The sequence below is a fragment of the Echiichthys vipera genome (assembly GCF_963691815.1).
Source record: "Echiichthys vipera genome assembly, chromosome: 17".
NCBI classification, from domain to species: Eukaryota; Metazoa; Chordata; class Actinopteri; order Perciformes; family Trachinidae; genus Echiichthys; species Echiichthys vipera.
The window spans coordinates 9,703,694-9,847,872 of NC_139842.1; the positions used below are offsets into that span (position 1 = coordinate 9,703,694).

Below are 144,179 nucleotides of genomic sequence, written 5' to 3' on the forward strand. Positions count from 1 at the left end.
TGAAAGACCAGTTTCTTACATGCTTTATCACCCCACACAGTTATTCCTGCCTTCATTTGTTTATAGTTTTGCTTTCATACTTGATATACAGTACTTTACATACTTGAAAAGACAGCTGCCTCATGCAGCAAACGTGTGACAAAACCGTAAAACTCAAACATGAAGATTGCGAAATAGGGTTTCATACTGGCTCATGTTATCTATCTAAAATAGTGGTAAAGAGAAGACATGTTATAGAATCACTAAGTATTACATCTAAGGACAAAACCTTCTATCCCAATATAGGTCATTTCTTGATGACATATATCACGATACAGCATGTTTTCTGGTAATTCAGTATATCAAAAGTCTAAATGAAATAACCACGTGGTAAAGCCTATTTTTGTATACTCCTGTGTGAATTAAATACTTGTCAAACTAAAAGTACTGAATATTTTCTCATCTTATGAAGAACTTTAATGCAAAATGAACATAACATGCAAGGATCAGAACATAAAGAGTTGTCCAAATGACGTAAATATTGCGGTAACACGGATCCAGAGGACTTATTTCAGCATATCACGATATCTGCTCACATACTGTATGTGAAATCATGGGTTATGTAATCCAATAAATTATGATTGCATTGAGCTGTGTGGTGATGTGAAGTTTGGCTACAATACCAAAACTGCAGTTTTCAAAATGAATATTGGATTGATATTACCTCGGATGTTTTAGATAATATGAATATATAATAATATAATATAATTTGAAGTTAGACTTAATGTGCTTGTTATTGTCAATTTAGCCAATATGTATCACAAAATCTGATTTCTTCATGGTATTAATTCCACTGAAAAACGATACATTTTCACATAGAATTACCCCCTAGACCTAATTACATCGATAGCTAATTTTTAATACTAACTTTGTCACCAGTTTAAGAAATTGGTGCCCATTATAATGACTTCAGTCATTAACAGTGATTTAATTATGGTGGTTCAGCTGGGAGGGTGGGGGGGGATTTAAATTCAGTCTATATGAATCTATCTGAATGTGACTAGATCAACAGATTCAGAATGATGTGCTGTGTATGATAAACTATTGGCATGCATGACCTCCTTAAACCAGACACCAAACAGTGCACAGCCAAGAGCAGAATCAAGTTCTCTTTTTAATTTCCATTGTTAGTGCACCACCCAGTGTTGAGAGGATGACAAGACTGACTGCAGGAAATAAGTGGACGAGACTGCACAAACAACTTTTACAGCTTGGCAATTCAAGCTCAAACCTGTTATTGTGATGATGCTTAAGCGGCACTGAAGGAAACTAACACATGTATCTGTTGTGGTCAAAGCCATGCAGGGCACATGTGGATGAAGGAGTTGGTGGTGGACTTTAGGAAATAGAGGACCTGTCTGAACTCCACCTTCATCGATGGAGAGGTTGACATTGTGGATGAGTACAAGTAGCTGGGCAGGTCCACATAGACATTAAACTAAACTGGACTAAAAACACAGATGCCATGTTCAAGAAAGGTCAGCGGCACCTGTATTTCGTCAGGAGACTCAGGTCTTTCAGTGTGTGCCGTCAGATGTTCTATCTTCTGCTGTGCCGGAGCAGCAGGCTGAAGAAAGCTGACTGATGGAAAAATTCAGAACACTAGAATTCTATAATGTGTGAACTCCAGCTGTGTAAATTGTTTTGTGCTTGACTGTGGGAAAGAAGCCTTGCCTGGTTCATGCAGTGGCTGCTGAGGAGGGATTGTTTTGGGAACTCTGGAGATAACTACTCAATTCAATTCAGTTCAATTCAAAAAACTTTATTTGTCCCCGGGGGGCAATTCAGGGCACACAGAGCAGCAAATAACGACAGTGCAACTATACAAAAACATTTTAACCTATCAACAAAAATAAAGTGTAAAAGAAGAATAAGTGTCAGGATGTTAGTGTGTTAGTTCAGGTTACAATCCAGTCACAGAGTTAGATACGAAGAACAACAGAGAGGAAAGTGTCTAGATGTTAGTACTTGTGTTTTCTAAATATGTAACCATGACAACTGTTTCTCTCTCACCTGACTGTTAAAAGACTTGGTTCATGAAGACTGACTTCAGAACATGCTGGGAAACACTGATTTGAAGCGTATTGTCTGTTCTCCTCTTGTACAAGAATAAATGACATCCGGTTGAAGATGTTTCACTTAACCTATCTTGCTTGACTATTATTTTTTGAGGATAAAAATATTTGCACTTTGCTCATTGATCACCTTATTTTTTTGTGTTTCGCCTGTTTGCTTCTCTATTGTTGTTGTTGTTGTTGTCTTGTATTATATAGGTGCTATAATTCAGGAGCGGGCTGGTACAGGAATTTCTACACCTGAAGTGACGGATGTATAACTTATAAAAATGTCCAGTATTATTCTCTTTACTATGTTGGATTAAACTGTGTGTTTCAAAACTGCATTCATATTTTGAGATTAACATTAGCTTCTGTTAGCATGCTGTTGTTTTTACATGCTTGCACATTTAGTTTATGGTTGGGTCTGAGCTGATGTTGGTTAGCCACCAACATCATACAGCCATTGTACCAGAAACAAATGACACACAGATTTGGCAAACAGCTGAAGAAAACCACACATCTAATGGGTTATATTCCATAATAGAGGCATTGTCAGGGGCAAAATGGGACTGCAATGAGATGTAGTGGCTGTGTAGCCATCTGCTTGTTGGGATGTTATACTGCTCCCTAGTGGAAATAAATTGACTAATATATGTTTAAGGCATAATAAGTTGGGAAAGGAATTCACATGTCCAATGTAGTGATTGCATAATTATCAGACGTGCAGCAGAGGCATCTCAGTGATTCAAAAAGGTAAAAGATTGTACATGGGTATAGAAAAAATACAATTTTTGAGTTCTTTCCTCTCGAAGTGCAAATATTGTAGCTCTTTAATGAGTTTGCTTTAGTCACATTGCACAACCACAAGAGGGCACTCTTTAATCTATTATTGCACTGAAATGGCCAAAAACAAGTTCACCTTCACTTCTATTGATGTTTTGAAACTAAACTGAGCTGTGTTGACTTTCAAAACATCATGAGCAGGAAATGTTGGCCTTTTGGGATACTACTGTAACTGTAACATAAGCGGATATATTTAAAGTGTCAAACAAGCAACTATTTATTGGTTAAAACATTTTTGTAATTGTAGGAGGAAGTTCATTTCTGTTTTTTGCTTTCTTCCACAGGGTGCCAATTCATTTTGTTGCATTCCTACCACATAGACAAGTATATTTTGCAGCATGTTATCTGCTGTAGGCTAACTCATGTTTTGTTGAACTACTGCCACACCACAAAAAAAGTACCTGCAGGCCACAAATTCCTCAGTTTATACCGGGCAGCTATGAAAAAGACTCTCTCTCTCTCTTTCTATTACTCTCTAAGAATTAAAATCTGTTTTACAATTTCAAAATCATGCTCAAAAGTTAAATGTATAGTTTTGAGCTGCCATGTTGATGTAATATCCAGTGTATCCACTTCTAACTGTTAATGAAGTATAAAGTACTCAGCAGTTTCTGATCATGAGACAGCTTGAGGGAATGGATTCCATTGTCCAAATATGGGCTCAGGGAAGTAGCAAGCTCTGACGCAATCCTCACTGCTGTTGCTTTAAATGGCTTCAGGAAACAAGGGCTCCCACTTACGTCTTGGGTTTTCCTTTGCATGTGCCACAAGAGCAGGATGTGCTTTATATGGGCATCTGTCCACCCACTTTTTCTTTTTTTCGTTCGAAAAGGAAGTAACACACTGGGGGATGGGTGAGACTGTTAAATGCAGGCTTTCTTCCCTGTTCCAGCCAACTAGAGCTGAGGAATGGTATTTATCCTTGGTGTGAGAAAGAATAGATAGAAATATCTTTTGCAAGTTAGACTTTAACTGCTCCAGGCTTTGTATGTCAGATAAATACCTTGACTGGTTCATTTTAAATAGCAGATTTTCCACATGTAAACCAGACATGCAAAATGTCAGCACATAAATATGGTAGACAAAGTAGTTTGTTTGCTATTCTAATTCGTTAATGATTATAATTAGAGATTTAGAATTGCCTGACGTGTAAGACAAGATGCACCTTTATTGTACCTATACCTATATGTCTGTTTGCCTGTCTGTCTATAAATCTATCTGGGAAATGTGATTGTTGCAGCATAGAAACAGAAATAAATACAGATGAGTATACGTAACAGATAAAAATCATACGAGGTACCTAAACTAAATTGGAATTAAATCAATCAGAAACAATACAGAGTATTTGGAAAGGGGAAATTAAAGGGAGAGGTGCTGATAAAATAACAGTGGTGTGATTAATGGCAGCCTATATATATATACTCTAAGTTGTTACGTTCAATATTTGATGGTATTCTAACAACAGTCCTTGCTTGCATGTTAGCAAAACAAGTGATTTACATGTGACATAGCTGGTGTAATTGCAATGCCTAATTTTTATAGAGCTTTGACTCACATTTATTATCAAAAAACAGATAACAGTTATTAAGACTTGATTTATTCTGAAATGTTGTTATTTTTAATTGTTCAGAATCTGATAGAAATACGCAGTGGCTATACCACTTCAACAAAAACCTTTATATTGTGATAAAAGCAGTGAGCAAAGTTAGAGAACACTTTCAGATACTTCACAGTTATTTGTGATAATCTGGCACCTGGTGAAAATGTACTTAATTTTTGGACACAATTAACTACCCTATTTATCTGACAGCTCTCCTGTTACTTTGCAAAATGGCACACCGCTCTAAGTTGACTGAAACCCTGCGAAAGCAGGTTGTCCAGATGAAAGCCAAAGACACTCTGCAGTGACCAAACCTCTCATCAGCAGAAAGAATAAAAAGGCGAGACTTGCATTTGCTGAGGAGCATGTTGTGTGGACAGAGAAGAACTGGTCCACAGTGACTTCAGTGATGAGAGGACGTTTAATTTATTTGAAAGACTGAACCCAAAGTGTGTGAAGAAGTCAGTTAAATTTGGAGGAGGAAAGGTCATGGTTTGGGGGATGTTTTCTGCAGCAGGAGTTGGGCCTCTTGTACAGCTACATGGCAGAGTGAATGCAAATGTTTGTGTGAACCTCCTCCGGCAACATGCAATACATTCCCTTCAAATGTTTCGCAGTCAGCCGCAATTTTCATGCAAGACAATGGCCCCCGTCACACTGCAAAACGGGTTAAGTACCTTGAAGCTAAAAATATTGAAACAATGAAATGGCCGGAAGCATGGACCAAGATCAAACCAGAGCAGTGTGAGAAACTAGTGATGTCCTGTGGGAGCAGATGTGCTGAAGCCATTCAAAGCAAAGGCCTCTACACTTCCTATTCATTTTTTAATCCTATAGCCCGGAGAAAACATTGTTTACATCTTCTCTTCTGACACAAAGATTACTCTTCACTAATTTGTCTCACTGTTGTTTTCACAAAATAAAGGTTTTTGTTGAAGTGACTTGGTTATTTTAAAAAACAGGCTTGTACAGCAGTGGTATAGCCACAGCGAATACTCGAAAAATAACAGTATTTGAGAATAAATCAAGTATTAATACTTTGCTCTCTAACTTTGATCTCCAGTGTATATCAAATGCAAAGATATGTGCATGCTTGACATACCTTTGGAAAGCTATTGTAAGATGGGGGAACTACAAATCCAAAGTCCACACTCCATCTGTTTGTGTATTGATCAAGACAGCTTTGAAGATGTTGCAAGGTTTATTTATCAGGTTTTCCTCCTGTTTTCAGTGGAGTTGCAATTATTTCGGTTGTGTGTTTTTTTAAGCAAGTTCTGCTTTCTTTGGTTTTTATTTGAGCAGTTAAATGTGCCTGTCTTGATGAATTTTTTTACTCAATAATTCAAAATTCAGTACATTGCATGTAGTATAGTCAAACACGTGAATCCATTCTTATAACATGCCTGCATGTGGTGCATAAGACAGACTTCAGAGTTACATAAAAGGTTAAGCAACAAACAAAAAGAAAAAACAAATCTAAAAAACAAACAAAACAAGGGAAATCACAAATTTATATTCAAAGTGTTTCTTTCTCACCTTGCATTAAAATACCAAAGATAAGTGTATAAACACCAGGTTTTTGTTCTTCAGAAAAGGGGCTTAGTCCATGTTAGATAACCTTTATTTGTGTATAATATTTTTTTAAACTGTTGCCTTCTTCCTTGTCATTTTATCAAGGGATTTTGTATATGTGTTGAATCCTCTCTTAAATACTAGGAAGTGAGGGAATGTTTTTAATTATCTGTTTTTATGAATAAAAAATCTCCCCAGAAACTCTGTGTAACTAAACGGGTACTAAAGATAGCCGTTATGGTTACAATTGCCTTTTTTTTTCAAAACGTACATACATCTAAGTCAATGTTAAATCTGTGGGGTAGGAAATCTTTAGATGGATACACATTATTCATTGTTTTAAATTGCACCTTGTTTGCTTTGGGTGGTATTGGGATATTCAGATGTATAGTTCTAAGTGAGGCACACTGACTTCAAGATAGGGAGGTTTCATTTCTTTTCTCGCATACATTTGTTTGTACTTTTAATATGCCTGTCTTGACAGATAAAAATAGCCACAGACAGTTGTCTAACCAGTTGTAAGGGCTATTTGCAGCAGCAGACCGGTGTGAGGCTGATGGGCGGGGCTCTTTCATATGACGCGGAGTGAGTGACGTCAACGAGGTGATAAATAGTTGTCCTGCACCCTGTCCGTGTTGTGTCTGTGACGAGTCGGAGGGGAGAGACTGATCTACCGACCGTAACCTACGATTGTTTTTCCTGGACTCATTTCAAAAACAAACCAGTGACATGGAGGTCAGCACAGAGGCCAAGAGGATCATGGTCGTGGCTTTGGGGAAACTGTACAGCTCGCGCACCCAGCGGGGGGGTCTCCGTCTCCACCGGAGCCTCCTCCTGACTCTGGTAATGAAATCCGCCCGGGACATGTACCATGCGGCCCAGGCGACGACGGAAAGTGTTGTAGCAGGATGTGAAGTACAACCACAACAATCAACGCCTGAGGTGACCACGGAGCGTTCTGGCGCTCAAATGGAGCCCCAGGGTCCCGCTTCCCTCTCCATCGGAAAGCCTCGGACTTTACCCCGAGAAGAGGTCGGAGGTTCACCGAAAGAGCTCAGCCGCGACGCAGAAAACAAGGAGAATCTGTGCCCGGGCCAGCACTCAAGGAAAAGACGGGGTAAAGCGGCTGTGGAGCCGGACTTCCTGCCTTGCAAGAAAGCCAAACTTGAGCAGCACAACTGTCCTCAACAGCTCATTGTAAATTCAGTTTTGCTGGACTATGTCAACTGCAGCAGTGAACTGGGAGCACCCCCATCCCCCATGCCTCTACAGAGAGCCATTGCAGCGTGTTGAAACTGAGCAGATTAAAGGCAGTGAACTTTTCAACAAGGCCTGGGGAGCCTGACCGCGCATGCAGAGGGGGCTCTTCTAGTCCAGGGTCGTTTGGATGAACACCCCGGGATTGGAGTGTCCAGAAAATGCCCAAACATGACTCTGAACAAGCCCAGACATGTTGCAGGAATCACGGAAGCAGCCACGTTGGGGCGTAGTAAAGTAGTCCCGGTGATTTATGGCCTAATTATTGGCCACGGCTCACCTAAGGACTGGCTTTAACTGGCTGAAGGCGGAACTAAAGGAATTGGTTCATCCGGATGTGGACTTGAGTTGCCTTCATGAACATAAACAGCTCAGCATATGTAACATTTTGTTAGTTTGTGTTGACCAACTCAATTGTAAAACAACAAATGATTACAACTACCTCAGTATTTATTAAACACTTTTCTACTGAATGTGAATTGGAGTAATGTGTTGTTTTTTTTGTACAGAAAATACAATGCAAGCTATATCATGCGAAGCATGTTAGCTGTAAGGGTTAGATATTTACTATGTCAGTCGTGGCATTTGAAAAGGGGCTTCTGTTGTGTTAATGGGGGATTTGCGTTAGGAGATAGGAAAGTGTGAAAGTTGAGTGTGACAGGAAACTAACTGGTTTCAGTGTGAATAAGTTTGCTTCCTTCCCCCCACAAGTTCACATCCCCCACACTGATTTGCAGAACAAAAGCAGGGACAATTCATGATATTGTGGTGCGAAGAGTGAGGGAGGGGGTCGTAAAGCCATACACTGCAATCAGAGTCCCCACAAGTGTTTCACTGTGGTGTGCATACTGTAATGATAAGTGAGTGGTTCTGGGTGTAAAAGGTTAGGTAAAAGAAGAAATATTTGTGGACACACTGTGGGTAATAATCAGTAATTCTTTACAACAAAATGGAGAAAGGCTGATAAGGGAGTTACGTGTTAGGTTGATTGATGATTCTAAAATCACCCGTAGGTGCGAATGGTTGTCTGTCTCTGTTCGTCTCTATGTGCCCTGTGATAGACTGGCGTCCTGTCCAGGGTTAACCCAGCCTCACGCCCGATGTCAGCTAGGATCGGCTCCAGCCCCCCCGCGACCCCGACAGGGACAAGTGGTTAAAGATGAATGATGGAATGTATTCAAATTTGAGAACAGTGTAATCTAAACATTCTGCACTGAACAACCAGCAGCTGAAGAGGTTTTCTACAAAACACATGCCACTCAAATTCATTTATTAGTAATTAATATCAAGTTTAAGATGAGTGTACATGTAGTAAGATTAATGTGAGCCTTTATTTATTATGACATTTAAGTAGGCTGTACGTTTTGGTATGTAAAACCCCTACAGACTATGGATTGGGTGCAACAGGGATTCACCGGTGATGGGGGAGGGTGGTTAGCCCAGGGAAACAGAAGAAGGAATGTGGGGGGAAGTGCCTGTGTGAGCCCCATGAGGCCCCCGGCTGTGCTGCTTATTCTTCCGGCTGAAACCTGAGCTCCCTGTCTGTGTGAGCACACGGGGAGGAGTGGCCGGATCCGTCTGGACATGCCTGTGAAAACACATACACTTGTTCACCTTCTCATGTTAGCTTGTTCTAATCACTCACTTTCCTTACTCTTTTTCTCTTCCCTCTTGCTTTCTCCATTGGATTTCCCCATTCGCAGGACTAATAAAGGAATTCTTCTTCTTCTTCTTCTCTCACAAACAAGGTCATTGTGAAGGAATATGCTGACAAATCATACATTATCTCGTGAATATTGGGTATTTTTCAAACCTGCTAGAGTTCAAGCACCACATAAACATAAGAGCTGAATTCAATCAGGCAATTAGAGTGAGTTAGATAACTGATTCTTTCTTTTTTCTCGGTTTATTCACATAAAGCTGAGCTAATGAATGTTTTTATACTAACAATGGATCTGATGAGAGTCATTTCATAGTTCATTGTTATGGTTTTACAGCCCTCAAAATTACCACTCTCATCAACTCAGTTTCCAGCAGGCAGGTGTTTTCAACCCCCAAAAAACTCAAGTTTATGTTACCCGCCCAGCACCAAACAACAGATTGACAAAGTTATCAACTAGCTGATAGTGAAGCATTTAGCAGCTAGAGACAGAAAAAACAGCCAAAATAGAGCAAAAGGCAGCAAATATTGGACTAACATTTTCTTGGTGGACAGAGACACAATTCCAAATGAATGATAATGCTTCTTTGTCTGTTGAATATACAAATAGTTTGTTAACACGATCACAACAACAACTCTTGAAAGGTGAACATATGTTACAGTTTACAGCTTGTTTCACTGCCCTTGAGTGGCCACAAAGACAAAACAATGCAGGTACCCTGTGGAGTCGAGTAGTGCTATGGAGTGGGCCCTCATTTTGTCTGTTGTTTGAGGGCCCTGTCCACACGAAGACACAAAGTAGTGCGGTTTCCTGTAACCGCACTACTTTAGCACGTTTTGGCCCGGCCATCCACATGGAGCCGGTGTTATCAGAGCCTGAAAACGGTATCTTTTGAAGCCGGGTCCCAGAGTGGGAAGATTTGAAAACGCCCTCCGTGGCGCTGTTGTCTGGACGGCAAAACCGCATACTTTGTTAAATGATGCCATCATCGCCCCACCTCGGACCCCTAACCCCCACGGCGTCACATAACAACAACAGGGCTGCTGCGTGGTGAGAGACACGGACCCACGGACAGTACGAACTGTACTGTACTCTGAGCCACATGCATGGGAATGAATTAGGCCGACCATATATTTCTCCCTTTTCCCTGATGATCTGAATAGGTCGCTACATTGGTCGCTAGTAGCTTTTTAAAAATAAAGCTGCTAAGAAGATGTGAAAAAGTTGCTAAATCTAGCGAGACAGTGACCGCCTGTGAGTGCTTTGGGACGGGGAAGGGGCTCACAGGAGCACCCGCTGCTCAGTGAGGACACCAACTACAGAGGGATTTGTGCATCAGAGCATTGCTAGATTTCTCTCTAGGATGGATGAGGATTTGGGAAGTCACCAGATCGCCACATCTCTTCTTCTCCGTTGTTGGTGTATTTCTGTGGCAGTTACAGCGCCGCATCCAGGCCTGGCATGTGTACTACAGTGTGTTTAGTCGGTTTCACTGGTTTCGTGTGAACGCAAATATTTCTTGAGCCGAGGTCGCGTGGACGGAAAACTTTTTAAGAAAGACAGAGAAAAAAAAGATGTTTTCGATTGTGTGGACGTACCCTGAGTAACACATTCCTGTCAATGGTTTCACATTATTCCACTGATTGACAGGTGGCAGAAATGCACCAGCAAAGATCATGACTGGAATTTGTGACCAAATGTCTTTTACTAGGAAGCAGGAGATCAACACAAGCTCATAAGGGGTATGGGCTTGTGTTGATACGTAATGGTCGAAGTTTTAAATGTGGTTAATGTTGTGAACACACATGTTGTGAACACACATTAACCACACAGTCACGGTCACAGTTTGGTCAGGTTAAGGCAACAAAACGACTTGGTTTAGGAAGATTGTGGTTAAAAAAAAGTACTTTTGTTACATAGCTTCAGTTATATATGTAATCTAACATTCTGGTTTCACACAGGACACAAACAGCACTCTCCTGGGTGTCCAGGTCCTGTTTGTTTGACCCATCTATCCACCCCAGCCTCCTCCCTAGGCAGACTTTGTCACTCTACTACATCACCTGACTTCTTCCTTTGCTCTATTCATAATTACTATGGCCACTAGAGGTCGCCGCCACTAAATTGTTCAAAAATTGGCTATGCAAATCTTTTCATAAGGAAGGAATTGCATTTAACATTTTTACCAGACCTCAGGGATTCATAGGTTGCATTTTTGCATGCAACACCGAATATAAATGTTATGTTTCTATCAAAGGGCTCCCCGATACCGGAAGAAAACAAACCTCAGAGGGTGATTTACACAATGTTACCAACTAGGGATGGGCATGAGTAGTTGATTCCAAGATCGAGTGATCACGTCAATTACTTGAGGGCCAGAGCTAAACGCATCTTCTTGCAGGAATAATGATGCACAACACTACAGCCTACCCAACACCTAATGCTTATTCTCAATCAAAACAGTCACAGTAGCCCTTTAAGGATTTATTTTATCACAACCACAACTTTAAAACATTGTTTGCTCACAAAAACGTAATTAAATTTGTGTTCGCTGGCACAGAGGTGGCAGGTATCAGCAGGTGCTGCTTTGTCAGAGCGCTCAGTTTTTTGTACCGGTGCCTGTTGGCCTTCATCTGAGGACAACTGTCACTGAAATAAGCTTCTATCTCGTTGACACCCATATTTTCGAACTAGTCCTGTCCGAAGAGGGTGTCCGGTGCCTCAGTGCTTGAGACGTTGCAACCCCGAATGTCAGTGCTTTCACCCTCCATGCCGTCTGAGCCGAAGAGCCGGTTCCAAAAACCAAAGGTGTTTGTGTCTCTCAGTGCTGTTGTTTACCAACCGAGTTAATTTGAAATGAGGACTACTCGAGGAATCGATCACTCACACCCATCCCTAACAGCAACGAAAATGTCTTAGCTGCAGAGATGACGGGATTCGTGAACTTTCGTCTGCAGGGGGCCAACCCCAAGATCATCAGACAAATTCAATGAAGTATAAGAGACTTTTAATTACTAAATTACGAACTGGCTCAGTCACCGCAATGTAATCCATCACATGTTCTGGTTCCTGCACGCTCTACACAGGCCCTATCCCGCGGCGAATAGACTCCATCTTGACATCATGTTAGAGGGGTAGTGAAACCAAGGGTAGAGGAGGATCCTCCATTTATGGGAATGCCTCTGACACAGACAATCTCATGTTGTGTGCTACATGTGAAAGGGTAACTACAAAATATGTCCAGACCTGATTCTCCTGACATTATATTCATATGTGAAAACGGCTATACAGACCCACATCACATATCCTCACAGTTTAAATGGACTAAATGTGGACAAGAAATGAGGCAAAGCGGTGTGCATTCTCTCTGGATTTTATTCTTTAGGAAGAGTTCTGTTTGGAATTACAAAATGCACTGGTAGAAATAGCGGTGAGACAGTTTGAGAGTGCGAAAGATAAGAGTGTGAGAGAGACAGAGTTAGAGAGAGACAGAAAAAAGAGGGAGTGAGTGAGAGATCAAAGGTTCCACAGCCAGTAATAATGAGTACATCATCAGACTTGGCTAGCTCCTGCACCTCCTGACCCCCACAAAAAGTAGAAGGGAGAATACATCATCTTCTGAACTGTGCTTTCTTTTCTTTGTATATTTTTTAAAAACAGTTCCTTTTTTGTAGTGTCCTGAACATGGCTGTGTTGCATCTCAACACCATGTAACAGAAGAAAACAAACTCTCACCAAAGTCTCTTTTGTGTTTTTATTCTTTAGACATTTTTTTTTGTCATTTTAACCTTTTTTGTTCTCAAAAATAGAAGGAAAAAAAGGAAACGTTGCTTTTTAAAAACATCTATCTATTTATATATCTTCTTTTTTTTTTTAAATTCCTCTGAATTCATTAATCTGCTTTTTCTTTTATGTCCTGAAGATGACTGTTAACCCACGGTGTGGCATGCACATAGCACATGCATTTCTGGAACTAGTTATTTTTTCCTCTTTTTTTAAAATCTTTTGTACTTAAAAAAAACTTTTTTTTCTCAGTAGCGGCTTTACATTGCTTTTTGAAGACTTTGTGTGGTTAATCAGCATGTTAGTGGATTTCACTGCAGCATAGACACAAAGATGGATGGTGAATGTCTGGGGCTTTGCATGTTTCATTCAGGGGATTACTGACACACACACACACACACACACACACACACACACACACACACACACACACGCACAGACGCACAGTCAAAAGATTGTTAGAATGATTTGGGTAAAACATCTGAAAGATTTCAAAAGGATTTCTGGAGACAAAGAATAGAAAGCAAAGCAAGCAGAAAACAAAACACCAAAAATTGATCAGAAACACACTCATCCACGTGCATACACGCACACACACACACACACGCAAAAACCCCACTTACTTACACACCCACACCCACACCCACACACACAACCAGGAGCTACATAATTGTGCTTTCTGATTTTACGTGTAGTGATGTGAAAAAATACTTGTCTGTGACATTCCACTGAGGTTGGAAAGACACTAATAGGCAGTTTTTTTTCTTTTCTATTTTTTCGGTGCATTCTCTGGTCAACATGTGATAGGCCTCCAGGTTAAAAATGTAGGTCTAATACATAAAAAAAAAAAAACAATAATGTTGGGGCTGACAGTGATGTGTGTGACAAGTGTTAGTTTGAGGCACACAGAAAAAACACGCAGAAATAAATAAAACATATACAGGAGTGATACACACAGAACATAGATGTTTTTCAGGACCGTGATGAGGCCCAGACATCTTTTCTCCAACCCGTCTGAACTGTGCAAGTCAGTCGCCTGTGTTTAAACGTGGTGAACACAGACGAGGTGGCCTACAAGTGGAAAAAATTGGCTAAACTGTATTCTCGGTGTGCTGAGACTATAGAACAACTCTGGATCAGAAGTGAAGTAGAAAAACTAGAGGGACACTGTTTGTCATACAGCGCCCCCAGAAGGTCACAAGCGGTGGTGGAACTCTGCTTTAGCATCTGCAGGAGAGGAGACTCCAATCCATTTGAATGCAGAAACCTGTAGGGAACTGCTGTGTTTGATCCATTTTAAAAAGGGGGCCCACAATCAATTTAATCCCTCTGTCTAAATTCTATATAGTGTTTGAAAACGTGACGAAAAAGACAGACCCCTTTCCCACCAAAACTAGCGTGTATATGCAGTTTTACGGTTACACAGAGAAACCTGCTAAAAATAGGCAATGGATCCCTTCCCATTGCCAGGAGACGAGTATACCTTTGTCTTTTTACTGGGGTGTATTAAGTTTAACGTCATAAATGCGTCGGAAAACAGGGATGTGCTGAAGGTACAGACAGAGGCGACATGTGTCATAGCATCACGCCGGACAGAGGGTGAAAATTAGCATGTCCACCCAACATCTTTCCATCACTGCTGATCAGAGCTGGAGCCGATAAATACCTGTGACTGATGCAGAGCAATTTGTCTTAGGAATGAATGCCGATTATGACTTTTTCCACTGTTCCCATTTAAGATGATGGTGTTATTTTTGTTTTGTTTTTTCAAAAAAGGGGCTCTATTGATTGCTTTGGGTAGTCTGACTCACATTTGCCCTCCTGCAGACTCATTCTTCCACAATGCAACGGTGGGTTAGAGCTCCACCGCAACGTCGGAAAAATGATTAGCTGAGCTAAAAAAAAATACAGAACATAACATTCAGACAAAATATGAATAATCTGTCTCATTATCACGATCATCATGATCATTAGAAGTTATTATATTATCTGTTTATCCATCATTACAGTCAATAACAAAGAAAACAAAGATGAAGAGTTTCTCTCCTTTCTCCGCCTTTCTATTGGTCTCTTTCTCTCGGATGTCTCTGTTTTAACCCCAAACCTGGAAGACTTTGAGATGTTACTGATTTGTCTGACTTGTTCACCAGTATGGACACCCCACCTTTTACCGTATTATCCAATTTACCCTGCTTCCCGATATATCGTTTTCTCACCTTAGTTACAAAAAGTTACTTCCACAAAGAAATATGTGCAATTCCAGTTGTATCAGTGGCAGGCATCTGGCACAGAACATACAGACAAGCAAGCAAAAAGTAATAATTTTTTCCCCCTTCAAGATAAACATACAGTAACTATCCAATCTCCCTACAGCCCTCTGTCACTTGATTTTAGTGTAAATGAAGGTACAGAGACAGGAATGTCATACAGAGGAGAGAGAGAAACAGAAAGGCATTTTTACTGAAAAAGAGAGAAACCCTACAGACCACAACAGAAAGGACCAAGTAAATGTCCCCCCACATACAGTAGATTCTCATTGTTGCTATTATTATTATTTTTTGTATCATTCATGCAGGATTCCACAGGGTGTACAACTCCGCAAGTCTAAAAAACGAAGCTGTGAGGGGTGCAACAGAAGATTCAAGCTTCAATGTTTTGAAGAAGTAGAAGAGAAGGAGGAAGAAGAAGCAGGAATAGAAGAAGAAATACTGCAGAAAACAGTTATTGGTTTGTTTGTTTTTTGTTTTTGAAACCCATCTCCACATGTTTTTCTTCTCTCATAGGCCATGGGTTGAGGTCAGTTAAATTGTTTGTTTCTGGGAGGACGGTGTTCTCCAGGGACAACGGTAAACATCCCTAACACACCCATCCTTTCCTCTAGATTTTCACAGAGAGACTCGTCAACCCTGTGCGACACTCCCAACTCTCCCACCCACTTAGCCTCCTCACCTCATACAGGTGGAGGGCTCATCGTCACTTTTGCTGTTATTTAAAAACACAGATGATAAAACTCATCAATATTCAACTGGTGGCTGGGAGGGTTGGATCTGATTCTTTGTGCAGCTAACTTAACTAAAGTTAGCTTTGAGGAGCAAAAAAAGCAAAAAACAGTGGTCGTTCTTTTGTCTCTGACTGTAAAGTGTCTTTTGTCGAGTCGCAACTCTTGACATCTTGTAAGTGGCTGTAGCTCGGTGCCAGAGGCATAATTTAAGACACACAAAGACTAGTGTCCATCACCCCTCTTTCTTGCATCCTTCAAAACTGGAGTTTGAGGTTGGTCTTATTTGGCATCAAGATATGAATGCAACAACAATGCAAGCAGAACATGGAGGTGGTTTCCTCTAACACCACTTGTTTCTCCAGATCCTGCCCCAGCATTCTTGTTCCACCCCTTAATCCTGAAACCTATCCCATCATCTAGCCCGTCGTCACAAGGACATGCCAAGCAGTGGAGGAGAGGAAAAAATTGAACAGGCAAGAACAAAAGAATCATGGTTTCCCTTGGCAGTCAGAGCTCTTGCTCCCCATCTTCATCTTCGGTATATCTACCAACTATTTTTCCTCCTTACGCCCCTCCCCCATCCCCAGAGGCTAGCACCAGTCGTCGTCCTCCGTCTCGCTGTAGGGTTCATGCAGGCCCTTGCGGGGACCTCTAGGATGCCCAGCTGGAGGTGGGACCTTGTGAGGCCCAGTGTGTGGGGGTCCATGGAGATGTGTGGAAGGTGATGAAGAGCGGTAGCCATTGGGTAAGCGGCGCTGGACGGCAGGCTGCATCTGGCCCTGTACAGGCCCAGTCAGGGCGGTGGTGGGAGGGGGGGCATGGCTGGCAGTCCTAGGTGAGGTGCGACTGGGCTGTGGGTGGGGCGGTGGATGAGGGTGGGGATTGTTTACAGGGTGTGGCTGGGGTGGAGGGAGGGGATGGGGGTTATGTGGCTGTGGTTGTGGGGGAGGCGGCAGTGGGTGGTTGGCAAGAGCGTGAGGATGGGGGTTGCCACCCTGCATGGGGCTCTGCTCATAGGCAGGTGGTTCATGGTGGGGCTCATAGTCCTGGTAGTCCTGGTTGTAGAAGCAGCCATCCCCTTCCATGGAGCCACCTCCTCCACCTGTGTCTCCCCAGCGAGGTGGGGGATGATGACCCTGGCGGGATGTGCCATGATGGGCCAATGGGAGGCCAGCAGGGGGAGGGCCCTGGCCTTGGGCAGGCTCAGGAGAAAAGTGGCGGGGGGCAGGAGCTGGGGGACGACCCTGTGGCCCCCCAGGTGGTGTGGGCATTGCTTTACGGACCACAGGGGAATAGGTAACATGGGGGCGGGGTGTTGCAGGGGTTTGAGGCAACTGGCGACGGCCTCGGCGTGGCGTACTGGTCCCCGAGGTTGAGGGGACGGGACTTCCGCTGACCGAACTACTGCCCTACACAAAAAGTGAAATAAAGCAAATAAAAAGAACGAACCACAAATTCAACGACAGAACATGTAGAATAAAGAGGATGGGAAAGATAGAGCAAAAAACAAATAGAGAGGGAAAGAAAGAAAAGACAAGAGCAAGAACCACAGCAACAATAAGGATAAAAGCACCAGTCATAATGTGCGTGGAGTGGAGGAGAGAAAGGCAGAAATGAGGGCATCAAAAAGTAACAGAGCAGAGGATGTGGACGAAAAAGATGAGATTCCAAACAGCACCGTACATAGAAAAGCAACATGTCACGCAGAGAAAACAAAAGACGACAGGAGAAAAAAAGGGTAAAGGGTTGATTTCCAGAGCAACAAATGTGGTACAGGGTAAACATGGTGACAAAACACACATAAAATGTGTTGAGTGTTGAGTATGTTGAGTTCGGGGTTAATTGCAGTCTAAAAACACTGAGACAGTGCAGATAGGGGCAGCAGTCAAGGACTCAAATATACATTTTTATGCATATTTGTTTGGTTGTTAGAACAGTGATTTGATAACAGCGACTTTCAACAAACATTTTTCTTTTATTCCCATGATTATATCCACAATAATGAATATGTTTGTGTGCATGTAGTCAAATATACGGTATATATATATATATATACAAAAGGGCCCATACTATCTGTATCAACGCAACTGTGTGTTGTTCAAGACAACGACACATCTTGGCCTCTAATTTGAAGGCAGCAGGAAAAAGTAGAGTCCTTTAATAACTGATGATGTGTCTTGGTCACCCTTATTTGTTACCGTATTAAATACTTTCTGGTCAAGAGCAAGTTTCAAGTACTTTTGTGATTCCATTAGCAGAACATTAAAGGTCCCATATTATGAACATTTTCAAGTTCATACTTGTATTTTGGGGTTTTACTAGAACATGCGTACATGTTTTAAAGCACTTTCTACCTATAGACTGTATAGTAGTGACATCTTAACTGTACAGATGCACACAACCCTGACAGGGCCTTTTAAAAAAAAAAATTTAAACACTGAAAATGTGCATACCATTGATTTTGTACCAGATACCACGTGCACACAACTACTCTAAAGCCCACCTGTCTGTGCGTCATGCACTCGCGTCCCTCGCTGGGTGACCGTGACCAGCGCCGGTCCCTTTCTCTCTCCCTCTCCCGGTCATGCTCTCTGTCCCGGGAGGGCCTGTGTCCATACTCGCCCCCTCGCTCTGCTACATAGCGCTCCTTGTCCACGGAGCCATGGTGATGGTGGTGATGGTGATGGTGTTTACGGTCTTTGGACCGTCCGCGATCTCTGTCACGATCCTTGTCTTTGGATGTGAGGTCACCTGACTGGGTGGTCGTGCTAAGATCTGTGCCTAGGCCTGATGGTGGAGTTTAATGGAGTTATTATTGGTGTATGGTGACAACACTGAAGATTGCTATAGCATTAGATAACAATACAACATCACACTTTAGCAACGCTTAAAAGCAACGGATACACATAACCTCTCATGTGTTTTCATGATAGTTTTCCATGATTTTAATTTTTTTATTTTAACAAAGCTTCTACGCTGCAGAATCTGTCAAACTATCATCTTACTGTTTTCATATACATGTGTTTGTTTGTGTGTGTATGTGGTCTTTCCCACCTGTGTCAGGCTCCGTGTAGCGACAGAGGGACCTCTCAGACGCCCGATGACTCCGGTCTTTTCGCCGGTGTCCATGTCTGGAAGTTCTACCCTCCTCAGGTACACGCTCCATGTTGTAGTCATCTGCTCCTCCTTTGTCTCTGTGGCCGCGCCCAGACCTGCTGTGGCCCAGCGACGAGGCCGAGCGTTTCATAGGACTGCCGTCATTGATGGTCTGGGGGAGAAAACGAGACCACCGAGGAAGGGAGGGAGAGAGAGGGAGAGATGCAGGGAGAGGTATTTCCTTTCATTGTCAAGTTGGTGTTGTCTGTGAGTTGTGGGTTAAGAGACACTGTGTACAGTATGTGTGTATATGTATGCATGTGTTTGAATGAGTGAGAGTTCTTGAACTCTTTGAAAGCCCACCCACCTTTCTCCCACAACCCCTTACAAATCACACTCACACATTAGCAATAATGTTCCAGTCATGTAAATATAGACGATATATACAGATTATAGGGCAGGGGTCGGCAAAAAGCAGCCTGCGGGCCAAATTTGAATTATTTGGCCCCTGACAATGATCTCACCCATGTAATCATCCCTCATTCTGCCTTTATTTTAAAGAATTCACACCACAAATATGTGTCTCCACTGTACCTGTGCTAGCCTCAAAGTGTTAAGAAAAATGGTCTTAGGGCTGAAACTACAGTAATTGCCGACCCCTGACACAGAGGAATAAAAAAGTACATAAGGAAAAAGAATAACAAGAAATAAAGTAAAAGAGATGATGGCAAACGGCCATGCCTTCCATGCTTCTGTAACTTGCTTTGTAAAAGAAAAAAGGACATAGAAATGTCAATACAACTTGCATCAGTCCTCAATCTTCACTAGGGCTGCATGATATCAGGAAAATGTGCGACAACGTTGACAATGGCGATAACGATATTACTTGCGATTGATAAACAGATATTAAAGTGCGCTCAGTTCTGGCTTTCTGCTGCTTTCACTGTACTGCTCAAAAACAACAATTTGCTTGTTGAATTAAAAAAAGGAAAGGAAATTATTTCCATCGTTATTTTATTGAATAAATTTAACACTGAAATGAACATAACTTTTTTTATTTTACATTTTAAAGGTACCATATTATGCTCATGTTCAGGTTCATACTTGTATTTTGGCTTTCTACTAGAAAATGTTTACATGTTTTAATGTTCAAAAAACCCATTATGTTCCTCATCACCCTGTCTGAAATGCTCAGTTTTAGCGCCTGTGTCTTTAAGCCCCCCTCCCGAAAAAGCACAGTCTTCTCTGATTGGTTGCATTTCTGGAAATCCCCACTCTGTATCTCTGCACTTTCTACCTATATATGGTACAGTTGTAACTTCACAACTTTACAGAAGTCCTGATGGCTCACACAATTCCTGAATACAGGCTGTGTTTATTTCTCTGTGAGCATTTTCGATACTTTCACAGTATTTAGCACCTCAACCTGCTTTATAATAATAAAAAAAGAGATGTTATCTCACATTTTACAATGTGGGACTTTAAAGTGCAGTTCTTAAGTACCTCAAAAAACTCAATTTAACAATGTCTTTATCACACAAGTTGACATCACGATGACGATCAAGATCCAATATATTGTGCAGCCCTCGTCCTCACAAACCATAAACGGCTGTATAAAACTCCTCCATTTCTGATCTGCTTCAGCGTGCTTTCCTCCAGCCATGCAGGTACATAGGGGTTGTCCTGAGTCCTCCACCCACATGAGAACTTCCTTCTGCAGTGCTGAGGCCTCATGTTCTGAGGTGGGACAGCAGGACAGAGCCTATGGTGCCACAAGTTCCTGACCTGGGCATGTAAACCATATCAGGCTACTACAGTGCTAGGTCCTTTTGGCAGCTGAGCTGGCCAGTTTTCCAGTTATTGTGCATTAGACAAATCAACTGACAGGTTTGCAGATGTATATAAAACACCAGTTCATCTAGCCTCATCGGAGTAGCACTGAGAATCCCAACACCATAACACGCACATATACCCAAATCCTTTCTCTTTCTGTCTCTCATCAGTATTCACACACACACTCACACACTCGCACTTTTACGCAATTCAACAAATTTCTTGCATGCAGGTGTGAATGGAGACTCAGACAAAGACGGGGAAACATTGACAACATCTTGATAGACGAGCACACAGGCATGAGGACATAGAGCACCAAAGCACTAGCAGCAGCTGAGAGAGAAAGAGAGACAGAGACATGGAGGCCACGAGACACTGTGGCATGACTGTTGATAATGTCAGGGGACATGCAGAGTTCAGCCCAATTCCAAACCCATTGCATTAGGTGCATGAGAAAAGTAGCTAAGGATGCTGGGATCAGTTTGGAAGCTGGGCTGGCATCAGATTTGGTCATGCCAAAAAAGGGTTCTCCTGATAAATTGGAAAGAAAATCCCTGCTATGATAAAGACACAACATGGAGACATGACAAAAGAGGAAAAAAGGAGTTCCAGGGGTGTGTGAGAGGGGAAAGGGACAGGAGAGAGAGAGAGAGAGAGAGAGAGAGAGAGAGAGAGAGAGAGAGACAAGACGAGACAGGGAAGACAGGGTACATACACTGAGGTTACTGCCACGTTGTCTCCCTTTCCTCCGCTGCTGTATGAGCACAGAGAAGACACACACACACACACACACACACACACACACACACACACACACACACACACACACACACACACACACACACACACACACACACACACACACACACACACACACACACACACACACACACACACACACACACACACACACACACACACACACACACACACACACACACAGAGCCACAAATACACCAAAGTTGTGGCCACACATGAAGCATACACACAGAACCAAGAAGGAAGGAAGAGATGTAAGGGAGACAGGGTTGGATTGATACACAATGAAAGAGAAAAGGGGTTCAGTGGAGTACAAGTGAAAACCAAAGGATAGTAGATGGAGGTTCAAACCAAAAACAGATGGGGTGCCACAGTGGAGAGACGAAAGAGGAAAGACAGAAGAGAAGGAGGGACAGGGAAAGAGAGTTTGATTAGACACCGAAGCAGCAGTGAAGGTGGAAGAGAAACACTTACCACAGAGACTGGGGGTGGTTGGAGCCAAAACAGGGTTATATAGACAAGGTCACCATGAAAATGCTCAATCAATGGCACCACAGTCACAACAGCAATGACGACAATCAGCAAAATACACGCGCAAATGGATATGCACACAAACACACACACACACACACACACAATTGCAGTCGACTCATCAGCAGAAAACAGAGTTACAAAAACAGTGTACACACGCGCGCGCGCGCACACACACGCAAGCACACACACGCGCACACACACACACACACACACACACAAACACACACACACACACACACACACATACACACACACACACACACACACACACACAAACACACACACACACACGCACACACACACACAAACACACACATCTGTAACACGCAATATCATGCTGGTGCCACACTGGTTGAAAAAAAAACAAAAGCCCCTGAAAATCCAAAATAATTCTGCACAGGCCAAACCTTTGACAGGAAGGAAGAGACAGTTTAGTACAAAAACAACAAGAAAAGATAAATACGTTTTGACAAAAGAAGAGGAAATTATGGTGGGTAGAAAAGTGTGTAAACTGCATGAATGTGTATGTGCACATTTGGATTCATAAATATGTTGTGCGCATATGACAACCAGAGCACTCACCGGGGTATGAAACAATATGAAATGGATGAGTGTGCTAGATGGAAATAGCACAACCACGGTTAAAAACCTCCATGCAGGTGGCAGGATGAGAGGAAGAGACGACGACGAGAAAAGGAGCAGAAGGTGTCACTTTGCCTTGCTATGGTCCTCTTGAATTCCAGTTTGGAAGTCAACATTTCAGCAAAACATTTCCATGTTTTAGCCAGAAATATTATTTATTTAAAGGTCCCATATTATGCCGATTTTCAAATTCATATTTCTATTATGGGTTTCTACTAGAACATGTTTACATGTTAACATGGTTTAATGTTCAAAAACACATTATTTTTCTATATACTGCCTGTCTGAATATATGTCGTTTCGCCCTGTCTAAAACGCTGTGCTTTAGCACCTGTCTGCCAGTCTGCTCTGATTGGTCAGTGTTTCGTAGTCTTCCGAATCTGCACCCTTGGCGTCTCTGCGCCATCATTGCAGACGGTGAATGACTGTAGCAGGACTTTCTGCCTATATATAGTATAGTTTATAATTTCTCTGTGGATTGATTTACAAAGCACCCCGTCCTGCTTTATAATAAAAAAAAGACATGGAAATCCCACTTTTTACAATACGGAACCTCAAATGGTACTGGTGGTTCTTTGGCTAAAAATGTACCTACAAAAATGTAACCTTTGGGCCCAGTACCACACTGTTGGTAATAGGCATTTGTCAATAAGCATCGTTTCGCAGAAATCCCTTTGACCCTGTGCCAATCTTTCTCCAACATGGATACAAGTAACCGCAGCAATGAACCTTTAAGCACCAAGTCAGACCTTTGAGAATATGATCTTTTCAAACAAAAGGAGATGAGGAACAGACATAATGGGGGAAAATAGAAAGAGAGTGGAAGGGTGAGAATGCTGCTCACTTGGTTGTCGCCTGGGAGGCGTGGCATGGAAGCGGCCCTGCCATGGCCTTCCATTGGTGGAAAGTGCTCAGTATCCGAGTAACCATCCTGCCCCAGCTCTCTCATCTCTACCGTCTGAAAACAGAGCAGGAGAGCAGGAGAGTGTGACGACTGCCATGAAAACTGACAGGGAGTAGGGGGATAGGTGGGAAAGTTTGTTATCCAAAGAAAGCAGAGAATTGAGGGTAAATTTGGTGTGTGTGTGTTAGTGTGGGAGGGACTTCGCCTTTTTTAATTTGTTGTTTTGGTTTTGATTTTTGCGAGTGTTCTGGTCTTACATGGATAAGATGTATACTCCGATTAGAATAAAATTTTGTGTTCGCAAAGGCTGTCAAAAATGCAAAGACTCTTTGTTTAGTGGCATCGATGGCAGCTGGAGGAGCTTGTGAGTCAAAGCAGGACTGGATTTGAAGGAGAAATCAAAGCAGCCCGAAAGACATTTGAAAAACGGATTACACGATAGTGCTGGCCAGTTCAGGTACTGATGCATTGTAGGCAGTACAGGAGGTTGCGTAAAACTTAGGAAAACTTTGGTAGGCTAATTTGCACATATTGTTTCAGCTATAACCATGCAAATTGTCACACGCAAATATGCCAAACTGTATTGGAGTATACCTAAGCAAATGGAGCTGAATCTGGCGGCTGGGGACATTTAAAACAGAGGCATGGCACTTTTTTGTTGTTGTTTGAGTTTCAATCATTAGCTAAGATAAAGTTCCACTTGCTAAATTCAATCAGTCATTAAAAAAGAAAATATACAAGATTAAATAATAACAAAGAATAAACTCTTAGTTATGTAATTCTAGAAAAATGCTGAACCACTCGCAGCATGTGCTGGCTGCTCATTTAATCTACATTAAATGACATTTGAGAGTTGGTGTTGTTTTTTGCTATAAAATATTTTGTTTGCTAATATCTCCTGTTGTTGTCCGTGCTTTATGATTTCATTTGCCTTTTCTAACTGTTGGTCATCATTCAAACTAGTTTGAATGAAGCCGACAGCCACTCTCTTCTATCCGACTACTGAGCGTAAACTTCTCCAGACCTCTGTTGATTGTAATGGAGAAGTGACTATGTTACAGGGCTGACTGATACAGAGACCTGTCAGGCCCTCCAGGAGGTCTACAAGCAGAGAGGTTTAACAGCATGACAGAGACATGAACCACTCTAATGACAGAGGCCAGATGAATCTGAATGAAATGTGGAGATGTACGGCGAAGGAAAAATTCAGTAAGATAATAAAAAAATGTGTGAATAGACAGGTTTGAGAGATGGAACTAATCAAAGACGCCATGTCAATGCTAACTGAAAAATCGAGGTGAGAGATCACAGGGAATGAAAATGACCTACTGAGTAGAAACAATAAAGGTGTCAAGGCAGTAAGTAAAGATGGGACAGTAGCTCTTAACTTCTTTATTCCGCAGTTGTTAAGAAGAATGTAGTTTATTTTCACAACTACTGACAAAAGTACTCTCAACCATAAACATTGGTTAATATTGCTGATAACGGAGCATAAAAACATGAAAGAAGAAGCAAGTTATAATGAAGTGGAACACGAACCTTACGTTTTCATCTAATTATGAAGAAAGGGGACACTGCTTTCAGTGGAGATGGAATTGCAATCTGTAACTGCATGAAGATCATCGTTTATTTTATAATTTAAGTAGCCAATAATTCTTTGGGTGTTCATTCGGTAACCATGGCATGAAAGTTAAAATAAATGTTGAATAAGTAGAGTATTTGAGTACTTGTCCAAACAAAGTTGGTGTGCGTCAAATGTGCATTTTATTTGTATAGTTTGCATATGAGTGTGCCTGTGACTGTGTATGGTCCTGGGTGTGTGCGTTTATGAGCTTTCTACCTGAGAGTTGGTCATGCTCCCCAGGCCATCCTCAGGGTGTCCCTCGGGTGTCCAGCTGCCAGCCTTCTGGGACATCTCCTGAGCACGAGCCGTCACCCATGATTGGCTCTCCGGGACCCCCCCCACCACTGGCCTATGACACACAAACACGCCGTCACAGAGTAGACATATTATGCTCGAAAATACCTGTATTCACCCTCTGTCTGAAATGCTCAGCCTCTCTCTCTAAGCCCTCCTCCCAAAAAAGCCCAGTCTGCTCTGATTAGTCAGCATTTCTAGATCTTACGCTTCCGTCCTCTCTGTTATTGCAGCCTGGAAATAACTGTAACAGCACATTCTACCTATTTATAATATAGTTGTGACATCACAACTGTACAGAAGTCCTGAAGGCTCATTTAAAGACATAGTTTCAGAATACGGGCTGCATGCATTTCTCTGTTGATTAAGAGTTTTGATACTTTGACATTATTTATATAGCTCCTTAACCAGCTGAATGATAAAAAAATCTTACTTTTTACAACATGGGACCGTTAACTGTTCTGCTGTCAACAAACCACCTCCTGTAAAGTAAAACATAACAACAGCATCCAACTCACAAGCTGTTGACAGTCTCTGTTGTCTCAGGTGGAGGAAGGGCGTTGTTAAGTCCCGGACCCCCATCCTGGGTGGGGGAAGGTGGCTCCACGCGCTGAAACAGTAATGGCGTTCGATTCTGTGTGAGATATACAACATGGCCGTCGCCAGCTATCAGGCAGACTGACAGGGAAATGGAGGGAGAAGGGGCAGAGCAGGAACAAAGGGCATGTAGAGAAGGGGCTTGTAGACTGAAGCAAGGTCAGGCAAAAAAAGTAATGGAAGAGGAATAAATGAGACGGAGGGACTCTTGAGCAACTGATGCCCAGCATCTAACAAGAGAAAGAGGCTGAATCCAAATGTCCGGACTTGAAACACACTTGAGTCCCATCTATCAGCACTTTTGCAGTCCCTCTCCTTTACAGACTTGATTATGACATGGAACATGTCACAATATGTCTGACTGAAGTCTGCAATGGCTCAGAACAAGAGGGTGGACATTTGGATTCAGCCAAAGATGGGTGGATTCAGAATGCATTCTTGGACCTGGCAACCCTTTGAGGTGTCCAGGACTCTAACCATTAGATTGCTTTAGGGCCTGTACACATGCCACACTTTTTGTGCCCTCAAATTCATTGTTGTTAATGTAGACGCAAGGACTCAAATGCGAGAATGTCGCCATCTCACATTGCAAGTGCCTATTTTTCTGATAGTGACCGACTGACGTGCCTCACGTTTTGCAGTAAAAGATGCAGCATTTGTACCACCCCTTATAAGGTCCACTAAGGAAATGGAATCCACCTACTCTGTAAAGGGTAGGTTTGTATACCTTTGTGGATTAGATGACTTTTCATTTTATTTTCTTGCATTTACACTTAAGGTTAGATTTCCTTAACAAGCCCCTATTGGTTTTCTTAATCGCACCGGCACAATTTGTTTCTTTTTTTTTTTAAAATCCTTTATGTGTATTTGTTATTTATGTTGACTGTTTTTTTGTCTGATTTTTATTGTGCAAATTAATAAATAATAAATAAATAAATATCATATTGTATCTTACAGAGTCAAAAAAAAGTTTACCTTCAAATTCAAACTCTCTTTGTGTGCAAGCTACCCTGGAAATCAAGATGCACCGTCAGTGAATTTCATCTTGCTCTGCTGCTGCCGCTTGGCACGCACTGTAGCAGCTCATTAACTATATCAGAAAATCCCAACTCACCAATCAAATCGTACTATCTATTATGGGCAGGCGGAACCGATGACGACAGTGCTGCGTCGTTGAATTTGGCAAGATACGTCACCTTGTTCATTGCTCTAACTGATCGTAGTTGATCGAAGTGCTATCCTGAATAGATGTGGGTCTGGATTTCCAGGTTACGTGCAAGCACAAAATACAATATAATGTACAACATGTAAAACACATATAACACTTTTAAATTGTAGTGTGGTGGTATCTAACTAATGGCAATTTTGGATCATAAAATACTACAGAGGTCTCTCACTGGGAGTTGCTACAAGATGTGGTAGCCCAGACCTGCTGACCCGGTCGTGACAGGTTACAATGCAACAGGTAGACTAGGGAGAGGATACGATGTAGAGTATGTGTCGGGGGAGGGAAGGGGCATAGACGTGGATTAAGTGAAACAATGCTTTGTGTGTGGAGCACTGCGTGTGGCCAGAGGACTTTGAAGGAAGGAGGAGGGGAAATGGTGCATGAGAAAAAAGAGGGTAAAGGAGGTTTGCTGATGTTTGAGAGACACTACAAGTATTTTACTCGTGCAATGAGATATCAGGTTGGTGAGTGTCCTCAGAAGCATGCAGCTCGTTAAGTGTTTATGGTCCGAGCTGGCTGCATAAACCTGTTAAGGACCATTACATTTCAGTTCTGATAACACCTCATGATCTCAGATACTTACATGAAACACAGCTAAATTAATGTGGAGATCAATGTTGTTATGGACCTGGAGGGTAGGGTGCAGCAATATCATAATGCAAATCTAATCAGTCCAAGGTTACGAGCATGGGTGACAAGGAGTGAGGAGGTACAGCATTTTTAAAAGCAGTCGACACAGGAAAGAATCTTAGAAAAAGGAACTGTCATGAGGGCTCTCATGCACCTTGGGCTGTGACAACACTACAGCCTGCTTATTAAAACGAAACCCAGCAGTCTAAGTTATACAAACTGATAAATAACCAACACCTAGGTGAAAAGTATATACTAAACTAGCAATATAAATTTTGACTCACTGAATTATGTTTGCATTTTTTTTCTACCTATGCAAATATTCCTGTGAAAGCAGGAAGAAGCAAACTTTGCCCAGCAGATGGCAGCACTGTTTTGGTTGTTAGAGAAGGAGTGTTGCATGTGGGGGATAGGAGATTGCATTAGATGGCTAAAATGTTGGCTTCACTCCCTGTATGCCTCTTTTAGTTGACTGGAGAAGGACTTCTCCCTGGATCCAGACAGAGGTTGTCACAGCCCAGACTTATATAAATGGGACTACAGCCCTGCAGCCTATATTTCAGTGCGTCAGTCTGCCTTTGACTTTAAAGGTTCAGATGCAGGTAGAGTGCTTTTCTCCTTGAGACAGCAGTACCTGCTCATCACGAAGAGCCTGCGAGCGCTTGATCTTGCTCTGCCGGTAGTACTCCATGATCATCATAGCAGCATAAATTTTCCCCACTGTCAGGTCTGTGGCTGCTGAGAGAATGACAAGTTACCCTGCAAGATTAGACCTTTTGGTATGGACCCTGAGCGCGAGGAATGGCAGAAAGGGGTGAGGCATGCACACAAACATCTCACACACAACACTGAGCAAATAGTCTTTTCACAGACAGATTTTTTTTTTTTGTTACTGCATCCTACTTTAGTTTAACTCTATATAACATTTATATTTCTCACAGGTAAAATCTTGTAATCAAAGCACCTCATTGTGATATAGGTAAAATTCAGTCGCTCCAGGAATCTGCAATTATGTGATCGCAAGAATCAACACAAATTTAACTAAGTCATTCAAAAAATAAAAATAAATAAATTAAAAATTAAAAACAACTGTTCTATCTAAACAGCTAATGACTTATTTGAACTTGGTTGCAAATGAAATTCTAAATACACAATACACTTCGATAGCAGATCTCATGCATTTCATAAACTAAAGCATATACTGGATCATGCCACTAGCACTGTGCATTAGCACCTGTGCATTTGTTCTTAGTGTAATAACGCTAAAATATATATACAGTTTGTTCTATCAAGCACAGCCAGCCTAGTGCACACAGCTGACCGCCCCTGAAGTGAAAAGACGTCTATAGAGAGTTGATCTATAGTGAGGCACCCTCTGATCTCAGCCACAGAGAGGTGGAGAAGTGTTGGGGTCTGGAACTGGTGGTCAGTCTTTTTTGGTGAGTGTGGTTTCTGCAGGTTTCTGTGTTAAGGCAGGGACACACCAAGCTGACGGTTGGCCGTCGTTCAAATTTGGACCGATGGTGAGCGTTCGTCGCCCTAGTTTTTTGTGTCCTTCACTGTGGGCATTAGTCGGCCCTTGTCAGTGGCTTTTGAGCCATCGGTCAGAGAAATCACTCTGATTGGCGAGAAACAGAAGTGAGGAAAGTAAACAAAAAGCTAAAGTCCAGAGGCTGAGATCGAAAACAAGGCTGTTATGTCAGATCGTTTTTTTTGTGTTTTTTTGCTGCGGAGAAACTGTCCATAAGTGTTTGTATTATTTGTCATGCTCCTGCGAAGTACATATAATTTGTTCTTTCAACATCGGGTGGTGTTGTTAATGTGCTAACTGGCTAACTAGCGTCTTGATTTCCCTTTTGAATGACAAATTCAGACTACTACTGCCTGCTGGTATGGAGAGGTTATTCCTCCCATACGCGCAGAAAGTACATTCTAGCTGGCTGTCAGCTATAGACTTTGAGGCAAGACACAGGTGACGGGAGGCAACGCAACAATCGGCCTTTGTCGCCTTCAGTCGCCACGCGTTCTTCGATGACAGTTTGGTGTGTCCGGGCCTTTGGGTTATTGTATATCTGTGTGTAGTTGTTTTGCGTCTACCCTAACCCTGTGCTTTGTCAGTGCTTCTGTTTTGGATTTTCTTCATGTTCACATAATTATGTCTTCATAGATCTGAGGTATATGGGTGTGGATGTGCGGGGTAATATGCCAGCTGTATCAGAGGGTGGAGCAGTGAGAGAGACTGGCTGAGAGAAGCGGTCCTTCAGGTGGCGTGAAGAGATACAACGTTGGAGCACTGGGCGGCACAGGGTGGCTGCATCCAAGCCACATTGCTGCGCCTGCACAACACTCTGCAACTTACACTTGTGTGGTGTAACCAGCAAATCCAGAGTCTTCTGGGAGAGGTTGGGCCAGATTGCCATCATTTCTTTCCGCAACTCTGCGTCCATCTGGTGCTTGTCAACACCACCTTAGCAGATTCAACAAACACGCGCATGCACATACATACAGATACATATGCACATTTTTGATGCACAGACATCAATGCCCAACCATTCAGATTGATACAAAAAGGTATAAGAGAGGACATACAAACATGTAAACAAAGACAAACAAACAGAAGATCTTTATTAGTAAGGTTAGCATTGCTATGATCAAATAATAACTGCACTAAACAAAGGTACACAGGTGATTTCATTTTTAAGCGGAAGTGACAGAACCTCCATTTGACTGGACCTCAACCTTCAGCCTCACACACACAACACGCTACGCACTGGATCAACTGCCATAGAAATCACGCTGTACTTAAGCTACAGTAGGAGAAGCATCGGGAAGAGCTGAAGGTTTCTGGGTTCAGCACAGAAATAGCAGGCAGCACTGCACTATGGAAGAAATAAGAAAAGGAGAAAAAATGTGAAAATTGGAGCAAAGGAGGTAAAAGGGATTCCAAACCTTCCGTACCCTTGGCAATCTTGATGTCCAATGCTGTGCGGATCAAGGCCATAAGAGTGGAGTTGAAGTGGACCGTGTTGTCGTCGGCCACAGGCAGATCCATACGGAGCAGTCTCTGTGGGAGAGCCAGTCAGGGTGAGTGGTGAGAAAATGGGGAAGTAAGTGGGGTGGGATGTTTGTGGAACCTCCAGGTGACAGGGGGGAGCGTAGAGTTTGTGGCAAGAAGGGGAGGGGGAGAGGGAAGAAGGGAGGGGTTTGGGTAAAGGAGGTTGTAGGAGCTGTGTATAGCATCTGTAGCAGGCTCTGACTCTGGCTGTCTGCCTGTAACAAATAGCTCAAGCTCAGCTACAGTGTCAAATGAAGTATATTTGAGTGCAATAGAAGTGCAGTGGCATTTTTTTTTTTACAATTCACAGATTTGAATTTGATTTGTCATATGAGAGAACCTGTGAGTGTAAAGGTATTAAACAAAAATATTTGTTTCAGATTTTTTTCCTTGTCTAATTTACTGATTTATTTCATAATCGTAGTGTTATCTATGTAATGTTTGCTAACATCAAGGATACCTCACAGGTTGGTTGAACTGGTGACCTTGAGACTTTGATGAAGAAACAGGAGGGCAGGCTGAGCAGCAGCTTCTATTATCCAGAGCTCCCCCCTAGGGCTTTGGAGGTTCACAGTGAAAACAACAGAGACCAGATGATAAACTAATAAACCAAAAACAACCAAGGAGCTGATCTAAGGAAAGGGAACACTTAGGTTTTTCATTTATTAGTTTGATCCTTTGTAGGTCTTGTTGGTTTGTAATTGAAACAAACAATACAGACACACACCAACTCACAGATGATAGAGTGACGTTCATATGTGTTTGGTAACAGCAAACGACGACAACCCAAACATGCAGCATATCATGCCTCCCCCCACATCCTGATTAAATGCAACTCCTTTAATCCATCCAACAAACTTTGAAAAAAAATCTCTAATCCCCCAAACCCTTCTTGCTCACCCCACCCTCATGCAGCATGCGATGCACAGGCAATATGCCTCTCAGGACAAGCAGCTGCGCAGCCGTACACAGAAAGCATCCTTTGTTGGCGACATTACAATGAGTTTGTGAGTCGTTTTAACGTGATTGTTATAAATAAGAGAATTTGTAGATGATGAGACTAGGCTGAAATAATAGAGCAACTAGCTCTAATCATATGAGCTCCAATGTGTGAAAAATGGGCACAGACTTGGAAGGTTAATAGGTGAGAGAGAGCAGCATTCTGTGGAAAAGGGAAGAAGAAGAAACAAAAAAATGGCCACCATGGAAGTGTTTCATATTGTTGCTAAGGTGCAAAATGAGTGTTGAGGCGAATATAATCCAGGAATATGTAGGAAATATGAGGTGAAAAAAAATATTTCATTTGCCAGAAAATAGATATAATAAGAGTTGAAAGGGGACGCTTGAGGAAAGGAGATGATAGAGTAATAAAAATCAATAGGTTAATAGGTTATGAGCTGGAGTGTGTAAAGATAAAATGTGACCAAAAATAGCCAAATAAAAGAAAAAAAAAAACTGTGCAAGAAAAAAAAGAAAGAAACATCACCACACTTAGTTGGCTGTGTCTGTAAGAAAGCGGTCCTGCCTGAAGGCTCTGCCATCTCTCTTCAGGACAGAGAAGATAAAAGGTTAAAAGCAGTGGAGCTAGATGGGGCATTGTTCTGTGGACTGGTTGGAAGGTCAAAGGTAAGATTGGATTTCTCTCATTGGCAAGATGCTTAGGGAAAGTGGAACGGGAGGTAAGGCATAAACACAGAGATGGCAACCTTCTGGAAAAGTATTACAGCATTAACTGCAACGGGGCAGATTACGATGTTAGGAAAGCCAAAACCCTACATGTAAAGCATGTTAGGTTGTTTGGCAGGGAGACTGAGGGCCTACCTTTTAGTTCAGGGAGGAGGCTTTTAGAAAAAAATGTTTGACGGTAAAATCAAAGGTAAGGCAAGGTTGGGGTTAAAAATAAAATCATGAGAAAGAGGTGCAACAACCTGGGTCAAATAATACATTTTTATCCACACAGGTGACAACCTTTATGTTTTGCCTATTAGTGTAATCATGTAGAGATCATAGATGGATATTTCTTTATATTACAATAACCTTAAGCCCCTTTCACACATGTACTGCAAAGTCAAACTGAGCCCATGTTTGATGTTTCTATAATGCAGTTTGCATGAAACGAGAAGAATACAATCATCCACAGGTAAAGAGGAAGGGTAATCTAAAGACACCCACGAATATGTCTAACTTGAGAGACGACAAGATTCAGGAACTTCTGTCAGTAAGGGACGACGCTGAAATTCATATTAAAGGAACAGCAAGAGACCTGATTATTTATGACCAAATTATGAACGTGCTATGTGACCGCGTTGTAATCGGCATCATGTTCTGCCTCCTCAGACTATTCTCATGCAGGTTTCGTACATATAACAACGAAAAGTAATGCGCACTAATTCATGCGTGTTCCATGTATTTATTGCGTGTGGACAAGCATGACACAAAATTAGCCACATTGGGGGTGGTGGATGGGTCCTAAAACACAGGACTTTCACCTGGGCGACTGGGGTTTATTTCCCGGTTGGTCACCGTTCATGTCCCGGTGCCATTCATTTCATGGACATTAGTTGCAGGCCAGACCACAGCCTTTTTTCTAATCCCAACCAAGTGGTTTTCATGCCTAACCCTAACCGTCACTGTTTGTAGGCTTAAATCCGTCACGTAAAAATGTTTTAGGTGCGCTGTTGTCGTGGACCACTTCCAGTCCGTCACATCTTTCGTTCAGCGCAAGTGAGAACACGTCTGACACGGACAATCTCCTTATTGTGTGCTACATGTGAGAAAGGACAGCTTCAGACATTGTCTGTGCCTCATTATTCCAATATTGTCTACAGTTCATATGAGAAAGTGGCTTTAGACTGTAAATACAAAGTAGCCGAGAAAATGTAGACATTTCCTGACTTGTAACATATTTGACACATTAAAAATTGCACTTGTATTAAAGTCCCCCATCCATATGGAACCTTAAATATTATAAAATACCAGTACTATTTGCCCCAGGTCTGCTGGAGAAGGAGAAGAGAGTTGGATAAAGCGATGGTTAGCAATGGAGTGATCTCCTGTGCCTACAGGCTGTTTGGCCAGCTTTCCCCTGAGGCTCACAGTGATCTGCCAATGATGTTTCATGAGACTGTCACGTTGAACACAAGAGAGGTGTTACAGGAACACAAAGGTAAATTTGTTGTTATCATTCTGTATATTTCTATTCTGATAACACTTTGAGCAAGATTAATTGTGTCTGTGCTGATTATATGACGGACAGGGGTCTGTGCAGGGGTTGATGGGGGTGGTTGTCGGGCCATGCAGAAGGCAGGTGAGGGAGTATATATGTGTGGGGAGGGGAGCAATATGCAGAGATGAGGGGGGCTGGAAACAGAATAGAACTGCATTGACGACTGAACCAAAGGACAAAGAGAAGATTGGACTTGCAGATAGAAAAGGCTGCTCGGGGGCTTGGAGCTGCTACATGAAGGGTGACAGAAAAAGAACGGCTTCTGTATGTCAACTAAAGGCTCTCTGAGGAAAACACATCACTGAGACAAGCCCTTCTGCTCTCTCTACCATTCAAAATAACAGTCAATATCTATGTGTAGGTTGATATGACTTAATTCCTGTGTGCGTGCGTGTGTCTATGTGTCTGCCCCATCCACAGGACGGAACGAGTCAGAGGACGTAAGTCTAGCGGACCTTCCAAGCCCTGCTGCACACGCATGTTTCTGTGTAAGAGTGTGCGTCTACATGTGTGAACTGTTTGTCTAATCAATTCATATCGTTATTGTTTTTTATTGTTCTAATGTGTTTAAATAATTGCATTCATGTATACCCTTACTACTATCACTTTGCTTCAAAAATAGTAAGACACTATTGATTGTAACGTGCATGGCTATTGCATGTTTGTGTAAGTGAGCTTGTGTGTCTGTCGTACACGGTGCAAACGAGCTGAGAAGGTCCCTCCTTTCGTCTCCTCCTGTGGATACAGACCCCCCCGCCCCGCCTAGCCCTCCACCCTAATTGTCTCGCTACCTCCACCCACCAATCCCACACCACCACACCACGCCACAACACCGACCAGCCCACCCCCACTTTCCACGAAAAGAAACAAAAACAGAACTAAAAGAAACAATGACACTAAAGTTTACACCACGTTGAGCGCTTAAATCCTTGGCCCCTCCCTCCTGGACCCACCCGACCCCCCCCAAAAAAAACCAACACCCATAGGAGACTTGGGTGAAGATGGGGTCCTTTCTGACCTTGTAGGCCACCCGTGCTGGACACCTCTTCCCAAGGCCTAGTGGAGGACACATGTGCCTCAGCATGTCATACATTTCCCTGCAACTGATCCTGCCACTGCATCATCAGCCAGTGCCATCACCCCCGTAAAAACACAAAAAAGGGAGAGATGGAGATATTTAGAGAGGGAAAGAGAAGAAAAAAGATGCAGTGAGAGAGATTGAATAGACGATTGATTAGAGGATAGAGTTGAAAAGAGAAAAGAGGAGTAAAGTGTCAGAGATTGAGAGAGAAAGGGGGTGAAAGAGAGATATAGACCAAAACAAAGTAAAAGACAACAGAAAGACAAGGTTATTGGGCTGATTTGAAGAGACGTGGCCGTGTGGCTTCTCTATGAGCTACGGTACTCTCTAACATTTTGTTTTTCATCTCAAACAAAAGAGGGGGAGTAAATGACAGAGGGGAGGGAGACAAGAGGAGGATTGGAATTTGAGAGGTAAATGTCCTGTTGTAGTATCAGAAGACAGTTCTGTGTAAGCAGGACAAAGGCGTATGTTTATGTGTTTGTGTGTTTGATTGTGTGTTTGCACAGAAGAGTAGAGCAGAGATTAACAGCAGGCACCAAGCTGCTGCTGCTGCTGCTCGGACGAGGAGAGAGGGGAGGAGGAGGAAGGGGTGTCAATGCAGTTTCTGTCTTTCCCCCCAACCCCCAAAAAACCAAGAACAATGCAACACTACAGTGAGCAACCGTAGCTTGCTACATTTTAGCCATGGCTCCAAGCAAAAGAAAAAATTATTTAAAAAAGTAAATTTAAAAAAAGAAATTTTTTTTTTACAATGTGATAAAACTGTGGAGTTTTTTTTCCATTTCACTTAGTGCATTTCACATGCTTCTCTGGGTGTCTGCATTGTCCCGCACATTCTCTCAGCAGTTCAGAATGCAACGTCGATAATGGTGTAAAATAAGTTATAAAATTGAAATGAAAAGTAAAAATAATATATAAAGCGGCATTCATTCCATTCCTGGATGCTGTTGCTAGCAAGTGTGGTTGAAAGATTTTGTTTGAATGGAAGTCAAACCTTGCAGGCCACCCTATGGGGGCATTTCTTGCCTAAGCCGAGAGGCGGGTCGATAACTCGTAATAAACTGTACATGTCCTTATAATGAATGCGCCCACTGCAAGAAGAATACAGGGGAGTTAAGAAACACACACACGCACGTACACACAGGAAAACGCACACACATCCAGAAAGAAGAGAGAACATTGGGAGGAAGAGCACAAGATTGACAAGTACACAGTATCTGAAAACACCTTACAACATGTTTACTGTGATTAATTCTGACTCTGTAGACACATGTGCACCTATGCAAACTCTACCCACACTCTCAGCTCTTTACTGAATGCCACGCATTGTTAAATGTGCTAATAGTTTTACTATTTTGAAAATCTGTTGTTTTTTTCTTTCTCTTACTCCTCATCCTTATAGTTCGACAGCCCTTTCTTTCCTTCCTCGAGTCCAACCAGTAACTGGATGTGTGCACAATGTAATTAAGGAATTGCAAACAGAGTAGAAAATCATGTGCTTGGTAAACAGCTAAATAGCTTAATAGCTACTTCTGGTGTGCAGATCCCCTCTCTCTTAAACATGTACAATGTCGGCCAAGTGTCTTTGTTCTCCGTTTTTTGAGTCCCGTGCAATGGTGTCTATGTCGTAGTCACTGCCCCTTATTTTAATCTTTTATCCATCTTTCCTGTAAATTTGAACATGCCTTCCATCCTCTGATTTCTTCTTCCTTTCCCATTCTTATTGTCTATGTGCAGTCTACAGGTCAGCATAAGGGCAACACACAGGCACTGGAATACAGATACTATGAAACGTAGCATGTCTACAGTAGGCATTTAGACAACAGAGTTGGACAAGGGAGCTTTGTTTGGAGTGTAGACGTTGCCACATCATTTTTTTTTTTTTTAGCAGTATGCAGATTCCAGAAGAGGGAAAAACGGTTTGGGAAGGGGCGGGCAGTATTTCAGGACACTTTACAGAAAAGAGGAAGAAGGGTAGGAGGGAGGGGTTGTACGGTGTGAGAGAGATAACCAGATGCCTGATGAGGTTATACTCAGATCCCTTACAGCCTCCTTGCAGGTCTTTCGCCAGAAAAATCAGTTTGTTTTTTTTGTCCATTTCCAGGCCATTAAAAAAACCCATTTACAGCACTTTTAAGAAGTTACCGATTTTATTGCTTGGGCCTTTCTCTGTGTGAACAAGAATATTAAAACAAGCACAAGAAATATACAGGTCTTAAGAAATGTCTGTGGTTTTATATGAACTACTCTGGTGCAAACACAACTAGTACAACTAATGCTGTATGTTTATGGATATAACGTTTTGTTAGTCATGATAAGTCATGATATAAGGTTTATTGTGTCAATGTCAAGGCCTGCCAAATTATGATGTGTGCTTGTGCACCATGAGTGCATGCATGTTGCCACTCACCAGGCAGCCGGATCATACTCGGCCCAAATCCTGACATACTCATCCAGGTGGTGAGGTCCCAGTATGGATGAATCTCTAGTCAGGTACTCAAAGTTGTCCATGATGACGGCTACAAACAGATTCAGCATCTACACATGAAAACACAAAGTACAGAAGTTAAAGCTCCAATCTGATAAATGGAGCCAATCAAAATGGATTTTTTCAAAGTCATCAGTTTAATAATGAATAGACGAGGACCCTGAATTGTGTAGCATGTACCCACCAAGAATGAACAGAAGAAGATGAAGGAAACAAAGTAGAGGTAAGCAAACTGGCTGCCGCACTCTGGCTCTGGATTCCCTGACAGGGGATCACAGTCCTTGTTCCCCAGACATGACAGCATGATCTCGTGCCACGCCTCTCCGGTCGCACTCCTAAAACACGCACGCAAAACTCATGTTTCAGATGGTTATTCAAACATCCAGTGATTTGTTTAGAAGATAATGTTTAGAAGATAACAATCCAAATAATGCAAAGTAATGTGTAATGTAAAGTAAACACACCTGAAGAGCAGCATGAGAGCCTGTACGAAGGTCCTGAAGTTGTTGTGCTGGTTAATGGCACTGTCTCCGTCTTCTTCAATAGCGATATTTCCAAACAGCTGTTGAATGCATTCATAATGTTAACACTGAAAACGTTCATCAGTGACCTTGCTGGCTTTTTTTTGCCACTAAAGCAGGATCTAAGACTTTGACCTCTTCCACTACACCCCTCCCTACCACAGACCAATTTCTGTCTTTTTAGGGGGGATAGCAGTTTAACAGTAGATTTTACATAAAAGTGGTACACATCATCTTAAAGCTGGGGACCTCAAGATTAATTTGAGAGGCAGCTCAGTAATGTGTTTCAAGGTCTTCTAGTCATAAATCTGTAATAAACATTGTGTTTTGTTTTGGCGCATATTCAAATGCTGAAACTTTACAGTGTATGAGGCCTTGAACATTATTATGGAAGTATATGATGGCCATTATCATGCTCTGTTATGTCTCATATATTGTTGCAGTGGTTCTAAGGTGGATACCATTTGTTAAACAGATTTGGTACAGAATTTAACCCTTCAAAATTTCACATTCAGACACTCCGACTTTGATGAACACCTTAGAAAATCCCTGCCGCGATTTGGTATCAAAAGCTTTTGACATTTGGAGATTTCTGCAACAATTGCATTTTTCGGCGATTGGATGGCGATCACGTCTGTTCTGGAAATTGCTCAGAAACCCCCTTATTGTCAATATACATAGAATAGCCATACATCATTTGAATGCCCTACATCTCTAGTTTGTAGTTATACAGTTTCATGAGGCTGTCGGCCAAGGATGCCAACGTCCTCTAGGAGTGGAAGAGGATAACAATCTGAAACCGTTACTGCACACATGCCACTTCCATAATCCTCCTTCTCCTCCTTCGGTTATGCACCAAATCCTTATGAACATTATCATTGTCCTCATCCTTCAGTACATCATCATCCTCCTCCTCCTCATTATCCAACAAATATACATTAAATGTATCCCAAAAGCACTACAGCTAGAACACTAGGTTCAGTATCTCACCCACCTGCATCCCAATGATGGCGTAAATGAAGAACAGCATGGCAATGAGGAGGCAGACATAAGGCAGTGCCTGAGGAGAGACACATTAATCGCTTGGTATTAAGTTTGTGTGCACTAAGAGACTGCACCTGGGCATTGTCTTTATATAAACACAATATTAGTCATGTGTATTTCTGTAAAATCTACATATGTGGATGCATATGATCTGTGTGTGTGTGTGTTATGCTACATAATTGGGTGTAAACCTTAAAGGACTGAACAAAGGTCCAGAGCAAGATGCGGATGGTTTCTCCCTGCCTCAGCAGCTTGATGAGACGAGCTGCCCTGAACAGCCTCAGGAAACTTAGGTTGATGAAATTATTCTACAGTACAGCCACAGGATAACCACAGAGAAAGAGAGGCAGAGGCAGAGAGGTAATGTAGAGTAGAAGATAGGAAAGTAAAGAGGAAGGGAAAGCAAATGATAGAGAAAGGTGAAATAGGGAGTGAAATTAGGATAGAAGGATTTGGGGTTGGAATAAAGGGAAAGAGTAATTAGCTGTAGTGCAAAGTGTGCAAACATATTTCCTTAGACACCCAAAACATAACAAAAATGAGAGGAAAACAGTAAAATCCAAACTGAAGGAGATTCAAACTCAATATAAATCAAAGAATCAGGAGCCAAACAAGTCAAAGCAAACCAAACTCAAATCAGCAAGGCTCCAACAAGCTTTTCATATCCATTAAAGTTAGACAAAACCAAACAAAACAACACAGGGGAAAGGAAATCATCCAAATCTAACTAGTTTCATCCAATTGGGTTACGTAGTAGTAATCGTAGTAGGAATGGTGAGTAGTTAAAAGTGCAGGGATGTCAGGACGTTTCCTTGGAAAGACAACCAAATGCACTAATTCTCTCAAGGCAAAATATGCAATATTTTAAAATGAAGCAAGCCCACAGCATGCAGATGTGCACTAACTCAAGGCAAACCGGTACAGCTAATGGCAGCCGATGCTCCATCCAATAGGATTGGCTGCCAAAGTCCTGTGACATTCTGTAAAGATGTCACAGACAAATAAGAGCAAGAGGGTGGTTGAAGAACCAACTAAATAATGATATAATATATTAAGTCAATATACAGTATTTTCTTCTTACCTGTATGATTACATGCCCAACAAACAGTGTTTTATATGGCAATTAAGCTTGATTTTGAATATAAAGCCTTTTTTTGTTTTGTTAGAAATTATAATAATTAATTGATGTGAAACCTGTAAAAATGAGTTCTTCAACCATGTATCACAATAAACGACAAAAGGTGCGCAATTGAGGTGAGTTGAAGTGAGACTTGAAGTGCTCAAAAGGGACTGGCACATGCAGGTTCCATCTACACTACAGCATGTATTACATTGCTCCGAGTGTGTGTGTGTGTGTGTGTGTGTGTGTGTGTGTGTTTGTATGTGAGTGTATGTGTTGTGAAAATAAAGGGACCCTGCCAGAGACATGCGAGGGGCAGCATGCATCACTTGTTCTCTCTGCCACAGGCAAAGCTTTGGATTCACTCTGTTGTTACTGGAAACACTCTCCCAGTCACTGCCATATGTGTGGGTGTGTATGCGCCTATGTATGTGCATACAATGAATGGCTAATCTCAATGGATAGATGGAGCAATCTATTCCAGTTAATACAATACAATCCTTCTTAGTAAAGGATGTACAGTGTGGGTAGGATTTACAGCTGAATAAAATATATGCATTGATACAGTGACTGGTAGAGAGGTTACAAATGAAAATACTACAAATTTAGAGCTCACTCAGGAGTCGGGGCTCTGTGTGGTGGGGGACAAGCAAAAACATGCACATTTTACAGCTACAACATTGGCTGGGATGCAGCTAAAACAGATGCAGTAAAATAAGATCTCCAAAAAATTACAAACCATCTACATGTGGATGTTGCAGACATATGGTTTATAGCAGCAAAATTTTTGGATTTTTGGTTGGTTCGAAGAACAACCAGAGAGATTGACCAAGCCGGTTGTCATGGGTGGACACAGAGGATTCATAGTGCATTTTGATTGGATGGAATCGCAGGAAGTAGTAGATGTTGGGGGGAGAAGGGGGTGGGGCCAAGTAGATTACAGAAGATCGTCGTTAAGTTTGTGGACGATTTAAAGAAAGCATGTAAAAAGATAAAAACAAGAAAGAAATCAACATTATAGAGACAAGTTAACACAGAAGCAGGTTTTGGTCTGCAGACTGTATACATTCATACAGCAGGGATACCAAGGATCTAGACAGCAGGGGATTGTAGATATTAAAAATAAATAAACATGATCGTATGCCAATATAAAGACCAACCAGTCAAAGAAATATTTGCTAGAGTCTAGTCATCTATTTAAGCCTTGACCGGACTTGAATCATTGGTATCCCTTGCCGCCTCAGACAGAGTTGGTGAGTAATGTGTCACAGATCTTGATAATGGCTGTGCAATTCTTGAATACAGTCTAGTGAATACTGTACAAATCTGACTGTGTTCAGACCAAGACAAAGCAAATGTTTCATCTTGCGTTATATTTTCGCCTGTTACTTGCTCCCAACAGCCAATGTACCAATTGTCCAGGCATTAGCTCAGAGCTAGCAGCATTCCTCTCTCATTTTTTTTTTCATTTTTGTACATTTATATAGTAGATTTATTAACCCCCAGAATAATGGCCTTTGCACACCAAGTCCATATTCATATATGTTTATCTACGTTTTTTTAATCTGTCATTCCTTAAAATATGTTTCTTCTTCACTTGGATAATGCTGGTCCAAAATGACATGAATGACATCATTCAGACATCATTTAGCTGCCTAGAGCACAATTACGTCTATCTAATCTTTTGTAGATCCTTTGTTTTGCTATCAGTGCACGTTACCATACCTGCCACAATCTATCATTACTATCTGTAAGCAGTCGCGCCACGTCTAAAAATCGCTTCATGTTCTGTCTGAACATACCTTTAGAATTTTTTTGTATGTTTAAAAACACTCTCTCCAGATATATGTACATTTACACCCAGACTAGCACATGTATCAAAAGTTTTATGGCTGTATGCTACCTTGTTTGTGTTTCAATTTGCCCTATATAGGTGATAATGGATAAAGCAGACTTAACCAAACTACAGGGCCATCTTACCATCAATGGCTAAAAGCAAGTTAGTGCACTATAATGTAACCAACACTAATCAAGTTAATCAGACCACTCACTTTTAGCTTTATTTGTTTTCTAGTCCAATTGTTTTAATAGTCAGGTGTCCAATGGACCCTCAAGGCTTCAGCTGTACTTACTAACAGAAGCCTGATGTAACTGCAAATCCTCTATTGGCCAACCTGAGATAGAATCTGATAATTTGATTGGCCATTAGGTTGCTTGCAGAAGCTGTGTGCACTGGCTCGCTACAGAGCGTCAGCATGCTTCCTGCCTCGCTGTCAGTGGCTCAGTGCTGGTTAGCTGGAGTCTGGTCTCTTCTCATTCCACCAACTGGGACAATTATATAAGAGATGTCCATGCATGACTGAGCAATGCAAGACTCAACAGTGGCCTCTAACTCATGCTCTTCCCTAGCTCCTTGTCTTGTCTACTGTATGTGTTTCCCACAATGTGACAGATGTGTAAGCCCATAGACACATGCTGAAGCTCATCTAATAAACAGTCATACAGGCTCAACACACATTGCTAATACAATATCACCTCTGCCTGTTTACAGTTTTGACTGCTCAGTAGAGATGTCTCAAACAAACACATCTACATAGAAAATTAATTTGATTCCGCCACTTACCCCGAGCTCTGTAACCAGGATGTCTGTAATGCTGCCCAGAACTGTCACACAGTCAAAAATATTCCAGGCATCTTTGAAATAATTCTGTGACCAGGACAAGAAAGAGACAGGAGAAAGAGGGAGGATGAGATAGAAAAAGGGAGGGTGAGAGGGTGATGAGGTGACATGTGAAGAGTGGGACAGTAAAATATAGAAGAACATGGATGTGGCAGAGACGGAAAAGAAAACAGATCAAATATTGATAGATAAATTGGTGATGCAAGGAGATGGAGGATATACAGATCACATTGAAACAATAAAGAAAACAATACGGTAGGATTTATGTAATATTAGAATAAAAAAGATGCAGAAAGAGAATGAGATGTTAAGAGTGAGAAAGTGAGAGAAACAAAGAGTGAGAGAGAGAGAATTAAAGTCAGTCAGAAAGAGAATAAGAAAAAAAAGGCATGTCAGTGTCCGACAGGAACAGGAAAGAAATCAGATAAGACAAATGGACCATCAGTGATGGCATGTTGGGTTGATGCCAGCAGACAGGCTCGGGACAACTTGTACTGCATCAGAACATCAAACATCCCATACTGTAATATCCTTGTACAACCAAGTCATACTAAATTCCAACTAGTTACAAAAATGTTCATAAAAAGGGTATCACATGACATCCCTCTCATTCATACAAACATGTTTATCCATAGATATACATAATTATAGATCTGAAAATGTTTGCTTTAAAAGTAGAGCGAGATAGAGGGATAGTGGTGAACAAAGCAAGGTCCGCTTCTTTTGCTCTCCTACATATAGCCTGCAGCCAAACTGTGCATTAGACAAGTGGAGGGACATGGAGAGAGCAAGGGAGGCGGCTATTAAAATAAACCACCTTGACAAAAACACACAGACGTCTCTGAGGCCTTGTGTTATTTGTGTGTGTGATTGTGCATGCTCAGTGTGAGTTCCACTGCAATCTCCCAGATTCAAATCCTATCCTGCTTAATATCCACCCTCTCTGTAATCTTTGCTTCTCTTTTTACCGCCTATCTGTCAGTCACCCCCGTTCTTCTAATTACTGTGCTACCGTTCGACCCAGTCCTGCATCTCCTCTCAACATTCATCCCTAAACTATCTCTTCTAACCATTCTTTCCCCTCACACGCCTCCCTCCTTGTCCTCTGCAGCTCAGATGAACGTACACTTTACTGCTGACTTCTAGCAGTTTTCAATCTCTTTGCATCTTCGCTCTTTTTTTTGCTTAAAAAGCTCAATGTTTCCTCACAGTTCCTCCTTAAACATGTAAGCTATAATGCACTATGGACAATGTTTCCAAATGTAACTAAATAATGGACGAGAGGGCTGCCTCCACCGCATGAAACAGGGTGTCATTTAATTTGCTGAATCTATTGTTTTTTTGTGTATCTGGCACTAGCAGGCATAACGAGTCTTACTGTTGACACCAAAAACCCTAAGAATAAGTACTTAAGTACTTTTTAAAAAGTGAGATTTCCATAAATACTATGAATTTATCGAATTGCTTAATCCACACAGAAATGCACACAGCCCGTATTCAGAATCTGTGCCTTTAAACGAGCTGTCAGGACTTCTGTACAGTTGTTATGTCACAACTATACTATATATATTATAGTTGTATATATAAACATAAATAGGTAGAAAAATGCAGCTACAGTGCTATTACAGTCATTCTCCGGCTGCAATCACGTTCCAGAGACGCTGAGAGCACAGATGCACGGAAACGCTGACCAGGTCGATTGTGATTAGTAGAAATAAATACAAGGAAGCCAGAGCGTTTTTCCCCCTATCTCAGGATAATAAACCGGTGTAGCCAGACTACACAGTATTATATAAAGAATACATTTAAATTATTGACCATTACAGAATGTAAACATGTTTTATATAAAGGACCTTTAAGACTATTAAAATTACTCAAGGTAGGGCACAGAGAAACATTGCTGTGATCAGTTGTCATTGGTCAAGGACTCATTTCTTTATCTCCTCAATAAAATAACACGGATACCATATGATAATAACTGACTTTCAGCACTTTCTACAAAGATACAGTAGAGACATACATCCTCACCACACACACATACACTCACCAGTACTCCAAAGGCGATGATCTTGAGTACACACTCCATGGAGAACAGGGAGGTAAACACTATGTTCAGGTTGGCTAACACAGCTTCATAGGTAGTAGAAGCTCCGTCATACTATGAACAAACACACACACATACGCACAAGCAACACACACATTCAAACGAACAAACCAGTGTACAAATACAAGGGGATGGATTGTCACACACACACACACACACACACACACACACACACACACACACACACACACACACACACACACACACACACACACACACACACACACACACACACACACACACACACACACACACACACACACACACACACACACACACACACACACACACACACACACACACACACACACACACAGACAAACCGTCAGGGACAAAAAGGAGGGCAAGTAAAAAGACACACAGTTCAGCTCGCCCAGTGGGAGAGTCAGACATAGTCATTAAAAGGAAATAGTGTACACAGCAACATCTGAGTAAGTCCAACCTAATGAGTGTGTATGTTTTGTAACTGAGATAGAGACAGCAAGAGACACAGGTTCAATCAGAGAGAAATGTTAACTTCCAAAAATCAATAGTAGCCTATGGTATTTTGTTGGTGTGTTCATGTTAATGTGTGCATTATTGTGTCTGTTTGTAGCATGTAGACATTTACCTTCATCATCAGCACGACGGTGTTGAGCGCGATCATTGCCATGATAGTATACTCAAATGGTGGCGATACCACAAACTCCCACATACGGTATTGAAAGCTCAGCTTGTTCTTAGGCATGTGGCGTGTCAGAGGCCTGGCGTTGATAGCAAAGTCTATGCAGGCTCTCTGCAAAAAAACAAAAAAAGGTTTTATTCTCATCCAGCATTAATGTTCTCCTGTCTTTCCTTCTTCTCTATCCAGTTCTTCCTGCCTTCAGATGACCCTCCCAATACTCTTTATCCCTTTCTTCCTTTACTCCTTTAAAAGGTGTACTGTATTAAGTATTGCGAACACGTACGCCTCTTTGCCTACATCCCGAAATGTCCCTGTCCACCTCAAAAAAAGAAGTAAACATAGAAGACAGGCAGAAGGCAGGGTCTCTGCATATACAGACACCACCACACACTTTTAGTGGGTCATAAGTGATAATTGAGAGGGCTTACTTTTGTATTAGTTTACACATTGTTTTTTAGGATAATACTACATTTTATACCTTTAATCCTTCCTCACCTCATTCTTTTCTAAACTGTACTCCTCCATCATCTTGTCTCCTTGCTCCTGGAAGGTGATGATGATGAGAGCCACGAAGATGTTGACGAAGAAGAAGGGGAAGACCACGAAGTACACCACGTAAAAGATGGACATTTCCATCCGGTACCCCGGGCTCGGGCCCTGGTTCTCATAAGTCGCATCCACTGAATGCTTCAGCACCCTGCAGAGGAAGAGAAGGGAACAGTGGAGGTTTATGGGTGGTCAGAAAGCACGTATGCTGCATGTGAATGCGTAAGTTCAAGTATACTCACTGCGGCCACCCCTCTCCGGTTGACACGGTGAAGAGGGTGAGGAGGGCCCAAGCCACGTTGTCGTAGTGGAAATCGTACTTCTTCCACTCCCGCTTCTGCGCCTTCACTTCGTTATCACGTTCATACACCAGATACTCGCCCCTGAAATATATATCACATCATCAGCACAATGCATAAAGGGGAGAGTTTGCTTCCAAATGTTTGGAATGTTGTGTTCCTGAGTAGATACTGAAGATGCAGTGGAAGGGGAAAAAACACTTTACTTGTTTAAAAACCCAATTCTGTCCTAGAAAATTACGTTTGCATACAATAAATCTGCATTCTCAATTACACTTTGAGGGAAAATGGTGCACATGGTGAAACAGACATGTAAACATGTGATTAATGTTGTGTTTTCTGAAACAAAACTACATGGTTAGGGGTAGGCAACAAAACCTTTGGCTTTAAAAAAAGATTGTGGGTTAGAATACGTTCCTGTTACGTAAATGATGTATGTTGTGTAGGTTAAGTACCTTATATAAAGTGACTTTTGGTTTCACACAGGACATAGACAGAGGTTGCTTGGGTAAAAGTCCTGTGTATTTTTGACCTGTCCTCCCACCAAAACCAACTCCCTTTACGGACTTTGATTAGACACTCATTTGTGATACGTTAAAGAAAAACCTAATCCAGGACAAAATACATTTCTATTGAAATGTAATTGAGAATGCAGTTTTTGGGGCTCAACTCAATGCTAAAAAGGTGACCGGAACATTTTTACTCTGGGTAAATACAGTGGGGTATTTCCTGACCTGCAATCGCGCTCAAACTCCTTGGATTCATCAGTGCAGTAAAAGAAGCGTCCCTTAAAGAGCTGTACAGCCACCACAGCAAAGATGAACATGAAGAGTAAGTAGACAATCAGGATGTTGAGCACATTCTTCAGAGAGTTCACCACGCAGTCAAACACAGCCTGAGGATCGAGAAACGCGTTGGTTATTGTTTGAAAGAAATACACTGGATTGGAACTATTATTGTGATTTGGTCTGATCAGATGGTATTAGAAGGTTAAGGGACAAAAAAATGTTAGCATACCTTAAGTTTGGGAAGACGTTTAATAGTCTTCAGAGGACGTAACACTCTCAGTACCCTCAGAGACTTGATAGTGCTGAGGTCTTTTCCCTTACTGCTCCCCCTGTGTGTACACATGCACGCAGATACACACAGAAACAGATACATTCACACACATGCATACACACACACACACACACACACACACACACACACACACACACACACACACACACACACACACACACGCGCACACACAAATAAAAAGAGTCAGCAGGTTCAGGTGGATATGACTGGCGGAGTCTTTTTGATTCCAAAATGGCAGTGGGAAGCCATTCCTTGATGGTATTTGTGTCCGAGTTAACTCAAAATGAGTAACTGCGTCTGGGTTAAATACATAGCAACACATGCAGCATTGCTATCATGTTACGCTTATTTCTAAGTGTGAGGTTAGCATTGTAGCTACATGCTAGAATTAGGTGGTATTTTACAACTACAGTACATGCTACGGGAACAACAGGTGTCATTCCTTTCTTGAATGCTAACTAGTAGCTAAACTTGTTCAATACTTTGCAACATATTTCAATGCTTTACAAAGACGGCTAAAGCCGTGCCTTGCACATGCCCAGCTAATGGTGAAATATATTCATGCTGCATTGAAACCTTGCTTCCCATGCTACAATATTTCCTCTTTTAAGCAGCAGGTTGAGTGATGGAGAACTCTATTCTACACAGAGAGATTTACAGAGAGAGTTTGAGAGCCATGTTTGCAGCTGACTAACGGAAATCCTCGTTAGTGGTAACTTACAGTAAAATACCCTCATGTTAACTTAATGAAAGCTTATGTATAGTTAAATAAGACAAAGACCCACTCTATCAACTTTAAACATGAGTCACAATTTGTGTCACAATGTGTATCAAAGTGGTGAAAACTTGAATGAACAGCCAAACTCTCTCTTTTGATGACAACAAGTTCCTTTCTATAAAGTATAAAAGACAACTTAGATAAGCATTTTTCACAGCATTGTTCAAACAGCATGGAATCTTGTCTTGTGTGCCATTTAGGCAAAGACAAAGATATTTTAGCGAGCATTTCTTGATTGAAATGCTGAGCCAAACCTAGCTTTAGGTACATTTTTCTGTCACACTGAACACTCGGTACAAAACTAAACACTCACAAATGAAGGTACTATAAGTGAGCCTGTCAGTTAAACTAACAATCTCAAAGATTTTTTATTTTCATTTTCACTAACTTACTGAGCCTATGACCCGCTGATGACCGCCCTTGCGTTTGCATTATTATGAACTGGGTGCCTGTGGCAACATTCCCGAGAAAAAACACAAGCGGTGCACTGTTAGTGACGTGTTATTCATCACCCAGCAGTGGCTGGTAGGTGAAGCTAATGCAACAGGCTTGCTATTGAACGGTAGATGCTAGAATGTAGTCACCGAAGAGTCACCGAATTAAACTGGCATACTGCATTTGTGTCACTTAAATTTGCAGCTAGCAAGCTAGGAAGGGTTAGGGAAGGGTTAGGTTAAAATGATTTTGGTTACATTTCGTTACTTATAAAAGTCACGTCATGTGAAATGAATTATAAAGCAGATTATTGCTGTTTTTGGCCTCATATTTATTCATTACAATGTTACGTTATAACAGGGTTCAAACAACGATGTGTGTTGACCCCCTGCAGTAGGGCCGTGTTGAAGTTCAGTGGATACATTCTTGCATCTACCCTCTTCAATTGCCAATTGACTGACGTCACACATGCAAAACTGTCTGAATCTTTGAAGTGTGATCCAACACCTGCAATTATCGCTTATTACCATTGGTGCCACCAAAAAGGAACAGGGATCTTTGAGATTGTAACTTTAACTGACTATGCACTTAAGTACAAGAAACATTACAGTTAACTGATGCTAAAAACAGTGCTACTTTTTAAACAGAAAACAGTCTAACCTGTATACTTAGATAACTGGCTAACTATAACTGGCTAACTAAAGCATCATTAAAATTTGTTATAGTAGCTTTAACTCCCTGCCCTGAGATTAAGGTCAAAAGTCACCTTTGGGGAGAAAACAGCTGTGAGTACAGCTGCCTGTGTCTTACAGCTGTTAAAAACCAGATGGTACTGCTGGTGGTGCAAGTGCTCACACATCTATGTGTGTGTGTTCGGCATTGTTTTTACTTGTGCACTAAGTTGTGTCTTTGCTCATTTGTTTGGTCAAATTTTCACTTCACTTCGTCTTTGGGTTGGAATTTCCCAGATGTGTTCTTTTTCTATTCTTGTACTAATGCTATTTTAAAGGGTATCTGTTTGATTGTGTTGAGGACCTGATGTACGTTAACTTCAGACTAAGTTACGTTTGAGTCAGAGCTGTTCCATGGTGAACAATGGAAAGATAACACACAAGTAGAGAAGTCAACAGTGATGGATGAAGAGGAAAGAAATGTGTGATCAGAAGAACAGGCTCTGCGAGTGCAGAAGGAGAAAATGAGGAGGAAAAAGACAGAGAACTTTACCCGCCGCCGCTGCTGCTGGTCCAAACGGAGAGATGAGGGGTAAGAGACAGTGAGACAGTGAGACAGAGAGAGGGAAAGAGAGAGAGAGAGAGACAAAGGATGGGAGAAAGAAACAGAATGGAACACAGAAAAAGGACATTGAAGGAAAACATCCATATGAAAGACAGAGAAAGAGAGAGAAAGAGAAAACAAGGCCTACTTTTTATTAGATCAACCCTCCCTAACAAATCTAACACACATGGACATAAACACGCACATTCAAAATTTTGACAAAAAGTGTGACGACATCACAGCACTGAACTACTGTCTCCATCTCTGACATTTCATTAATGATGGGTTTACAGGCCAGATACTGCTTCTATTATTATTATTCAGTAGGAAGGCAACACAGGATTAATTGTTATTAATTGCATTAATAATTTAATTCCATTGTATGTAGGTTATTTCAAGATGATTATTTCGTATGTCAGAGCTTAAATTACTATTAATAAGTACTACTACTACTGTAGAAGTGCAATCATGCTCAGTGAAAAAAAAAAAAATCAAAATATCAATGTATCCAATGGATACATTGATATTTTGATTTGTATGGATACTATCCATATAAGCTAACCAAGCTCGGTCAGTTATCAGGCAAGTGTCCCTGCAATGGAAGCCCGTCTGGATATGAAGCCCAATCTGGCTGCAGAAATATGCAGTACAGCAGCACAAGTGGTCCAAGACTCCAGCAGCCCTCACTAATTGGATTAAAGGGGCGATATACATCTCCATTGAGACTGCTGAGCCTTTCTGGGGTGCTGTTTGATTTCCACCAATTGAATTAAGGCACTATCTGGATGTGCATGAGTCTGTGCTGACCGGTTCGGATCTCTCCCTCAGCCATTAGTTTCATTAACCCTTTCATTAACCCTACAATTAAATCAGACTTTATTGGTTCAACTGGCTTAATTGATTGTTTTGTGAGTCTGTCTTCATTTTAACATACAGTACAGTATGTACCAGCTTTGCCTGTAGAAGTATGGTTTTCCTTCGCTGGTACACAGTTATTACCCGCATTCATGTAAAAATGGCTTTAAATATGCTCAGCTGCTGTGCTGTTTTTGTATGCTGTTTGATTTTTTCGAATCTTTCTGTTGATTAGAAACACTTGTGTCACATCTATTTATTAGTCCATAGGTAACATTTCCCTTGGAAGTATGGACTTAGTCACAGAGAGAGGACATACAGACCCATATATAAATATGTAAAAGAAAGAGGTTAGAGGGCACAGAGTTAAGGACAGAGGCTAACATATATATATATATACACACATACAGAAACACGGACAGCTTTATGTATCACATACACAACTAGAAATTAGGAGGAAGAGAGTTATTGAACACACAAAAATGATTCAGAGAGAAAGACTGCAGCAGAAGGCAGTCTTATAGATGGCACCACCACTAGAACCCTGGAGCACCTGCCGAGTTCATATGTTCTTTATAGGACCAATTCCTCATCTCCATGCTGGCCTGTGACCACACTTCTACTGTGCAATAAGAGTAGTGGTTGACATTTCCTTTGGATTTTTTGAATCTTCATTGAAAGTGTGTACTTTGTATTCCACAGATAAGCTGCAAATAAAAGACAATGTGAGACCATGCAGGGCTCAGAATAGGTACAACACAGTATTAGGGCCACTTAAGCTAGACAAAATAATATTGAGCCGGGGGAGAGGGGTAATAAAACTCTGAATTTCCGAATCTCAGAGACTATCTGTAAATTTATTTTCATCTCTGAGTTGTTGTTTGTTTTCAGAATAATACCCCCCTCCCCCAGCTCTGTAATTTTATTTTAATTTATAAGCAATGGCCCTAGCACACCATCATAAAATAGGCCCATCAGAATAAGAAAGCTGACATTTTCCATAGATGCTTCAAAATCATCAATGGGCAACTCCACCAGAGAAGTGGCAGAGATATGTGTTCATTAGTTTATCATTGTGCAATGGAGCTGTAGGAAATGAAATAAATTAAATTAAATCCAACCCCAAAACAACATATTACAAAAAAGTAATGTGAACACATTGATTCACGAAACAAAAGTATACATTTATGATTATGTAGCCTAATGGTGTATTTTTCTTCAAGTTAATGGACACTGCTTTCCACTAAGTACAGTGTACAGTAGAAGCAGCATTGTTGTTGGCCTAAATACCCAGTGAAGAGATGTAACAATGGATTTTAAGAATCCATAGTAAATCTGTAATGAGCATGGTAAGAATGAGGATAAAATTTGCATTTTCCCAACTTCATAAGTTTGTGGGATGTGTTCTTCCTCATATTCCTATGTGACCTGATATTATAATAATATTGTGTGAACATTTTGAGGCCAGCAGGATGAAGAGGAAGAAGTAAGAGATTTCAGCTGTTGCTGAATAGTGAAAGAGTAGAAGGGATGGACAGAAAGAAAAAAGGAGGTAGGGGAAACAACTACCAGTGCCTGGTGTTTTGCTAAAATCTTTTTGGCTATAATGAACAACTTAAGGCGTAACTCCAGACCAATGGAGCAACAGGAGCACCGAAGTGACAATGTTAGAGGTAATCATGTTGGGGAAATGCAAAGTGGAGGGATTTTAAGCCGGTACCAAGTGTAGTTTGCAATATACAGCCTGTATTCAATTAATGATGTCACTTAGCCATTTCCATTTTGATATACATGGATATGGAGGGGATGAGTCTCAGTTTCATTTCAACTCACTTCCACTGAAATTAGAATTAGATCAATGAAAGCAGTCATATGGCTTCAATTATCTCAAATTTAGGACATTTGTGGTGATGATCAAGCAAACAATTGTGTCACTGCTACTGTGATGTACACTGAGTTGTCATTTTACCAGTTTCACAGTACAATTTAATACAGTCTGATACAACAATCCAGCAATACATCCTCTTTTTGTGAATGTTATTTGAATGACACAGCATCATGCCAGACACAAGATTTACTGAAGGGCTACTGTATTGAAATGCATTTGATTGCACAGATGTACACTTACCTAATAGCATAAACAAGTAAGTCAGTGTATTTTATTGTTGCCGGTAAATCAAATGGATGGATTCCCCCCACACACACACACCATCCTAGCCCACCAACTTCGGTTTCCCAACACATGAGAAGGTGTGATGCGATACGATATGATATGAATGGTTCCCAAAAAGACTGGATTTAAGGCCCCCACAATTACTGAAGCCATTAACATAACCTGTCCTCAGCTCTACATTACCACGTCCTACAAGTGGAAATACAAATGGTCACTTACTTGTACAGTGAACGTGCGGCAAGATCAATGCAAACTATTGAATCCTTTTCTCAGTCTGATAGAAAAAGAGCATCACCACCACTGTAAACCTATTGTACTGTATGTCTTCAAACGGCAGTCCTGAAGGTCTGCTTCACTTTATGTTATTCCCAACGATGCAGAAGCATGGCAGCAAATCCTAAAACTCACAAATCATGCTCAGCATAGTGGTTATAAGCTAAGCCCTAACCAGTTACGCAAATGTAACTGAATTTTATCCTCACAGTCATGCAGATTAAGTAGGGTTTGAAGTACCTGCTTTGCCGTGGAGAAGGTTGTGGAGATTTTTGAGAGCCAGCCCAACATGACCTGACCAAGCTTTGACTCTAGAACGCCCTAGGCACTAAAGGGTTACAGGTGCAAAGGGTGGTCCTCACCTCTCACAGGGGAAAAGGAGGTGGACAAAAAGGGGATGCTGGGATACTACTTTTTAACATGATGGGGTATAGGGAGTTGGAGGAAGGGCTTAGAAATGGCAGGATTGTAGGAGATAAGTCAAATGAGAGAGAAAAGGCAGAAAAAATGGCCAACTGTAGAGGATTGGCCATTTGTAAGCGAAAATAGAAATGCTGAGTGACAGAGAGAAAAAATATATATGAGAGAGTGTAAAAGAACAGAAGTTAGAGAGAGAAAGAAGGAGGAAGAAAGAGCCTGAATTGAGTCAAAGGTGAATAAAGAAGAACAGGGGAGGCTGCACTCCAAGGTGCCAGTGAGGCAGTAGATATGCAAGAGAGAAGGAGGAGCAAGGGGGGAAGAGGGGAGGAAAAAGGGGAAGCAGGAAGGAGACTTACGTGAAGGCAAAGGCCACCAAAGCACCACTAACCACTATAAAGTCAAGGATGTTCCACAAGTCCCGGAAATATGAGCCCTGGTGCAAGACCAGGCCCAGATCCACCATCTAAAGGAGAAAAGGAGAACATAATTATGAGAAGGGAATCGCTTGTTATGGATGTGCAATTTGTCCTTGGTGTGCAACGAAAGGTTTCTAATCCTGATTTGGGGTGTGGGGTTCTCAATACCCCTGGAGGAAGTTGCTGATTTTTGATTCCGGACAGGGCCTTACCTTTATCAACATCTCAAATGTGAATACTCCTGTGAAGACATAGTCAAAATATCGCAGGACCTGCACAAAGAAAAAAGAAATGATTTGCTGCTGCATCCAGCTAGTGGAAAAAAGAGTGACAGGATTGTGGATATCAAATTCAGATTTTGACCAATCATTTTATATTGAGGTGCCATTTATTTATTTTTCATTTGATTTTATCATAATTAACTTATAATATAGCATATACTGTTTAATCAGATATCACTGTTTTATTGGTACATTTTAAGATGCTAATTTTACATATCCAAATTTGGCATGAGATTATGTAAAGCATCTAATCCATATCATATTAAGTACATATTTAACACATTTATGTACTTAATTTATTTTATTTTCATGTGATACTTTATATAATGCATTGGTCCACCTCCGCACATGCAGACGGCTGGACGCTACAAAGAAAAAAACAACCAGCATATTAAAAAAACCAAAAGCAATACTGTATTGTAATAACATGTATACACATAATATTTATTACATGGACTTTCTTACATTGTTGCGAGGGGATTCTGGCCAGACAGGGTCTTCAGCAGCCAGGGCAATACTGCTCATGGCAATGACCAGCAGGATGCACATCTCAAAATAACGCAGGGTGCAGACGTAGTGACACGCCCGCCGAAACCTAGGAGCAGACAAAGATACATTTTTTTCTTTTGCATTAGTGCAATGCATGTTATTATATCTACTTTGTATAATGCATTTGCTTTTTAACTCTAAGAGTGTGTGTGCACATGCACATGCTGTAGCTGTCACTTAATAGTGGATCCATTCTCCATCAAAAAAAAAAAGACAATGTAGGGTGATACATCAAAAATGAATTCCTGTGTGTCAGCCTACCTGAATTTATATAGTGTAGGTGAGTGTGGCTGCGAATATTTGTAGCCATTCCACTTACGGGTTGGTGGTGGACAGGATGAACATGGAGCTGAAGGGAGGCATGGGTCTGGGTCCTCCTTCCCCTCCCTTCTCATCATCATCATCGTCCTTATCCTCCTTTGCTGGCAGAGGCTCCGTGTTGGCATTCTTATTGACTGGATCAAAGAGGGAGGGGGAAAAAAGGGCAAGGATGGGAATTTTTTTATTTTTTATTTCATAAAATAGTTGAAGAGGACACAAGATAGTAGAAGATAACCAAAACATATTTATTCTTCCCTTACCCTGCAGTATGGCATTAGTGGATGGAAAAATTGGCATGTCTACAGCTGTGTAGTCGGGGTGGGGCAGCCGGATGACACTGTTGGTACGGTGATGGGCGATGCTCCCGTAGCTATCTAATGTGACCAAACTCCCGTGAGTGCCACTGTTTGCAAGATGGAGGGCAGATCCAAAGGCAGGGGCCATAGTGTGACTGGCTACTGGATTAGGGTGACTATCGCTGGTTGGGGTCGAGCCAGAGACTAGTTTGGTATTCATGAGGTTGTCCATATCCTCACTGTACTGGCTGTCCTGCCTGGAGAGGCTCTTTTGAATGGGTCGTGTGGTTGAGAGGTTAGGGGCATTGCAATCCCTAGAAAGAGGGAATAAGAAGAAACAATTGGCGATAGAAAACGAAAGTTGAGATGGAGAAAGGAGAGGAAAGAAGGCAAAAGAGGAGATGATATCCAGAGAAAGGTGTGACCAGAGCACAGACAAAAGTATGAGTACAGAGAAGAAACAAATAGGATCAACTTTTTTGGATCAGGGAATGTCAAGAAACACAAAGATTACACAAAAATGTCATTGTTGAAATTGATATTTGCATTATATCTACAGTTGTGCAATGGACATACTTTCTCCTGTGCTGGCACATCCTCTTCCCCTCGCCCTCCGTTTGGTTGCCATGGCGATTTCTTCTTGGCCTCCTCTCACTGCCATCCCCAGCTCCCTCCTGCTCCCCTCCTTCTCCACCTCCGTCGACCCCTTTGCTCTTATGTCTCCCTGTTCTTCCAGCTCCTCCTACGCCATCCACACCATCTTCTGCACTTTTTCGATGTGACCGGGGCTTCCGGTGTTCTGACTGCCCTCCCCCTCGACTGCCACTCCGGGTGTGGTGATGGCGCCTGGAAGGCCTCTCCCCCGAGCCTGGCCCAGGAATCACAGTAGCATCCAAACGGACATGAGAGGTGTGATGGTGGTGCTCGCCTTTACGACTCCGCCTACTCTCTGTGGACTCGCCCCGCTCCAAGGGGGGCCTGAGTGGACCCGAGCCTCCTCCACCACCCCCTCCTACTTGGCCACCATGTTCGTGGAGGCCTGTTTGTCTATGGAGCTCATCAGCGGGATGGTGCTGGCTGAAGCAGAGGTCTGAATTGTTTGCGGTGGTCTTGTTGGTGTTGTTGTTGCGGTTCTCATGGGGGTCGACCACCAACGGTCGATCCAGGTGAGTCTTCATGTCTGGACGGATTTGACGTGAGAAGTTCACCTGTAAGGAGAGGACGAAATAGAGAGGCAGCAAAGAGGCAGAGATCAAAGATCAGGAAGGGAGAAGGGGGCAGAGTTCAGTCTTTTCAATCTACCATTAACAAATAACCTTTGACCACCAGGTAAGCAATATGTTAACATAAGACACCATTATCATTGCCGTTACTTGTGTACACTGATAGCACAAGTCTAGGGGGCTTTGTTTGCCTTGTCCTTTACATTGTTGTGCTCCTCCCTCCCTGTCCTTGCCTTCCAGCGTTCGTCAGGGTCCAGCTCATTATAGAGGGCCTCGCGGCTGGACACCAGAGTCTGCCTCCTCAGCTCCTTGGTGCGTTGCTCCCACACTGACTTGTTGATCCCCTTGTGGTTCTTCTGCTGTTCCTTACTGCAAAATGAAGCAGGGTGGAGAACGAGAGGGGAGAGGAAGGACAGAATTAAAGACCTGTTTAAAGACTGCTGTGAAAATATTCACACAAAGACCTGAGAATGATGTGAAAACCAACACCAAAAATATAAGTACATAAAATAGCTAGGACAGGAAGACACACTGGGAGGGGGGGGCACAGACATTTAAAGGGTCATTTGGCTGGACCTATAGAACAAGGCAGCTCCACAAAACAAAGTTCTGGGTGTCTACACAGCTTGCCAAAACACCGGGCAGGACAGCCCTGCTTTGGTAAACCATGTGGGGACACAAGAAGAAGAACACTAAGGTAAGGTTAGAATTTGCTATAATGGTTAACCAAACTAAATTGTACGTAGTTTAATTAGAAAAATAGTATCGGGTTTTGTTTTTTTATACTAGTATTATTATTGGAGTTTAAAATTCTGGTATCATGACTACCTTATGAGGTAGTTATCCATAGTCTGTGTATTACCTACAGTAGACAGCGGACTGCATGACGTGGTGGTGGTGGCTAAAATACATGAAGCTGCTGCCCACATCCACGGCAGTCCATTTCTTAGCTTCCATGCCTCTCTGCTTCTCCAAACTGGGAGTGTGCTGACTGCTATTTACTGAAGGTAATGCACTGATTGTGGATGAGTATCTTATACAAATCTACTTTAAAAAATCTGAATAATCCCTCTAATTGACAGATGGCAAAGTCACAAAGATCACAAGAGTATGTTATTGGTTACAGTGACTGAGCCATGCTCCACTTGATAGAGAAACACCCAGAAGCTGTCAGCGACCACCTTTCTTTCCCTTACAAACTGCTACCACTAATCAAATTTAACACCATTTTCTCTCAGGGCCAATAGTGAACCACATTAAAGCAACAACCGTACTGCGAGGTGCAGGCAACATAAAATGTACAAATAACAGCTAAAGAAAGCCAGGGGTATGTATGTCATTAAAAAGTTAGGAACAAAAGGAGGGTTTTCTAAAGCACAAAAGAAAGCAGGGAATGGTTGTAAAGTCAATAAACAGAAAAGATTCAGAAATGAATAAACAAATAAATAAATACCAGTCCAGAAAGGGGTCGGTAGCGTTGTGACACTCACTGTGTACTTTGTTGCTGAGGAGGGAAACAGCTGGTGAGTGAGATGGCACGAAAGAACAGAAGGAGGATTTCATTCCAAAATGGGCTATCCATCCACATTTAAAAAACAGCCGGCTCACCCTTACAAACGGTCACTATGCGGATAAAATGTCCTGCACAAAAATTGCTACTAAAATAAGTCAAAAATATTATTCTGATATGCAAAAATTAAACAATCCCAAGAAATATATATATATATATATGTATAATTTTTTTTCAAGAAATATAAATATATATATATTATTTATTTTTTTTTTGCCAAAGAGATTGAGCCTTTTGGAATGCAACACCTCACACACAAACACAAAACACATGCACCCAGACATTCACACACAGTCACCTCTGCAGTCTGTTCAGTCTGTGAATCTAAAACAATCCTATTAATTTTTCCGCTGTCCTCCTTTTTTTGCAATGTCACAAATTGCATCTCTCTTGCATCACTCACTTATCCTGCATGACTACTGCTGTTGTGTCCTGATCATTCTTTGCTTCTTTTTATCATATCTTTCTCTACTCCGAGCATTATCTCTAGCTCCTTTGACACAGCCTGTTCAATGTATTTTATTACGCCCTGCCCTCTTTGCGAAAGGTACAAAGACAGAATCGGGGGGGGGGGGGGGCAGAGTTGTTTTGCCTATATGCCAGCAGATGGGGTAGTCACAGATCCGTAACAATGCTGAACCGACGTGCGAGTGAAAGGCAAAGCTGGCAGGGTGGGACTACAAACAGTAGTGAGGTGCGAGTTGACCCACAGGCAGGTCAAAAAGTGACAAGTAGTGTTCAGAGTAGACTAAGTTATTAAAGAGCTACAAGAGCTGCAACGCACGTAAAATTGATATGACTGTACTGTGAAGAAAAACATCAACTGCAGTTGTTAATATTGACATGGGGTGAAAAAAGCTCAATATGCCATCTAATAAGTCCAATGCTGCGATGGAGTCAACCAGTTGGGACTTGTCTATGTCATCAAATTTTAAAAATATTTACACCATCTAATCTTGGTTAGAGACCTTAAGCAAGCTCCTATACCCCTGGTTTGTGGATCGGGTCACGTTCACACACACTCGACTCCAATGCTGTTGTGTTACATGTCACGCCTCTTCCACCACTTCCAGAATGCTGGCATGCTATGTGCTATATGTCAAATCTCTCCTCTTTTATATAATGTTTTTTAAAGATTGAGGTACATTACACTACAAAAACTACAAAACTCACTACCCAGACACATTATAGCCATGTGTTCACCACACAGGAGAACATCACTGTGATTTGTGTGCACAAGATGAAAAATATAATGCACACTGTTAGCCTATGCCGGTGACGATAAACCCTTCAAAAGGTTACACAAAGTTTTAAAAATGAATGAGAACTTGTTGTGATTTGCTATAGAGCATGCTAAATAAAATAAAAAAACGTTGTAAATCAATAAGCGAGTTTAGCATAATTTCAAGACTGTTATCACAAGCTGTAGTGCATTATCTACTGAACACACAGTGGTGAAACTCCTTCCAGCCTTTTAGACTCACAACAGTAAAGTGATTAAACTAATAAACTAACACTTTCTAATTATCAATACTTTAGATTGTATGGCTGTTTGTGTTGTCATTTTGAGTAGCGTTACAACAGTTTCCCGTGGGATTTATGTAGCTTTTATTGCAACCTCCTTCCTGAATCTACCATAGAATATCTTCCTTAAGAGATTCTTCATGCTACACTGATGTCCGTGAGTTTAAAAACCCTGCTTGGGAAAACAAAGACTTTCTCCTTTGGAATTTCAATATCTTTCCTCTTTTATAGCACAGAAATGAGGGATCTGGATTTACGCTTATACGGTGGAATGGAATGCAATGCATCCACAGCATTACATTACTAGAACTGCATACACAAAATCAAATCCAAGGCTCTACTATCGACTATATCCTAATCTCTTAGGTTTTAGTACTATTGCATTAAGCAACATTTAGAGAAACGTGTCATGTTTTCAATAATAAAGTATGTGCAAGTACCAGATTTCTGGTTAGGTTTTTTGGCAAGCAACCTAAGCAAGCTGCAGGATACTGGTGAAATACGGATGTGTAGCTTTTTGAACTGAACCAACACAAACTCTCTCTCTCTCTCTCACACACACACACACACACACACACACACACACACACACACACACACACACACACACACACACACACACACACACACACACACACCCACACATACACACACACACACACACACACACACAGGGAAGTATGTGCATTGTATCGTAGAATATATTTAACCTCAGTAGAACTCCCAGGTAAAGTTTTCTGGTACACAGACACGAATGCTAACAGCACAGTGAAGTACAGTACATACAGCACATACAGTGAAAAGAAACAGTGTGATTCACAAAATAATGAAGTCATTATAAACATGTGTAACTCTTGGGCATTTTTCTTTATTGCATCTGTGTGTGGTAATATGTGTGCTTAATATAAAGTGGGCTGAGGTTAATGTACCAAAGTAAAGTTGTAAATGTCAGCACTGTGTGTAAGTGTTTTGTGTGTGTGTGTGTTTCTAAGCAGACTTGGGCTCCCCTGTTGTGCTTTTTCAGGGACAGACCACAGAGTGGTATGTGTGTGCCTCTATGAGTGAGTGTGTGTGAACTTTACCAGGAGTGAAAGGAAAGACCCCTGTGTATACAGAGAAAAGAGATCAAAGACTCTGACTCTGCTGACCAGAGGAGGGCTAGCCCAGATCAATCCAACACTGCCTTTTGCATGCATGTGTGTGTGTGTGTGTGAGTGTGTGGGGGTGTGGGTGGGTGTGTGTGTGTGTGTGTGTGTGTGTGGGTGTGTTTGTGTGTGTGTATGTGTGTGTTTTAGTATGTACAGAAGAGAAGCAGAAGTAAAGAGACAAAAGAGGGAGAAGCTGGCAGAGAGAATGCTGAGAAAATAGTGTGCATGCATGTTTTAGTTTATCACTGAATTTACTGTTGTCGGATACAAAACTGTACATGTTTACATATGGATGTAAAAAACTGAAATATCCTTGATTCCAAGCAAGGCAATATTGGAATGAGTGGGTCCTTGATTATGCTCAAGTTCATGTTTGGATTTTGGATTTATACTAGAATTAAATGCTTTAATGTTCAAAAAACACATTATTTTTCCTATACTGTACCTATATTTACCCTCTATCTGAAAGGCTCAGCTTTAGCGCCTGTCTCTTTAATCTCGCCTCCTGAAAAGGCCATGTCTGCTCTGATTTGTCAGCATGTCAAAGTCTTCCACATCTGTGCTCTCAGTGTCTCTGCGCATCATTGCAGCCAGGGAGAGACTGTGACGGCACGGTAGTAGCACTTTCTACTTATAGTATAGGAATCATAACTGTACAGCAATCCTGACAGCTTGTTTACAGTTTCTGAATACAGGCTGTATGTTCTGGATTGAGCGATACCTTTACAGTATTTATATATCACCACAACCTGCTTTATAATTTAAAAAAGACTCGGTAATCCCTCTTTTTGCAACAAATTATGTCAGGTGATTTAGGCGGAATTTTTAAATGTCAGTCTGGTTCATTTTGGAACAATATCAAGAAGTGTGCATTAGGCTGGTGTTTTAATATAATCTTTTGAAAAGGGAATCATTGTATGAAGCTCAGTGTCCTTAAAAGTTATTTGCAACATGACGGATGTTGATAAACAATTTTCCTCATTACGTTGGTGCAGTATACTGTGTTGTGTTCTCCAAGGTGCTGAATCGCAAACTCAAAAATGTTCTGCCCTTTAAAATCCCTGCCTGGGTGTGAAAATGTTTAAGATGGATACAAAACACGACAGTGGAACAGTTATAGAGACAGAAACTCACGCTGCAATGGAGAGGTTGGCAGCAGACAGTGGGCTGACTTCAGCCACCTCTTTGGCTTTCTGCAGGGCGATCTTCTGACTGGCAGCCTCCTCTTCCTCCTGCTCATCCTGCAGAGAGAGAGAGAGCGGAAGGGAGATTAGGAAGGAAATCAAAAGCAAGAGATAAGGTGGGAAATAGAGCAAATGAGGGAAACAAACAGAAATCTATTTAGCAGAGGGGCGAAACTCTTGTCGTTTTTAGCATTAAGAAAATAAATGCACTGGACAATCAGACTGTCGTTTACCTTGGTCAGTTCCTGTGCGTTGGCTAAATTGTCGACAGCGATAGCCAAGAACACATTCAGCAGAGTGTCTGAACACAGAGTTAAAGGAAATCCAGCATGTAGGAGTTTGTTTGTACATTAATAATTGACAAAAAAAAAGCAAAATGATCTGTTGGCTTATGCTAGAACTAACATCTTAGCCAACATATCATCCATGCTACAATAACATTCCTGTTACAGATCCCTTACCAACTTATGGCTGGACTTAATGTGATGAATGACAAATTATAGAATGAGCACTATGTTGATCAAGATAAATAAATACAAGAAAGGTATAATATCTGTGTATGTACATGCATCTGAATTTGGATGGATTTGTAATCAGTCTAAAGTCAGTAACTAAACCAAAATTTAAAGCACAACTGCGAATGTCTTTATATATGTGTGAGTGCTTTGTGTGCTTCTTTGCATTTTCACTGTCAAGGGATACAGTTGCCAAAAAGTGTGAGAACGATGAAGAAGACGGAGAAGGCCATGCCCTTGTTGACTCCGCCCTGAGACTTGATGCCATCGTACATCACCATGTTCCAGTCCTCACCAGTCAGGATCTGACACACACACACACACACACACACACACACACACACACACACACACACACACACACACACACACACACACACACACACACACACACACACACACACACACACACACACACATACACACACACACACACACACACACACACACATATATTTACTCCAATTACATCTAGTTATATTTTATATATCTTCCTCATGTTCAAATCCTCTTTAGTCCTTTAACCATTTTGTTCTAATCCAACCCTCATCTTCTCCCACCATTCTGTTTCCCTCCCTTCCTCCCCTTTACATCGTCTCCTCTGCTCACCTGGAACACTGTCATTATTGCTGCGGGGAAAGTATCGAAGTTGGTCGGAGGGGTGCCATTTTCAAAATTAAACCTAGCAGGGGGGAGGGGGAAATCAAATGTGTGTGTGAGAGAGAGAGAGGGGGGGGGGGAGAGAAGTGTGAGGGAAAAAACACAGAAGCATCGTACAAGTAGAACAAATGTTTTCTGATAAACTACTGCAAAAATGACTTAACCAAACTAGCAATTAACAGAAACCAATGTCTTACGATAATATCAAATGTGAACAATTAAAAAGGAAAGAGAGGAGTAGATGAAGACACAAAGACAGTAGCCAAGTTAAAGGAAAACTGCACTGACTGTCCTCCAAAGAGCTGCATGCCGAGCAGGGCAAAGACAACTATGAAGAGGAAGAGCAGGAAGAGCAAGCTGATGATGGACTTCATGGAGTTGAGCAAAGAGACAACAAGATTACGCAAAGATGCCCAGTACCTGGAAAACACATACAGAAAGTTTGTGTTTAATTGAGTGAAAACATTATGTCCAAATAAAATGAAAACTATATCACAATAGACTCACTTGGTGACTTTGAAAATCCTCAATAACCTGAGAGCTCGTAGCACACTTATGCCAAAGGATGTGCCCGGCTGGATGATGGACCACAGTACTTCAAATATACTACCACATATCACCTAATACAAATATAAGTATAAGAAAAGCATATGGTTATTGATCATATTGAGCAAACACTGTGCACACATCAGCAGATCATGACTGTATTTCTGTCTTAAGGTCTGTGCTAGTTATGTTTTAATGTGTGCATGTACAGCACATGTACAGTAGGTGTGAAGTGTTTGCACCTGCCTATGAGTTTTTGCGTGCGTTTAATGTGGGACTCACAATGCAGTCGAAGCAGTTGAAGGAGGAGTTGAGGTAGGCCTGTTTGCCCAGACCATACATCTTTACAAACATCTCCGTCAAGAATATCCCCAAAAAGATTAATTCAGCAAAATCTAACGAAGAAGACACAAAGAGAGGAGGAGGAGGAGGGGGAGGAGGAGGAGGAGGAGGAGGAGGACGAATGGCAGTGTTTTGTGATAAATGTATTTAAGCCTGCGTTTCAAATACAAAAAATTTGTAATTTGTTTTTGTAAAAATTGTATTCGAAATGAGCGAATACTACTTTTTTCATTCATCCTCAATACCATGGACTGTATATAAAGATTGACTATGCATCTCCACTTCCTGTACCACCTGACCAATCGCGTGTCAATCACAACTGTCAATCATGACGTTTTATCCCATCAAATAGGAAATTAAAATGAAACTTATCAGAAAAATTAAAACTTGAACAAACATCAGCGTGATCAGAACTACCTCAACGACAGAAAACATCTTGTGGAAAAATGTATTTGACATGTACTTTGATTTTTAGTTTTGTCCATGTCCAATCCGCTAACACGGTGAGGGCGGGGTTTATAACCTATACTGCAGCCAGCCACCAGGCGGTGATTCAGATGTCTTGGCCTCACTTTCAGGGAGGGGTCAAGCTGTCCATCTTTATTTACAGTCCATGCACAATCTCTCACTATTTGTTTTGTAGCCTACACCATTTGGTTTTCAATAGGGCTGGGTACATCCTTTGTTTCCACGCTCCCCTCGATACTTTTAGGCCCTGACCAAACTGCAGCCAAAGTCTCAAGCATCGAAAATGTTTCGTCATTCAGTACCGAATTTCAATACCTAAGGAGTAAAGCTCATCAATGTCAGTGAGCCAATATGCATGCAGCATGCTTGTACCAAGAACTAATAATGCTGGTGTTTGGCATGTCAAAGAGGCACATAGGAAAAACACAACATTATGCACTTAGACAGGTATTACGTGTGTGTGCATGTGCTGTTGTCATTTTGAGAGGCTTGACTACAGTGTGTGTTGTGTTAACCATAGGTATAATGCTATGCATGTTTTTATTTCAATGCATCTTCTGTTTCCCATATTTTGATCTGCTTATAATTGGCTTAAATGGATTTTGTTTCTCATTACAATTAATGTTGTTGTGTGTGTCTGTCTGGGTATATGCAATGAATATCTTTAAAAAACAAGTGAGAAACAACAAGAATATCTCCAAAAGGAAGACATTGTGTGTTTGGATGTGATTGTGTTAACTGGTTAGGTCAGCTCTCTTAAAAAATGTGCTCACCCACTTCCTTCCAGTAATCTGTGATGAGAGTTTTAAATGCATTTGTGGAGATAATCTGTGCATGCTTGCACAAAGAATGCATGTGTCCCTCTCCCTCCTACTCACATAGAAATTCTGACAGTGGGTCTGGCTGGTCATAGTGCACTACAGCAACACACATAGTGTTGAGGCCCACTAAACACAGTACAGTCCAGTAGAAAGCCTGGGACTTGACAACGTGCCGGATAAGGAAGCGTAGCCGCCGCTCCCGACGCTTGAAATCGGATCCTTCGAGTTTGGAGCTCTTCAAGCTGGCACGGGCAAACGGTGACCCTGAAGAGATGAGCAAGGCTCAGTGTTAGCTTAAATGTGAAGTGAACAGTGATTTATTGGCATAATTGTGTACATTTAGCATCTTGGACAAGCTGAATTGTATACAGTGCACAATGCCATCTGCTTCCCGGATTTGTGACTTAAACACAGTAAGAGGTAGAATAAATTACAACATCATAACCAACAAAAAGCTCTACTTGTGCACATAAAGTAATAATGGCACATACAGTAGATGACATAGTCCCAAGTGTCCCCATGGTAAGTAGAAGAGTATAGGAAATAAACAGTGAATCTAATTTTGAAATAACAGCATCAACCTGCTGTCTGTTGCGGCGGTCAAATCACATGATATTCAGAACAAAACATGTAGATGTAGAAGTCCCTTGTTTTATGAGAAAACAGGGATAATTGCTCTGTATCGAAGGCTGGAGAAAGAAGAAAAGGATGGGAAGGTAACATGAGGAGAGAAGTGCAGAGCAGCAGAGGAGAGGAAGAGGAAAGGAGAGGGAAGGAGAGGAGGGTCAGGTAATGCTGATATGCAAGATAAGATAGCATCTGTATGTACCTGCGGTTTGCCTTTGAGTGTGTGAAGGTGTGTGTATGTGTGTGTGTGTGTGTGCGTGAGAGAGAGAGAGAGAGAGAGAGAGAGAGAGAGAGAGAGAGAGAGAGAGAAAGAGAGAGAGAGTGCATATCTTACCTACTGCCAGATCTCCCTCCCCTTCCTCTGGGTTTAGCAGCTCAGCTTTGCTCTTATGGTTCTTTGTGGCTCTTCTACGGGAGCCTGTAATAGAAAATAAGCATATGTGTATATGTATATCTATAACACAACAGTACTGTTATCATTATTTACATGCACAGACACGTAAAAAAAAAATCCATAATCCATACCATCATAATCGTTTTCATTGTCATCATCCGCCAATATGACCTCTTCTAAAAAAACACACAAGAAAAAAAATGTCAATACGTCACATTAAATGTATGCTTGATGACTTCTATAATATCTATAAATCTTTTAGAATCGCTAATTCTCATTTTAATTAAAACTGGAAACAAAGTCTCTCTGGCTGCACCTGTGCTTGCTACTCATCCCTCCCCTCCTTTGTTTTTTAGCTTCCTTGTTTTTATGTAGATTGTCTTTTCAAGAAGATCAAAGGTCTGTCCCTTCTATCTGCCCATTAATCCACTCCTTCCAACATCCAACCCTCCGTTCCTCTTATCTTCTCTATATCTTTCCTGCCCTCAGAAGATGGGTTTGAGTATAAAGACAAGAGAGATAAAGAGAACCAGGGACAAACAGTGGGTCTCTCTATCCATCATCAAACAAGTGTCTTTAATCCGTGCCACAGTGGTGTAAATCAAGGCTCTTCAGATATATTTAGTGACTAGCTATAATTCAAGTTTGTTTGTTGAGAGTTATACCTACATTATACCTCCCCAGAAACTAGATTGCTATTTTAAGGCGTATGATCAAAATGTTTTGTGAGTTGTGAAACGTTACAGTTAAAGTGTACATTAGTCGTTTTCCATTCAATTGGCAAGTGAATTTTAAACTTCAACTGACTTTGTTAAACAAATTTTGCAAAACAGAAACACAAATTAGGTGTGTTGTGTTTCCATCAACTAGTCCTGAGCGAATAAACTAGACTGCACTAGTACTGAAGTTGGCACTATAGGCTATGCATGACTGTAATCCACCAGTTTACAGAGTATCATCTAGCTCATCTACGAGAGAAAAATGGAGAGAGGTCTCCAGGCCTTTCAGTTAGGCGAGTTTTAATTGTTCTTTAACGTCAGCTAGTATTGGTCATGTTTCATGCTGTCTGGAGACAAAGACGCGTTATGGGAATATCCAAGAAGACAGCAGAAACAGATGATCAGTCAAGTGACTTAAATGTTTGCTACATCAGAACTTCAGCAAAGGTGTTTCCATATCCCTTCAAACCAAAACCATCTCAAGCGGAAGTAAGATTTTTTTTTGGCTAAGATAAGAGAATACTGCTGTTTTTTTAACATTTGTTTTTTAATGTGTCTATGTGTATGACAAATGAAACACACACATGCAGTATGTTGTACATACCAGCTTTGCAGATCCACTCGAGATAACCATTGAGTTCTCTTTCAATCTGCTGCTGTCTTCTGAGCTTCAGGAACTCACTCCTGTTCTCCACACGCTCTCTCTCTTTGGCAAACTCCCTGCAGGGGGACACACATTCACATGCACACACCGCACAAACTTAGTAGACACTTTTAATGTAGATGTCTTGCTTTTTTATTTGCGTGACATAGATACACTAAAATACCAAGCATAAAAAATAAAGTATTTTTACATTAGTTACAAAATATATTAAACTACTAATGTATACAGGATGAAAAATATGCATTAACAACATTTACAATATATTTGTCACAAGCACCATCTCAGAAACAGACACACACACTTACCCTGACAACACACCCAGCACCAGGTTGAGCATGAAAAAAGAGCCGATGATGATGAGGGGGATGAAGTACATCCAGTTCCATGCACTCCCTGAGGCATCGTTGCTCTGAAAATACACACGCACACACACACACACACACACACACACACACACACACACACACACACACACACACACACACACACACACACACACACACACACACACACACACACACACACACACACACACACACACACACACACACACACACACACACACACACACACACACACACACACACACACACACACACACACACACACACACACACACACACACACAAGACAAAGGAATCAATGTTTTGCTCTGGGAAATTTGACACAACTCATAATAACCAAAGATTTGATCGACTGAGACATTAGACATTCTAGCGACTTCATGGGGCGTGGAATAAATCTGTGAAACAGGCACAGGTAGAACAGGTACAGCTGCATCAATCAACTGCAGTGGCATGTGTTTCGGTTTGAAAGTTCAGGGTTTGTTGAAGTCTGTCTAGGCAGCCATGCACTTTCTTAGCCCTGCTTGTCAAATGAATCGTATAATTATAAAAAAGAAACCATCTGGAGTGGACATCATGTTAGAAAAATTTGCCTTAAAGACATCGTTAGATGTCCAGACAATGTGGCCAATAACAAAAATGGGTGCCAGCAAACTCAGAAGGGCTGTCCACCGCTGCTGGAAATATAAACAACAGCAGGGCTGACATGATTTTGCTTTAAGTCATCTCAATAAGTAAATGCATATCTGCCACTCTATTTGGCTGCTCAGTGCAGAGTAAATAATGTATAACAAATGCTTTGGTCTCTCCTTATCCGTCTCTACCATCCTACTGTTCAGACTCCTTACAGTTTCTTTTTTCACTCCTTATTGTGTTTTCTTTTTGCCATATCTCCTACTTTTCTCCTTATTTCATTGATTTTGTTTATTCTTTCCTTCATTCCTAATTTCTCACCTCCATTCCATTTTCTGTGCAATCTTTCCATTCCTCCTCACTTTCCCTTATCAGCCTCTACACTAATTCTTCATTTTACCCATCCCACCTCCAGGCCCCCTCTTCTCTTCCCCACTTTGGTCTCTCTTTCTCATAGCCTCCCTGTTCAATGTCCCTTTCTCCTCCTCCCCCTCCCCCATCTTTCCTTCTTCCTGCGTGTAAGCTGGTATTGCTGCTGTGAACCCAATGTACCGCAGACCCTTTTTTCTAACATTAAACTTTTATCGCTCCCCTCCCCAGCAGCTGCAAGAATAACTTGGGCTGAACAGGTCTTTTTAAATATAGAGCAGCACCGGGAAGAAGGGACACAGGAAGAGATAAAGAGAGAGAGGGAAAGAGGGGAATGAAGGAAGGAGAGAGAGCTATGAAAGAAAGGGAAAAAAAGAAGGAATAACAAAAGAATAAGAACAGTGGGAAGGATAAGGCAGACAAAAGGGAAAGGAGATGGGGACAGATGACTACAGTTACACTCAAAGACCCTCAACTACCTCTGGTCTCCTAGCAACCGTTGCCACTGACAGCAGGGAGACTATTCGGTCTTGGTCATGAGTGATGACACTGTTCAAGACCTGGTACCTCTTTCATGGGCAGGCTCACAGTGTTCACAGGTGAAAATCACTGACCATGTTAACTTGGATTTTAGTATTTTAGGAGAAAAATAATCTTGGATGGTTTGGTTGGGCAGCATGAAAATACCATTGAGAGTATTGTCAGACATTAGTACAGACTAAAGTTCAGCTGTATTTAAATAAATATTCAATTTTTGCTTTTTTCTGCAAAAATTGTTCCAAATATAACAATAATGGATATACAAATACAAAGCCAAGGCACTGTCTTTATAACAGGGTCTATATGACAAACAAACTGATACTGTATAATTCCAACTCTGAATCCAATAAATTCGCTAAGGTGGTTGTCTCCTGGTGCAAACCATCCATTACAAGGACAGATGGGTTTTGCATTCTGGGTTATCATCCTCTTCACTTGAATGATCCCATCTTTTCTCGCCTCTAACCTGCCTTGCATTCCTGCACGAGGATAATAAGTTGGTCACTTAATGTGTCAACATACATAGTAGAGCAGGTCAGTCCAGCCCTCCATGGTGATACACTGGAAGACGGTGAGGATAGCAAACAGGATGTTGTCAAACTGAGTGATGCCATAGTTTGGTCCCAGCCAGTACTTGCGACACATGGTGCCTTCTGGACACAGCCGCGACGGAAGCTCTGTCCCACACGGAAACTCTTCTCGGATCTCATCTGAACAAAAAAGAAAGTTGGGAGGTGTTTCAAAACAAAAGGAAGGCATATTTCTATAATTATGTTGTTTGTTAAGTAAGAAAAGCGAGTGCTATCCATTAGCTCAAGATATGATTTTGGCACTTACTTTCTGGAATTCGTGTGAAGGAATGGGCAACAAAAAAGGGTATAGGCGATATAAAATAGCTATGATGCAGCAAAATAGGCTAGCCTGCTTGAATTATATAGATATTTGTAGTGGCAATATTAAACTTAATACCAAAGTAAGCACAATTATATTTACACTTATACATTTATTTCCCCTTTTTTTATAAATTAGTTCGCACTCACAGAACCGGGGAAAATATGTTACATCAGCTAGTTGTGTCTTCTATTTTCATCCAAAACAATAGTTCCCTGAGCTTAATTCAGACAGGAATCCACATTGAAAATATATATCCAACTTTGCTTTTACGTTATAGTCAAAAAGATGTTTTGCTCTACAGCTACAGTTGAACCATTAAAAAAAGTTTTTTTTCTATCTGAAAGGAACAGTGGACATAAACATCGGCAACAGTAATAGGTAGCAGTAAATCAAATGTATTTAGAGAAATACAGGCCTAATGATATCCAATACTTTATGTAAAATACATTGTACATTAACACCAAACAAACTACAATAATTTACACATTTTAACATAAGCAGATACAAATGTAAATACAAATCCTACAAGATTCATCAATACATGCTGAATAAACCAATCAACATTTTTAATAATTTCTAGATGGAATTTCTCAGCTCCATACTGTCGAAAGGGGCACATTATGTAGATATTAGCGATGGATTGGACAACATCTGTGGAAACTGCCTTTCCCATCACAAAAACATAGAACTGAAGTACAGCCAACTATTTGCCAAAGATGTCATTTTGTTGAACTAAATGGCATTCCTAATTTTAGCACTGCAACTTGTTTGCCTCAACCGGAACAGGGCTTCATTGGGGCAAATTAACCCGAGCAGTAATGGCAAACAAACACACATTCCTTTACCTGTATGATTGTCAAAGCAGGTTGTGTGGAATTTGCCCATGTAGAACTCCAGGCCGATGATGGCAAACATGAGGATGGCAAAGAAAAGGAGCAGGCCAATTTGCAGCAGAGGAATCATGGCCTTCATGATGGATTTGAGCACCACCTGTAAGCCTGGAGGACACATTAAGATCTTTAAAATCATGTGTTTTCACATGACACAGCACACAACAGCACACCCTTTAGCACCCATCCACAGCGACATTAGATGCTCCAGGATTTACTGCAAAAAAAGTCTGCGTAGGGAGGAGGTCAGGGTGGACTTTCACCCAGGACACCGCACTTTGCATCCTGATCATGTATAGTGGGTTACTGTAATTATGTTACAAATGCACTTACTTTAACCCCACCCATGATCTTTTCCAAATCCTGCCGTCACCTAGCTGTTAAGTTGTTTTGTTTGAAATCACACGTGTTTCCTGTGTTAAAACAGCTACCATCGTGTCGAGTGGCTGACGGTTTGCATTGAACCAATGATGACACAATATAAATATTCTACACATTTACTAAATGAAGGTGAAATCAACTATACCTGAGGTTTTTCTCAAATATGTTTTCTACAAAGACAACCTTTTGGGTTTTATTTTGTGTGCACCGATCACACTGTACTGTATATAACATATTGGTATGGAACTCTGAATTGGTTTTCACAGGAAGCTTAGTGACTTTTATGATGAGTAAGCCTTGGTTTGCCTGTTCAGCCCTGTAGTGGAGTCCACGCTATTAATAACACTGCAGTGGTGCTGGAACACTACTGCCGCTATAATATTTAAAAAAGGAGCAGAGTGCATAGAAGAACCACTTTTGTTGGAACACTTTGGGTGCATTATGCAGAACAACACAGAAGCTGCATAAAAACCTAGACACACAATGCTTCTCTGTGCTATTTTGATTCTCAAAATAAAATCTAAAGAAATGTAATTTTCTCAACTAAGAAATAACAAAGAAGTTGTTTGGGATAAAGGCAGGGTGCTTGCGAAAAACTGTATAAAAATAAATATTTCAATGTCAAATGAATATTTATGACTTACTGGGGATACCGGACACCAGTTTGAGGGGCCTCAATACTCGCACCGCCCTGAGGGTCCGCAGGTCGAAATCGGAACCCACAGTGGACAGGATCCTAAAGGGGACACAAAAGCACAAAAGGGTGCAAGGGCAATCAATATTTAAGCTAGTCATGCTTGTCACTGTCAGTCAGCCGCACACATTTACAAACACACACACACACACACACACACACACACACACTTTTAACACAGCCCCCATGCCAGGCCATTACAAGCAACTGGGTGAGCACTGTATGTAAATCCTGTAAGAGCTGAGCTGATCAATAGAGCTGACAAGTGAAGTAGGACAGAAAAGAGTATCAGGAAGAGAAAGGAATGGGCTGAAGGGACGGAGGTTTTGTAACGGGATGACAGAAGGGACTATGAAATGAAAAAGGAGAGATGGAGAGGAGAGGGAAGGGTAAAGACGAGAGAGAAAGTCAGAGGCATGGAGAGACAGAGCGAGAGACAAAGGCGCAGAGGGAGGGAGAGAGTGCACTGGCAGATGGTGAGAATCAGAGATGCTGACTTGCTTATTTCTACCTATTTTTATTCTTGGTACGTTTAAAATGTTTCTCTTCAAGCCCTCGCCAGACTACAGAGTGAACGTGTTGTGGTGTGTGTTACGGCACCTGTGTTCCACTCATTATCTGAATAAAGACTTGTATACAGCATGTGCGTGTATGTGTGTACTTCAGATGGTTAAGATGTTCCCTTGTGCTGCCAGACTTCCAGTCAGTCCCCTCGTCTGACGCAGACTGTGAATCATCCTCCTTCCCACTTCTGTCTGTCTCTCTGTCTCTCTCTCTCTCTGACACATTTCCACTTTCCTCTGTTTCACTAAGAGGCCCAGTGACACAGCAGAGCCTTAATCACAGATCTAAAGTCAGCCTGCTTTGCTTGGAAACCTATGAAATTGTCAAGAAGGGAAAAGTAACACCGACCCAGGATCTCGATTGAATGCTGTATTAAATTACCAGGAAGCCCCCCATTGGTGTGTGCTCCATCAATTGTGTAGGCCGGGGTCCTTGTAATGACATTGTGTGATATCAAATGCCTCATCTTAGGCTGACTTGTAACTGAGAGGTTCCTGGTTTGGTCATGAGGCAACACTGTACTTCAGCTGTGTGTAGCTGAAACACTATGTGCCCTTTAGGAACTCACTGAGCCCTATATTCTGACGTGCGCAAAAATCCTAAACATTCATATTTATTACTGGAAGTGATTAGAGCTAAATTACCTGTTGGCCGCTTTAATTTATTGCTACTGTACTGTATCTGTACGAGATTATATAGCAGCTAATAATTTATTTTATTATATTCAGCCAAGTAGATTTTATTTTCTCACAAACTACCACCTCAATTGACTGAGGCTTTTAGGGTGAGTAGCTTTATGTTATTTATTCTGGAACATGCGTGTTGCATTACTCTGATCCATTGTTGTATTCTCAGTAGGGTTACTCTTAAGAACAATATGATACACAGCTAAAAGCTTTTTCTGAAAGATAAATTAGTATTTTTTTTTGGAAATGTGTTAATGCTGTTAATAGCTAGCTTCTCGCAACAAATGACACATTCAGGCCGAGACCTGTCCTGTCCGCTGACAACACTAAAGTTCACAAAGACATTTTGTTTCAGTCATGAAATAGTGATGCTCTGACTCTTTCTGCAGGAAAAGATTATCTAGCTAGCCGAACTGACGAAATTGATTGAGAGCGAAGATAATAATGAAGTAATGAACAAATAACAAAATTCAGTGGAGATCTACAAATTCTATTATGTTCAGCCAGCCTTTTGCTTTCCAAGTTTAAAACGGGGGGACACACTGTATGAAAGAGATGTTTTGCTGATTTGAATCTAGGTCTGCGTAATGGCAATTTGGCCATTGTGTTCAGATGAACAGAAACGCATCATTCATTTTGGAAGATGTTGATGTCGTTCGGTGAATAACGGCAGATCTCCGATGCGCCATTATACGGAGACTTTTACCACGGAAACAGACCAAACACTGATCTTCTGAACACAATGGCCACATTGCCATGACACCAACTTGGATTAAAATGGGTAAAGTATTGCTTTAAGCTAAGCATAACAATTATTTTATTAGAAATGGAGGTGGATGTGTGGGTGACAATGCATGTGACAGAGTGTAATGCTTCTGACGATTGTTGTTGTTGTTGGAGTTTTTTGAAAGGAATAACCAGCACATCTACCTGGAAATAGAGAGCAAGTATCTTACTGTGTATAGATATGAACAAACACACACACGTTTTTATATACGTGTCTTTGTGTGTGTGTGTGTGTGTGTGTGCGACTTGACTATGATTATAGCAAAAACATAGTAATGATGGTAATGATGTCGATGATAACATTGACGATGATGACGAGGTAATAAGAAATAATTCAGTTCCCAAAAAAGCATCCACTGTCACAAACAGTGTCAAGCCGATGAGGCAGTTCCTCATTCACACCGTCTCCACGGTTACTGGGCCCTTTCTCATTCATAAGTGTTTCCATGGCAACAGGGACCTTGGCTCATTGATAGAATCTCTGTATCACCTTGGTAACAGGGCCAAGGGAGGGGCCTGATTGATTGTTTTTTTTCTCTGCTCTTCTCTCTATAATGTAAATGCATCACACATACAAACACATACTGTATGTTTACACACACACACACACGCACACAGAAATAGACACATACGTAGATGACAAATGCACACACTGACACACACATCTGCAAAATGAACAGGCGCTGGTTGGAGATCAAACATACTGAGTGAGAATAATTTTATTCACATATGCACACTAGAAAGTAGGTCACTTGAAATAACCAATGGAAAACTATTTCTTCCTTGTGAGGGACAGAGATGCTGCCTACAGTGTGGCTTATACGCTTGAATTAAATACACACATAGGTTAACACACCTGCACTGTATGCAGAGGAACACAAATGATTCAGGAGAAACACATTCAGCAATATTGCTATTACACAATCTCCCCACCGACCTGTTCTCATGGGACACCAACACATTATACAAACACAATCTTTTTACGCCTGCTCTCTCCGCCTGCTTTTCTGCTGACTTCAGCTAAATGTGGCTAATTATCTCTGTCCACATCACGGACCAAATCGCTTCATCTCTTCTCCAAACTCTCTACTTTCCTTTCATTATAAATGCTCTCTCACATCAATATTATACCATACTTCTAATGACAATCCATTTAACATCAAGGAAAATGAAAGGTGAACAAAATGTCACACACAGCTTCATATCAATCCATGCAGCACAACCCAAGACAATGAGAGAACTCTAGGTAGTGCCTCTAGACTGCCCTATACAGCATTTAATTATCAGAATGTGACATCTGTTTTTCAAAGTCCTTCTGAAATGAATAAGGAGGGTGACGGAGACCATTTTTTAAGGTTTAGATAACTCATTATTCTCACTGTCTTTCCTTTACTACAAAGAACGATTTAGCAAATTTCAATTTCAGTTGATAACAAGGTCACTAAAAGGACCTTCCTGGCTTCCTTCCTTACTTCCCTCACTTTCCCGTACCAGTCGTATCCAATCAAAAGACCCTAAACAACAACGAGGAACGATGTGGAGGATGCAAGGCAAGACTGGCTGTAAACTAAGGGTAATTGGACTAATAATCAATAGCGAGCATAAAAAATAACTAGCTTATTCCCAGAGCCAAATCACTCAGGCAATTTACTACAAGAGATAGGGCAACACACACATGCACACTTGGGCACAGAAACAAGGGTGCATACAAATCTGCTGACATCCAACAAGATTGTGGAGTGAATGGCTAATCTATTCAGACACGTTAAGTGCCATTTCCGTGTTCGTCTCCGTATGTGTCGGGAAAACAAGTGCACTAGGATGGAAAGGAATGTTTGAAGCCTTTGTGTGTGTGTGTATGTGTGTGTGTGTGTGTGTGTGTGTGTGTGTGTGTGTGTGTGTGTGTGTGTGTGTGTGTGTGTGTGTGCGCCTTGGTCAGTCTGTTATCAAAGGTTTTGTCTAGGGGTGGGTAGAAAGGCCAAGTAGCCTTTCATCTTCAAAGAGCTGCACTGCTAAAAACTCAACGCCCATTCATAGAGAGCACAACAAAGAATGTGTGTGTGTGTGTGTGTGTGTGTGTGTGTGTGTGTGTGTGTGTGTGTGTGTGTGTGTGTGTGTGTGTGTGTGTGTGTGTGTGTGTGTGTGTGTGTGTGTGAAATGTATTGACTTCAGTCAGTGTACATAATGTATCATTGGAATGTACAGTATGTGTACTGTAAGTGCTGCAGCATATTCTGTCTGTGCCGCTTGCTGCAGCTTCCTGCTTTACTGCAAAATGGTAACAACTCAGCTGGCTGACACAGAGACGAAGACAACTAGCCGTGTTGTATGACTGTTGATAACATTGTAAAATACATCTTTTTCTTTATTTCCACTCCTTTTTTCACATCTTGCTTCACTTTCCTTACCTTCCTTTTCACCAATCAGATAAGGAGTGTCATTTTTCCACAGATTTTTCATTGCCGCCCAGAGTTGACACTTCTCAGACTGTACATGTTTATTAAATCAAGTTTTTGCCTTAGACATTCTGACAAACCATCTCTGGTGCACTTGTCAATCATTGATTGATAACACTAGCAATTTGATTTTCTTTTGCATGACCATTAAGGCCCAGACACACCAAACCGTCATCAAAGAAATATAATTGACGAAAGCCAACTGTTGTGTTGCCTCACATCACCTGCATCTCGGCCAAAAGTTGCACTTGAATACACCGCTTAGACTACAGCCACTGGCCAATTAACACCTAGGTTCTGCACCTGCATGAGAGGAAATATCTCCCCATACCAGCAGGCGGCAGCAGTCTGTATCAGTCTTTCAAAAAAAGGGAAACCGGAAAACAGTTTGGATGAAAGAAGAGATTTAAATCCCAACTTCCATCTATTGTCTGGATGAATGTTAGATTGCCAACAAAAATGATGTAAGGATTCTGAGTCTAAAGAGTCTACTGTACACAGTGTTTGTTGGTTTCAACCTTCTGCTCTACCTCTTTCCTCTCCTCTCTTATCTGCTTCTCGCTACTTCCTGCTGTCTTGCTGACACTTGTCTTCTCACTCCTCTTCTCTCTTAGTCACACTTTTGTGCCTCACTGGGATGAACTTGGCTTCATGATTGCTCTTATGTTAGCATAAGGACATACTGCCAGACTGTGTGCTCACTCAGTTTGTGTTTGTGTGTGCATGTGTGTGTGTGTGTGTGTGTGTGTGTGTGTGTGTGTGTGTGTGTGTGTGTGTGTGTGTGTGTGTGTGAGAGAGAGAGAGAGAGAGAGAGAGGGAAAGAGAGAGAGAGAGGGGGGGGGGGCAATCACTAGTTTCCGTGGTGCTTTGTCAGCAAGTACTGTATGTAACCCATGAAGCTCTCCAAATCACCACATGCATGCACACAAACATGCATGTGGTGCACAAACATATTTATCCGTGCCAGCACTTCCACACAATCCTTTCATTAGACACAGAATCAGTGTAATGTGAAATGTGCAAAGTTGGCAAGGAAAAAAACAAGAGACGTATGTTGTTAAAATTCAATTTTGAAGCTTGTTTGAAAATTGTTAGATGTTCTGTGGCCAATTAGAGAGAACATCAGTTTTGTATATTTCAGTTAACTGAGAATCAACCAATGCAATCAGTCATGTAAATCACTTGACAACAACTGAACTCATATACCAGCAGGGGACAGTTGTAAGCATATCATCTTACAGCCTGCAATACTGACATAAGAAAGAAAATGTCTTAAGAAGGAATGACAGTTATATAGATGGATCAACAGATGGACGTGTGTTGGGAAAACACCATATTTTTTTCCCACGCAACACTGAAATACCAACCCATTTACATGTGCACACAATCGTTCTGCTCCTCTTCTCCTCTCTTCTCCAACCTGATGAGCAGATGGCACCTTACATGGCAGCCTCTGCCAGGAACGGATGAATGTGGCGTGTACTGTAAAGCACTTTGCGTTATCTAAACATCCATATACCAGTGTTGGTCTTTATAAAATAAACAGGACTCCAGCAGTCCCATTTCATGTTTCAGTTATTTTACAGCAAATGCTTTTTTGGATGAGGGGAGAGTTTTCCCCTCCTTTGCTTTGCTTTTCTTCACTTCCATCACTCTTCACTTGTTTCTTTTCAAACTGCTTCTCCATCTCTTTAGCTATCAACACCTGTGAATTTTTGTACATCATTACTTCATACCGTCTCTCCAGTATCTCTTCCCTCTCTGCCCCCCACCCCCTCTATCTCTGTGTATATTGTGGTGACATTTGTTCACTACCCAGGCAGTTGGCTGCCTGCAGTTCTGCTCTGTGATCTGACTGCTGCCTTTCCCAGAATGGGGCCATTCATTAGGGCAAAGGAGCCGGGATAGGACACTCACAAACACACACCTGTACAAACACACACTAAAACACATGTCAAACTACTTTGTTTTCTCTGGTTTTAATGGAGTAGTAAAAGAGAAAAACACATCCTATTCTGACTTTGTTTTTTAATAACTTTGGCATTTTTGAGTGTTCAAGCAGCTACATACTGTGCATGTATGTGTGTTTGTAATATGTGTGTGCTCGGCTTTGGGGAATTTGCTTGCTACTCACCCTGTGAGCACCACCACAAAATCCATGACATTCCATCCGTTTCTCAGGTAGGAGTTTTTGTGGAAGGCGAAACCAAGTGCCAGGATCTTTATTCCAGATTCAAAACAGAAGATGCCTATGAAGTACGGCTCTGTATCATCCTGAGGAGAGAGAGCGAGAGAGAAAATAAAGGAAGTGAGGGAAAGGTGAAAGGAAGAGGAAAGGAGGAAAGTCAAGATCATTACATTTTCTCGAGGTGAAAAAATCCCTTGCTTTATCTGCCTTTTTATCTGCATGCATCTCCACCGAGGTAAAATCAAAAAGGAGTCAGAACCGTCACCTGGATTTAATCATGTTTACATATGGCTCACATAACGTATCATGCCTGTTGAACTTACCAGGCGCTCAGACAGTGGCGTCTTGTCCCCATCAGGCAAATGTTGCTCCAGAGCCAAGACGATGCAGTTGGCAATGATGGTGGCTAGAATCATCCACTCAAATGGAGTGAGGAAGGTCAGTCAAGGAACAAACACTTCTCAAGACATAAATCTAAACAGTTTCCATCCCATTAAATATACAACATTCAAACACATACAGCTTGACATGATAAGTGCTTTTTGTGCATAGTCATGGCATAATGTGCCTCATCTAGATAACTTTCCAACAGGAGATGCTTTAATTACAATACATAAGACTTAATAATGATAATTAAAAATAATATTAGTAATTCTTCTTAAGTCACTGTACGTGTCTTCAAATTTGTTTGCAACATTTGTATCATATCAATATCATTGTTCATTATTGTCAACAATAATGGAGCCAGTACATTTCAATATGCATCCATCAATAATTAGGAAAAGATGGCACGGATCTACAACATAGATTCATTAATATTATTTATAAAGGGATGAGGATTTTCTGAAAGATAAGTGATTGTTAATTGATGTTTCTTACATAAGTAGGTCAGTACTTCAGTGAGGGTGCAAACACTTGGGCTCCTTCAGTAGCAGTTTTGTCAAACAGTAAATAAAAAATAAGATTACCTTACTGATATACACGTGTACAGCAAAGTACCACAAAAAGGTCAATGAAAACCAGATGGGAGATGCAATAATGACAACTTAAATCCTACATAGCCTGCCAAAATTTTTTTTTTGATATTTGCACAATAACCCCCCCACCACCACCCCCATGTTAAAGGTCAAATGTATGCAATGTCAGACAGACAGATAAACAGCAGGCTGATGGCCGCCTGGCTACACACACACACACACACACACACACACACACACACAAACACACACACACACACACACACACACACACACACACACACACACACACACACACACACAGTCAGTTTAATATGCTAAGTGTATGTTCTGGTAACACACCACCCATGCAGACAAACAAAAACAAACAAACAAATATACACACACGTGCACAAACACACACACACACACACACACACACAAACTGACAGGCTATATTAAAGTGTTAGTGTGTAATAGCGTGCCTAGACACTGAGTGAGATTTATTGTGACATCACCGTTTGGCTCTTTGTACACACCAACACACACACACACACACTCTCTGGTGGTGTCTTCTTAAATCAATCCCCCTGTCTCGTTAAGGTCACAAGATGAATAGTAACATTTAAAAGAAAAAAGAGAGGAGAGAGCGAACGGAAAGAAAGAATGCAAGAACAAATGTGTGAAGGAGAAGAATCAGTGAGCATGAGAAAGGGAGAGGGAGGAATGGATAGATGAAGAATAGAGGCAAGGGGAAAAACATGAGAATAAGGGAAAAAGAGGAGTTTGAATTCCATAATTAACTATTATGTGTGCATATCATGGATATCCACAGCATATACATATAATGTAGCCACACATATATATATATACTGGTCTTAGGGGCGTCAGGGGTTATGTAATTTGTGTTTCCCAGTGACTCTAGCGAATCCACTCGTTACGTTCTATTCTACCTACTGTACTGTACTCTAGTCTTTCTCCTTTTCTTCACCTTTTTCCTACTTGCTTGTTTCCTTTGGGAGCAGTCATTCCCATGGTAGTAGGGAGGAGGGGAAATTGAACGTCAAAGAGCCAGAGAAGAAGAGGTTATTTTTGGAAACATACATCACATGTCAAACATGTCTATTACATGCCTGTGTGTATGCATGTATGTATGTGTGTGTGTGTGTGTGTGTGTGTGTGTGTGTGTGTGTGTGTGTGTGTGTGTGTGTGTGTGTGTGTGTGTGTGTGTGTGTGTGTGTGTGTGTGTGTGTGTGTGTGTGTGTGTGTGTAGACCTTATTGTGCATACGTATGTTTGTTGTCCTCCAGTCGTCATCAAGGGGAACTAAAAAACTGCCCTAGCCTGGTCCAAACCATACAATGCCTGTGTGTGTGTGTGTGTGTGTGTGTGTGTGTGTGTGTGTGTGTGTGTGTGTGTGTGTGTGTGTGTGTGTGTGTGTGTGTGTGTGTGTGTGTGTGTGTGTGTGTGTGTGTGTGTGGATGTTTGTGTGTGTGTGTCTGTGAGAGAGAGAGAGATCATCTGTTTGACCGCTTTTTACTCACACATACACATTACTAGAACACCCAGGGCACCACTCAATTAGCCTCCCTGCCCCCCAGCAATGTGCGTGTATAAATGTGAGTGTGTGTACATTTACAGTATGTATGCATATACGTGTGTATGTGTTGGGCTGTGAGAAGGCAGTGTGTAGTTGACTGAAAAAAGGAAAGAGGGAAAGAGAGGAGCAAGGAGAAAGGGAGAGAGAAGGAGAGAGGCTGATATAGAAACACAGGGACAAAGGGGCAAATGTGTGTGTGTGTGTGTGTGTGTGTGTGTGTGTGTGTGTGTGTGTGTGTGTGTGTGTGTGTGTGTGTGTGTGTGTGTGTGTGTGTGTGTGTGTGTGTGTGTGTGTGTGTGTGTGTGTGTGTGTGTGTGTGTGGTTGTGTGAAATATTCACAGAGGCACAGGTGTCCTTAAAGATGTCCCTCTACACTAGGGATCGACCGATATGGATTTTAAAGAGCCGATGACCGATACGGACTGACGATTTTCTTTAGCCGATATTTGGAGCCGATACTACTTTTGTTCCCTCAATTTACATCATAAAAATTACACAAAAATGATAAGAAAATGTTTTGAGTTTCAATTTTAAAAAAGCATCATCTATTGAACTTAAAAAAGGCATCTCCAGTGGAGCTGCCTGTGGATGCCTGTCTATAAATAATGCCACGAAAAAACTGCCGATACATGTAAAAAACGCAAATATGGGCCAATGATATCGGCCGGTAGATGTATCGTCTATCGCAACTCTACACACACATGAACACATATGTACAGACACATGCGCATATACATTGAATAAAGGACTCACACTTTCCCACTTTTCCATAAACCATTCAATAATGAATCTCCTCTTCCTCGATGACTATATATAGACAAAGTTAAAAGCAAGGGTAGAATCAGGGGTGAGGGAGAAAGAGAGGAAGATGGAGAATATGTTGCTCTTTCACCATTCTCCCTCCATCATTTTTCTAATGTTTTCTTTGTCTCTCTCTCTCTCTCTCTATCTCTCTCTTTCTCTCTCTCTCTCTCTCTCTCTCCGCCCCTGTGTTTCTCTCTCTCTCTCTATCTGTGGTTCTGCATATGCTTGCTTTTTTATTATCTGTCTAGGTGTTGGTGTGTATACACTGTAATAGGGACAGTAGTAGGTCGTAGACGGCAATGTCTCGCCAAGAAGAGGCAAGATAGGCCCTTAAAGCACACCACTGGAGCCAAATGACGCACAAACACTTCTGCTGGCCCTTTCTTCACCTTGTCCATCACCGCTCCATGTAGTCATCATGTGTCCTACCTTCTCCTCTCCTCAGTAAAGCCCCTGCCTGTTCCTCACTGATATATTTCTCTCTCCCTGCCCTGTGTTAAGCCTCCTCTCTTTCTCCCGTACAACGCCTCTCTGCTTTTATATCCCCATCTCCTCTTACATTCTTCTATTCACCTCCCTCTCTGCTCTTTTTCCACTTGTTTCCCCGTCTCCCCCACTTTCTTGCATCTCTCCTTCCCATCTCTCCTCAGCCCACCTTTCTCTCACTTGAGTCCACCCATCAATCATCCCTATCTCTATCATGCCATCTCCATTCAATATCGAAGGAGATGCCGTGTCAGCAAACGCAAGAGGACAGCGACAGCAAGAGACAAGAGTTGGACAGGGTCCATGCTGGATGTGAGGGAAATATATGGAGGGCTACATGAAAGAGAGAGGAGAGTAGGAACGAGAGAAACAGCGAGAGAAAGAAAGACACTGTCCTGTGGGTACGGACATGATTGAAAAGAGTGAGTGGTGAGGAACAAAAGCGAGAGAGAGAGAGAGGGGGGTGTAGCAGCAGAGGGAGGGAAACAACAGTGAGGAAGAGAGAATGGCAGAGACGAAGAGCATAGGAGTGCTGAATGAGGGATAAGGCGAGAGAATGGCAGAGGGGTGTGAGAGTATTGCGGTATTTTCTTCTACTGAGCTCTGTCGAAAGTAGGTTAGTGGCAGAACACACACACACGCACATATATATAAAGGGAGGGGGAATAAAAGGAACGGAGTGGGTGGGAGACCATACATCATACTGTCACATACAGTATGTGTGTATGTGTGCCACTGACACATGGCGGCACTGCATAAAATCAACGCAGCCCTCACATGATTCCATATATCGACACTCTCCACACATTTCCCCACCACCAAATGAGCAAACATGTATGCATGTGATTTTTTTTATTCATCTCACGCATGTCTAGCAATTGTAAGTCCTTAAATTTGCCAGAATTGTGGCAAGTACACACAGTATGAGTGTGAAAACACACACATGCTTTCCCCACGCATGCAGAAATACATACAACTGCAATACACTTTGTCAAAATGTCCACCCCAATAGCCTCCAGAGTCCTGCCTCTCGCCACCCCATCCATGCGTGTAGCATATTGCCATTCAAGCACACATTTTCATACATGCAGTGTACACATATAGACCAACACTTCACCTCCCTACACACAACTTGTCTGCCAACAGAGTCCAGACCAGCTGCTACCCTTTGGGAAGGTGCCAGCCTCCCTATTAATAAAACCAAGCATGATGGACACTCACATACTAATTTGTTGTTTTTTGTTTACTGTAGTGTTCATTTTTTTAATGAAAACCGACTAACTAAACAATTTTTTCCATTACTAAGACAAGACAATCGACCCTTTAACAATAACAATGACAACATTAACATGCACTGTTGACGGAAAAAAAAGACTAAAGTCTAAGACTAAAATGTAATTCAAAAAATTTAAAACTTGGGCAAAATCTATTTATTTTTGTTCCTGTCCACCTTCTCTCCCTCCCTCTCTCAGTCCTCAGTCCTGAGAATTGTGATACTAAAATAAATAAAGTTGGCGCTTGGACGTTTGCCTGGGTCGGTTTGCGGGTCGGTTTGCGGGTCGGTTTGCGACCAACCTGTGCATCACTAATAAGCACAGGTAGAAGGACTCAGAGTAACTGCAAAGCTGCATTTTTAATCATTCAACCTATGTATTTCATCAGATAATGATAACACCTTATGTAAAATAAGTTTGACTGACATGACAAAGGTATTGGTTTTGGCAAAACTCGATATAATATTATAATATGATGACTAAAAAAGAGAAAAATGTTCATGGACTAAAACTATTAGTCATCGTTATGACTACTCTTTGCTTGTGCTACATGTGAATGTTTGTTTTTAAGAAGAAGGAAAGGAAAGGAAATACGACAAAGTTGGATCATAACTTTGCTGCCTCTCCTTTTCTCCGTCAGTTTCTTTACATCCCTCACTCCTGTCCCCTTCCTCCCTTCCTCTTCTCTCTCCCTCCCTGTCCTTTTACATTATGCAGCAGGGCACAGCTCAAATGATTACTTAATTTTCTTGTCATTTCTCCCTTAGAAGCACTGATTTGATAAAATGAATGGGATTAAGCACTGTGGTTGAGACCCATCTAATTATTTTGATAATCAGCAACCATAAAAGATAAGAGACATGGTTGAAGCGCCTCATTTTATTCCTGCATCATACATTTTAAATAGAACCTCACGAATCGCAGTTAAAAGTTTCTATTCATATTTCAAATAGTGCCTTGTATTTTCACATATAAATCATGTAAGAATAGTTGTTTTAATATGTTTTAGATTTTAAGATTCCTGTCTAAAGCTGGGGAAAAAAGTCTTTAAATTAAAAAGTGATCATTTTACACATGTTCACCCAGAACGAGGATATGCAGTATATCACTTGCATGTGTCTCCCTGCAGTGCACTCATTTGGCAGTGGAGAGGCCCTCCACAGCAATAAAAATGGCCTCCTCTGAGAAGTGTTGTTACAAGAAACAATATTATGCCAAAAAAAAAACCTATGACAACATAATTGGGGTCAAAACACTGCCTGATGTGCAGCTTAAACCAAACACATGCCTACAAAACATTCAATAGTTCTACACCTATCCCACTTTGACACCATGTTTGACTGCGTTGCAAAACAATTGGGAGTGCCAGTTTAGCCCTGTTTAGCGTCTCTCTTTCTGATTTAGCATCAATCAGCACGTATACTGTAGTCTTTACAGTCGCCCACTTCTCCTGCATGTTTATTCCATACAGCATATGTTGTGTCTCTATCTCACCCCAGCTATTGCTTCTCTCTCCACCCACATAAAGCCGAGTTGTCACTTTTTACAAGATGCTGACGCTGGTGTGTGTACATGTTTTGTGTGTGTGTGTGTGTGTGTGTGTGTGTGTGTGTGTGTGTGTGTGTGTGTGTGTGTGTGTGTGTGTGTGTGTGTGTGTGTGTGTGTGTGTGTGTGTGTGTGTGTGTGTGTGTAGAGTATCAGTATAGCATGTGACATTTCTTTCCCATGAGCTGCACGTTTAGGAAGGTGGTGCAGGAGTACATGTTTGTATTGTTTGTATACCTGTCAGTATTTGCTGATTTAACTGTGTGCACCTGCATGCTTTTAACTGCTACAGTGAATGTGTACATGTAAGTTTGTGTATTGTGTGTGTGTGTGTGTGTGTGTGTGTGTGTGTGTGTGTGTGTGTGTGTGTGTGTGTGTGTGTGTGTGTGTGTGTGTGTGTGTGTGTGTGTGTAGGTGTCTGCCAGCACGCCCTGCAGGTAGAGCACAGGTTTCCAGCCAGGTTTGTCTAGTAACAGCTGCAGCATGTGACTGAAGAACACTGGCATGAAAAAAAAATCTCTCTCTCTCTCTCTCTCTCTCCCTCCATGTATTCCAATCCCAAAAATAGCTCTGCCCCACGTCACTGCACCCCTCGCACGCACGCACGCACGCACACACACACACACACACACACAGCTCCACAAAGACACACACTGAACAAATACACACACACACACACGTCCAAACTAGCCAGCAACTTAAACTGAATTATTCAACAGAGCCAGAATGCACAGCTAAGAGAAAGGGAGAAGGAGAGAAATGCAGAGGGAAAGGAGAGAGAAACAAAGAAAAATGAAAAATATGAACTTCAATTCAATGTGTAGACAGCAAACATGGATGGACAGAGGCACACTAAATCTGTTGTCAACGGGTCAAGAAATAAATACAAGATGTCTACATATGTCAGATTTTAGGTCTTAAAAATCATTTGACCATTAAAAGACTAACAAAGTTGATTCTTGTCACAATAACAATTTTCGTTTTATAAGCATTGATTACAATGTTTCTATTGTGGTTTATTCCCCAGTTGCTACACAACAGCATGTTTCAATATTGATTTTGCTTCAATTTCTCAAATGCCATATATGTTACAAGGGCACCCATCTGCAGTACATCAAAAATTGCATTCATCAGATTTTTTGAGGATCAATTTACAATCTGAAAACAGTGTAGCTTGTCATTTTCAGTTGCTGTTGGTGAACCCTTTCTCCCCAGCACTTCATTGCACTACCCGCCGCTATATATTCACATTTGGAAACATGTTATGTTATCATAAAATGTGATAAGCCAATAAAACATACATAAGACCTATGTTTGTAAGATTCCTTATGATTTTGAATAACCTCAGTTTTCCTCCATCTCTTTGTGGGAGCACAGACACATTTCAGTAAAACACACATGCAAACCCACAAGCACACATACACATTCCCTACCGATGACCAATATTGTGAAGATATGAAGTAAAGATGTTGCTGTTTAAAAGACAGTGTTTTTTTTAAGGTATTTTCTTTTAATATAGTTACTCTACCAGATTTTCAACATTGACTGACTTATCAGGTTGCTTTTTATCCTGAGACAATGCCACAGAGGAAAAATACATGCAGCCCATTATGAGAAACATTAAATGTATTGTCCAAGTGTGACAAAAATGAAGAAAAACAATCTAAACAGATTAGGTTCTCTTATAAGATCAATTTGGTTTCTAGTTTTGTGAGTGTGTACTTGTGCATGTGTGCGTGTCTCTGTGTGTATCTTTGTGAGCATGTGCCGAATCTGCCCGTAGGGACTCAGGATACAGATCAATTCACACATTCATTATCAGACAGTCAAAGGTATGAGGTAGGCAGATTGAGGCCAGAGGGCAGTGCACGCAAACACACATACATACACACACATACATGAATCATAACACATATGCAGACACACTTGAGAATATGAGAATGAGAAAACTAAACTAAACAAGACTTGCATCTGTCAGAATCTTCTGAAAAGTATCCCAAACACTTCAAACAAATGCTTTAAATTAGCCCCGCGTAAGGCGGGAGCGACCAATTAGAGGGTGAGATGCAGTGGGGGAGAGCAAACTCGTGGAGCAGCAGTAGCTGGGGGGAGACTGAAAAAAGAAAAAAAAGACTGATGGATCGGCTTTGAGCGAAAGACAAAAAGTATAGGTAGTGAAACGTGAGAGGGGAAGACAAAACTTCACTTCCTATCAGTCAAAGAGAGAGTGAATAGAGAGAGGGAGAGAGAGAGAGAGAAGAAAGAGGGTAGGAGAGAAAAACAGGACAGAGTGTGTTTGGTTAAGATTGGGGTTATGATGAGGTTAGGCATGTAGCTGTTAGGAATAAATGTAAGTCAATGCAATGTCTCTGTCAGTGACAAAAACAAGTTTGTGTGTGTTCTGGCTACAGTGTTTCTGGCCAAGCCTGAGTGTTTGACTCTCCACTGCTTTGTGTGAAATGATTTATATGCAGACAGGCAGGCTCTCTCTCTCTCTCTCTCTCTCTCTCTCTCTCTCTCTCTCTCTCTCTCTCTCTCTCTCTCTCTCTCTCTCTCTCTCTCTCTCTCTCTCTCTCTCTCTCTCTCTCTCTCTCTCTCTCTCTCTCTCTCTCTCTCTCTACTCTCTCTATAATGTCTCTGTCTTAGCGACTTCCCAACTCCTTTCTTTTTTTCTGTCAATCCATAGTCAATCTCACTGTTCTCTACTGTCTTTCTAATCCAGCTGCATATTAGAAGCATTTGCCTCATTTCTCACTATAATAGATAGAAAAACTCATTAAACCCGACAACCCTTCTTTTACTGCATTTAACCCCTTACCCAAATATGTGAAAGACAAAAAAATACAGATTTTTTCCTTCTGTGGCAAAGTAGAAACAGGCACAACAATCAGGTCTCTACGTCATCTGGAAAACGTAACAGCAAACAGGGTTAAAGGAAGGGGGGCAGTGTACCGCTACTGAAAAGTGCACTTTTCAAGCAGCTCCTGTTATTTTAGGCTGGCCTCATGTGAAAGATAAGACTTGTGGATGTGACCATAGAGAGAGAGACCTCATATGATAAGATTGTGTATACTATAAGAAAGGATGTGGGAGTGTGTGCGTTTGTGTTTTCAAAATGAAAGCAGGGAGAACCTAGGAGGCAGCATAAGAATGATTGACCCATAGCTTGTAATAGACTTGTAAACAAATTAATAAATACATATGCATCCAAACATAAATGCCGTACATACATACAAGCAAAACAACTAAGCTGATGTTAAGTCTGTGTAGTTATCAGCTGACAGTTGCTAGCTGGAGAAAGGCCAATAAATAATTTAGATTCTGCAGTGAACGTAGATCACTGACTCTCCACATCTACCCCAAAACACCAAGGTCCCTCTCTTTCTCTTTGTTCATGGGTGACTCTCACTTTCTCCCTGTCTGTCTCTCTTAATCACTGGCTTCCCTGGCTGTGTGTCTCTGTACCAGACTCACATTATTGCTAAGGAAGTGAGAGACCTGACTATTCTCTGTGGTGGCCTGGTTGGGTAGACTAAATAAGTTTGTGGGTGTGTGTGTGTGTGTGTGTGTGTGTGTGTGTGTGTGTGTGTGTGTGTGTGTGTGTGTGTGTGTGTGTGTGTGTGTGTGTGTGTGTGTGTGTGTGTGTGTGTGTGTGTGTGTATGTGTGAAAGACTCAGGCACACTCAAAGACCATAAAGATATTAGTGCGCTACCCTTGGCAATTTGTTGACACAATCAGCAACACATACAGTAACTGTAAGGTCAGTCAATCACAATTTACTTATACTAAAATAATACAAATCTTACATCTTACATAAGTAGCACTAGTAACAGCCGTGGGAGAGTCCGAGGTACCTTAATATTACTTTAGGGCCTGGGGCTAAGGACCATGGATGTATTACAATGAGCATTGCTTGTCAGTCGCATACGGCAAAAAAGTTTCTGGGCTTCGGGTTTACTTCCGTGAAGGCCCGCTGAATATGCGCAGTAATGTGTCTCACACTGACAGCACCTGTGAGCTCCGGCTCAGTTCATAGACTTTACTTTTGGCTGACGTCACAGATTTTTACATGACTTTTCTGGGTTAGAGGAAAGTTTCACAAATATAAAGTTTATGGATTAAAAAAAATGAATAATAGAAAGAGTTATAATGGACCTTGTTTGCATTTTGAGTTGTCCTGCCAACAGTTTAACAGACATGTCTTTTACAATGGTGGTCAATGGAGAAAATCATTTTGGGCCGCAGAAGGATATTTGACCAATGGAAAAAATTAGCTGCCAGGCTGAGTGGCGGCGCCCGATCCAGCTCTAATAACACATCCATGCCCGATGTTTCGGAGGCCCTTACCTCGCTTCCCAATATGCTATGGCAACTTACATTTAGAACCCCCGTCAATGCAACAAAAAGCCAATGGGGTTACCTCCTAATCAGGAAAGAAAATATGAAACTCATCAATATAAAACAATACGTCAACAATAAGCCAAGACAAATCTAGGTTAACAGCCAAGATGGCCTATGTGTAGAGCAGCAACATGAGAAGATCAGTCTATTCAATTAAAAACCTGCCCATATCACAAGAAAATCTGTATCATTTTTGTGTAAGTTGTTTTTCTTAATGGTCTTCCAGCTTTTAGAGGGTTAAAAATATCTGGTCTTTTTTAGAGTACGTTTGCCAACATCGAGTAATACATATGTGAGAGAGTAGAATAGGCTGCACGCAGTTGTAGACTTGCTTGTATGAAGTGTAGTGCTGTCCATGGTCCTGATCGTGTCACAATGTTGCTGTTTTAGTCACTTTGTTTTACACTAACAACTGACTTAGGCCTCACACCATTTGTGAATGAATTGTAAGGTTTAATAGCGGGTTGAGACTACACCAGTAAAGCATACTTTGCCATTCTTATGAATATTGGGTTACAATTGATTTATATTAAATTTACCATATTTTCAGTTCCATCATTAAAAAATACAGTAAATAATTCTCTAATATTTCATGGTAGTCTTTTAACAGGTAAACCTACATCATATTGACCCTTTCATATGTTATGTAATATGTCACACATACTGTATGAATCTGTGGCCTTTAAAAGTCCGGGGAAAAAATGACTTTAATTGTTAGGGCCCACCCATAACAACTTAATGTCTGGCCAATTACTCTCCTCTGGCCAGGACTTAGTGCGCTGCTCATCATAACTATGCACCAAAAGCCTCTGTGACTTCCCCAATCCAACATTGTTCATGGTGTTGGTGCAAATATTAAGAATAATGGATTAATGAATAAAAATAAATACATTTAAACATTGTTGAGGTTAATATGAGAAGATATTTAAGACACAGAAGAGGGAGGTTGACTCCTCAGTGAAACAGCTAAGCCAAGAGACTGAATGGTCATCTGATCTGTCATTGATTCTTGGTCATATAGGATCAGATATGGAACTAGGAGACTACTACTTACTTACACACACACACATACACACACACACAGCCATCACATAAATAGATGGCATCTACAGTAAGCACAAACTAACAACATACTCATATATTTTGCTGAATTAACATATATTCCACCGAATATTCTAATCAACCCCACTACTTAACATCTTACGATTACAAAAAGTGTGGTTAATTTATAAAAAACATTACTTCTTGTATTATATTTCATATTGAGCTTGTTACTATAGATAGCTAGAACACATATTGACTTCCTCTCCATTTACAACAGCACAGGAAAATACACTTAAGTGTACACTGATGACGCAGGCAACACCATACGTTGTGTGTATAGTGGGGGATGAATATGTGTGTGTTTGTTTGTGTGTTGATGCTTGTGGGTGCTTAAAAATTAGTGTCCTGCAGATGTGCACATTATAAACTTAGCTGATACATAAGAAACAAACAACTGAATACATAAACATCCATTTGTAGAACTGCATGGTTTACATTAACTCCTGATAGCCGGATTCAACAAGGTCAAATGGGCATTTAGGGTCAAAAATCAGTGGGACAGCCAATAGGGATTTCATTATAAGGTCAGATAGGATGGCCTATTTAGTTTCAACTTTCCCCCAGCATGTAACATGATATGCTATTTCTAAGCACATTATAAGCAGCACAATTTATGTTATACACTATAAAGTGCAGTGGGGCATGTTTGTCTTGTCTTCTATTATTTGACATGTAGGCTATATATAATAGGCTTTGATATTTTACTTGTACACTAGTTTTAAGTGTTTTAACTGGCAGTGAGCACATTATAGACACATTTTATTTGACATAGCAAATCAGAAATGCCCTAGACAATGACCTATCCTGCCACACCGGAAACCATGAGTGCTAATGCTACCCTGGATAAGATTTTAGCTAGTCTCCCTCCATTTGAAGTCAAATGTTGCTGACTGGTTCGGGTGTTGTTTTAACAGTTACCTCAATTCCAGCGTCACAGTCATCCTCCTGAAGTTCGCCATTTTATGGGCCCGTGTCCTTGTTTATAAAACCCCTTGCCCTCCGTAACTGCCTTTGCCTGGAAGTAGTTCGCCTCTAAGAAGTAGCCCTAGATGCTAAGGTTAGCATGGCTCACTGCTCGACCGGCTGCTGCTCTCACCCAAAATATTTGAACACATACTCTGAGTCAATAACTCATGACTTTTTGTTTTGCTACCGGTTGCACGTTTCTTCTTCTTTTTTTCATATTGCAGTGTTTAACATAAAAAAGTCCGATAGTTATAGCAACATGTGAAAGCAGCAGGTGAGAGTCGGGCCACTCACACACTGACTTGAGCGACAGAGGCACACACATGGTGTTAAAGTAAATTTGCAAATACAAGTCAGTGTGTACAAATGTATATTGACTAATAAATGATAGGCTATAGTAGTCTATTATAGACTACCCAGCAGTATATAAAGTGATTAAAATATACCCTTATAAACTGCAAAATGTTGATTAGGCCTAATCCAATAATATAATACATTATTCTGAAATGGGCCATTCTGCATTAGAAACCTACTTTTACTTTGGTTATTTTGAGGCTAATACTTTTGTACTATATATAATATATATAGTACAAATTATAGTATATATACTATATATATAATATCTGAGTACCTCCTGCACCTCTAATATTCAGTGGGCTAGGCTAAACTTATTTAGCCTATTTGTGGGACTGGACCATACGTAATGATTTTTTTTCCATTATGAGAGTCAAAAATTTAAAACAATAACTGCGGCTGGTGAAGATACATTTTGCTTTAATTGTATTCAACAAAGTTTAAATACGAACATGGCACTAATTCTAATTAAATAACCAAATATATGTCTGCTGCTGTATCTAAATGTGGATGTGGGAGGCCAGTTATTTATATGGTACTCCCATGGGTCCAGAGTAAGTTCACAACTTAATAAAGCTGCAGGTCATAATTCTGCTGAATAGTGAATTCAGTGAAACATCAGTTTCAATTGCAGACACAGTGTTACCACTGAGAAAATCGCTTGTTTTGGGTCTATTAATGTTCTGTGTTTGCCAGTTTGAGCCTAAAATTCTTTTTCGTCCCCAAAAGTATACATCTTTTATTTATATTTAAACAGTATCTGATTGGGACTGTTTTTTGGTAAGAATTGAGCATAAAGCCTCTATTTGACCCCATGCATGAAAGCATCTGTCAGTGAGGATATCCCATCTAAAATTGTTGGGTGCCACTCTGAGGATTATCCGTTGGCAAGCAGGTGTCTCAAACTGATCCAGTAAAGGACCGCTGTGGCTGCAGGTTTTCATTCCAACCAAGCAAGAACACACCTGATCCAACAAATCCAACTGTGTGAAGGCGATTCAGTTGGTTGAATGAGTCAAGTCAGGTGTGTTCTTGCTTGGTTGGAATAAAAACCTGCAGCCACAGCAGCCCTTTACTGGATCAGTTTGAGACACCTGTATGTTAGGAATGAGTTACACATGGTCTATCCAGAGCATGTGTTTAGACGTATATTTTAATTGGGATTAAAATTCCCAAAGATAATCAATTGAAGTCTATACTTAACATGACCGCAGATCAATTATTTGGATCTCAAAATTCTAGAAATACCTCCGAAACCAGTTGTGTGAAAGCACATCAACTAATGAGACACTGAACACCTTGACACCATGGTGTCCAGTGGTGCATTAGAGTCCGGAGTTACCTAAGATGACCTCATGATTGATGGGTGTTGTGACCACACTACCTTCAGCAGAGTGAGGACTACCTCAACTGTCTCAAGCTTTAGCACTGTGGGTAATTCAGTAGGATCTAAGCCATTCAAAGGGCAATTAAACATGATAGACAGACAGACAGACAAAAAGACAGACAGACAGCGTTACTTAACAAAAAAGGAGATGCCCTAACCTATCTTATTATTACTGGAAAGTGCTTCTAAAGATGCTGTGGGTTTGGTCTTTGAAATATCGATTGAAGGAGGCTATGAAAATCTCAAAACAGCATTTTATTATCTGTCTGTTAACCCACACAATAAAATCATATGTATCTAAAACATACTCAAGATTGCCCACAATGGACCAAGTTATACAGAGAATGGACAGTAGAGAGGACAGCCTCCCTGGGGAGGGGGATAAAATGCTGTAGGAGCTACACCTCACAATTTATTACAATCCAATAAACAACACCAGCTTCAGAAATTACCGATTGAATCAACACCCCGACACAGTCTCAGCAAATATTGAACATTATAAGCTTCACAAAGGCAGGAGTTATTGCAGAGCTATTGTTTTGGATTACATTAGATCGTACTAGTGCTCATGTTATTGTATCAAACTCCTTGGGTTGGAACTGTGTAGAAAGACAGCGCAGATATCCCCAAATAGATAGACTGTAAATTCAGAAAAAAATATACATTATATGAAACCTCCCGTAACAGATGCTTTCTAGCGCATAAGAAACCAAAATGAAGTTCCAAGAAGTAGCAGTGATGTTAAATATATTGAAAAATGAGCAAATGTAGCATCTGTTTTGTGCAGCTTCAAGTTTAGATGAAAATAGCTGGTCAAACACTTTTGTGAAATCTTGAAGATAACTAATACATAATGACAGTTCCACACCTACAACAATTTAAAGATTAGATGAATCTAATCATTTTATCAAGAACAATAACCCTATGCCTCACTATGCATAGCTTTAAACTGTCTATAGCCTTGTGATGATGGGTCTGGTGAAGGCAGGAAAGCCCAAAAAAGAGCGACAAACTGCAGTAAATGAAAATGTAGAATCTTCGTGTGAAGAATATTTGAAACCATAAACTGAAGTACTACATTGTGTGTTGTATAGGCCGTTTTCCACAGTAGACTACTCATAGTCATAGTATGAAAAAGCACAGGTGTTACTTATAGTATTAACTATGGCTCCATTTTATGTGTGAGCCACCATGCACACCATTACCCTGAAAAGGAAGCAGCTTAATGGTATTCAGCAATCACTTGTTTTATTATTTACACATTTACTTTTCTTCTGTGACATGTCAAAATGTCGTCAATAAAATGGTTTATTGACTTGCCACTCACAGGAATGTTTTCTGAACTTTAAAGGTCCTATATTCTACAAGAACATGTTTACACACTTTAATGTTCCAAAAATAAATTTAGGTTGTGACATCACAACCATACAGTAGTTCAGACAGCTCATTCAAAGGCACAGTTTCTCTGATGATTTAGCGTTTTCATACTTCCACCTGCTTTATAATAATAAAAAAAGATATGGAAATCTCACGTTTTACGATATAGGACCTTTAAAACAGGGAGGTTGTCTCTGTGCCCCACCAATGTTGAGATATTTTAAAAACTATAGTTTCCTGTACCTTCCACTACCTTATATAAACTCATTAGGAGACCCACTGCGACTGGCCTCTTTTTTTGTCAGTATTGTTATTCTTTCTCCGTTTTGTTATTAGCAAAGTCATAGGTTAAAATAAGTCCAACAATTGATTTTTCACTCAGCCACGTCTGTCATTTAGATGGTGAATAGACGTGATTCAGAGGCACTACAAGTAGCTTCTGCATTTCAACAGAGCAGCCCAATTAGTGTGTGTAGTTATGTCACGGCTCAAGCATCAGCATGGATCAATACAATCATTACTCCAATTTCCCCTCTTGTCATTAACACTCGCACAGAAACTTACTTCCAAATTTGCATGCCTTCACACTGACAAATCCTGAAAAGACTCAAATCGTTTGCCATTTCTCCCCCGAATGGTGCAATATGTGCTGGCTTCATGAAAGATGAAAATGCAGGGATTGCTGGAAATTTAACACTGTCACACTCAGTGGTTGTAGTAGCTACATGGGCACACACAGACACACAAACAGCCACACACGGTTTGAAATGGTGGCACATTCATTCAGTGACACCTGCAGATTGTGTGATTAAGAGGAGGTTCAAAATGGGGAAAAAATGAATACTGTGTCAATGCACAAGTTAATAGCTTACTATACTCACACTTACATACCTGCTCTCTCTCTCTCTCTTACTCACACACACACACACACACACACACACACACACACACACACACACACGCGCGCACACACACACACACACACACACACACAAACACACACCATATCTAGAATGACACCTGCATCATGCTGATATGGGAGCTTCTGTATGCATCACTGCAAGGATACACACACACACACACACACACACACACACACACACACACACACACACACACACACACACAAATTGTAGCTGTTTATTTTCATCTCCCTCTCTCTCTCAGGTCTCTCCCACCTTTCCTCCCCTCCCCCCCTCTCTCTCCTGTTTCTCTATAGCCGCGCTGGGCTTATACTGCACATGCTGACATCAGCAACCAGCAGCGCCCCCTAGACCCCCGCCCCCCACCACCACTATAACCACCAACAAACCCACACACACACAGGAAACATATATCAAGCAGGTCCCTCGCGACTGTGACATGAAATTACAACAAATGTGATTGATGGTGATCAACAGCATCATAAAAGGGGCCGCCGGTTCATGCTCCCCTCCTCTTAATTAACTATGAATTACATGTCCAGAATTTCCTCTCTCACCTCATGTAGCCTTTACCTCCTCACACTGCACAGATACCTTTACCTCTTAGAGCCTTTAACACATGGAATAAGAAAACATGTGAACCATTCAGTCAGACATACAGTATGTCTTCACATTGGGCCTACCTGATCATCGGGCACCTGGCCTACAGTAGCAGCTCTTACTCACTGTGCAATACCAAGTAAAGGATATGGCCATTCTGTGATCTTTTTGGCGTATTTTCGGACGAAGTTATCCTCACTGAAGATGAACAGCGAGCGGTTGACAGTGAAGCAGTTCTGGCGCACGGGGATGGGGTTATAGAGGGCCATAGTCCGGGCTCTCTGCGCCATAGACTGCTTGTACACTCTCTGGCCCCCGGGCCCTCCGGGTGGACCGTGGCCGTGGCCATGTCCGTGGCCGTGACCGTGTCCGTGGGGTCCTCCTTGTCTGCTACCACCGCGGCCGCCCGGCCCCCCTCCGCCGGGCCCTCCGCCATACCTGGCCGGTACCTCATCTCCGAACCGCGCCATTCTCTGGACACCGAAAGCCAATCTTCACGAAGCAGCGGAGAAGGAGACCAATGCTCAGCTGTGCAGCCACACAACATTACATCCCATCTGGATCAGAACGTCTCATATGCACAACGGGTTGTCTTGTAAGCTTACGCTGAACACCTGCACCCAGCGAGCGGTTATATGCTGCTTTTTAGCAGACGAGGACGCCCATGTACTGTCTCCTTCTCTGTGCGTCTCTGCCAACGGCCAATTGTGGGTGTGAGGAAATTAAATGTGTGGTCGGTTGGCTGACTGGTTGCACTGTAGGGTAGTGCTGTGGGGTGTCTCAGTCTTAGTCGGTTTTTATGTCCGTATAGAGCAGGATTCGCCCCCAACATGAAATCATGGGGAGACTGGAGCGAGTTAACATGAATGTTTCATGTTCTCCATGGTTCATGCCTGTATCAGAGCGCACCACAGCCCCCTGCACCTTTTTATTCCTTTACTCTCATGACAGCATGTAATGGCAATATAAACGCCTCTAAATCACGCAGGCCTTCACAAATCAGATCGAAAATAAATCTGAAAATGATTAACAGCCTATAAATTCGGCCGTCAGTGACGTTAAACTTGGCCGTTTCGAAACGGTCGCGTTTCAGAAGACTTAAAAGGCATTGAAAACGGAAAAAGCTACTATTATTTATTTATTTCAGAAACATCCGCAATGTTTGGCACAGTGTGTTTCAATAATGTGGCTCCCAGCGCCTCACAGCTGTGTTACCAGTGCGCTCTGACAAGCCTTGAGACCAGGAAAAAAATCTGACATATGTTATTAATGCGTCTTATTTCAGAGTAGATATCTCGAGTAGAATGGAGAAAGAAAAAATACCGTTTTCCTTTGAAATGCCGGCGTCATTGTTGTCGAGCGCTGAAGATGAAGTAATTGTCTCAAACGATTTCAATAACAATCCACCCTCGTTGCGACCATAATCTTCTCTTCGTCACCTGCGCGGCCATCCAAGAGCTGAGAAAAAGAGACACACGGACGGCGTCGTCAAAGACAAGGGTATGACGGCCGCTTCTCCGCCGTCCTACACCCTCTCATGATCTTGGTTTGGCTGTTCGAGGTGCAGCAGTGCCGAGAAAGTCCCTCACCATCCCCGCCCCGAAAAGTCTACCTTCGTCCGCACGGATAAGCCCAAATGTCCTGGCAGAGCGTCCTCTCTCTCTCTCTCTCTCTCTCTCTCTCTCTCTCTCTCTCTCTCTCTCTCTCTCTCTCATTGGAGTAGAACGCTCCTCACGGCCTCCTCTCTCTTAGTCCATCGGCCCCAAGGGGAGGAGGAGAGGGACAGACGGACGTATGGAGAGATGGATCGGTAAATGGATGGGGACAAAAATGAAAGGGAGGGGACCGGCTGTTTCTTTGGAATTCAGGCCGCAGTCTGCCTATGAAATAAATAACTCACGCCGCGCGCGAAGTCGTCGTCTTTTCAGTTTGTGTGAACTATAATGAAAGCTTGATCGGTTCTGCAGCCGCAGCACATGACGCACGCTCGTCCAACTTCCAGACGTAGGCTATGTCACGGACGGAGGCATCGACTATCGCCTGTTTATTTTCAGGTGCTTCGGGCTATAGCCCTGCCCTGTTGGACCGGACCTCTCAAGCTCTCCAAATCAGTTTCAAATAATGCGTAAAAGAGCCTGGTGGCGTAGAGGATGAGGTGACAACGGCAACTATGTGACTGTGTTTCTCATTTCCGTCCACCTTTGTATAAGTGTGTATTTCAAGACCTATTTAGTATGCTTATTATAGGAAGATGCGCGCGTGAGAGTGGCGGAAAGGCGGGGTGTTGGCATCATGCAGCTTGTGCAAATGATACAGCTGCAACCCAGGCTGACAATGACTGCGCGCACACGGGCCAACATGCGCGTCAAAGTGTGCGCGCGCGAGTCTGCGTGTGTTTGTTAGGGAAGGTGGAGAGGGGGGAGGCTATTCTTAGCAACAGACATTTGGAAATTAATGGACGAAGAGAGATCTCTCCTCCCTCCCTCCCTGAAACCGAGTCGAGGATCTTCTTCCCTGGCTCTCCTCTCCTCTCCTCTCCCCCCTCTCCTTTCCTCTCCTCTCCTCTCCTCTCCTCTCCTCTCCTCTCCTCTCCTCTGCTCTCCTCTGCTCTCCTCTGCTCTCCTCTCCTCTCCTCTCCTCTCCTCTTCACCAAAATACCGTTGCCTATTCAAGGTGCGACCAAATGTTTTGCGCTAAAGCCCAGGCACAACAAAGATTTTCAATGACATATCACAACAACAACCTAGATGGACAATGCAGAGAGATGAAAAGAACTGCAGTCTTTCTTTCTCTTCTTGTGATAACATTTCTAAACAATACACTAATTCTATGCTCATTTTATAGGTTTTCAAATTGAAATCTCCAAGGACACTTGCAATCTGGAATACCGATTATATTTCCACCTTTGATTGTACTGGATGATTTTGTTGGAGTGTGATGTGAAGGAGTAGTATTCAATCAATGTCATAATTCACTCACAACACCATAAGCAAAGTGCTGGTGCCACCCAGTTACGTTAATCCCTGGGAGAAGAGGAGAGGAAGGCTGTAGCCCACAACATCCCAGGAAACCATTATTTGAATCTATTGTGTGACCTAATTGATTGACTCCAGAAATAGCCCCCTCTGTGAATGGGAAATGGTCATATATACAAATACATTCAACTTTCGATTGAATGAGGAGAGAATCGTTGCACGTACCAACGCCAATCTATTATAGCATGACCTTAAACGTCTGTCCGATAGGCTGTCAGAAAGGCTGTCGTTTTGCTTTGTGTCCACTTAAGCAAGGCTTCCGGCCGTGAAAGCGAGACTGACCCCACCACAAGGACACGCAAGAACACAAATCTTAATTCCAGATTGTAAACATAGATATATAGACGGACAGACAGATAAAACATCTGACATTAATCATGAGAGAAACATGCTGCTGACAGCACTGCTAACCTTACTGCCGTCAGTCAAGGACCATGGACAGCACCACAAAAATCAGCACTAATCTCATGCCACATTCAGGACCAGGGAGAGCACCTCAACAACATCTCCATCCTACATGACCTATGAAAACTATGGATAGTATAACCCCATTAATACAATTAGATAATGACCACACTGACACTGCAGCTGCTATCACATTGAATTAGAGTGCAATAGGTAGAGTAACTTTGCATCCTTCGACTGAGCAGTGTGCAGAGCAGGGAGTTGTCTTGTGACTGTGGGACTCACTTCTGACAAAGCATGGGAAAAAGCGCCCCCTCACCCCACTCAGTTTACTTGTCTGATTTCACTCAATTCCTGGATGCCTATGGGATGATTTTTATGCTGTTTTATCATACAGACACTCAACAATAGAGCCATGACAAAAAGGTTCTGGAAACTGGGAAAAACAGTAAAATCTGGCCAAAGTACTCTTTAACCAGATCACACACATTTAAGCTATTCGATATTATCTTCTTTTGATAAATAGTGTTACCCGCCCCCCACTTGGGAAACCTTTGTTGGAGAGACTTGGGACAGGGGTTCTGGGGAGTTTCAGGGTTGACTCTTGTGCTGCAGCTCGTCACTGGCACGCAATTACCTGACGAGAGATGACACTTGAGCCAAAACAGTATACGAACAAGTCCCACCTGGAATCCTGTAGTCTCTTTGTCTCTCGAAAGTATCTGGCACCGGCACGTTATGTCCTACCATACACTAGTGTGACTGATGCAAGATTGTAAAGCCCTTTCCATTACTGTGAAGGATAAACTAACCCAATCGAACATTAGCATAATAAAAAGCTTAAAGAAAAACAAATAATGGAAAGGTGGTTTTCAAAGAAATGTACAAGGTGTTGTCTGTGTGTAATAATGTGATGTCTTATAGTTAAATCTTTTGCTAGTTTCTGGCTGTTTGCCAGTTGAAGCAGGGCTAGGCAATATGAAGAAAATAAAATATTTGTGATATTTTTGACCAAACACACCAATATTGTGAACACTGTAGGGTTGACTATTGGTGCGTACACAATGCCAGTTTTGATATATAATGTGAGTGTGATGACTGAGTGGGTAAGGGCAAATAATAGTAAATTGCTCTTTGCTAAATAACTGCTAGGAAAGAAATGCAGCCCTTAAAACCAGAAAAAGACAACACGTATGTCATATTATGATATCCAAAATCCAAGATGATATATCACGATATTGTTATATTATCCATGTATTGCCTGACCCTAGTTTGAATCATGCCACACATGTTACAGTGAGTTTGTTAAAAATGCTGAGAGACTGCAGTTTGTTACACACTGTCTCATCTCAGCTGTCCAAAAAAAAAAAAGAAAATCCCCAAAGGCTAAAAACAAAAACAAAAAACAAACAATTCATGATGCAATTTTATAGGCTGTTATATCCTGTGTACGTCTGTGTTCACAAATGTGTGTGTTTACACTTAGGTGTATTGATCTGTGAAATTATCTATTGCCCTTCAGAACCGGAGCCTTTGAGGACCAGCAGCCTTCTGTCCAAACCTGTTATTCCGCACAGCCAGCACGAGAAGCACTGAAGAGCAACAGCTCCCAGGCCACCCATGCATAAAACATTGTTGCCTCACAAAAACACATACACTGTCTATAGACATAAAGATACATGATAATCTCTGTGTATTTATAGCGTATTTGGCTCAGAAAAATAATGCAACATGATAGGCTATCTACAGCACTGTCTTTGTGAGTGAATGTAAATTGTAGCCTGCGTTTGACAAGAACTGAGCCCACACTTGTTCTTTAAGATATGGGTATACAAACCACCTTTGTATTACAATACAATTAAAAAAACATATAGCAATGCATACTTGCTATTATAATTTACAGTATGCAGACCATTAGTGTGTAGCATATGTGATTAACAGTTTAACAGTTATTGCTATTCATTGTGTGTCGATGCTGAAACCTGTGAGTGGGCAGTAGCAATGACAACCACATTTTCTCAAATAAAGGAAATGATTCAGCCCTACGAGATGGAGCAAGTAATTAAAGTTCTGATGATTGTCCTCTGTTGTTTTTCTTTCTCTGTCAGATGTTCAAATGGTGGGTAGCTGTGAGGCTGGAGCTCTGAGGCGAGGGCCTAAAAAGGAGTGCCGTGACTCAATGATTCATAAGGCTGAATAATTCAATGGCTGGATGCATGTAGAGCACTCCGCCCCTGCTGAACCCGGTCCTCCACAGACCCGATGCAGACCTACATGTAAACCTCTGCAAGATTGGTCTTTATCATACGCCGAAAATTATGGCGAACATCCATACATGAGTTAATGATACATTAGTGTAAAAAATACTATTTGCCATTGCCATCACCAGAGTGAAAAGTTAGGTAAGTGAAGATGTGAAGTATCCAACCAATAGAAAATTGGGTCAGATGCTGCATTTGGTTTAGTTTAACTGAACTAAAGCTTAGTCAAACAGGTAATATGACAGTGTGATTGTTTCTTGCACTACACCAAAATTGATACAAGCTTTAAGGGATAATAGGTTCATATGAATAGAGCATTTGCACATATGTCACATAGTGAAGAGCTGGCAGTCCAGCTGGTTCATGACCATGGATGGAGCCAGGCAAGGAGGACGCAGAGCATGTACGACACAATGGCTGACAGGACAGACACCCAGAGACAGGTATGCACTGCAGACTCACAGTTAGAGAACATGGGAGATTCTCACTGCTTTCAGCTTCTCTGTGTCCTAAGATCCACCTCACTGTGTGAGCGTCACTTAAAAAAGAACCCTAATGACTTGCACTCCTATAACAATTTGGACTCATGATAGACAGTAAAAAAGACAAACAGTGACATCACTTGAAGCACTTTTGCAAATGTCCCTTCTGTGGAACTAATAAAGGATTATCTTATCTGAAATAGACTTTGTGTGTAAAATTGGTGGAGTTCCCCTTTAGGATTATTTTGTCTCCCACCGTTTTCTCTGCTTTGATTGGTCAGCGTTTCCAGGTCTTCCACATATGTGCTCTAGGTGTCTCTGCACGTTCATCGCAGACGGGTAATGGCTTTAACGGCACTGCGGCAGCGCTTTCTACTTATAAATAATGTACGTAGTATACAGTAGTTGAGACATCACAACTGTACAGAATTCCTGACGGCTTGTTAAAAGGCACAGTTTTTTTAATAAGGGTGGTGTGCATTTATCCGTGGATTAAATGTTTTAATACTTAATCAGTATTTATACAGTGCCTTGACTGGCTTTATAATACAAAAACTACATGGAAATCTCACTTTTTACAATATGGGACCTTATAAAACAAAAATATTGTCTCTCTAGCCCGCTAGTATTGAGGAATTTTTACTTATCCTACGATAATAACCACTCTGTCCTACTTCATTCATTTTTCATGATCTTATGATGCATACAATCTTTATCCTGTGGCATCCTGACTTCTTGGTGCTTATAGTCATGCTGTAACTGCAGATGGGTTTCGCACACGCACTTTCCAAACTGACCACTGCCAAGTATTTTTCTGGTGATTTTCTGTTTAATTGCATGATTCAACAGAAGACATAATGATGCCTCCAGGACAAGCTGACCGATGATAATGCAGTGAATCGTAGAAGCTTTAAATGAGTGCACTAACTGGGAATGAGAATATGAGCCCAAAACACTCATCATGGCTGGATGAATGTAATGCTGGGGGCAGCAACATGGCATCCAACACTGAAATGGGCATCACATCAGTGTGTGTGTGTGTGTGTGTGTGTGTGTGTGTGTGTGTGTGTGTGTGTGTGTGTGTGTGTGTGTGTGTGTGTGTGTGTGTGTGTGTGTGTGTGCATGTGTTGGAGGAGGGGCGTGTTGGAGGAGGGGCGTCTTAGTTACTTTTATTATGGATGCTCACTGACCGAGACCAGCAGCAGGCTCACAGAAGGAGCATTAATAATCCTTGTATGTATGCAGGTATAGGCTCATGCTCACATGAATAAAAAGAAAAATCTTTCAATGTGTTTGTGTGAGTATTTCGGATAGACCAAAGAGCAAAGGATTACACTCCAATAAGACGTTTTCAGCCTGCTAGAATGAGCGTAATGCATTTTTAAACATGCAGAATTATTAACCTAGTCATAAGTAGGATAACACAGCTGGTTCTGCACAGGCAAAAGCCTTCTTCCTCCATCTGTTTCCCTATCTCCTCCTGGCTCCCTGACAGTTACCCCTCTTAGATCTGATCTATCTGATCCAGATAGTTTTAAGACCTACATATTTCCTGCGAGGGTAAAGGAGATGTCTCACCTTCCTTGTAAACCTATATTTCATATATATTTCATTCAGAGAGGGGTAGGGAGGGAGACACAGAGACAGAGAGAGAGAGAGAGAGAGAGATAGAGAGAGAGAAGAGAGAGAGAGAGAGAGAGAGAGAGAGAGAGAGAGAGAGAGAGAGAGAGAGAGAGAGAGAGAGAGAGAGGTGACATGTCCTTAGTGGTAAATAGGCCAGTGTTTTTCTTTTCTGGGGAATCTCTTGTGAGGGTGAAGTAACCGCTTTTTCTGCACTCTTCTCTCATTTCTTTTTTTTTTTACAAACTACATTTCTTTTTTAACATTCAAAATATTTTAAATAGGTTCCCCATCTCCCACTTTTCACTATGTAGGCCCATAAGGGAAACAGAAAATACAGAACATTGATTTTATTTGTATTAATTTTATTCTATTTTTATTTGTTTCTATTTTTACGTTTTTTTTTTTTCATTTATACATTTATATTTCCTTATTCATTTGATTCCATATCCTTCTTTTCTGTATTTCTTTCTTGTCTGATTATGATGGAGGCTGTTACGCAAGTATGATACATGGTGAACAAAGTTATTATTAAAGAAAAAGTAGTTATAAACAATCCAGGCGCTTCAATCACCCTATGCACCACGTAATGCTTTCCAAAAAACCAGCCCTGAAACAAATAAAATAAAATGATAATAGTAATAATTAATATTTGCAGGTCTTTTGTCCACCTGCATTTCCACACTTGGCGGTAGATAAAAAACACTTTTCTCTGAATGTTTTACTTTGAAGGTTTTCATCAGATGTTGGCACAGGTTGAGTGGACAACTGTCCTGAGTCTATTTACAATCATGAGTGTTCACTGCCCTCCAGTGGTCACGGGGAAGAACTGCAACATCTGCAGTCACTCGTCTCCGTTTTGCCACTCTTTCCTCTGTGTGTACATCCCAATGCTATGAGAGCAAGAGAGCAGAAGGGGTTGCACTTAGTACACCTCTTTTAAGGCTGAGCATTGCACGCAGGCCTGCAGCATACACATAAAGATGATACAAAACACATATAGGCTACTTATGGAAGCTGGGAAACAATGTGGTTAACAGTTATTGATGGTTCTGTCATTACTGTACATTGTTGCCTGCTTCTCTAGTCTTGACAGGGTAAGTATCATATTGTTTTACCTATATGCAATGACTGAGTCTGTGTCTATCTGAATTGTAGATAATTATTTTGCTATTTCTATTTATTATGAAAGTTAACAAGTATATACAAAAAAAAAACAATCAATGCAAGACATGTTAGAAACATTCTATATAACAGAATATATATTATATTATAATATATTCTAAAAGGAATATATGAAATGTTAAATCAGATAAATGTTTAAGGCTGTAGGCTTATATTACCTTACCAAGGTTACTCAGTATGCCAAATGGCACACCATAATTTCGATGACAACATTATGTAGATAATTATTATAAAACAATATTTTGTATTATTAATTCATTTTTTTTTTCTATTTCTACCTGCTCCTTCGGCGGATACATCCTCTACAAGATTTACCGGTATGCGTTTTACTGCTGGAAGACTACGCCCCCCACAATGCATCGCGTTTTCAACATGGCGTCTCACATAGACACTTGACTTCTGTCAACAAGACCAAAACACAGTTTAAGGTAAATAGGACAGCGTGGCGAGGTTGAGTAATAGCACCAGATGCGTGAGGATGAAACTGTTGCTGACAGTGTTAAAACGAATACAAAAAACAGCTGTTTGCGCCGGTTACCAGCGCTGTCTGAGCTCCTGTGCCAGCAGCGGCCCGATAACGCTCCGAGATGAGGCTCTCATCGTCGGGTCAAGCCAGGAGCTCGTGGAGAGACTCGGCTCACAGATGGAGGTGAGGACGGGCTTCATCACTGAGGAGGAGGAGGTGGCGCTTCTGCGAGAGCTGGAGCCAGGCCTGAAGAAGAAACGCTACGAATTCGACCATTGGGACGATGTAAGTAATGTTAATTTGTAACTTTGTATGGTTGAGAGTTGAAACGGGTCTTAACAAATGTACCGGGGCTAAAATAGTTGTAGCCTAGGTCATAAAAGTAGTTCAAGGTCCACTCAATTCACTCAACGCAGATGGGGTAAGCCCTATGTTCCCACATTTCTAGGGGGTAGGGCCTAATTTGGAATTTTTTTTTAGATATGTGGGAAAATATGACCTAATTCTGAAAAAAAATATTTGAAATGTGGGAACATAGGGCCTAATTTACAAAAAAATATTTGAAATGTGGGAACATAGGCCCTTATTTAGAAAAGAATATTTGAAATGTGGGAACATAGGCCCTTATTTAGAAAAGAATATTTGAAATGTGGGAACATAGGCCCTTATTTAGAAAAGAATATTTGAAATGTGGGAACATAGGCCCTTATTTAGAAAAGAATATTTGAAATGTGGGAACATAGGCCCTTATTTAGAAAAGAATATTTGAAATATGGGAACATAGGCCCTTATTTTGAAATAAAAATCTCAGAAATGTGGGAACATAGGGCTGTGGGAACATAGGCACGCTCCCTTTCAAATGACAGTAACACTGACTTTGGTTGTGCTCACTTCCCTTCGTTTAGGCTATCCACGGGTACAGAGAGACTGAGCGTGCAAGGTGGGGTGCAGAGTGTGAGGAGGTCCTGAATCGAGTCCGATCTGTAGCGTTTCCAGGGGGTAGTCCACTCCTCGGGCCTGTGCATATTCTAGATCTGGACAAGACTGGCTACATCAAGCCCCACATTGACAGTGTTAAGGTAGATTTCTCTTTATTTTTCTCTTCATCCTCACAAAAAAAAAAAAACCAATCACAAAAGTTAGTTAGTGCATGGACAATATTCTCAGCGGTGTATCCATTGGGAAAACCCCTAATTGTCATTTCCTCTGTCTTTTTAAGTTCTGCGGTAGCACCATTGCTGGCTTGAGTCTCCTGTCAGACAGTATCATGCGCTTGGTGAAGGAGGATGCCACCGACGAATGGCTGGACCTTCTGCTGCCCCGACGCTCTCTCTACATACTGAGGTTCAGTATATGCTGGAGTTTGGTGTTGGTTGTATTCAGACCTGCATTAACACGTGTCTTGGGTGAGCCAATCACAATTGGACAGCTTGAAGTCAGTCAATACCCCATGTGATCGGATCTCACTTACCCGCTTTATATGCAAATAAATGCATACATCATTTTCATTTGTAAAGACCAAATGTGTTCTGGCCTCGTCTGCCAGAAGAAATGAAAACAATAAAAACTTTCTTTTGCTTCATATGTTCTAGGGCTGGGTGATATGACGATATATGGTACATCCTCCTCACACTATTAAAATGTCTATAGTATACATTTTTCCATATCGTTTGTATCGCGATGTCAAAAAACTAGTGGCCAAACTGTGTTACGGCAATATTTACATCCTCATTTGAGCGACGTTTTATGATCTGATCATTCCCACATTATATTTATTTTGCACTGAAGTCGTCACATCGTGGAAGATATTGTTATTGAGAGATGAAATTACCTACCGTTTATATGGATAGAAGATTTTGGCAATATCGCACAGCCCTAGCGTGTTCCAGGGACACCAAATCGCCCAAGGTGTTTGATGTACTCGAAATTTTCAGACATTGTTGACACACTCAGCTTATGCAATTTAAGAATGCTACGTTTAGTTGAGTTGAGTAGGCAGCCCTTCAATGAAACTCAATAAACATTCACATACACACCATTAAAAGAACACTGCCCTGCCCTGAATGTTGTCTCAGCGATCGGAACTCAAAGCCTGTCTGGGTGCATTCACACCCGGTCTTACAGTTGCCCTCGTTTGATCGGATCACCAAAGACGCACGTTAATGCCAGGTCTGAACAGGACCATACTCTGCAGAATACCTAACAACATTTAACTTTAAAACAGTGCAGTAAAGTGTTTCATCCAGTTCTATTCACACCTGTACAGGGACCAGGCCAGATTTGACTTCACTCACGAGATCCTGAAGGATGAGCAGTCTGTGTTCGATGGACAGAGAGTGCCTCGGCTGCGTCGTATCTCTGTCATCTGTCGGAACCTGCCGAGCTAACGCTTACCTCCAATCAGCTTGGATATGAACAGAACATAACCTATATTTAGAGGATTATGTCAATGATCACCAATACGATATTAAAGCAGATATCCCAAATAGCCACGTTTTTTTTGGTCAATATATTATTATTATTATTATTATTATTATTATTATTATTATTATTATTATTATTATTATTATTATTATTATTATTATTATATACAACTATGGTGAAGTGTCCAGGAGATTTTTTGCAGTTGAGTCACTCTCCATACTGTGCTGTTGAGAAATATTGATTGGGCTGAGTCACACCTCACAGTGGAGAGTAAATGAACCAGCATACTGGCAGTGATGTGTATTACATTGTGTGTATGTGTTCATATTTTCAGGAATGATAATGAACTGAATGAGCCCATTATTATCAGACTTTGGGAGTTAAATAAACAGCTTGGCTGTAGTGTGAACATAATTTCAATAATGACAATGTTGCAAAGGATGTCAGCTTTAAATGTATACAATATTTGTGTCTTTATACGATTGTTGGTTTGACATTAAAAGGCATAGAGTATCCTTATATTCTGATTTGTGTCTTTTATGTATTACTATCACTTTGGTTTGTTATTCTACTTCTTCATAATACTGTTGTGAATAGATCAAATTAAATTGATGTAAACTTGAATTACTTCATCCTAATCTTATAGGTGGACAGAAGCTCACACAAAATAATTCAACATTTAAACGGACACTTCTGTTATTTGGTCAGTGGTGATGCATTCTTAGTTTTGTTTGTAAGCAACTATTATTCATTTTGTTTTTATCCCAAGAGTACTTCAACTTAATGTATTTGAATCAGCTGAAAACTTCACTTTTGCTACGTGCACTATCTACATATATGCATATTTGCATTTACAGTTAGGTCTAAAATACATTATGACCAGTAGATGGCAGCAGCACATCTTCTCTATGAATGAAAAGACAGAGACATGTTGTAGGAGGAGTCTCAAATGACCTCACACACCTAAACCCTTTTCATCAATCTAAAGTGAAGGGGAGGGGGGCAAGGCACTAATAACACATAGTATGTGAAAGGTTAATGTTCTTGTCAGACTGCCTGACACTCCTCAGTGATGACTGACCACACTTACTTCAGTCCTCCAACACATCGGTAAGGACAAAAATGCTTTAAGGCAATGTTTCTTTCTTTGTTTTGTTTCATATTTCAGCTAATTAACTTCAATTGAGGGTCCATTGCAGTTGTGTACTTTTCATACATGTTAAATTAATAACAGAAACATAAGTTGCAGAAAACGACTAAGAAACATGAAAGATTAATCAAATCAAACCTAAATTAGTTGAGGCATAGGGTATGTTTATTGCAACTCTTGGGCTGGATTGGAATTATGTTATTTTTACAGTCTATCTCTGGGGTATAGATCTTATTCAATGTTTGATGTAGTCTCGGAATGTAAAGGTAAATTTTTTCCCCAAGTACACAATTGCTATAGCAATCATTTTATTCATGAGGTTTGGTGGAATTGGCTGTTCCCATATCTAGTTTGGGGTTGCCCTCTGATAGTAGTTTTTTTGTGCATTTTATTTTCCCCAACTACCAAAATGTGTCTGCCTTCTCTGTCTATACTACAATTTTCCTTTTCATAATATTAATTTTGTTCACCTGCTTTTATTAGAGCACATCAATGCAGCATATTTTATAGTAATGTCATGAGGAACTAATTATTTTTAAATCACGACACCTATTTTCTGTGTAATTGTCACTCGGAAGAGCCCGCACAGCTACAGAAGATGGAGTCAGAGATCAAAGCGGGGCCAATGCGTGTCCTAGTGACTGGTGGATCTGGGTTGGTGGGCAAAGCCATTGAGCATGTGGTGCAACAGGAAGGTGGGAAACTGGAGGGAGAAGAATGGATCTTCCTTTCTTCTAAGGATGCTGATCTTGTGTAAGTTGTTTCAATTGTACTCTTGTTCCTGATTATGCCCACAATGAAATTTTGTCTTGATGCCTTCCAACACTAGCGTATCAGAATTCTATCCAATTTAACATTAATGTGGTGTTAAAACACGAACAGAGATGTCGGGCAGACCCGGGCGGTGTTCGAGAAGTATCGTCCCACTCATGTCATCCACCTGGCTGCAAAGGTTGGAGGACTCTATCAGCACATGAAGGAGAACCTGCACTTTTTGGTGAGATAATGAATGATCCATCACAGCCCCTTAAATCTATTTTAACCTCAGGTATGCTGTAAAAACAGGGTCTATAGATAATATCTACATCGTATTTGAACTGTAATGGCCAGTCTGACACCTTCACAGAGGGACAACATCAAAATCAATGACAATGTACTACAAACAGCCCATGAGATGGGTATCACCAAGGTCGTGTCTTGCCTGTCCAGTTGTATCTTCCCTGACAAAACCACATACCCCATCGATGAGACCATGGTACGATTTTTTGTTTAGTTGGTGTACTGTAGGTCCTCTGAATGATTTAGCAACACACTGTCTATGTATACGTATCAGTTATTTTAGCCTATATGCTTATTAGTTATAATGGTGAAAATATATATATATTTTAAAGTGGTATCGTCTTATTGTAAATCAAAATAAAGAAATTCAATATTATAAGACAATATGATCTGGTACTGACTGACTCAGTTTTCAAAGAAGGGCGATCCTAATTCTCAATCAGAAATGCTACCAGACCCTGACAATAATGATCAGGGTACAATGCTGCTACAGAGCCATGAAATTAAGTGCAATTATTATTTCATCGACAAAAGGCATTGGTTTGACTTTATCTTTGCTGTAATGCCCCACTCTCATAGATACACAACGGACCACCTCATGACTCCAATTTTGGATACTCACATGCTAAAAGAATGATTGATGTTCAGAACAGGTAAGCAGCTGTGCAGTGCAAACAGGGGTGTGGTGTAAACACATTGGGTGAATCTGACATGCATTCATCTACAACAAAGGGCCGTGGAGGCAGCCCCTATTCAGGCAAGTCGTTTCTATTTTGTCTTTTGTAGCTTTTATTTAACTTGTGGCTGCACCTTCACTCTTAAATAAATACAACACTGCTCTGTGACCGTGGAAAGAGCCACAATTTTAAAACACTGAGAAAGGTGGATATGTACCAGTTTAGTTTGTGAATGTTGCAAAGCAGAAGGAGCTCTTAAGTTTCTTGTTAAGTTGCCATGACATGAAGAATTATTCAGGGTTATACTAAATCAGGGTTCCTACACTTTTTCAAAGTCAAATTCAAGCACTTTTCAAGCATTTCATGGTGCACTTGTGACAAACTACATATTTGTATACAGTACAATACTCAGTATTCAGTACACTTATTATTGCACACGTTCACATCATGTTGCTTTTTTAAATACAAGCAACATGATGTTTTGAGACAAAATGACGACTAATAGATCGACAGAAATATAATAACCAACTATTTAGATGTTAATCATCAAAAGTTATTTTTCATGTCAAAAAATGCTGTTGTCAAATATGCAGATCTTCTTTTTCTCTGATATATCATATTTGCCATCCCATATAACATACGTTTCAAGCAATTTCAAGCATTTCATTCAAAATTTAATCACTTTTCAAACCTTGAAAACACCACACCAACATTCAAGGGTTTTCAAGGATTTCCAGCACCTGTACGATCCCTGTGTAATGTTGAAAGAACACGTTTTTTGCCGTATTCGCTCTCTTTTAGCTTCACTAGTTTCTGCATACAGGCTGTGTGCAATTTTTGTGGATTGAGCGATTTGATAGTTTCACAGCTTTTATATAGCACCTCTGCCTTTTTAATAATAAAAAAAAACATGAAAATCTCACCTCTTTTACAATTTGGGACCTTTAACGCTGTTTATTTTTGGAGGTGGGAAGTTGAAAGCTGAAAAAAGTCTTGTTAGACCTCCACACATTTGAGCCACTAAGGGTGGGAAAGCAAACATGAATGCCTGCATAAAAGTGTTAATTTGTGTTACAGTATATCTCTACTACTGTTTGTGCGTTGGCAGGGCATACTTTCAGCAGTATGGTCATCGTTACACAGCGGTCATCCCGACCAATGTGTTTGGTCCCTACGACAACTTCAGCATAGAAAATGGTCATGTGCTGTCAGCGCTCGTTAACAAGACATTCAAGGCCAAAAGTAATTAACTCAGACGCACTAATCAATCTTAATACACATGGACTGTGAGCAGCAAATAACAAATAATACTACAAAAAAAAGGCAATAGTCTATTTTCCTGTGTCTCTCTCACAGAGGAAGGGACTCCTGTGAATGTATGTGGCTCTGGAGCTCCTAGGAGACAGTTCATCTACTCTCTGGTATGAGTATTAATAGTATTAATATAAACAGTACCTTTTACTGTATGTGGTTATATGAACATGTCATTGTATACAGTATCTACCTTGGCCAAGTGCATCTCTGACTATTAAGATAAAATAAGTATGAAAACCTAAAGCGTAGACGGTTTACTCTCAGGATTTGGGTCGTCTAATCATTTGGGTCCTGAGAGAATATAAAGAAATTGAGCCCATTATCCTCTCTGGTGAGTACTTAGCGAGTATTATGATATGCCAAAGAAAATAGGGGAAGTTGTTACATAACATAACACAGATGTGTTATACACACTCACTATATGTACTGTGTCACTGTGGATTTCATGTCAGTGGGTAAAGAGGATGAAATCTCCATAAAAGAGGCTGTGGACTTGATTGCAGAGGCTCTGGACTTCAATGGAAAAATACATGTATCCTTTCAACAGTCCCCAATTATCTTTTACCCTCTTTCCATAGACCAGTTTATCATATTGAGGTTTGTATCATGCATCTATAATTTTACTTCTGGGATGCTTTTGTGAACCTGGGATATACAGTACATGCTTCAGATCAAGAGATTCTTTACAAAAGCTAAAAAAGGACCCGCTGGTTTGAGAGCAAAACATGTAATTATAGGATAGTGTCGAGATTGTGGAAAATGTTCCTTTTGAGCAATTCAAGCGATCTTTGTTCCTAAACAACCGGGTTCAGGGAAGCTTTATTTTTTGTATGTACTGATTTCAATTTTACTATACTGTATGCATACCTATTAAGCTCAAAACGCCCAGTCTCCCCTTGACCCCTAACATCAGTTTGACACCGCTATGTCTGACGGCCAGATGAAGAAGACAGCCAGCAATGCCAAGCTAAGACGCTACCTCCCCAACCTCGCATTTACACCTCTCAAAGAAGGTCAGAGTTCGCCGTACTGTACTTCTTAATAAGAAAAAAGTACAATGAGGCTGTTGTTTTAGCACTTAATTTTAAAGTGACTTGGTGCAAGATATGTCTGTGCTTCTCAACATACAAATGGGTGCATTGAATACATATTTGCATGCACCCTTAACCTGGTGAGGTTGATTCTTTTTTTTCTCTTGTTCTAGCTATAAAGATGACCTGCGACTGGTTCGTGGCCAATTATGACACTGCCCGGACATGAAGTGAACTGAAAACTGAGCTGAAAATGAACAATATTCTTTGGTTCTGGTGTCAAGCAGATGAGCAGAATGAAGTTGTTATCACTGTGCAATATTAGTTAATGCAGTGCCGCAATAAACAATGCTGGACATATCTTTTGTGGAGCTTTTAATCTCTCCGGAATTTCACATTAAAAAAAAGGGACATGATGAATTTCAGGGACATACTTGTATTTTGTGTTTCTACTAGAATATGTTTACGTGCTTTAATATTCATATTTTCTCATACTGTCTGTCTAAATATACTTGTATTTACCTGACCAATCAGAGCAGACTGGGTTCACCCTCTGTGCCTAGTCTGCTCTGATTGGTTTCCAGATCTCCTACATCTGAGCTCTCTGGCTACGTTCACACTGCAGTTACAAGTGACCGGAATCTGATTTTTTCGCTCATGTGACCCATATCTGATTTGTTTTTGACGGTGTGAACAGCACAAGTCACATTGAATCTGACATTTTGGGACCAGAATCGGGCCACTTTTAAATGTGGTACTCGGACTGTATACAAAAATAGATGTAGCACCCGCCGGGGTCCGTTCTCTCAACTTGATCCAATCGTCCTCGCCATCTTGTCAGACTTTGACTCCGCCTCATTTCCTCTTACCAGGAAAAGGGCATGTATGTGACGTTGTGGGGAGGGAGATACGTCCATCTGGCTGACGTTTACCTCTGAGGAGAAGTGAGGGCCAGGGGCTAGCTGTCACTCAAGAGGTCGCGCCCCTAATTGCTCATGAACAATAAAAAAAAAAAACGTATACATAAAATTCCACCCCTCAATGTTGTCAAGATGATATGACCTGAAAATACAGACTAGAATGTATTTTTTTTGTACCAGGCCTTAAGAAGCGTGGCCTATTTAAAGACGTAATGTGAACAGCCGAACAAAAAATCAGATTTGAGCAATAAATCGGAATTGTGCATATAGACCTGCAGTGTGAATGTAGTGTCAGTGTCTCTGCACCGTCATTGAAGCCGGGAAATGAATGAAACGGCGCTGTGGAAGCACTTTCTACCTACTGTATATTTAGTATAGTTGTGACATCAGAACTTCATGGTTCAAGTCCTGACGACTCGTTTCTGCATACTGAGTGTGTGCTTTCTCTGTCGAATGAGCGTGTTGATATCTTTGTCAGTAGGTATAAAACACCTCAGTTTGCTTTATGATATGAAATCTCACTTTTACAAAATGAGACCTTTAAGGTATTTTGATAGGGGTCATTTAGTTACTTTTCTTAAACATCTAATGGAAATTTTTCCTCAATTTGAGATGATAAGAGTCCGAGAAATCATAATCTAATAATCAAATAACGAATACAAAGGACTCGTCCCAAACAGTCCCACAGTAATCCCTCACATGCAAATAAGGAATACTTTGCAAAACAAATAACATACAAATGGCTGTCAACCGAACACCACCCTCCAAAAGAGCTCACACACAATTCTACACAATCGTGGATGTACTATGCTGCAGGCTGAAAGCAAAGTCAGTCCACCTTTGGAGCAAACAAAATAAGGAACTAGTGTATGATTTATTTGAACTCCTCAAGAATGATGTATTTTCGTCTTTACAAAACCATGCTGCTTTACAACAAAACGAAACAGCTTGTTCTAGTATGTCTTAATGAGGACAAAAGAAAGTTGCCATAAAAACAACATATGAGGGATGGGGTAGAAAGAGTCAAGCCTTACACAGCAGCCGATTTTACCTTTTATTGGAAAGAATGCTGCCTAAGAAAAACAAGTTAAAGACTTTTGAGTCATTGAGTTCTAGGCTAAACTGTTCACACAACGAGAAGAGAGATTGAGACATTTTTTAAATAAACATTAACAAGATTTCTATGATTTCATGTGAGATTTCAGGGTATGAAAAACAAATTACAGATGTTTAAGAAAATACTCTGTTAAGCGTGATGACTGTTTATACTTATGATCTTATGGCATAACACGCAACTGGTTTTAAAACAGACAAAAACTCTCTTCCAGGGGTCGTCTGAGTGAAGAGGTACATTTAATCCCCTCCCCTCCCTCCATCCTTGCCACCCTGCCGCTCCATACCTCTCTTCCTTTGGTTATTCAGTGAGGTAGAAGTGCATTTTGTCGTTAACATTTTTACGCTCTGGGTTGAGGCGTTTCAGGATCTGCGCCAGCACGTTGACAGTCTGTTCACTGCTCAAACCTGTGCGCTTGGTCTGGAACTTCTTCAGCAGGTCTTTGGTGGTCATCGGTTTACGGATCAGGTAGCGCCGGACAGCTTCCTCTGTTAGCTGCACATCACTGTGGAGTGGATGGATAGAAAGAACACTGTTTTTACCTTTTCACAATTCTCCAGTTATATTTTTCAGTTTCAAAGTAATCTTAGTATAATAAAATAATTAATATTTCTTAGGAGTATAAAGGAGCTTGGTAGCAGTCAAGTACCTTGAACTAGGGGTGGATTTGCCTGATGGGGGTTGAGGTGTACTCTTCCCAGAAGGAACAGGGCTCTGACTGCTGGGCTCCATCTTCAGCCTTTTAGCAGCTGGTGAGTCAGTGCTAGGACCAGTCTGTCTCTTACCTGCAGGAAAGAGAGATTTAGTTGGAATAGAACAATGAAAAGGGGGACTACAGTGTCAGCGCTGATGGCATAGCTTCAAATAAATACATTAATTAGGGGTTATCTACTGCAGGAACTTTCCCCAGGGACTATGAACCTTTTGAGGAACTCGTTGCATTTTAACCCCCAAAATGACCAAATAGGAGTTCACAAAATTCAAATACATCCAAAATGCAGCAGTTCATTATGCAGAAGGAAATGTCGTTGGAGTGAAACTAAACCTCAGGTTCATTTTTTTAAGTGTTTTTTTAGATAAAACAGATGGACACAAACACACTGAGTGTGTTTCTGCGACCACCAGCGGCCCTTTTCTTTTCATGTTGCTTTTTCACTAGTCAGGGAACTAATTTGCCTAATATTCACAGGTCTGTACTTTAATTACCTAAATAGTTTTTTTAATTAAGGGACCTGAAATCCCCAGAACCATGGGTTATGTCATGGGTATTTAATTTATAAAACTCATAGCTGTGGTATAATAACCACATACAACAGCCATGCCATCTTACTCATTTGCACAATTCGGTATCACCTCCAAAAAAAAGTAACCTTGCATCAGACGGGGAACTGAGAACGTTATCTTTGCTCTCTTTAAGGCCACCAGACTGCACTGACAGACAACAGTAATTTTACCAAGCAGAAAAAGAGAGTTGCTGGTCTACCACTACTGAAGTTAGTTTGTTTGTGTTCTTGTGTGACTTTGGTGAATGCTAGCTGCTGTGTAGGTGGCGTTCCATAGCCATCCATCTCCATAAATGCAGCCAGTCAGCCCAGGAAGGCCTACTTTATTGTGTACATTATTGTTTTTAAATAATAATCTATTTAAATTGGAATGCTTTCATGTTGACCATATTATAAAAGTTGTGTTGTTAGGTCGAGCCTAGCTTAGCTCGCAGGTATTATATAATCCCAACATACCTGTCTTGAGCTATTGCTTAGATAATTAATTTGTGTATGGACAAACACCTTGCTCTAGCTTGCTGGCAGCAGCACGGAGTGTATTGGAGGTGGAGGCAGAGTCTATGGACGGTGTCCCGGGGCGACTGCCAGTCCTGGAGCTGCCTGCAGAGCCACGTCCACCACGTTTAGGAGGCGTGCGCTTCTTCTGAGAGAGGGAAAGAAAGCGAGACATTTAATGAGAACAAAAAGAAAAATGTAATACTGAACCATTCACACGTTCATCTGCAAAATCAGTAAGTAAGACCTCTGATGTACAGAATTTTCTTTACAGTAATTGAACATATTCATCATTTTACTAGTTGTGATCACAGACTGTATATAAAGATGGATGGCTTGACAGCTCTATGAAAGTGAAGCCAAAACATATTGATCACCCTCTGGTGGCTGGCTGTAATATAGGTCATAAGTCCTGCCCACTCCATTTTAGTGGATGGGACATTGTAAAATAACAAAAATACAAAATATCAAAGCATACCTCAAATACATTTTGAGAGGGTTTGTGTTATTTTATGTAGGTAATACGATATGATCAGTTTGCTTTGAATTTGTTATTTGACGCTATAAAATCTGCTATACAGTAAAACCTGTGTGAAATGTCATGATGACAGCTTTGACCAGTTGGTCTTGCTTCGATACCGGCCAATCACTACTGTGCAGACTCTGGTTGTAAAATGACAACATGGTCCGTATCCAAGATATTTTGGCTTCGTCTTTGTGCAGTGGGAGGAATTGGAGCATGCATGCTCGCTCGCTCTCTCACTCACCATAAACAGAGCAGAGGCCGTCTCTCCCTCGATATCACTGTCGTCTGAGCTTTCCGACTCCCCGCTGCTGTCTGTGACACACAGAACCATACAGCTCAACATCATTTCACTTGTCTTTATGCATCAAACTGAAATTTATCATTTAACATCATCATTAAAAGGATGTATTTTGCCTAACCCTCATCTGTCTCCATGAGGCCTGTACCTTTTTTCTTCTTCTTTTCCGTTTGGATTGGGGTTTTCTTGCCTTCATCTTCTTCTTCCTCCTCTTTTGTCTCCTCTTCATTCTGTTTCTCCTCCTCACTCTCTTCTTCGCTTTCAGACGCCTCATCGATCCCTATAAACGACAGATGCAGAAATGCACTGAAAAACATGTTTGCCGACAATTTAAAAGCTTGAGAGTGAGGATGCTCATTACACTCATACGTCTGAAATTATCTACCAGCCAAACTTCAAGCCCAGTTTATATGCTCTATGTTTTATTGTATACATACCACATACATTAAGTCAAATTGTCTCCTTTGTTATATTCAATAATTAATCAGTAATGTTCAACAGCAGTTGGTCTGACCTCTTGGGTGGTCCTCTCCTTTGCTGAGCTTTCCCTTTTCAGGCTCTTCGTCCGAACTGCTTTTGGAAAAACGGAATTAAATGCTAGTAAAAGCAGAAACACAAACAACAAAAATATTTTCCACAGGGGAAAGTCTTTGTGTGCAAAAACAAGATGCATCTGACCTGCTTTCATCTGACATGTAATCCACCTCTAGACCCTCGTAGTCACCGTCATCGCTGTCCTCAAGGGCCTCTTTGTCATTGCTCTTTCTCTTCTTCTTCTTTCCTTTTCCCTTCCCTGTGTCTTTCTTAACCTTCTTGCTCTCTCCATCTGTCCAATGAAGAGTGGTAGGGGTGGAAAAAAGAAAATCACAGGATGACAGAGGGAAGGAAAAGGTATGGCAAAAGGATCATTGAATACTACAATCCTGTTTAAACGGCTCTCTTTAACCCCATTCTGTTTATGTCTTACCTTCCCCCATACTGCTGTCACTGTCATCGCTGCTCATCTCCAGGTCCTCTTCCAGGTCATGAATGCGCAGGTCGCCCCCTCTCCCACCCCCTTTCTTTTTCTTCTTCCCCGACTTCTCATTTTCATCTTCGTCATCCTCGCCACCACGCTCCTGCTCCCGGAGACGCCTCTGAAGCATGATGCTGAAGTGATTCACCACCTTGTTTCTTCTGTAAAATGAGTCGAATGTCTGATATTAAGTGTCTGACACACCTGTATATATACACTATATATATATATATATATATATATATATAGTTTTTTTTTTCTTTCAAAAAAACATCCCTCCCTGTTACTCTCCTCTCTCACCTGCCCCACTCCTCCTCAGCCTCCTCAGCAGTGAGAGTTCGGTGCTTGGCCTGCGGTGTAAAGTTGTACCAGCCGTGGACAGGGAAAGCCTCAAAAGCTCCATCGGGACACTGTGTAAAGATGTAGTAGGATGCATTTTCTGTAACACCGCCCTTTTTTAAACCTTTGAACCTGTACACAGACAGAGGGAGAGAATAGCTGTATTGCAAACGGTAGGGGTCCTGTCAGGCCTGCATATACAGTCTCATCGGGATAATTTGACAAAGTTGTTGACTGAGCTATGTGAATAACTCATATACAAAAACATGGCACTTTCTGATATATTATCATAAATGTGTGTTCTCTCCGAACCTAAACAGGTTAAAAAAGAGATACGCTGATCAAAATGACAGTGAATCAGAGGGAAAAGAAGTATCTTTGTCCCCACCTCTTGCCTGCCTTGCCATTGACCTTGAGAATCCAGGGCTGGTCCTCCACCTTGAACTCGCGTGTTACAATACCATACTTCTTCCGACGTGCTTCCTCGCGCTGCTTTTTGCCAAACTCACTGCCAGCCGCGCCTTCTGCCGTCTCTTCCTCCCCGTATATCCGCCGGGCACTCATGTCTCTTTCCATACGAGCCTGGGAAGGGAGATGTTAGTTCATTTAAGTTACTCCTCTTAGACTTCAGGGGCCATTTTCACAGTGACCTAGTTTAAACAAAATTCTAAAAATGATGATGTTTTCTAAGAAATTCCCCTTACAGTTAAGACTAGATCCCTCTAAGATCTGTTGTATAGGACTAGGTGTTGATATCCCTCAATACATTTACACTAAAGGCACCGAAGGGACTCTGTGGTGGTCAAGTGAGTGATGGCATCCTTCGGGTTGTCAAGTGGCGCCCTCTTTCACCGGTGTTTCGCTGATTGACCCACGAGACCCACGTTACCTCAGAAACCCCACATTTTCTGTATACTTTTATCTGTGTTCTTTCTAGGGTAATCACACTGCTTGACATTTTTCTCTCAGTGCTGACTCTGCTTTCCACCCAACAGGGAACGCAGCTCAAACTATCTGTCATGTGTGGAAATATCGACATGAAGCCTACCTGTGTCCAGGTTGAACAGTTGACTTTGTCTCCTGCATTGAAAGCCATGATGTTGTATTTCTTACTGGTGTTTCTATGGGACAGACAAACAGAAAATGCAAAGAAAGAGTAATTATCTTTACCTGTATATTCCTATTAAGGGTCACAGGGATAGTTGCCAGATCATAACTAATGTAATGCAGATAAAAAACTACATTTCCATTAACACCAACAGTATAAACAATTCGTCATACAATCCAATAAATCAGTTTCCATTTTCTAAAGGCACATTTCAGCATCAGCGTAAAGGGCTTCAACAAAGGTTGGTACATACACATTAATTCATTTAATCTACAGACACACATACACTATTTAGTGAAGCTTGGAGTGACCAATACATTTCAACATAAATAAGTAATTCTGAAATCCGTATTTTACTATAACTTTCTTTAGTAAACCCATGTGAACACAGAAGTACACAAAATCCCTGCACAGATACACAACAAGGTTTGTCCAGACACTTTTCTGTGGATAGTTGCATGTCAGTCCATGTTACTCACTTGGGGACTCTCACGGTGTATTCTGTGGCCGAGGAACTGCTGCTCCCCTGTAAAACAAACAGAGAGTTCTTTGCTTCAGCAGCTCTTTGTTAAATTCCATCTCTAATGGGATTTTGCTGCCTACAATCACCTAGACCACTGGTTCTCAAACTGTGGTACTTGTACCACCGGTGGTACTCTAGCTCTCTCTGGTGGTACGCGAAGGAGTCTCCAAAATAAAAAAAGGAAAAATTAATTACTAAATTTATATAATACTCAGAAAAACTTAAACTTTTAAGATTCGTAAAATGTAAATTTAAATAAGTTTGGCATTTCCTGTCAAATTTTTGTCTCAATATCAGCCTGCTACGTAGTGGCGTTTTTGAGTTACAGGCTTAAGTGTGATAGAAGAGAGTGAGCAGAGGTAAAGTGATTGGTTTAAAAACACTGTCAGTTCTGATGCTCCCCTTTCTACAGCGTGGCTGTGGCTGAAGACAGTCAGCAATAAATAATCTTCTGATTAGGAATAAACCTTCCTGTCCATAGCTGAATAATTCAGGCCTACGCTGCTGTATTTTAACATTGGTCTTAGTGGTGGGACTTCAGAGAGCCTGAGGTGGTACATCATGTACAAAGTTTGAGAACCACTGAGTCTACATGAGAGGTGATGGCTATGCACTTACAACTACCTTACAGTTAACTTATTATAGATTAACGGGATCATCATGAAATCATATATTGAGATATTGTGATATACAATTTTGTTGTCTAAAATGATCATAAAAACCGCATACTAACTCAAATTTCTCAGAAAATATTTTTATATTCATAAAGATTTTATATTTTGCACATTTTTTCAAGATTTATAATAATTTTTCATTTGTTACATATTCACTCAGAAGTATAAAAACATGCTGTACCATGTTGTTATGTCATATGACTATACATTTAATGAATCACCAGAGAGCATGCTATATTGTGATGTATATCGTTATAGAGATATGAAATGATCGGGGTCAAAGATTTTGGCCCTATCGTCCAGTCCGAGGTGAGACTGTGTTTTGTAGTTGAGAGTGAAAACTTACCAGTGAAGTCATCGTTGGTCGTCTCTATGGATTTATTACCACATAAACACCCCCTTCAAACTTGTTGGATACACTTCAAAAAAGAAGAGTTGCGTAAATAATAGACGTAACCAGGTCAAATTTAAATCCAAATCAAAGTGGGCCTAGCGCCAATGCATCGCCATGTTGTTGGCAAATAGAAGATTATCCAAGCCAGCCACTGTTGATGTAACTCAACGCTGATGCAGCCGACAACGACACATTCAGAGTAAGCCACCGGAGCAGCCCGTTATGGGATTAATCCTTATAATTGTCATAAAAAAATAGGAATAAAAAATAAACGTTTCATGAAAGACGTTCGTGTAGCGTTTGTATTTATACAATAGTGAAACGAAACAAAAAAACGTCGTGGTATTTTCCAAAGTTTATGTACCCGTTATTGTTAGCACCTGATGCTAATATAAACAGCAGCAACACGCCTAGCAATCCGCTTTGGCTGCAGTCTATGGCTAATGCTAACCGTTGCTAGGATACTCCAGCTTCAAACTCACATGGCGTGCATGTAGAAGGAGCACGCAAATAAAGAAATACAGAGTAATTAGACATTAATATCAAATAAATGCATCTGAGTTACCGGTGCGCGTACTCCACTGTTCCGTTCCTGTGAATAGTCGAGATGAAACGTAGAGTCGAAACATTGGTTCCTAGTAGCCGTCCATCTCTATGGTTCCCACCATGGTCTCCACGAGGGGAAGTGAAAGTGGAAAAAATTCACTCACAAAAACAGGGCTGGTTATTTTTAATGCATTACATGATGTGGATGTTGTTTATTAAAATGCCTTAGTTAATAATTAGTTTGCATAACCTACTCATATTAATGAATAGTTAGTTCCAATTATGACTGCCCTAACAATACTAATCATCGGTAACATTATTTTTTATTAGGTTATGATGTATGCTTCGACATGGATATGAACATGTCCAGGAGTGTAAACTGGTCTCCATGGCAGGCCACACAATTGTCATTCAAACAACTCCTTATTAACAGTTACCAATTAGACTACTGCTGTTATTGTTATTGTTATTGTTTTTGTTGCTGTGGGACAATCCCACTAATATCGAGTTGTATGTATGTAAATCAATATCAGTTGTATTGATATTAATACTTCTAATTCATTTATTTGAAATGTCTTATTAATGAATTCAATTGATTGCAGTTCCTCACTGTGTCCACTGGAGGGCAGCGATTCTAAATATGAAGGTCAAACGTCAACTCCACTGAGCTTCGAGGTAATACATTAAAATAAAATAAATAAAAAATAATTGAACAACTGAAAATAGACAGTCGTGTTTGTATTATTCTCTCCAACACCAAGTATGTAATTGAGGTGGAAAAAACTATTCACAGAGGTAGAATTACAGGCTATTGGAACCCCTTACTTGGTGCAGTGGTTACATAGCCATTGATCTTGTCTAAATACTGTTTTCAAGAAAGTATCTCTTTAATCTAATTGCCCTTTTGTGCATCTTTCATGATCTGACTGCAGTATTTCAAATTAAAGTGAACAAGACCAGGCAGGCGAGATGTTTACATGATAGCCTGCATAGCTGAAAACATCAGTCTTTTTTCCCCTCCATTTGTATTTGCGTTGATTTGTTAGTTATTTACATACACTAAAGATGCACCACCATGTTACAGTTTTACAAGACAAATTGATATGACAGGGGAAGCAAACACTCTCTCTCCCGAGGTGTTTCTGTCTGTGAACTATGACACATTTCTAAATGTTCAGACATATTTACACACTGAGAAATGCTGTCTTTGATAGCAAAGGAGCCGTAAAAAGACTTTTCCATCAAATGTTAATGCATTGCTGTACATGAGCTTAATGAGAAATATCCAAGAAGAATATCCAAGCCATGATCATTTAACTTGAGGCCCAACAACATTTATTTTAACAATCAAACATTTTATTAAACAATTTATGTTTATGATTTGGTTTGACAAAAATCAATTTAGGCTAAATTAATTTGTCTTCATGATGTCTGAAGGAAATGAATTAGTAATTTAAAAAACCTTTTCCTTTAAAAATGTTTTGAACATTTTCCTTTTAATTAGCAAACATAAATACATATATCTGATGTGATATGAATACCAGGTAAACCTTCTGATATTGTTCATGAAGCTAACACAGCAAAACCATCACAGCAACAAATTATATATTAAATAATAAAGAATAAAGAATTCAATACAAAGAGAAGAAACAAATATATAAATATATATATATATATATATATATATATATATATATATATATATATATATATATATATATATATATATATACACACCGGCCGCTTTATTAGGCATACCTGGTGCTTAATAAAGTGTGAGTGTGGTCTTCTGCTAGAAAGTAAGTGGTGTTGTGTGTTCACAGATGCTCTCCTGCATTCCTCTGTTGTAACCAGTGGATATTTGAGTTACTGTTGCCTTTCTATCAGCTCCAACCAGTCTGGCCATTCTCCACTTCATTTGCACCCACAGAACTGCCGCTCACTGGATATTTTCTCTTTTTCGGACCATTCTCTGTAAACCCTAGAGATGGCTGTGCATGAAAATCCCAGTAGATCAGCAGTTTCTGAAATACTCAGACCAGCCCGTCTGGCACCACCAACCATGCCACGTTCAAAGTCACTTAAATCACCTTTCTTCCCCATTCTGATGCTCGGTTTGAACTGCAACACATCGTCTTCACCATGTCCACATGCCTAAATGCATGTGGTTGCTGCCATGTGATTGGCTGATTAGAAATTTGCATTAACGATCAGTTGGACAGGTGCACCTAATAATTTATTTATATATATGACATAAGACCATGAAAAAAAATATAAAGTCAGAATCCTCAGTTTTAGGGAAGCAGGTGGGTATGGAAGCTAAATATATTTTAGTTTAAAAATAAAGTTCAGTGTCAGTGTAACTGTACAATATATTTAGAAAGTTTGACAGCTTTACCTTGCCATCAGACGGCCCTGTTTAGGTTTACATAAGGGAAATGGAAGCTGTTTTATGCCCTTGACAGAGCTACCAGACTCTATTGACAGAAACCTTTCATCGTTTTACTTTGCAGAACCGAGCTGCAACTTCTGTGTTCTGCAGCATGAAATTGCTGTTTTTGTCAATGGAGTCTGGTGGCTTTGATGAGAGCACAGATAGCAACTTCAGTACCCTCTGTGCAGGGTGTCTGACGGCATGGTAAAGCTGTGAAAATATTCTGAATATAGCTGACACTTAACAGATAATGAGGGTTTTTAGGCAGGCCTGTTTTAAGGTGGCTAAAATACAATTAGCTGCTGCCCCCGTCCACAGTAGTACGTTTCTTAGCTTACGTGCCAGTCTTCCTGCCTGCTTTTCCAAACTGGGGCTGTCCCAATTGCCATCTGCTGTAGGTAATACACTGGCTACGATTAAGCACCTCATACAACCCTACTTCTGAACCATCCCTTTAAATCAAACTGCAAAATGTTCTTAATACTTTTAGTATGTGCAGAATATTATTTGGGGCGATCCTCTTACTTCTAAATATAAGGTGAAGTTATGTAAATATATTGCTGTATGCCTGTCAGAGCTGTTCCCTCTTGTCTTGACACAAACTGTGTTACACTTAAGCTTTTCCATCACACGTAAGTTAATTTGCATTGGTTTTTGCATTGTTGCCAAACCCTGTAAAAACAGTTTTTGGATGCTGTGCAAATTTCCAAAATATATACATAGTTTAAACAGTGGAGATCGATGTTTTCATGAACTTGTCTGACTAGTCATGATGGACTGCTGCGCCTTTTCACTTCTCCTTGGTAAGTTCATTCATATTTCATACTTGTTGGTAATGTGTGAAAATGAATTATTGCATGATAATGAACTAGAGAACACAAAGAGAGAGAGTATATTTTCACCTGCATAGTATGAGCTGATGAACCTACAAAAGTCTGGATACAAATCTGCATCTCAAGTGACGGACAATACCGATATATGTGTTTTGTTATTTTCTAACCAAATTCAGCAATGTTGTAAAAATGAAATAAAGTTAAAAAGAGTAAATCTTAACCATACCGGTACAAATCATATACTTAATGCTTAACTAATAGCTGACAAATGAATGCAGGATGTGTCATGAGTACCTGTCCCTAACCATTAACACATTTATTTCAGTACCATGTATTTGCTCAGCCTTAAAAAAAAAAGAAGTTTGATATTTAGGCTATATGAGCATATACCCGATAGTATTTTCGCCCCATTTACAACATAGTGGCTTAAATATGAATATGAGTTTTTCATATTGTGTTTGCATTGTTGAGAGCAGTGGAGCTTAAGCATGTCTTTCTCTTCTAATCGATCAAATATACCTGCCAGATTATTTTTGTTTAAGTGCATCTGCTACTACCATGCTACACTCCACTGGTCCTGAAATAAACATTTATGTAAGAGGAATTCCGCTAATTCGGTCACATATCAATCGACGTATGAAGTAACTGTGAATTAACATTCCTTTACTGGTGATGCATTAAGTGTGTGAATTGATCACATGGAGCCATTGTGACTTGTTCATCCGTTTATAAAAAGCATCAGGAATTACAGGCATTACTAAAGTATATGATTTGTACCCTTATTATAAATAGTGCTAAAAGAGGATACTGTACATTTTATGACTAAATATGAATGTTGTTTGTTGTAACAAGTATGTATGTTGTTGTAACAAATACTGTTGTTTGTAGGTGTTTCCATGCCTTTATCATCAGCACCAGTTCAGCATTAAGTTGATTTCTAGTTTTGCATATGAATCTCACACAATCTTTGTACTTAATCATCATAATTTTTTCAGATTATGAAGATGGAATTTAATAATTCTTCTTTGTCTTTTGTTTTATAGGTTCCTTTTTCGTTCTTGGCCATTGTGTTTTTCCTCCTGGTATGAATGATGTTCACTTGTAAACATCAGATCCAGATTCTTGTTAATAACATACATTTTTGTTCATTATTATTAACATGAAGTGCATTTTGCTTTCCCGCACAGGTTCTTGTGATGGATACACAAACATAACTCATACATGGCGCAACTATCTATTTACATCAACCAGCTTTCCCGGCTTCTCAAAGGATGATGCAAGTCTTATTTCACAGTGGTGGCGCTTCACAGGGTTTGGTGGAGACAGAATTATACCAACCTGCCAGTCAAGCAATCGTGCTGGTGCCAGCTACAGCATTTTTGTTGGGTTTTCATATCCAATGACTGAATCTGAAACTCCAACAACAGGGACTGCATATAGAGGTTATTCTACATGCAATAATTATCCTTATTCAATCAGTGTGGCCCTCTGTCCTGGAGGATTCTACGTATACAAACCAACGTCTCACCCATATGGCTCTTCGGTCTATGCAACCTGTAAGGAGTTATTACTCATTGTTGTCATTTGCTTTATATTTCAGTATAGACATGTCCCACTCAATCATGTGCTGCATTTAAAGACACTTACTTTTATCTTTTTGCCCATGAATGTTTTTGTGTGTATTTTTGTTTGTGTGTTATCTTTGTTTAGATCATTATGAGTGTAACCCAGACTCCTGTGGTCCACTTGCTGAGTGTTCAGGTACTGGGGGCTGTATTTGTGTTTCTGGGTATGAAATTCCCCCAGAACACCTACCGACTCCAGAATCATATGGTTGTGTTGGTAAATATATTAATTTCATCTAAAATTAGTCAATCCCACCGTAATGCGCAATGACTGTAGCTCTCCTTTGTTGTTGTTGTTGTTGCTACAAGCACATTAAGATGTTTGATATATACTGTCTGCATTTTGTGACCATGCAATATATTTCCCAACCTGTCCGTTACATCTCTTGTTAGACATAGATGAGTGTCAGACTGCAACGATTTGTGGTCCTGACTCCAGTTGCTCCAACACCGATGGAGCATACCTCTGTACCTGTCTGGATGGATTCAATGCAACAGATCCAGCATCATCACCTGGAAAGTCCAACCCATGCATAGGTACAATTTAAAGAATGTGCCTGTCTCACTGTCAATCTTGAGCTACGATTACATTATTTTGTTCAAGCTTATATACCAGTTGAGACTTCAGTTGATGTTTTCCCTTTATAGATATTGACGAGTGTCTTGATAATGTCTGTGGCGATGATGGGACCTGTCTCAACAACCCAGGAAGTTATGTGTGTGAATGCCATACAGGTTACGAGCTAGTACCTGATGCAACTCCTGTTTGCCAAGGTCTGTTTAAAGTACATATCACCAGATAATGAACACTAGCTTTTTCCTAATGTTTTCTATAAGAAACCACATTTGGTTCTAAATATTACATAGCCATAAAGTTTGCCAAAACATTAATACTATCAACATATACTGTATACAAATAAACTAATATATTGCAATACCTTACTCAAACTAAGATGCACACCTAAGACCCCACCCGTGTAGTAGCTGGCATCGCACAGCATATTAAGTAACTCTCATTCTAGTACCTGATTCCCCCCACGCAGCTCAGTGAACCACCCCATCACCAGATAAGCAACCTTATTCTGGACGAAAAACATGGTTAATACTAATCATTAGTTTATATTAAAGCTAACAATTTTTTTTGATAAACCCCTACTTTGGTGTTTTTATTTTGGATTAAAATCACTTTTAATTTTTGTATTTTCACAATGCTCAGATATCAATGAGTGTTTCAACTCTGCCATCTGTGGCCCTGACTCTGTTTGCACTAACACACCTGGAGCTTACACCTGCGAATGTCAGCTGGGATACACACCGACTCAACCAGACCAGGAGCCCAGCGAGAACAACATCTGCATCGGTATTTGAATGGATGTTTTCCAGATTCAGGATGCTGTTCAGCATCTAGTAGCAGATGGAAAACTGTGACTCAATTGTAACTTCTAACAGAAGTGAAGAGTCACTCACAAAGCTATCTGGTTAATTGTTTTATTTGTGTATCATGCATTTTGTAGATGTTGACGAGTGTGTAGAAGATGCTACAGTCTGTGGTCCCGATGCCAACTGCACAAACTCCATCGGATCTTACATCTGCACCTGCTTCCCTGGTTTTCGGCTAAACAACCCAAATGTTATAGCTAGCATTGCTAACCCATGCACAGGTGTGTGCACAAATTCACTATTAGTTTGATTTAACTTTCACATATTTAACTATTGTGTGTTTAATTTTGCATTTTCTCTCCTCTACAGATATAGATGAGTGCAGTGAGACACCTGGTGTATGTGGTAAACAAGCTGTGTGCACAAATGTACCGGGAACTTTCTATTGTTCTTGTCCTGATGGATTCTACCCTTCAACTGGAATCCTATGGGAGATGGGGGTCTCATTTTGTCAAAGTGAGCTAAAGATGCAAATGCTTACAGTATATAAAGGACACTGCCATACGCTGACATTTTGTTTTGTCATTTTCTTCTACACTGACTCAACAGGTCTTCAGGACATTTTAGATGAGATAACACCCCCACAGGTAAATATCGCCAGCAAAGTGGCACTGTAAAGAAAGGAACTAACAAGGCATATGTGTTGTAGGTCTTTGTTAGAATCTTTTTGAAATTCCTTGGTAAAATCTGTTACTTGTATGGTAGTTATAATGGCACCACTGAGACATCAATGTTTAGTATGTAACAGTGAGTGATTTTAGCCACACACAGATGCACTAAACCACTGCACTTGAAATGTCTGTAGACAAAGGTGAATGTCGGGGGTATTTTATGCTGTACAAATGTTTATATCATTGGCCAAATATGTCAAAGTTGAAATAATACACACTGTAAATTAAAGATGAGGTTATGTCAATGCACTTGCTTCAGGGACAGACAAAAGAGAGAGCTTTTCTTGGCAACATGGACCAACAACTGAAAGAGAATGAGGGACTTATCTTACCAGAACCAGTAAGTAGAAAAGAGAGAGTGGTAACCCTCTTCACAAAAAGTGTATTCCTATTATACTGTAGATCCTTCACTGCAATAATAATCTAAACAGAGAGCTACTGTATTTATGTGATGAATTCTAAAATGGTATATATGCTCTAGAATGCAACTATTTATATGACTCAGCCATTATACATGGTTGGATGCTCTATTGTTTAATGCACATATGTATGAGTGACACTGCAACTTCATTCTCTCCCTCTCTTTTATTTTGTGCTTTCTCTACAGACTGTGGCAAACAGTTTCTCAGCATCTATGGTACTGTACTTGTTGTTCCATAATATATATAATAAATACATACAGGACATCTCTGTAACAGTGCAGTTTTTTTAGGAAACTTTAATCCTACTTTGTGTTTGCATCACCATGCAGGTCAGTTGTTCAAATATTTGAATTCTTGCAGGAAGTGTCGGGTGTTGGACCGCGTGCTAGGTCAAGCAGGGTGAGTAGCGAAGGTGACGGGGAGACCGGCAGTGTGATCCTGGGCATCTCAGATCGTTTAGTGTCTGCAATGGTGCACCCAGGTCAGAACCACACCAAGAGAACAGTGAAGACTTCAATAGTGGGTAAGATATGTTTATTTTAGTTTACAGCCGACATTTACGGTATGTGTACTGGATGGATACAAAATCCAATCTAAATCTAATGACTAACCTGTGTGTTAGATTTAAGTATTGAAACTGTTGGGCCTGGAAGCGACACTTTAGAGAGTTCTCCGCTGTCAGCCAATGGAAACACCATGGAGATCAACATGGGCAGTCTGGCCGAAAATAACAATGGTGAGAAAAATGCTCATTCAAAAGATGATGGCAGTTAGCAAACAATTTTTTTAAAAGAACTGTACCAGGTGAATTTGCATCCCCATGTACTACCAACCTATTCTATCTCATACAGGCTCCACCCTCTGGTAGGCCTTTATGGTTAATACTCTCCTCCAATAACAGCACACATTCACCCACAGAAATTTGCATAAATGTAGCCGGCCAATCAGGAAATGCCTACCTGGATACGTGTCATACAGTGTTTAAGGCAGTGCACAAGACTATCTTCAGAAAACAGTGATTTGCCCACTGATTACTTTCTCCATGGATGAAGTCGCAACTTCAGGAACCAGTCAGTGCCGTCATGTCCGGCCTAACATAATTAAATCAGTGTGATGTCGTCGGACAACACACCTCATCCGTTGTATTTGGCATTGATTAACAATCTGACCTCTACTTTATGTGGCCGCCACTGATTTGGTGGATTGGCACGCACAGCTGGCTTTCCATGTTAGCGGTGAAACATCAGGTAGCATTATCTCTACATCCAGGGATAATCTAATGGCAATGCTAAATGGAAAATGGTAAATGGACTTGTACTTATATAGCGCCTTCCTTGTCTTCTGACTACTCAAGGCGCTTTACACTGTTGTTCACATTCAGCCATTCACACAGACTTACATACTGATTGCAGTGGACACATACCCATCATCTAATCTAATCTAATAAACCATTCACACCACATTCACACACCCATGCCACCCAAGGACCTGTGATACTGTGGGACCCCACAACCCCTGTTAAAGGGAGCGTCGTTGGGACGTGTGACATCCTGTGTCTTCACGGATGTGTACCTGATGGGGTGGGGTGGGACTTGCCTGGGGTATGTGCATAAGTCGTGCCTGACATCCTTGTCTGGCTAGCTAGCTAGCTTTCAACCAGGAGGCATAAGTCAACATTGACTTGTTTCTAATTAGGTAGCATGTAACCTATTTAATACACATAAGTTGAGTTACACACATAAGTATTGCAACAAATGTACTTATTTTAACCCAAATCATGATCTCTTCTTAAACCTCACCAACTACTTTTTCTATCTAAACCGAACCATACCATACCCTGTACATTGAAAGGGGGGACCCAGAGCATTTAAAATGTGATGCAAAGGGATCCTGACCAAGTGGCCATATATGAAATTGGAGTGAGAATGTGTTGGTACCGCAAATTTACAGACTTGACATATTTTTTAATTTTGTCATATTCATGTCAGGTGTCTGTATGCAAAAGAGGAAAGATACAATCACACAAGTTGAAAACACTGTGATGTGTGGCCTCAAACATGTTAAAAGACAGCAATGATATTTGTGTTGATCACCTCCTTCCTGTGGACACACCCAGGTTCTGCAGCAGCTGCCTTCATGACATTAACTGGTATGGAGAGTCTTCTCAGTCATCAATACTTTGAAACAGAAAACATGACAGAGATGTACTCTGATGTCATCACTGCCATCTTACCGTCAATGAACAACACCAACCTCACCGAGCCCGTCAACTTTACGATCCATCACAAGAAGGTGCTGCCTGACTTACCAATCCATCTACCTTTAAGATAAGAAACGAATGAAGTTTTTCAACGTATCTAAAATCTCTGCTTCTCTGGTTTCATCAGGCAGTTCCTGAATCTGGTTTGGTGACCTGTGTGTACTGGGAGAACAAAACCGAGGAGACAGGAATGGGAGAAGGAAGTAAGAAAGAAGGAGAAAAGACCAATACTATGCATTGGTCAGTAGAGGGCTGCTGGGTTGCAAACACCACTGAAAACTTCACAGTCTGTAGCTGCTCCCATCTCTCCACATTTGCCCTCATCATGCAGATTGGGGAGGTATTACAGATGTGTGTGTAAATGTGCGTCTCTGAATACAGGTTCCCACACACAAGGTTGATCACATGTGTTTGCCTGTGCATTGTGTCTTCTCAGCCTCCACCAGAGGATCCATTCTTAGAGTGGCTAAACCGAATGTGTGTGATTGTCGGACTGTTTTTCTTTGCTTTGGCCATCTTCACCTTCCTGCTGTGTAGCTGGAACCCCAAGATCAACAACACAGCCCGTCTTCACCTCTGCCTCAGCCTCTTCTTGTCCCATTTGCTGCTGCTGTGGAATGACAGATACATTGAACAAGAGGTACAGTAAGACTAAGAGGCAAATTTTTGTTATTGCCTTATATTTTACTCTTTTCTGAGGATGTTCCCAGAAGCATTTGTTTGTATATTTATTTATTGTGTCTTCGCAGCTGGCCTGCACTGTCATGGCAGGGCTTCTCCACTTCTTAGTTATAGCAGGTTTTGTGTGGATGCTGCTGGAGGCTCTACAGCTCCACCTGTTGGTTCGGAGACTCTCAAAGGTACAGGTCATCCAGAGAGATGGCCTCCCCAGGCCAATTCTCTACCTGATTGGCTACGGTGTTCCGTTTGTGATTGTGGGTATTTCTGCACTGGTCTATTCTGATGGATATGGTGCTACTGAAGCAGAGGTGTGAGTAAAACAAACAAGAATACGCACATTCATATTCTCCTGTCTGTCTGATGTACAGGTTGAAAAGATTGTTTGATCCTGTTGCAGGTGCTGGCTCTCTAGAAAACGTGATTTCAACTGGGCTTTAACAGGCCCTGTGATTGTTATCCTTGGAGTGAGTATATTTAAGCAATAGCCTTTTATAAAATGGTTACCAAGTATGGTAATATTAAAGTAATGGACATATTCCAATTTAAACCATTTCTATTTACACAAATCATCCATAAAGCATTGTTCTTACAAAGAAATGGGCCCTCCTGGCTGACGGTTGCTATGGAACTTACTATATTAACTTAGCTTGCTTCTGCTCTGTTAGCTTAACCGGGCGTAGCCTACTAATTGTTTAAGGTTAGCTTAGAGAGATTGTGGGATTTCTTAAACTGAATTACTACAACAACAAAAAACACTAAAATGCTTTGCTAGCTCAATTGGGTTGTAACTAAGATATCTACTGAAAAAAATTATATTCCATGGACAGATTTAAACAACAGAGATGGTTTCAACTGCCCATTGAGTCAGCAAGTCAACTTTTGCTTACGTTAGATTGTAAACATTGGGAAGTTTCTCAAACTGAATAAATACCACACATATAAACACTCAACTGCTTTGCTTGCTCAATCTTGTTATAACTAAGATATTTGCAAAAAAAAAAAAATTCCATGGACAGATTTAGCTAACTACAACGTCAGTGAACATGTAGGGTAAGCTTAAGCTAAAGATAGCACCACAGTGTCACTGACACACCTGCACAGCTGCACAGCTGATTGACATTTCCAGGCCAGTTGATTGACATTTCCAAAAACAGAGAGCATTGTAAAAATCACTTTATAATATATATGTTGAAATCTACACTCACTGTAATCAAAGATGAAAAGGGAGTCATAAAGAATTGTGTAAAGGAATTGGACGTCATACCTGTGATATACAGGAATTATATCAGAGCTAACAACCAATCAGATTGTGTGATTCAAGCCATCCGTTTTATAATGCATATTAGCAAATAGATCTCATCTATTTCAGCGTAATTTCAATCAATTCAGCTTGTTGTGTTCTCTAACTTTAGCTTGTGTAGACTGATTCTTAGCTTACAGAAAAACAGGTCGACATGTACTTTTAAGTTTTCACAAAATATGCTTTAATGGATAACGTCCATCTGGATGCTCCCTCAATGCCCTGCTGAATTTAAAGTGAAGACCAATTGAAATTGGTGCAATCCAATGCGAAATCTCCCAATAATAATTTACAACTTAGGTTAATTTGCTATATCTGTCACCTTGATTTCACTACCTTTAAGAGACTAGTGCTAGGTCCTGAGTGTATATTGATTCAAATTGGAGAAGTGAACATGAGCACAGACACAAAATTTCACTCCAGAGTCACCAAAGTAAATATTGGATCCATTTTTCCCAAGCCACATACTCTCCGAACATACTCACACCAAAATGGCATTTTTTCCGATAGACGAGCAGGGACCTATTGTTTGAGACCTATCTCTGTCTTAGCAACACAGTTTTGCACGTCTGGCACAGATAAGCTAAAATCAACTGACCTTCATGAATGCCCTAGCAAACTAACTTTCCTAATGCTAATTATGACCGTTAGCTGTGTAAATATCTAATGTTAGCAGAATAAAATATAAATACATTATGGAAGCATAACCTTTCATCCATCCACACAATATTCAAAACATTTCCTAACGAGGCTGTGCCTACTTAGGAGACTTCCTGGGCTTACTTGGATTTTATTTCAGAAACAAGTCTCGCTTTTCTTTTTGCGTTTAATGGAAATTGGTGGAATCTAAATTTGAACCCTTTTATTGATTATGGTGATGTATTGTATATGAATGCCTTGGCTTGCTTCTGTTTTTACATGTGGGATAATGTGTATCATGATGCTCTGGTTTCTATTATAAATTGTGGATCTCACACCCACCATTGTGTTTCATACTCAATGGAGAATTGGTCTGCTTTACCTCCACATCGCCACAGTCATTGGTATGTTTTATATACAAAGGCCATTCTGAGTTAAATTCCTACCTACTTATTTTATCTTCAAGATTAGTATCATGGCATTTATAAAGTCCTTTAGAAAGAAAGCGTTTAGGTTTTCTGGCACCTACTGCATTAAACACTGAATGAGTTGGAACACTAACGGCGGGTGATTTTCGCCCACGTTTCTCATTGTGTTGCTGCTGTCTGAGTTGCGTGGGTCCTCAGGTAGCTTCAGTCTGCTCACTGACGTCATCCAAGGTAGGTGTGTTTCTCTGCTCCAATGCCTGTTTTTTTCAGCAGGCACGTGTTTGGGTGATTTCCACCCGACATTTGTGATAGAGGGTAAAATATTTTTGTCAATTGAAAGTGATGAAGAGAGACTGTGCTTTTCTATATCCTTCCTTCACCGGACAGGGCTCACATGTCCCAGGAACGAGTGGAGCTAAGAACAATGTTTTTGATTCAAACGATTCCCTAATTTCACTAATTTTAGAGTTTTTTTATATGGTTCCCCCATGATACCCTTTTTCATTTTATGAGACGTAGTATAGGGGGAAATAAAAGAAGAGCGCTTCAATTTGCCATGTACTGCTGTACTTTTGATATTTTGATGAGAATGTTCTTTTATAGGGTATATTATACCCATTGTGAGTGATGTAGTAACTAACTGTTGCGTTAGTGCTCTAGGGTTAAAACTATACTGAGACTATCTTTATTTATTAATTCTTCACAAAGGCATATTTCTTTACAAGTGTTGTTGTATTTTTATGTGGAGGTCGTATTTTTTCTGCCACTCTATCCCAGCTCAGCCTTTGTGTCTTTTTTTTTCTCCAAGCTTAATTGGATATTGTTCTGTGCTACTCTATGGAGTCTGAGACCCACCCTGGCCAACATGAAAAGTGATGTTTCTCAATCCAAAGACACCAGGTATGAGTGTTTAAGATTGTCTTTCCATATGAATTAAATCACACTTCTTTTTTACAGAAAATTCTGTGAATTGTAGCAAATTCTCATTGTTCACAGGTTGATTGTGTTCAAGATCGTGGCCCAATTTGTCATACTGGGCTGTACATGGATTCTGGGTCTGTACCAGACAAACCTATTCTTCCAGGTCCTCTTTATAGTTCTTAACTCCCAGCAGGGGACCTTCCTCTTCATCGTCCACTGTCTACTCAATAAGGAGGTAATCTTCAGCTAGAAGTGTATGTCTTGAATTCTCACAACATGAGTTAGTTTGGATTTGTTGAACAGATGAGCTATACTGATGTTCAACCTATAATTTATGATACTGTATATATGATCCGGTGAGTTGTGTAAATGATGCATTACTTTTTGTGCAATGGTTTGGATTTGTGTATTTTTGTATATGTTGTATAATATTTAACTGTTGATTTGTATATTCCAGGTACGAGAGGAGTATGTGAGATGGCTGACATGCTCTGTTGGAAAAGACAGATCTGTGGTTAGTCCCGGGAAACACCACACATTATCTAAGATTTAAATAGCAAAGCCCTAACTGATTCTACTATATTCAGTGTTTGTACGTGAAAATCACGAGCAGTCCCCCTGGCAACAGACAGGTGTAAACAGTCCAGAATATTTGTTTTTGCAGATGAATTATTTGAATTGTACTAAGACTTTATATCAGAGTCTATCCTCCACCTCAAAATCCCATATTTATGTTTAATGTTTGCGACGACCTCTAGTGGTTGTAGTTATGGCTAATGATGGCAGTAGAAAAAGTGTCAGGAGATCACTGTTTGTGTACCATGCGAAACATAAAGTCACAATGACTTATTTTAACTTATGTATGCACCTATGTTGCGGTACGTTTTGTATGTTTTATATGTTATGTATGTAATGTACATAAGTATGTGATGTTCTATGTCACTATACCTCATATACGTACAGTAGCTAAGTGTGTGACGTGACATAGTTATTTTGACCTAAACCATAATCTCTTCCTATACCTACACAAAGTGCGACCGTCTCACAACATTAACACATCATGTTTAAAACTGTGACTGTTACGTTGAGGTATGATGATTTGTTGATCTGCTGCCACTGGGGACAGGAAACGCTCTTGTGTATCGCATCAGAGCGTAGTCACTTACAACCTATGTGGTAGTATGGGTTGGATGACATGTTGAAATATCAATTTCAACAACATTTATACTGATGATCATCCTTTATTTCAACAGAAAGATGTACCTTCAGTATCAGAGGATTTGGACAAGCCTGAGGAGCAGCTAGACGAGGAGAAAAAAGGATAAATCCTGAAGAAGAAAAAAGGAAGAAGAGAGATAGAACTGGGACGATTTATTGAATGAAGTTATGAGTTCTGTTTCGATAAATTCTAGTTTAATGATTGCAAAAGTTGACATGTATTGCAACATAAATGTCTATATCTTGAATGGCATTGGCCATTATAAGTTTCCGAGGAATGAAAGTAAAATGTTTTAAAGTCTCAAACAGTCAGTGCTAAAGTTCTCTCTCAAATTACTCTAGTCTGGTTCATTTAGGTGTTTGGTTTTACTTAACTATTTTACAATTTAAAGATTATTATTGTTTAATACATTTGAGATAAAGCCTAGCTCCTGTAAAACCTAGGTAAATGTGCACATTTTTGTAATTTCTACACCGTGTCCTTAGAATTTACAGTGTACATATATATATATATATATATATATTACTCCTGAATTCTTATATTGCATAATATAAGAAGTCCTTACAGAGAGAGAGAGAGAGATTTCCATCTCTCCACCTTATTCATTTGCTTGGGCGTGGAAGCTTCCACAAACATGTTACTACCCACACAGTCACTCAGACACTGTCTAAAAAAACAAACTTTCTACAAGGTGAAAGCATCCATGTCTTAGTTGATTCTTTCTTTCTCATTTCCATTTGTATTGCATTTACATGAGAGATGGGACACTTCGAGGTGTGTCAAACTTTACAAGACAAATTCATAAAGCAAAGCAAAGTATATCATCTCTCTTATACATTGTATGCATTCAAACTATATACCGCACACACTTCAGAATATAATATAGTGGTCGCAGAAGCATATTCAGCTTAAATTTGTTAGATTGCTAACATGAAAAAGATCAACCCTATTTGACCAGACACACATGAGGCAAAATAAACTTTAAAAAGTTCTTTTTTTTACAAGGATAATGCATTTTATTGAATATTACTTGGGCAGTATTGCTTTTCTCTGCAATTTCTCTCGTTGACTTATGAATTTCTGTATATGTCGCCTTTTGCCTGTTCTCATAAATCATGAAATTAAATTAATTGACTGATATCACTGCTCTGTATGCTGTTTGCACTAGGGGCTCAGACCAGAAAATATAAAATATTTAATGGATGGGCAATGCTTGAATTACCCTCTGTCAATCGATGATATACTGCGGCAACTGAGAATATATTAAAGTGAAACTATTAGATTGATACTATAGCATACATGATACATGACAAGTCACATTTGGTTTGTCTCTAAGTTTTCCTTTTATGTGTGTATAGTTTTAAGAAATACTGTACACAGACAACACTGGCTATGTAGTAACTTGAGTTTTCTGCGGTAGCACAATGCACATGTATGCCTCAAGGGTTTTTAATCACACAATGGCAGCTAATGCACTTCCCGTCACTGAGGATGCCTAGGAAGCAATATAACAGTTGCGTAATTTTACGACATCACCCATTTTGAATATTACCCAGTAATATGGTAGTTTTACCTTTTCGAGCCATACCTTTATGTCTCAACAGAATGGTACTTCCTGTGTCATTTGTATCTGTTCCAACTGTTTCTTTCATCAATCCCAGAACAGACTGCTGACAAAGCTGAGGAGTGATCAAAGGAAATAGCTATTGGCTATACATTTTAGAGAATAATGAACACTGACCAATTGTCTGCTAGAACCACAGTGGAGTGACTGAGGGGTCGCACATAACAGAAGCTGAGGAAATCCCTATGCCAAAAACAACCATTATTAATCAGTGGGGGTTCTTTGAACAGTGCCACTCCTCTGTCGTCTCAATGGCTGCTAAACAGGTCAAACCCACTCAGCATAGTGCAATTACTAGGATTGTTCCATGATTAATTACCTAGAAATCTATAATATCTATGTAGATTCAGCGTTACACAAGTAATTAGCTGCAGGTAAAATCTGGTAGATCACTTAGCTTATAGGTCTGTGATGGCATTATGTCACCAAAGTCGGTAGAGGGAGTGTAAAAGTTTTAAATGTTGTGTATGGGTATGGCTTGTCAAGTATGCATGTTAACATTGTCAAGAATGTTATTAACAGCAGCCTCATGTCTTATCCCTGCATCAGTTAACAGGGTCAAGCTTGGTATCTGTAAGTCCAAGAAACTGTAAAAATAGAGCATGAGACATGTTGTTGTAGTTTTCTATGACTGCCACTAGATGCTACCAAAGGGTCATATTTGACTGATGGTTTGGGTTCTAATGTTCTTAAAACTGCTCCTGGTGTGAATCTATCTACATGACATAGTGGCTTTTATCTGCGGCTTATTTTATGCATCAGCTTGCATTGACATTAATATAAGCACCCCCCACGTATAACAGTACCTAGGAATTCCAGGAAAAAGAAATCAAGCAGCGCAAACTTATTTTATATCAGTATATAATATCAGTTTAAAGAAGTGCCCCTCTCAGGAGCTCACCAGTGCAGAGCATTTTGTTTTATAAATCTGATTTATACACACACAGAGTGTATTTCTGATGCAATAAGATTGTAAAGTTTATTATATTGAGTGTGTAGAGTAAACCCCCCTGTAACTCTGTACACATGGGTGAGCACATAAGTGTGTATGTGTGTGTGTGTGTGTGTGTGTGTGTGTGTGTGTGTGTGTGAGAGAGAGAGAGATCCTGAGTGCAGTTAAACAGTGAGTATTCTTCTATAATTTGTGATTGTATATTTGCATGCATGCATGTGAACTGTTAGAAAAACTTTGTGCATTCAAATTTCTGTTTAATTATTTGTAGCATCTGTAAGGATCGGCCTGAACTCTGCCTTCTGTCTGCTTGAGTGCTGAATGCATCCCAGTTGAGTATTGTGATGATACCCTCAACTCTGTACAGGCATCAGGCCACTGATGACACAGCCATCACACTCCAAACATAGACTCATCCTTTATTCAGAGTGTCTGAAACCCTGACTCTATTCAACATGCGTTGTGACAGTTTTGGATTGAGCATTTGGACGCTTTCACAGTATTTATATAACACCTGCTTTATAATAAATAACAATATTAAGAAATAAAAAGACATGGAAATCTCACTGTTTATAAATTGGGAGCTTTAAGTGTAAGACATTAGAGGGGTCTTCAATTTTGTATTTCTCTAAATTACAAATTTTCCCCTTCATATAAAAATCATTCTGTAACTATTTCCTGTAGTTCAGGCCCTTGTTTTATAACCTGGTATAATTACTTCTGCTTCTGTCTGGTTTAGACTCTTTGTGTAAGCAATGTCTATCTTCCTTCACTGAGTGCCACATGGTGTAAAAGCATTTTTAACAACCTACAGTCCATAAAAAACGTGATACATAAATTAATAATGTGTGCGTCGTTTCTGAGCAGAAGCTATAAAAGCAAAAATGGTAATTGATTGAAAACAGAGTTGCATGATAGAAATATTATCAAAGCACATTTTAAAAGTATCTACCAAATATAACAGGCAATCATGCTGCCATGGCTCTGATGAGAAATTTGAGGCTAATGCGCCTCCCAAATAAATTACGGACTGGGAGAGGAGTGCAAAATGAGAGAGTAGTGCTCAGGGTTAGTTTCAGTGTCTCTCACTCTTTGCTCCTTTCCTCAATACTACACTTGGTTACCATGGAAACACACTTGCGCTCGAGTCGTGAGGCCAGTCAGCTGAAATCTAGACTGGTAAACAATCCTTCAAATTGGACTGAATATGTTCAATATGTGTCTCTTTGTCAATGGATGTAGATGTCAAAGGTGGCAGGTTTGGGAGGTGGAACTTAGACAGCAGCTGTGACCACTTATAACTCCTCCAGTTTCAAGTTTTAAGTAAGCTGACACAGGTAATTAACTGCAGTAATAGCCTAAATTTTCTTTTTAGTCACAATGTAATGCCAAATGTATTAATACAAGTTATATTTAAGTATAATTTCATGGTACACCATGTCTCCTACATCTTAACTTCATAGTCTTGTCTGCATATTAATTTTTTAGAGCTGTCATTTCATGCCTGTAATTATCATAGTATGAATCTAACTAAGACTCTTTAAATGAAAGAATCAGGGTGCACTCACATTTGGCTGAGCCCTTTAGTTTGCAGTAGCCACTCAATTTCAGCCTCTCAGCTTCAGCCAGGCGCAATCCTCAGCTCCAAGGGTCTGATCCTAAACCACACTGCCTCTCCTCAGGATCAGCAAACCTTTGGTTATTACCATTAGCCTTGCCGCTACAACACCCGGCAGTGGGGTTTGCGATGGCTGAATTGGAGTTACTACTGCCACCAGCTGTAGCTCTGTCTCAGAGGTGCTATTCAAATCTCCAGCAAGGAGTGATGCGGAGGGAGTGGGGTGCGCTAGCTATCATCACTTGATAAACTGCAGTTTTTGCCACTTCTGCATTAGCTTCATTTCTCCGGCCCGGAGGTTTCTGCTTGCTTTCAAACCCATGCAATGAGCCCTTCATAAGATGGAATAGGCAATCATTAAAATCTTGACCCAGCTTAAAGCAAGCATTATACGGCTCAAGGTAACACTGTTGAAGAGTAAGCTTTTGAGTCCAACAGAAATTAAATAGCTTTTTTTTTTTTTAAAGACGGTACACCCTAGTATTTCATTAATTCAACATTATATCATTAGGTATAAGTCTGTATAAGAAGTAAAAGAATACCTTATTACGATACAACCAGTAGTATCATGCAAAAAGAAATAACATCAGCATTCTATCATAGGCGAAGCAGACGGTCACACTGAACCAGACAGCAGCCTACACGACACAGAAGCTGCAGACAACAACCCACACTGTTTCCTACTTAAGTTTCCTTCTTATCTAACTCACAAAAATGTGAACAATGCATTTTAAAATCACAATGAAATTATTTTTTAACTACGAAAAAGGGATGACTAAATGTGATTTCAGCTGGACTTCATGGAGGAAACGCATAAGTTGATGGAGCTCACCAAAGAACACCAAAGACTTTTCCCAGGAAAATAATTAAAAAAACAAATCAAGTTGGAATATTGAAGACTGCACCCAGTTGCTAATAGTTAGCCTCATAGGACTGATACCATATCAAAGCTAAGAAGATAATGGTAGCTATTAATTCTTTGACTGACAGGAAAAGAGTCCCATGCATCAAAGTGGCTAAGTACATGAGCATGAATTTAGAAAATAAGTATTTAGAATGACTAGATAGCTGGGTGAAGCTATTAAGAAATTCAAGCGGACAGGCCGGCATCTTCGGGTGCCGTAAGACAATCAGCACTTGCCTGAAAGCTGACATTCTGTTGTCAGACAAATGATACCTGTGAAATATGAGCCATTACTTTAGCTTCACTAAAGCCAAGACCTG

General features: G+C 40.7%; 6 protein-coding genes across 7 annotated transcripts; 4 read left to right on the forward strand and 2 right to left on the reverse strand.

The window, feature by feature from the left end:
- Window positions 1–6,762: 6,762 nt before the first annotated feature.
- On the forward strand, window positions 6,763–7,841 carry ier2a (immediate early response 2a). The gene has a single exon (XM_083931623.1). It carries the CDS (start codon window positions 6,841–6,843, stop codon window positions 7,402–7,404), a length of 564 nt encoding a protein of 187 aa, XP_083787749.1. The 5' UTR covers window positions 6,763–6,840; the 3' UTR covers window positions 7,405–7,841.
- Window positions 7,842–16,403: 8,562 nt separating this feature from the next.
- Window positions 16,404–98,014, reverse strand: cacna1aa (calcium channel, voltage-dependent, P/Q type, alpha 1A subunit, a; the record flags this gene model as incomplete). The annotated part of the gene is made up of 50 exons (XM_083931008.1): window positions 16,404–17,222; window positions 18,317–18,600; window positions 18,868–19,081; window positions 21,458–21,496; window positions 23,522–23,635; window positions 25,422–25,554; window positions 26,018–26,133; window positions 28,589–28,692; window positions 30,314–30,421; window positions 30,904–31,018; window positions 36,314–36,410; window positions 37,730–37,857; window positions 37,992–38,142; window positions 38,272–38,369; window positions 39,323–39,388; window positions 39,564–39,680; window positions 43,116–43,199; window positions 45,220–45,330; window positions 45,887–46,051; window positions 46,436–46,637; window positions 46,729–46,869; window positions 47,520–47,680; window positions 47,803–47,902; window positions 50,303–50,314; window positions 54,431–54,537; window positions 54,703–54,762; window positions 55,237–55,366; window positions 55,640–55,775; window positions 55,902–56,251; window positions 56,514–57,145; window positions 57,364–57,529; window positions 58,614–58,664; window positions 62,537–62,643; window positions 62,820–62,887; window positions 63,289–63,406; window positions 63,711–63,783; window positions 64,050–64,181; window positions 64,269–64,381; window positions 64,590–64,702; window positions 65,996–66,202; window positions 66,900–66,983; window positions 67,091–67,135; window positions 68,283–68,398; window positions 68,648–68,751; window positions 70,751–70,938; window positions 71,968–72,120; window positions 73,038–73,129; window positions 79,714–79,853; window positions 80,091–80,196; window positions 97,671–98,014. 50 exons carry the CDS (start codon window positions 98,012–98,014, stop codon window positions 16,404–16,406), a joined length of 7,614 nt encoding a protein of 2,537 aa, XP_083787134.1.
- An 8,908-nt stretch (window positions 98,015–106,922) lies between these two features.
- On the forward strand, window positions 106,923–109,672 carry alkbh7 (alkB homolog 7). The gene is made up of 4 exons (XM_083930762.1): window positions 106,923–107,283; window positions 107,904–108,077; window positions 108,218–108,342; window positions 109,265–109,672. Exons 1-4 carry the CDS (start codon window positions 107,011–107,013, stop codon window positions 109,383–109,385), a joined length of 693 nt encoding a protein of 230 aa, XP_083786888.1. The 5' UTR covers window positions 106,923–107,010; the 3' UTR covers window positions 109,386–109,672.
- A 1,498-nt stretch (window positions 109,673–111,170) lies between these two features.
- On the forward strand, window positions 111,171–114,882 carry LOC310959529 (GDP-L-fucose synthase-like; the record flags this gene model as incomplete). The annotated part of the gene is made up of 10 exons (XM_083930904.1): window positions 111,171–111,325; window positions 111,455–111,569; window positions 111,699–111,827; window positions 112,211–112,284; window positions 113,417–113,550; window positions 113,665–113,729; window positions 113,887–113,953; window positions 114,075–114,154; window positions 114,536–114,635; window positions 114,827–114,882. The coding sequence occupies 10 exons, from the start codon at window positions 111,171–111,173 to the stop codon at window positions 114,880–114,882; spliced, it is 975 nt and encodes a 324-aa protein (XP_083787030.1).
- Window positions 114,883–116,680: 1,798 nt separating this feature from the next.
- gtf2f1 (general transcription factor IIF, polypeptide 1) lies at window positions 116,681–123,937 on the reverse strand. Of its 2 annotated transcripts, none has more exons than XM_083931663.1 (14): window positions 123,908–123,937; window positions 123,295–123,367; window positions 122,231–122,277; window positions 121,692–121,764; window positions 121,032–121,225; window positions 120,605–120,775; window positions 120,257–120,465; window positions 119,968–120,115; window positions 119,804–119,859; window positions 119,438–119,569; window positions 119,233–119,303; window positions 118,475–118,613; window positions 117,337–117,472; window positions 116,681–117,192 (listed from the first exon to the last, which is right to left on the reverse strand). In XM_083931663.1, exons 2-14 carry the CDS (start codon window positions 123,304–123,306, stop codon window positions 116,988–116,990), a joined length of 1,593 nt encoding a protein of 530 aa, XP_083787789.1. In that variant the 5' UTR covers window positions 123,307–123,367; window positions 123,908–123,937; the 3' UTR covers window positions 116,681–116,987. The 2 variants fall into 2 exon arrangements, with proteins under 2 accessions (XP_083787789.1, XP_083787788.1); XM_083931662.1 differs by having other exon boundaries at window positions 119,804–119,862.
- A 3,157-nt stretch (window positions 123,938–127,094) lies between these two features.
- On the forward strand, window positions 127,095–138,867 carry LOC310959776 (uncharacterized protein; the record flags this gene model as incomplete). Its single annotated transcript, XM_083931234.1, has 22 exons — window positions 127,095–127,125; window positions 128,343–128,516; window positions 128,866–128,997; window positions 129,174–129,317; window positions 129,429–129,554; window positions 129,997–130,140; window positions 130,295–130,441; window positions 130,530–130,676; window positions 130,770–130,807; window positions 131,151–131,231; window positions 131,499–131,528; window positions 131,674–131,836; window positions 131,936–132,049; window positions 133,430–133,605; window positions 133,701–133,913; window positions 134,010–134,213; window positions 134,323–134,564; window positions 134,652–134,718; window positions 137,430–137,521; window positions 137,618–137,777; window positions 138,000–138,056; window positions 138,796–138,867. 22 exons carry the CDS (start codon window positions 127,095–127,097, stop codon window positions 138,865–138,867), a joined length of 2,754 nt encoding a protein of 917 aa, XP_083787360.1.
- Between the last annotated feature and the right edge of the window lie 5,312 nt (window positions 138,868–144,179).

What these genes read in the sequence shown, in the direction of transcription:
- ier2a (XM_083931623.1), top strand. Translation starts at nt 6,841, where the DNA reads ATGGAGGTCAGCACAGAGGCCAAGAGGATCATGGTCGTGGCTTTGGGG.
- alkbh7 (XM_083930762.1), top strand. Translation starts at nt 107,011, where the DNA reads ATGAAACTGTTGCTGACAGTGTTAAAACGAATACAAAAAACAGCTGTT. An exon ending in AATTCGACCATTGGGACGAT is followed by an intron (nt 107,284 to 107,903) that starts GTAAGTAATGTT and finishes CCCTTCGTTTAG; the next exon opens with GCTATCCACGGGTACAGAGA. An exon ending in CGCTCTCTCTACATACTGAG is followed by an intron (nt 108,343 to 109,264) that starts GTTCAGTATATG and finishes ACACCTGTACAG; the next exon opens with GGACCAGGCCAGATTTGACT.
- gtf2f1 (XM_083931662.1), bottom strand. An exon ending in AGGAGAGGACCACCCAAGAG is followed by an intron (nt 119,570 to 119,803) that starts GTCAGACCAACT and finishes TGTCGTTTATAG; the next exon opens with GGATCGATGAGGCGTCTGAA. An exon ending in GGAAAAGAAGAAGAAAAAAG is followed by an intron (nt 119,304 to 119,437) that starts GTACAGGCCTCA and finishes TGTGTGTCACAG; the next exon opens with ACAGCAGCGGGGAGTCGGAA.